General features: G+C 47.1%; 1 protein-coding gene and 1 non-coding gene across 2 annotated transcripts; one reads left to right on the top strand and one right to left on the bottom strand.

The window, feature by feature from the left end:
* Positions 1-30,136: 30,136 nt before the first annotated feature.
* Positions 30,137-68,652, top strand: KIAA1755 (KIAA1755 ortholog). The gene is made up of 14 exons (XM_069546957.1): positions 30,137-30,398; positions 42,715-42,912; positions 46,987-48,331; positions 48,815-49,012; positions 51,871-51,994; positions 54,830-54,923; positions 55,971-56,057; positions 57,143-57,259; positions 59,386-59,484; positions 60,367-60,515; positions 62,213-62,351; positions 63,579-63,701; positions 64,362-64,580; positions 67,369-68,652. The coding sequence occupies exons 1-14, from the start codon at positions 30,396-30,398 to the stop codon at positions 68,068-68,070; spliced, it is 3,597 nt and encodes a 1,198-aa protein (XP_069403058.1). The 5' UTR covers positions 30,137-30,395; the 3' UTR covers positions 68,071-68,652.
* Positions 68,653-102,720: 34,068 nt separating this feature from the next.
* LOC138417969 (U6 spliceosomal RNA) lies at positions 102,721-102,827 on the bottom strand. Its single transcript, XR_011248380.1, has one exon. It is a non-coding gene; the product is annotated as a U6 spliceosomal RNA (small nuclear RNA).
* Positions 102,828-103,863: the final 1,036 nt, after the last annotated feature.

The raw sequence follows: 103,863 nt of genomic DNA, 5'->3' as shown, positions 1-103,863 counted from the left end.
CCCCCCACTCTCTGAAGAGGGGGCTGCAGGGGTTTGGGAGTTCTGAGTGGCAAAACAATGAAGAAGGGAGGGTGGGGGGAGAAAGAGGGAAATGATGGAGGTTCTAGGGCAGGGCTAGCTCTGGGGGCTGGCTCTTAATCTACCTATGGATAAAGAAGTTTCTTATCTGTTTCGCTCCCAGGTACCTCAGTTGGCTTCTGGCACACAGTAGGTGCTTGTTGGCTGAATTAAGGGAGTTTGGAGAAGAGAGACCTCCAAAAAGCTGATAGTGATGGTGGTGAGGGATGTGAACAATTGAGGGGAGGGAAATATTGAGAAGTATTAATATCTTGGGCTTCCCTGGTGGCTCAGAGGTAAAGAATCCACCTGCCAATGCAGGAGAGGTGGCTTTCATCCCTGATCCGGGAGGTTCCCACATGCCGAGGAGCAGCTCAGCCTGTGCACCTTAATTCTAGAGCCTAGGGGCTGCAACTACTGAAGCCCCTACACCCCAGAGCCTGTGCTCCAAGCAAGAGAAGCCCATGCACTGCAACTAGAGAGTCTCCCCTGCTCACTGCAACTAGAGAAAGCCCTGGCAGCAGTGAAGACCCAGCACGGCCAAAAGTTATAAATAAATATATATAAAGAAATGGCTCAGGAAGTGGTGCTTTTTCCTTTCAGAATGCGCTAAATCACAAGTGAAGAACTTGAGTTGTTTAAAAATTATTTGGGGGGTGTCAGGACAGTGACCCTGTGAGCACCACCTGCCCGGAGATGGGACCAGTAGGCTCCTACATCTATCAGCAGGATTTTCACAGCAATGCTGCTAATCATCTGTCCCAGCAGTTAGGTGGCAGGCATTGTCCAAAGCTGTTTGCACGTATGTGCATGCTCATATACACAGACGACATCCTGATGAACTAGCCTCCATCTTTATCCTTATGTTACCAGAGGAGGACACGGAGACAGAGAGAGGCTGAGTCCTTGATAAGGGGACACACAGTTGATAAGTGATTAATTGGGCATCAATCAGGGTGGGGGGCACCAGAGCACACCCTCTTGACCATACCCCTCAGGTACTAGAGCCTAGGTCATGGGGAAGGGGCGAGCAGGTGTGAGCCACTGCCTCTGAGATGGGCAGGCTGCCTTGTGGCAACTGAAGGGGGCTTCTGGGTCTGAATTACCGCACCCCACCCCCACCCCTGCCCACTGTTGCACAGTCTCCTGCTTTGTCTACTCAGGGAGGAAAAATAAACATTGACGGGACAGGGCTCAGGGTTCATCTGGGGGCTGCTGTTTTCCCAGCTGTGGAGTGGACGCGTCCTCCCAGGCTCCCAGAGCCAGCCCTGGACTCCAGCGGTTCCAAGGAGCCAAGACCAAGTGTGGTCATTGTGGGAAAATCAACCAAAAGAAGAGCAAAAGAAAATAAAGATCAGCTGTGATCCCTCCACTCGGAAAGATGTGGACACCATTTCTGGTGTTTCGCTAGCAGTGAGTCTTCCTACCAGTGTGTGTGTGGGTGTGTGTATGTGTGCACGCTCATGTGTGTATACACACACACACAAGCAGATGAAGTCTGTTACACAGTTGTGTGGCATGGATATTCATTTGGCAATATTGGTAATGTTTATCTATATCATTAAATATTCTTAGCATATTTTTCTCTAGCTTTCACATGGTTGGCTTGTTTTAATTTATAAAGGTATTATACACCTTTTATACTTTGCATGTTTTTACTGAGGTGCTTAGAGGATCCCAGGGATGGGGGAGCCTGGTGGGCTGCCGTCTATGGGGTCTCACGGAGCCGGACACGACTGAAGCGACTTAGCAGCATCAGCAGCAACAGTTTACATACAGTCACACTTTCTGTGTTTATATCTGAGTTTTGACAAACCCATGGTCTAATCACCGCAGTAATCAACATACACATTCCTTAAATCCCAAACGTTTCTTTGTCCTCTTTTGTCATCAGCCCCTCCCACCACCCCCACCACTAGCAACCCATGATATTTTGTTTTTCTATACATTTGCCTTTTTCCAAATGTCATATCAATGGAGTATATAGCCTTTTGAGTCTTGCTTTTTTTATAGCACAGAGCACTGAGGCTTACCCATCCATCTGTAGTATTTTTTATTGCTGAATACTATTCTATTGTATGGATATGCCACAGTTTGTCCTTCACCACAAGAAGTAACCTGCATTGTTTGTAGTTTTTGGTCATTATGAGCAGATCTGTTATAAACATTCACATAATTATGTTTTTGTTTCCCTTGGATAAGAACCTAGGAGTAGAATTTCTGGGTCCTGTTAATGTATGCAATATTATTTATTTTTTAACATAGGAAAAGCTAATTTTTTTTTATTTATGTTTTTCTGATATCACTATGAAAAATGTGAACAAACCACATAAACTGTTAAATTTATTAACTTGAAATGTTTCATTTTATTTAATTAACAGTAATTAAAGAATTAATTAATTTTTTCTTTAATTAATAGTTTTTTGATGTTCAGACTACCTGGTTTTTGTTGCAAGAATTCCTGTATATCCTGGTTTCTCCATTACCTCTTCAGAGCAGTCCCTCAGAACTATCTGACAGGCTGCCCCCCAGGCTTAAGTCCTCAGCAAATCTGCTGAATAAAATATAATTCTCAACTTTTAGGTTGTGCATTTTTTTTCAGTCACTATATGTCACCACATTAAAACCTACTACATCTTCTTAGCTTACAGTGTTCCTTTGTATGCATGTACAATAATTTATTTAAACAATCCCCTCTCATTGGATATGTAAGTAGACTTTTTATTTTGTTTTTACATCTTGTAAACAACATTCTTGAGCCAAAAGTTATTTTTGTTTTTGTTTTTTTTTTGCATTTATAGTTATTCCTTTAGGATAAATACATAGACATGGACTCGCTTGGACAAAGACCTCCATGCCACTTTATTTCATTCTGCTTTTTCCTTAATATTTTTTCCCTCATGCATATATGAAAAGTTGGTATATAACACAACCTACATTGCACATGCAGAAGGAAATATTGATCTTTCCAATAAACTGCCAAAATAGCTGTCTATTCATAAGGAAGGAAATGAAAACCATTCTCTATCTCATGTCATATATTAAAAACCCATTCCAGGTGAATTGAGAATTTAAATGTAAGTGGTAAATCTTGTAAGTTTAGAATAAAACATAGAAGAGCATCTTTATAGAAAAGTCCTTTAACCAAAGCTTTTAAGAACAAGATACAAAAGGTTTAAACCATAAAGGAAATACATAAATTTGACTAATTGAAAACTGAGACCTTCCATTCATCAAAAGGCCCCATGAGGAGAGTGAAAAGACAAGTCACAATTGTCTATATTTGTAACGCATATAACTAACCAAAGAGCTGCAACTAAGATATGTAAACACCTATGAGTCAATAAAACAGACTGATAAATAACACAATAGAAAGTGAGCAAAAATATAAACAAATTTCAAAAAGGAAGCAGATATGATCCATAAACATGAGAAAGGACACTACACCCATTTTGTGCTCATCTCATTCTATCAATAAGCAGTGTGGTTGGACCTGCCTTTGTGGTTCTTATTATGATTACAAGACGCCCTTAAGCAATAACCATTAGGAAGCTTTGAAAAAAATGAAGGTTTAATCCTTACAAGTCCTTACACACTTGAGGCCACACAGCAAGGTTGCAAGTAGAAAGAAGAGAGAATGCATGTGAGAGCTGGGGTTTCTGCTTTTACTGGAGAAGAGTGTGAGGGCTTTGGGTTTCCTGGGCTCTCTCTCTATTGGCAAATTTAAAATATAACAGCCAGAATCTAAAGTGCACGAAGAGAAAAAACAAGTGGCCCAAATGGTCATTTATTAAAATCACCCAAGATCTCTAAAACAAAGGCCCCTCAGTAGGGAAAGCTGGCCTGATTTTTCATCTAATTGCTTCTTCAAAATAGACCTGTTTGAAGGGGGTGCTTGGGTAATCAAAGCTTAAGGCAAACACTTCCATTCCAAAAGGAAAAGTCATCTGTCAAAGTTTACACTACAATCTCCTGTGATGTGGAGCCAACAGAATTAAAGGTGAGTCAACTAATTGCCTGGGTAGACAGTTGCTAAAAGTTAGGGCTAAGTCAAGTTGTAATCCAGAAACTGCACGCCCAAGTAGGATCGTAGTAGCAGAGCCTACAATAATTGTATAGGCAATAGTCTGAAACCCACTTTGTGGCCATTGTCTCACACCTGAAGGGCCTCATGATCAAACCAAGTCAGTGATTTGGGAGCCCTAGCAATATCTTCAAAGATTAGAGTCGTATTATGAAATATTTTTGAGCTTTCCAGGTGGTGCTAGTGGTAAAGACCCTGCCTGTCAATGCGGGAGATGTAAGAGATATGGGGTTCGATCCCCGGGTCAGGAAGATCCCTTGGATGAGGGCATGGCAACCCGCTTCAGTATTCTTGCCTGAAGAATCCCACAGACAAGAGGAGCCAGGCAGGCTATAGTGCATAGGGTCATAAAGAGTCGGACAAGACTGAAGAGACCTAGCATACATGCATGCGTGAAATATTTTAACATCTTCAGCCATTTGGTATAAATATGTTTGAATCTATCCTGATTTGGTAGATTGCTGCATATCTCATTGAATTGGTCTCTTAATCCTGACAAGTTGCTTTAGTTGAAAGGGTTGTGTCTTATTTCAGTTGAGGAAATCAGTCCTGAGTATTCATTGGAAGGACTGATACTGAAACTCCAATACTTTGGCCACCTGATGTGAAGAACTAACTCATTGGAAAAGACTCTGATGCTGAGAAAGATTGAAGGCAGGAGGAGAAGGGGACAACAGAAGATGAGTTGGTTGGATGGCATCACTGACTCGAACATGAGTTTGAGCAAGCTCCGGGAGCTGGTGATGGAAAGGGAAGCCTGGCATGCTGCAGTCCACGGAGTTGCAAAGAATCAGACACAACTGGGCAACTGAACTGAACAATGCAGGTGAGCTCTCCAGGTTAGGCCTACACAGTGCATGTATTTGCATCAGGTTATTTAGTAAGAAGCATTTCTATGGAAGCAAAAGATTCTGAGTTTTGAAGACAATCAGTTGAGAAGATTTCTGGATGCCGAGCTTGAAGTATCTTCAGATGGAGTGAGGGCAGGCAGTGGTGATCTAATAGAATTTCCTCGTTTGCAGTTTGAATGCCTCGTGATCTTTCTGAGGTCCCACACAGCAATAACTATGAAGATCCTCCATTTATGAGCTGGTGTAGTGATTTCTCTTAAGTGTATTTCAAGTTGTTTCACTGTAGCTTTCATGACTTTGGGAAAAGGGCTGTTTTAGTTCTCAGTGATTCCAAGCCAGAAAGAAGGAGAAAAATCGGAAACATTAGTTTGGAGAGTTGGAGCCAGATATCAGAGAAAATGAAAATAGTTCATATCCAGTCCAGTTTACAGGTAGAAAACAAAACCACAACGACCACTAACAGAGCTGGACTCTTAATATCCACAAGTGTGTATTATAGTTTCTACCGAAACATAGTTTTTCTTCCTCTATAGTCACCCCTTTTCTATCAGAGATAATCAAAGTAAGACTAACTTGTTTGCAAAAGAAATCTAGTCTCATTAAACTTGATCTTATTATTCATACAAATGCAGTAAGAATAGTGATTGACCATGCAGACTCTTTTATGTCTGATTTGCTGAAACTTTTCATAAGGAATCTCGGACTGAACTTTTAAAGGCTAGGATAGACTTCTCTGGTGATCCAGTGGTTAAGACTGTGTTTCCACCGCAGGGGAACAAGATGTGGGTGGGGAACTAAGATCCCATATGCCCTGAAGTGCAGCCAAAAAAAAAAAAGAATCTAGGAAGCAATGCCAAACACTTACCATCAAACTTTGCCTGCAGTACCTATAGGTTTAGATGAATTCTTCTCTTCTCAAGGTCTTCCAAATACCCTAAGGTTCCTGGGCCTGACCTTTCTTACTCATCTGGTAAGGCTACTGGGAAATCTATCTGTGCCAGGCTGATTTTCCCAAGTGGCTGTTACTGAGCAAGGGCTCATGTACCCCTAGTGCAGAAAGCCAAATGCTAACAAGCAATGTTTGCAACAAAGTAAGGGTTTATTTGCAGGAAACTGAGCAAGCGAGTGAGAAACAAGTCTCGAATCCACTCCAACTTGGTCTTTGAGTTAGGGATGTATTGAAAGGGAAGAAAAAAGGAATTGGGAATGATCATCATCTTGAAACATTTCTGTGACATTTCTTTTTTTAAAACAGAGATAAGAAAAATATTTGTATAACCATAGAGTTACAATAAGTTTGGTTATAGCAAAATCATACAATACAAAAAAAATTGGTAATAGGAAGATAATATACCTGACAGGGTGAGCTGGCCCTCCAGATCCTCTTTAGATTCTAACAGAGGAATGTGAGTGAATAACCACCAATCGTCCGGGAATGAAATTAATGTTTGCATCAGTACTTAAGGAGTTAACTTGGATTTAATGGGATCTTCTTTGGAATGTAGAAAATCACTTGCATCTAAGCAATTCTGTGACATTTCTTAATCATAGTTTCGGGAGTAGGAATTCTTCCGTTTACAATTCTCAGGCCAGGTGGTCCATAAAATGGGGGTCTCTTAGGTCATCTTGCTTTGGAGAAACAACTTGAATTTGTATATGAATGATTATATCTAATAATGGCAATTTTAGTACATTAATGATGTTATCGACCACAGCAATCTTAGTCATCTGATTCTGGTTGATTAGTGTTCAGTTAGCACAGGATTGAGGTCAGAGGAGATCAAAAAGGGATTGAGGTCAGAGGAGACAAGCAAGGGAATAAAGTTTTGGATAGAGAAATTAATCATACACTCAGTAAGGGCACTTGGTTTTAAGGGAACTTGGTTTCTGGCTTTATTGGCCCCACAGAGTCAGCCTTAGTTCGTAAAACCTGGTCATAGGTATGTTTATGCACATTCTCAAATATGATGTCCCAGCCAAAACCTTGGTAATATGCCCAATGATTCCAATTGTGTCCTGTCACAAGGCGAACAGATTCTTATTGAATTTAGGCAAATAATTATATTGCTGTGAACATAAGAATATTTAATAAGAGTTTCTAAATTCTGGAGGGATCAGTAGTGGGAAAAAAATTCAGTTGACCAACATGAGTTTGAACTCTGTGGATCCATTTATAATCTTAAATTACCTCCTAGGGTATTTAATTTCATCTCCATTTGTTCAAAGACATGGTAAGAATTACAGCTTCAAGGGACAAGGAAAGAATATAAGTTTTCTCCTAGGAGTTTTCATGCCCTTTGGATGATTTCATCTTCCCTGGTGGCTCAGAGGTTAAAGCGTCTGCCTCCAATGCGGGAGACCCGGGTTCAATCCCTGAGTTGGGAAGATCCCCTGGAGAAAGAAATGGCAATCCACTCCAGTATTCTTGCTTGGAGAATCCCATGGACGGAGAAGCTTAGTAGGTTATAGTCCACGGGGTTGCAAAGAGTCGGACACAACTGAGCGACTTCACCTTACCCTTACCTCACCTTGGATGATTTCAGCAGTCCCGATAAAATGTAGTAGCAGTGCCCTGAAATTAGGGGAGGTCTCTGTTAAAATAGGGCTTTCCTGGTGGCTCAGAGGGTAAAGAATCAGCCTGCAATGCAGGAGACCCAGGTTTGATCCCTGGGTTGGGAAGATTCCCTGGAGAAGTGAATGGCTACCCACTCCAGTATTCTTGCCTGGAGAATTCCGTGGACAGAGGAGCCTGGAGGGCTACAGTCTATAAGGTTGCAAAGAGCCCAACATGACTGAGCGACTAACACTTTCTGTTAAAATAATTCCTTGGATTCAAGGTCAAATGGGGCCTCTTCAGACGTGGAAGTGAGGAGGGGAAGTGAGAGGTCTTTTGGGTCACTGTGGTCATGGAAAAGATAAACCCACTGGGCCAGGTCAACTCTGTGCAATGGGAGATGGGTCTCATCTTAACGTTTTTCATTCACTGAGATATTTAGCAGTGATCCTCACTGAAGGCCACAATAACGCCATCAGCTTTTCCCTTGATGGCAGAGACTCCGCATAAGGTCTGTTTTTTAATCTTGTGCCATTCAAGGGAAAGATGAGGGGACTTAGGATCTCTGGTGTCTTGAAGGCAATGAGCATGTAGCCTGGATATATCTTTATGGAACTTATGGAACTTAGGGTCCTCAGAGATACCAGTTGATCAATGTGTTTTGGCAGCCAAGAATAATAATTCAGTATCTACAATGTATGTGCTCAGTCATGCCTGACCCTTTCCGACCCCAATAGCCCATCCAGGCTCCTTTATTCATGGGATTCTCCAGGCAAGAATACTGAGCTGGTTGTTATTTCCTCCTCCAGTGGATCTTCTTGACCCAGGGATCAAAGCCCATGTCTCTTACATCTCCTGCATTAGCAGGCTGATTCTTTACCGCTGAGCCACCTGGGAAGACTCTTCAAACAAATAAAACTGCACAATAGTCAATGAGTTCCTAGTTCCTTTTCCTCCTTCCTGTTGCATAAAACCTTTAAGAAAGATTTGAATTTTAATAATATAGCTTCTGATTTCAGTTTTTACTTCTCTCTTTTTTTTTTTTTTGACTGTGTCTCATAACTCTTGGAATCTTAGTTCTCAGTATTAGTTCCCTAACCAAGGATTGAACCATGCTCCCTGCAGTGGAAATGCAGAGTCCTAACCACCGGACTGTCAAGGAATCCCCAGTTTTATATGATTTTTCATGTTACTTTAATCTTCTGTTTTGCTACCAGCAAATTTTGGGTGATGTCACTGTGAGCCCTCTTTGTAGGTGGCAACAATTTTTTTCCCCAGGATATCCCAAGAGAACTTTTAGGGATTGGCTTTTGCCAGCCACATCATCAGAGATTGAATCCACAGTAAACAGAAGAGCAATGAAGAATAATGGTTGTAGGTAAAGTGGTGGCCCAGAGCCCGTAGCCCTGTTACATTTTTCTTATGGTGTTGCCGTTTGTTTCCGGTTCCAAGACTATTTTACTTCCGGATTAGGACATGCAGTCCAGGCACAACTTACCGGCTCGGTGCAGGCTGAGTTCTCCCACCTTCCCTGGCCTCGTTACTTACGGGAATCTTTTTCTTGGTGTATTTAGCCCAGAGCCTCTCCCTGGGCAGTGACAACAGCCCTGGGATCCAATCCCCCCTCCTTAACTCCTCTTAGCCTTGAGAGGTAGAAGGCCCTTATGTACATTTATAGTCAATTAAAGGCTTTGTAATTAGTGGTCTAACTGTCTCTTTAAACCATATGGTTTTGATCATGCTGCTCTGGGGAGACCTTTTGGATGATTACAGTAGCCTTGGCATTTTGAGTTAGCTACACAGGCAACACACCGCAGAGAGGGCACTATGCAAAAGCACTTAGCAACATGACAAGCCCAGCAAGTGGTGCTCCTATCTCAGATGGGGTCCCCACCAGAGTTAGGTGACTAGTAAGAAAAGGTGGCAAGAATACACAGAAGAACTATACAAAAAAGATCCTTCTTGACCCAGATGATCACGGTAGTCTGATCACTCACCTAGAGCCAGACATCCTGGAATGCAAAGTCAAGTGGGCCTTAGGAAGCATCACTACGAACAAAGCTAGTGGAAGTGATGGAATTCCAGTTGAGCTATTCCAAATCCTAAAAGATGATGCTGTGAAAGTGCTGCACTCAGTATGCCAGCAAATTTAGAAAACTCAGCAGTGGCCACAGGACTGGAAAAGGTCAGTTTTCACTCCGATCCCAAGGAAAGGCAATGCCAAAGAATGCTCAAACCACCTCACAGTTGCACTCTTCTCACACGCTAGCAAAGTAATGCTTAAAATTCTCCAAGCCAGGCTTCAACAGCATGTGAACCATGAACTTCCAGATGTTCAAGCTGGATTTAGAAAAAGCAGAGGAACCAGAGATCAACTTATCAACATCTGTTGGATCATTGAAAAAGGAGAGTTCCAGAAAAATATCTACTTCTCCTTCATTGACTATGCCAAAGCCTTTGACTGTGTGGATCACAACTGGAAAACTCTTCAAGAGATGGAAATACTAGACCACCTGACCTGCCTCCTGAGAACTCTGTATGCAGATGAAGAAGCAATAGTTAGAACTGGATATGGAACCACAGACTGGTTCCAAATAGGAAAAGCAGTACATCAAGGCTGTATATTGTCACCCTGCTTATTTAACTTATATGCAGAGTGCAACATGAGAAATGCTGGGCTGGATGAAGCCCAAGCTGGAATCAAGATTGCCGGGAGAAACATGAATAACCTCAGATATGCAGATGACACCACCCTTATGGCAGAAAGTGAAGAACTAAAGAGCTTCTTGATGAAAGTGAAAGAGGAGAGTGAAAAAGCTGGCTTAAAACTCAACAACAGAAAACTAAGATCATGGTGTCTGGTCCCATCACTTCATGGCAAATACATGGGGAAACACTGGAAACAGTGTCAGACTTTATTTCTGGGGGCTCTGAAATCACTGCAGATGGTGACTGCAGCCATGAAATTAAAAGACACTTGCTTCTTGGAAGAAAAGTTATGACCAATCTAGACAGCACATTAAAAAGCGGAGACATTACTTTGCCAGCAAAGGTCCATCTAGTCAAAACTATGGTTTTTCCAGTAGTCATGTGTATGGACATGAGAGTTGGACTGTGAAGAAAGCTGAGTGCTGAAGAATTGATGCTTTTGAACTGTGGTGTTGGAGAAGACTCTTGAGAGTCCTTTGGACTGCAAGAAGATACAACCAGACCATCCTAAAGCAAATCAGTCCTGAATCTTCATTGAAAGGACTGATGCTGAAGCTGAAACTCCAATACTTTGGCCACCTGATGCGAATAACTGACTTATTTGAAAAGACCCTGATGCTGGGAAAGATTGAGGGTGGGAGGAGAAGGGGACAATAGAGTATGAGATGGTTGGATGGCATCACTGACTCAATGGACATGAGTTTGAGTAAACTCCAGGAGTTGATGACGGACAGGGAAGCCTGGTGTTCTGCAGTCCACGGGATCGCAAAGAGTCAGACACGGCTGAGCATCTGAACTGAACTGAACTGAAGAAAAGGTCGCTTCAGGCGTGCCAACTCTTTCTGACCCTATGGACTGTAGCCTGCCAGGCTCCTCTGTCCATGGGATGCTCTAGGCAAGAATACTGGAGTGGGTCGCCATGCCCTCCTCCAGAGGATCTTCCCGAACCAGGGATCAAACCTGCATAGCTCTTGTGTCGCCTGCATTGCAGACAGATTCTTTACCCCCTGAGCCACCTAGGAAGCCCCAAAGGGGCATTCCCCTTGGCTAATTGCAAGGGCAATCATGGAATCCAGCCAACTTTCCTGCTGGTCTCAGCCCATTAGTAAATGTTTGAGTTGGATCCACCCTTGTTGTTCCTATGATTGCAAGATGCCATTCAACATGAAAAAGATAAAAGTTTATTACCTACAGGACCCGGAAATTATACAATACCCCACGGGCCTCACAGCAAGATTTTGAGTAGAGAAAGAGGGTGAGGAATTGAGGTTCTGTGCTAACTGGGGTCAAGGATGGGACCTAGGGTTTCTCAGGCTCTCTCTTTATTGATAAATTTGAAACATAAGAGCGGGAATTTTAAAGCACAGGAAGAGAAAACAACAAAAACCAAGTAGCAGAAAGTCAGTTATTGAAATCAACCAGGATCTCTAAAACAAATGAGTCTCAGCTGGGGCAGGGGGACCTGGTTTTTACCTAGTCCTGTGGCCACCAATGTGTTTATTCGAGACAGCCCTTTTTGAAGTGGTGGTCTGGGCGATTAAAGCTTAAGTCAGGCAATTCCTTTACAAAAAGAAAAGCCAATGGTCAGGATCAACACCTCGTTATCAATGAAAGTAGAGGTTAAGACCCAATGAGAAGACTTCCCTGGTGGTCCAATGGTTAAGATGCTGGGGACACAGGTCTGGGAAGGTTCCACATTCACAGGGCAACTCAGCCTATGCACCACAGCTACTGAGTCCACGCTCTAGAGCCCATGTTCTGCAACAAGGAAGCCACCCAAGGAAAAGCCCATACGCTGTAACTAGAGAATAGCCCCTGCCCACCACAACTAGAGAAAAGCCTGCAAGCAGCAACGGAGACCCAGCACAGCCAATAAATAAGCAAACATACATATTTTTTAAAAGATTCAAAGAGATATCCTTACACACCCACTGGATTGGCAAAATTTTGAAAGTCAGATGGCACCAAGAGATGATGAGGGCCTGAAGGGAGCTAGCAAGCATGTAAACTTTGAAAAACAGCCTTCTTTTGTCCACAGTACTGCTGAAGGTTCTGGGCTTTGATGTGGGCATATTTGTACATGCCTTCCCACTGCTTGTTGTCTTTGCTCAGTTTTGTCAGACTCTGGGACCCCGTGGACTGAAGCCCGCCAGGCTCCTATGCCCATGGAATTCTCCAGGCAAGAATACTGGAGTGGGTTGCCATGCCCTCCTCCAGGGGATCTTCCCGACCCAGGGATCAAACCTGTGTCTCTTGCATTGGCAGGTGGATTCTTTACCATTGGTCTACCTGGGAAGCTCCCTGCTAGGTTTATCCAAAAGAAGCACATCTGTATATCAACAATTTCTGCAGGAATACTCAAAGAAACATTGTTCACAACAGAAAAACAGCAACCACAAAAACCTGGAGAAAGCACAAGGATCCATCAACAGTAGAACACAGATACGCTGTGTAATAGGTACTGTATACTGTGTAATAGGCATTGTACAATGTACACGGTCATATGCAGATAATGCAGTACTATACAACAGTGAAGGCCAATGAACTTCTGCTGCGTGTGTTCACACAAATGAATCTCAAAAGCAGAGGTTTGGGATGGGGTGGAGGAGAAAATCACAGAGGAATGTATTCAGTATGACTCCATTTTTACAAAGTTTGAAAGCAGACAAAGTAAACGAAAATTTTGTTTAGCAAACTGTAAATCAGGTTTAAAACTGTAGATAAAAACAAGGGATTGGGTTTTCTGGGGTGAAGAGCATGATCATGGGATGTGTTTATTAATCATATTTTTTTATTTTCTGTATCTTGTGGTGTTTTGACATCTTGAAAATCTTGCTGGCCCAAGAGAGATGGTACTGTGGGGTAACCAATTCTTAGAGATCACCAAGGATTCCATCAGGAGGATGCCTTTTATGTGCAAGCCAGCTAATCCAGAGACCATACCCACTACTACATATTGGGGTTGGCCAAAAAGTTCATTGCGGTTTCTCTATAAATTGCTATAGAAAGGGACATCCCTGGTGGTCCAGTGCTTAAGATTACCAGCTTCCACTGCAAGTGGTGTGGGTTCGATCCCTGGTCAGAGAACTAGGATCCCGCGTGCTGTGTGGTGTAGCCAAGCATAAATGAACTTTAAAAAAGATGCTATAGAGAAACCAGGACAAACTTTTTGGCCAATCCAATATTTTATCTAATTTTCACACACCAAACCAATACTTCCCTGCCTTGGGTCAGCTAACCTGGCAACTAAAAACCACCCCTATAGTCACAGTTGTTGTTCATCGTTGAGTTGCCAAGTCCGACCCATTACGACCCCATGGACTGCAGCATGCCAGGCTCTTCTGTCCTTCACCATCTCTCAGAACTTGCTTAAACTCGTGTCCATTGAATCGGTGATGCCATCCAACCATCTCATCCTCTGTTGTCCGCTTCTCCTCCTGCCTTCAATTTTTCCCAGCATCAGAGTCTTTTCAAATGAGTTGGTTCTTCACATCAGGTGACCAAAGTATTGGAATTTCAGCTTCAGCGTCAGTCCTTTCAGTGAATATTCGGGACTGATCTCCTTTAGGATAGACTGGTTGGATCTCCTTGCAGGCCAAGAGACTCTCTTCTCCAACACCATAGTTCAAAACCATCAATTCTTTGGCGCTCAGCTTTCTTTATAGTCCAACTCTCACATCCATACATGACTACTGGAAACTCTAGTAAAGGCTCTTAAACTCCCCACGTCCTTGCTTCTGCCTTCTAACCACCCAGATGTCTTTCTCATGTGCCCATGAGTGGTGTAGGATGCCTCCTTCCCTTGAAAAGTGTTAAGTCATCAATTATTTTTTCAATGACTTTAGACTCTCTGAATCATCCCTCGGTCACCTCTATATCTGTGAGTATAATCATTGAGATAGAGACATTGGTCAGGGAGGGGCACCCAGAGATCTTCAAGGTAATGGTAAAATTCTATTTCTTAAATGGACTGGTGGGCTCAACGACATCATCATTGTTCTTCAAACTGTACATACATGCCTTTGTAATTATGGTATAGTCCACTATAAAAATGAAGAAAATCCATAAGCATTTTATTTACTACAAAAGTAGCATATCATTGTACCAACATTAATTTCTCTTTTTTAAAACATTTTTTAAAAGTATTTATTTATTTGGCTACACGAGGTCTTAGCTGCAGCATGACAGCTCTTAGTTGCAGCATGTGGGATCCAGTTCCCTGATCAGGGATTGAACCTGGGCCCCCTGCATTTGGAGAACGGAGTCTTAGCCACTGGGCCACCAGGGGAGTTCCCAACATTAATTTCTTAGTTTTGTTGTTTTCTTTTTAAATTTTTTGGCTGCACACATGGCATGTGGGATCTTAGTTTCCCGACTAGGGATCAAACCTGCGCCCCTTGCAGTGGAAGCACAGAGTCTTAACCACTGGATGGTGAGGGAGTTTTGATAAAGTACTATGATGATGTAAGATGGTAACATTAGGGGAACCTTGGTGAAGGATATGTTAAAATTCTTCATATTGTCTTTGCCACTCTCCTGCAAACCAGAAATTATTTCAAAACAAGAAAAAGGTTTTAAAAAGTACTGCAGAAGCCAAACTGTGCAGGATCCGCCTTGAAGGCCACTCTGGCGTGTTTGGATTCTGTCCTCTGAACAATGGGGCGTCACTGGAGGGTTTTCAAAAGGTGGGGTGGAGCCCAATCACGTGAAAAGACAACGCACAGCTTCTCATTAAAAGATTTTTAAAAAACCAAAAACACAGCTTCTTAAGAATTCCAAAATTGTCATAGATGTGGTGGCCATCTCCCCTGTGGCCAGATGCAGATGGCCATGACTGACCCTGGGCCGTGAGGTCCTTGTGACAGTGGACACGTGGGGGGTGGGGGGTGCGCTGGAGAGAACACAGCATCCATTGATGAACAGCGGTGGGAGGGAGTGTCATAGGAGGGTCCTGGGGGAGACGGGAGGAAATGAGAAGGACAGAGGCTGCAGGGCTTGGTGGGGGATTGGCAGGAGGCCTGTGAACAGAGAGGGCTGCGGAGACCCCACCTTCAAGCTTCCCATGTCCCTCAGCCCAGCTCTCAGCCTCCTCCTCACACCACCCTTCAGCTCCATCAATAGGCCTCCTCCTTCCCCTCCTGTCCTCCCGTCCCCCACACTTATGCATATACCCCGCCTCTTCGACCCATCCCTCCTTCCTCGAAGCTCCCAGAAAAGGCCCAGCTCTCCACCTGGGGTCTGCCCTCTTCCTTGAATTTTTTTTGAGTCTTCTCAGCTCACAAAATACTTCCTCATAAAGATTAGATAAAACTTCCCTTTGATCCCAGGCCTCCCTCCAGCTATCATCCTCTATGCCTTCTTCAGCCAAACCTCCTCAAAGGCCCGATTGTCTCCTTGGCCCAGACTCGCACTTCCTGCCCACAGGCCACCCCTCCCCACTCAGCCCCAGGAACCTTTCCTCCTCTGTGTGAGACCCCACAGTTTTGACCTCGTCCTCGAGTGCTGCGAGTCTCTCCCTCACACACCTCACCTCCTAAGGCAGCATATGCTTATTGTTTATCGTCTGTCTCTCTCAATAGGTTTCATAAGGTGATGTTATGAGCTGAACAGTGTTAAAAGTGTTAGTTTCCCAGTTGTGTCCGACTCTTTGTGACCCCATGGACTGTAGCCCGCCAGGCTCCTCTGTCCATGGGATTTTCCAGACAAGAATACTGGAGTGGGTTGCCATTTCCTTCTCCAGGGCATCTTCCTGACCCAGGGATCAAACTTGAATCTCCTGTGTTTTTATGTAGAGTCCTTCCCTCAATGGTCATGAACCAGCTCAAATGACCAATGGGTCCAGCCTCTCTGCAGTCCCTCATTATGCTACCAACCCCCCTCCCCGCCCACCTCATCTCAGACCGCATCTCAGAGCCTCTCTGAAGCTCCAGATCGTCATCCCCTTGGACAGGGGCATCCCACAGGAACCCCAGGCTCGGGAGTTAAAAACTAAGTGTACTTTCCCTCAGTCCTGTGCATCCTGGTCCAAGGATGCCTCTAAGAGATGGCCCTGTCTCCCACCTGTAACCTGATGCCCTCCTGGATGGCTCATTTCTCTGCCAACAATAGCAACCAGTCCAGCCTTGTGGATGTTGCTTCTGGAGAGTAAGTTTAGCATTTATTTTTCTCCTCCTCATCACTACCACCCTCGCCCCACCCCAGATTCCCAGCTTCCATCTCCTCCCACCTGGACCACCATGGCAGCCTCCTCACTGGTTTTCCTCGCTGTCTGCTCTGTTGTCTAAATGGTAGTCAGGAGGACCTTTAAAATCTACACTAGGGACTTCCCTGGTGGTCCAGTGGTTGAGAAGTTGCCTGCCAATGCAGGAGACACAGGTTCGATCCCTGCTTGGGCAAGATACCACAAGCTGTGGGGTAACTTAGCCCGTGCCCCACAACTACTGAGCCTGCAGTCTAAACTCCACACGTGCTCTAGAGCCCACGTGCTGCTCCCCCATACTGACTCTATATGCCTGGAACCCATGCTCTGCAACGAGAAGTCAACTGAATGAGAAGTCTGCACACCACAACTGGAGAGTAGCCCTCGCTCTTGGAAACTAGAGAAAGCCAGCATGCAGCAGTGAAGACTCAACACAGCCAAAAAAAAAAAAAAAACCTACATTTAAGCTCCTTCCTTTATTTAAATCTTTTGCCGATTTACACTTTTACATATAAAAGAAAAACAAAATTCTTAGTGTGCTTCATAAGTTCCTCCTTGACTTGGTCCCTGCCAGGCTTTCTCCATCTCACTTGAGCTTCAGGACCTTTGCACTTGCTATTCCCTCTTCCCAGAACACATTCCACGCAGATTCTTTATGACTCACTGCCTTGCTTCTTTTAAATCTCCACTAATGACTGTTTTTCTTTAAGAGGACTTCTTATCTGCCCCTCACGAACTAGGCACCCCCAGCCTCTCACCTTGCTTTCTATTCCTTCTCAGCATTTATCACCTCATGCATGTTATGTGCTTGTTTGCTTACCAGTTTGTGTTTTTCTCTCCTTCCTACTAGAATGTGAGGCCCAGGAAGGCAGGGATTTCATCTGCTTTGTTATCTACACCCAAACCCAGCACCTGAAAAAGGTCCAGCATACAGTAAGCACTCAACAGATATAACCAGTGAGTGAAATTTCTAATTCCTCCTGCCTCAGATTTCGGGCTTCAGCAACACTGAGCTACTTTTGGCTGCCCATACACATCATTGGAGAAGGAAATGGCAACCCGCTCCAGTATTCTCGTCTGGAGAATTCCGTGGACAGAAGAGCCTGGCAGGCTACAGTCCATGGGGTCACAAAGAGCTGGATGCGACTAAGCGACTAACACTACTACACATCATGCTGTTTATCACCTCCAAGCCTTTGCTCAAGCTGATCTACCTTCCTGGAGGGCCCTTCCTCCACTAACAGTGATATTCCATAGACTCTTCCTTGAAGAGTCTACTTGGGTTATCACCTCTTTCAGGCAGCCTTTCCTGATTACTGCCCCACTGCCTGGTTAGGTAGCCTTTGCAGGGCTCCTGCAGTACCTTGGATGTCTCAGAGGTCAGATTTATCACTGTGCTTTTGAAGGACCTATTTATTGCTCATTTGCTTATTGTGAGCATCTTGATAGCAAACCTTTCTGGTAAATCCTTAACATATAGCCTGATAGAGTCGGTGCTGAGTGAATGCTTTCATGACTGACTGAATGAATGAGTTGGTTTGGGTCTAGCCATAAAAATTGCTCTGTGACTCCGAGCAAGACCACAGCTCTCTCTGGACCCCAGTTTTTCTCAATCTGTGTAACCAGGTGTCTTACAACCAGCTGTGTTTATGAAAATATACAATTTCCAGGCCCAGCCTTGGAGGTTCTGATTCCAGAGAAGAAGAGAGTGTCTGGATACAATGCACCCCTTTGGGTCATTCTGATGTGCTGACAGCTGGACACCATGGCTAGGCCCCCTGCTCACTGTGCAGACCTGAGATTCTGCCTTGAAGAGAAACCAGAAGGGGAAAGTAGCACTTGATGGCCCTTGGAGGACAGTCCTGGAGGGATCCCCTGGGGCTGGGGGGTGGAGCGCATGCAGGAAGAAAGCGACCTTCCCGCCCTACCGACTTCCCCATCCCCTATCAGGGCTGCAGACTGAAAGGGGGGGCAGCGGGGATAAGCACAGCTGCACAGGACAATTTAGCTCTTTCATTAGAAGCTTAGTTCTTGGCTCACTGGTGGGGAAAGGCCGCAGTGTGACCCCAGCCCCATGGCCCCAGCTCCATCTGCCAGTTTTTTCTTGCTGCTCAGGCCTTTTCACCCCAAGAAGTCCCTGGGTGTCCTTGGGTGGCCCAAGGGCCTTGAAATGGGGCCACAGAGGAGAAGGGGCCATTCTCAGGAGAAAAGAGGGAGAAGGAGCTAGAATCTGGGGGACAGAAACATTATAGTGCTGAGAATTCCAGGGATGAAGATCAATCAGGCTAAAGCTGCGGCTGTTGAGGGCATACATGACTTGGGGAAGCCCATTTCCTATTTTTTTACAACTCTGCTGTTCCAAGGTGATGTGGAAGAAATTCCACCAACCCTTCGAGCCCCACTTACCTCCTCTATGAAATGAGTGTTCTATGGTAGCAGCTCTGATAATACTGTAAACAGACCTTGTAGGAGCTTCCTATTTCTAGCACTCTGAAATTTAGGGGTAGATCCCTGGGCTAACAGTCAGGAGAGTGGGTTTGAATCCTGATTCTGCCATAGACACACTGTGTGGCCTTGGGGAAAACTATTGGACTCTCTGGGCATCTTTGCAAAGTAAGTGGGAGTAAAGTGCAGTGTGTCTAAGACAGTTTGTAACTTAGCTTCATTACCTTGTCCTTGTACATATCAAGAGCATTTACTGCCAAGAGGGTTTATCACTGTTGATGTTGACCTTGATCAATCAGCTGAGGTAGAGTTTTCCAGGTTTCTCCATATAAATTTACTCTTTTTTTTTTCCTTTCCATACTGAGCTCTTTGAAACAAAATCACTATGTGCAGCCCACACTTTGGTGAGAAAGTAAAAGTTAGTCATTCAGTCGTGTCCAGCCCTTTGCGACCCTATAGACTATAGCCCATGAGGCTCCTCTGTCCATGGAATTTTCCGGGCAAGAATACTGAAGTGGGTTGCCATTTCCTTCTCCAGGGACACTTTAGTGAGAAACTATGCTCTATCTCCTTGAAGGTGACGTATCTACATAAATTATTTGGAATTATTCTGCAAGAATATTTATCTATTCTCTCCCACTTATTTATTTATATAAATATAATGCTTTATTTTCTTGCTCAAATTATTCCAGCTTTGGTCTTTAAAAGCTCTTTCAGTTGGATTCTGTGTCCCTTTGACATGCTGCCATCATTGTGGATTTTTATTTTAGTGCTTCCTTACTTGCTTGGGCTTCCCTAGTGGCTCAGTTGGTAAAGAATCTGCCTGAAATTCAGAAGACCCAGGTTCGATCCCCAGGTCAGGAAGATCCCATGGGGAAGGAAATGGCAACCCAATCCAGTACTCTTGCCTGGAGAATTCCATGGACAGAGGAGCGGGACAGACTGCAGTCTATGGACTTGCAAAGAGTTGGACATGACTGTGCGAATAAATTTCCCTTTCACTTACTTGCTGGCACTGCAACATGATCCAGGCTTATCTTGTGTATTCCTACTTCGGTCCTGGAAGAATCCATTTCTCCAAAGAGCCCTGGTTCTTTTACTGGAGAATGGCATTAGAAACCAAGATGTGGATATGAGGTGTGCTCATTGCTACTGGTGTGTTTTTGCTTCAAACCCTCTCAGCTGATGGAGCAAGGAAATACATGTGTATAGGCTAACTTCTATGTATACACATATCCATAAAGATTTCTATCTGTATCTATCAATCTACCAACTATCTATATCTGTATCTATATTAAGCTACGTATGAGTTCATACTGTCTCCAGCTCTAAACTATTACCATCTGGATCATTCTAGTCCCTTGCTGGTCTGTAACTTCTCATTCCAATAGTGAGAAACCTGCACCATTCTTCTTTTGATGATCAGATTGTCTGAACTCTGACTAGTTGAATTCCCTTTAAGTTGGCTCCTTTCACTTGATTTCACCAGTTTTTGAGGGCTTTCTTGCTTCCCGACATGAGATATTTCAGGTTCACCTTGCACTTTCTCTGAACAATCCAGGAATCAGCCATTTCTCTAGGGATGTGAGTCTCTTTTACTGGGGAATGGTATTTAGGGACCAAGATCTGGGTACTAGATGTGCTAATTGCTATGGGATTGTTATGGTTCCTTAGCCTACTCAATGGGCAGAGCTGTGTGTGTATGTGTGTGAAGCATGAGCTCACACTGATGTCTCCAACTGAACTCATAGCCACAGATCCTTCTTCTGTGCTATGTTTTTAATTTTCATTTCCCATAGTGAGAACCCAGGTTCCCAAGTCATTAATATATCTATTCATTTCTTCAATCAGACAACAGAAATAGTAGTTTCAGAATTACAGCACCAATACCCTTGCCAAGTATGGTTAATTTAAGTCCAAGACTTCTTTGTGGTTCTCTTTATTCTTAGAATATATCCTATTAAGAGGCTAGGAGTCAGAGTCCTGTGGCCAAACTTACTTAAATTAATTGTTTTCTTTGTGTGGTTATATTATAAACTTGACATGCAATTAAGCTCATTTTCGCCCCTTTTGTTTTCAAGTTTAGGATTTAGGTTTTCATCTTTTATTTTATTTTTGAAAATGTAAAATGTTTACATGGTTAAAAAGTCAAAACTGTATAAAAATATACTCAGAAAAAAAAATATATACTCAGAGAAATATTACTCCCATCTTTTTCTTCTCTACTGCATTACCGCCAGTTCCTTATGAGAAACTGTTTTTAATAAGTTTCTGATTTATCCTTCCTTGGTTTCTTTTGCATAATCAAATAAATAACTATATGTACAATAAATAATTTAAATTTTTTTTACATGAAAGGTAGCATACTATGCACAATCCTCTACATTTTGTTTAACAATGTATGTTTTAAATCACTCCATACAGGTTCATCGAGTTCTTCCTCCTAGCTTTTACGGCAGCATAACAACCATTGCGTGTCTGTGTGCGTGTGCCCAGCTGTGGCTGACTCTTTGCGACCCCATGGACTGTGGCCCATCAAGATCCTCTGTCCGTGGAATTTTCTAGGCAAGAATACTGAAGCAGGTTGCCATTTCCTACTCTAGGGCATCTTCCTGAACCCAGATTGAACCCTGGGTTCTTATGCATTGGCAAGTGGATTCATTACCACTGTGCCATCTGGGAAGCCCCAAACATTTGTTATATAGAAACAAAGTTCATTTTGTTATTACAAATAACAGTGAAAAATCTTGTATGGAGATTTTTAAATATTTGTGTAATTATGTCTTTACTATAAAACCTAGAAGAATCCTGAGTCAGAGGGTGCAGCCTATGTCATTCTTCTAGATATTACTGAATGCCCACCAATGATGTGTAAGAGTGCCTGTGGGCTCCAAGGCTATCAGCATGTGTCATCATGCTTTTGAACTTTCGCCTAATTGATAGATGAGAAATGGCACTTCAGGGCAGTCTGATCTGCATTAAAACTTAGTTCCATCTGTATATACATTTCCTCAGAAGTGCTGGGCCATTTCAAACAACCTGGGTAGACTGGACTTCAGGGTTGTCCCAACTGCATGTTTGGTTGGCGGCTGTGGCTCCCATCACGCCCAGGGCTCCCATCACACCCAGGGGCCAGTGGGATCTCCACAGAGAATCGCAGCTCCTCACCCCCCATCTCTGGTTCCCCAAGGCCACTGACCCTCCTCCCCTCAGCCCCACACTGGGCAAGGCAGCGACTGCTTCCTCCACACAAAGAAGACTCTGAGTGAGGAGGATGACTTGGCCTCTGAGAAATGCTGAAGTCTTGACCTCCTCCACAGCTCAGAGCACCAGCTGGGGCTGAGGAATGATGAAGCCAGGACCTCAGGGTGCGAAGGACTGGGCCGGGACTGCTCTTTGAGGACACTGGATTGGAGACACAGGGCACCTAATCTCCCTAGAATGCCTGACACAGCCTCTTACTTACCTCTTAGACCTAAGGCTCTTCACTCCATCCTCTCCTACCTGACTGCCTATGGACATGCCTAAAACTTAGAGGTGACCATCTGCGTGCTAAGTCGCTTCAGTCGTGTCCAACTCTTTGCGACGCCATGGACTGTAGCCTGCCAGTCTCCTCTGTCCATGGAATTCTCCAGGCAAAATACAGGAGTAGATTGCCATGCCCTCCTCCAGGGAATCTTCGCGAGCCAGGGATCAAACCCAGGTCTCCTGTGTTGGCAGGCGGGTTCTGGTTCTTTACCACTAGCTTCACCTGGGAAGCCCAGAGGTGACCTTGGTACTCCTGTATTACAAGCTTCTCTGGTTTTCTAGTTCAGATCTGATCTCTACTCGCTTTCTGAATGAAATCTCCCTCTCTACCTATGGATGTCAAGGTGGAAGCTACAATGTCTTTTATGACCTAGTCTCAAAAGTCACACATATAACTTCGTCTACATTTGATTCCTTCCAGGTGAGTCTAGATCCAGCACACACTGAAGGGGGCTCCACTTTGGGAAGGGAGGAGTGTTAAGAAATTTGTGGGCATGTTTTAGAATCACCATGCTATCCATCCACCTAGCCAATGAACATTAACTGAGCACGTGTTACACACCTGGCCTTGCACAGTCTAGAACCTTGAAAAGAGTGTCATCTGGATCATGAATGCAAACTCAGTCGTCCCCAGGGTCCAGGAAATAGCATGAACAAGAGAACCAAATGGAGACTCAGGAGAGCTGGCTACCGTTGATGAAGGGAGAGGTTGCTGGCCAGCTTCAGAAGCTTATGTAAAGCCTCCTTCTTTTTAGACATCGACAACAAATTCAGGTTTTTGGTTTTTTTTTTTGTTTTGTTTTTTTTTTTTTTAAGAACCTTTCTGTCTGTCTGGTTTGGTCCATATGCCGCTAGTTTGCAGCCACACTGAATTTCTCAGTGTTCTTCTCAAACATTCATTTATTCATTTCACAAACTTCTGTATGCATGGGGCCCCTCTCACACATTAAAGAGATGACCTGCAATCAGCCCCTGCACACCCCATTTTCTTGGCCTGGAGTATCTTCTCAACTTTCTCCCTACATTGAACTCCTATTCCTCCTTCACAACCCAGGTGCCAGTGTCCCTCCTCTGGGAAACCTCCTGGACCCCACCTCTAGTGGGTGTTACTGGTTCTTTCCTGTAGGCTCCTAGCATATTTTCGTCCACAGCTCCATTATAGCACTTTTCTGCTTCTTTCGCCAGACGGTGAGCTCCTGAGGGTTGAGTGGAAAGACAGGTGTTGCTGAGCAGAAGGCAGAAGATCACCTGGGGCCACTGGGCAGGGCTCCCCAGAGGAGGTGGTCCTGGGAGGATGAACAGGACTTGCAGAAAGGGGATCCCCTGGTGAGCGCAAGAGGATGAGCAAAACCACAGGGGCAGGAAGGCGTGGGTCGTGCCTGAGGCTGGCAGAGGCCCAGCTCCTTCCTCCTTGGACCTCCCTGCAGCTGGCGGGCTCTTGGCTGCCTCCCCAGATGGTGATGGGTGAGGTCTGCAGGCCCCGAGAAGCTCCAAGTAGCCGGGGAAGGGGAGACGGCTGGAACAAGAAACCCAACTCCTAGATGAGTCATCTGTGGAGTCAGTCCTACAATAACAAGAGAGGGAGGGCTGGACTAGGAGGGAAAGAGAGGGGGGCAGGGGGCTAAGGGATGGACTGAGGGAAGCAGGAAGGTCCTTAGTGTCCCCGCCTTAGGGTCTCCAACCCCAGGTTCCCCTGGGACCATGGCTGCTGGTTTCCACTGCCCTTGGAGCTAGACTCTTCTCCAGCTCTCTGTAGCCTCCTTGCTGGTGGGTCTCCCTGCAATCCCTGCCTTCTTTTTGCCGTATCCTCCATCCTGTAGCTAGGAAAATCTTGAAAAAAAAAAAAAATCTCATCACTTTACTCCCTCTTAATTCCCTCCATGGCTTTTCATGGCTCTAAGGAGACAACTCCCATTCTCTGTGACCTGCAGACCTTGCCCACCTCGCCCACCTCTGGTCACGTCCCTGCCCCTTCATGCTGCCTCTAACATGCCTCCAGTCCACTCTCCTGCCACAGGACTGTTGCATGTGCTGTTCCCGCTGACTGTAACGCTCTTCCCTGACTTCTTTCACTAGTTCATCCTTCCTCTCTTATCAGAACTCAGCTTAAGCCTTCAGAGCAGCCCTCCCAGACCTAGAAGCCACCGGGTTCCTTTGATGTGGATTCCTGTTTCCTTTGAACAACCGTATCTGCACAGGTACTGCGCATTCATTACTAAGATGTGATCTCTTACCATACGATGAGCTACATAAGGGCTGGGACTGTCTGTTGTGTTCACCCTGCCACCCCAGCACACACATTGTCCCTGGAATAGAGCGGGTGATCAATCAGTGCATCTCAGAACCGCTATCCCCTGCAGGGCATGACAAAGGCACATGGGTGTTGTCTCACAGCAGGCAGAGGGGGGAGCTAAAGCAGAGGTTATCGGTTCCATTGTACAGCTAAGAAAACTGAGGTTCAGAGAAATTGGACAGACCCTCATGACCCTGCAGGGAGGTAGTGGAAAGGCAGGAACTTGAACCCAGGGCCCTTACTCACGTATCATGGGCTCCCCTACCATGACACAGTTTTTTGTTTTTTGTTTTTAATATTGATTGACTGACTGACTGATTTGGCTGCTTCAGGTCTTAGTTGCAGCATGCAGGATCTTTTGTTGTGGTGCACGGGTTCTCTAGTTGTGGCTTGCAGACTTAGTTGCTCTGTGGCATGTGGATCTTAGCTCCCAGACCAGGGACTGAACCTGCATCCCCTGCATTGCAGGCAGATTTTTAACCACTGGACCACCAGGAAAGTTTCCATGAAGCAGTTTTAAGAGCAGACCTGGTAGTTGTCCTAGCTGGGAAGTGTGACACTGCGTGAGTCAACCCCTCTCTGGGTGGATCTCCCTGCTGTAAATTAGGACAATTAAACAAGTGAAGTTTTAAGTCTCAGGGCCACTGAGACATTTTATTCTCAAATATTTCTTTCCCTGTCCCTGCCACCAGATTGTGGGCATCCTAGGAGAAGGTGGGACAGTGTCTGGGGTACCTGTGGAGGATAGGAGTCCTCCACTCTGATCCCAAGATCTGGTATCAGAGAGTTCAGTTAAACATCATATTTCCCCCCTGTAAGAAGAGAAGGTCACAGAGGGAGAATACAATGTCTTTTGTCTTCCTAGTGTTTATGAAGTGGGCAATGATCATCAAAGCTTTTGTTGACTTAACCTGTTTCCATCTCCCTCCTTCTGGTTTCTTTAAGAAGTTCTCCCCACTCCATGCAGTCCTGATAGACCTGTCCTCCTGTGTTCCCACTGAGGGGTGAGCGTAGGATCTATTCTGGCCAATCAGAATAGCCTTATTACTCTGGCCATAGTGATTGGTTCAGGAACAGACATGTGACCTAAGCAAGGCCAATCAGGGTCTTCCTTAGAGTTAGTAGTATATAGAGGCAGGGGAAAAAATGTTGTCATTGTACTAGGACTGCTGAGCTGAGACCATGTAACCCTGAAGTTCCAGGTCCAGGGAGACCTTCTTCCCTGACCACAGGAGAGAAACCACCTGAAGGATGATGACAGAGCTCTGGCACCAGTTCTCACTTTTAAGACTCTAAAGTCCCTTTCCTCACTTAAGCCAGGTTGAGTTGCACTTCTGTCATTTACCATCAAGAGTCTTTGATGGGTCAGGTCAGTTTCATCCGGGAGAGGCTAGGGGTGATGTTCTGTGTGCCCTTCAGCCTCCCTGTTCTGAGTCACTCTTGGCCCCCAGCCCTCACAAGCATTTCTGTGCCACCCCCTACAGACACCACCAGAGGAGAGGAGCAAAGCACTCCTTTTCAACCCAGGCTTTTACAGTTCAGTGCTGTGTTAGTTGCAGCCTCTGAGAGACAGAAACCAAAGACAGAGTTAGAAGTGCAAGAGATTCACTGGGACGATGCCTGTAAGGATGAAGGGGAGAGGGAGCCAGGCGAGACGAGGACTGTGCAAAAGGAAGCGGGGGGAAAGGAGGGCTGGGCAGAAAGAATTTCAGTCTGTGGCACAGCACTGAGGAAGTCTCACCCAGCCCAGTGGGGAGCTCTGGTGTGGTAAGTCCCCTACTCGTTTTAATAAAGATGTATAGGGGGGCAAGATTAAAACCCAGGCCTTCTGCATCCAGAGTCTATGTCTTCTCCAGTGTCAATCTTCCTTATACATGAGGGACCACAGGTGGTAAATAAGCTTCGTCTCTAATGCCAGCTCATATTGATTGGAAGCAGTTACCTGGGATCTGTGTGGAAGAGAATTCTGAGGCTGCTTCTAGGTTCAGCAGGAAGTTCCATGATTGATTCATGATGTCTGCGGTGGGGAGGAAGGGGGTGAATGTATGCACGTGTGCCAAGTACTTCTGCTGATAGTAGGAACAAATAAATATTTACTGAATAAACAAATTCTGAATCCCATGACTTAAAAAAAAATTAGGAAAGTGAGACTGCTCCCTGATGAGATGTCCTGGCACCTGGCCCTGGGAATCTCAGAAACACAGATACAGCTGCCATTTGCTGGAAACCTATTACATGCCAGGCACTGTGTGAAGTCCTCTTGATGCAATATCTCACTGGATTCTCACAAAAGTCTCATGAGGAAAAGATTATAACCTGTGCTTTATGCTGTGGATACTGTGGCCTCAATCTGTGCAAGGCTGCACAGCACATCAGAGCAGATCCCATCTGCACATCCCTCCCTGGTTTACTCTACTCCACCATATGTAAGAATGGTGATGGATTTTGTTATTTCTCCAAATTTAGTGGAGCAATTGGAGCAAGATTCAGTTATTCATTTACCAAAAAGAGAGGAAATGAATACTTGAACAGTTCTTGGAAAATCCTCTGGAAAGTTCCTGGGAGATGAACCAAATCCAGTGCAGCATTTAAGCCCGTGTATTTAGAGGTTGATTTCACAACCACTGGTCCCTAACATAAACAGCACCATTTTAGTGTTGAAATATATTAATTCTGCCATGTACCAGACACAGTGCAAAGCACCTTACACTCATTAACTTATTTAATCCCCACCATAGCTCTGTGAGGAAGTAAATATTATTCTCTCTGGCTTATAGAGGATAAAGCTGAGGCACAGGAAGGTGAACTTGCTTGAGGTCACACACAACCTGAGGCCAAGGCTGTATGGGTATGTGTGTGTACGTTTTTGGTTGCATGTGGAATTGAACCATAAAGTCGAAAGTATTTTTGGAAGAATATGGGATGGGAATAAAGTTGCCAAGGATGTCAATGGAGCCAAGCAATGGACTTTATAAAAAGCATACTTGTGGTTTATATGCCATTTCAGATCCCTTCCCACCCTTTGTATGCAACTTAATTTTCTTTTGGGTGACCAACTGATCTGAGATGTTCGGGGTTGGTGGGACCTTGGGCATGTGGCCCAATGATAACCTCTCTTTTAAGTCTTTGAAACTGTCAAGGAGAGATACACAGCTTGGGATTCATTGTGGTAGCAAAAAGGAGGTAGTTTATACCATTATTTCTAGAAATGGACAGCCTTGTCCAATTTGGCTTCCCATGTAGGGCAGTGGTAAAGAATCTACCTACCAATGCAGGAGATGCAAGAGACACAAGTTTGATCCCTGGGTCGGGAAGATCCCCTGCAGTAGGAAATGGCTACTTATTCCAGTATTCTTGCCTGGAAAATCCCATGGACAGAGGAGCCTGGTGGTCTACAGTCCATGGGGTCACAAAGAATTGGACACAATTGAGCACGTCCAATTTTGGTTTCCACAGTTAACTCCTATAAAACTTTGAACAAACTTCATAGCCTCTCATTATCTCAGGTTTTTTTTGTCCTGTAAAATGAGGACAATAATAGAATTTACATCGTAATTCTTACACACTTTCTACCTGACACACGGAAGGCTCTACTTTGGTGTGTTTGTCTGTCTTGATATAATTCCATCGGTCATCAAGAGTTTACAACTCACTCCTGCCAGGACCATCCCACTTACCTTGTATGTTTCAGAGGATGGACCCTAGCCTTCTCACTGATTCTGTGAGCACCCTATACTCCACTAATCCTTCTTTTTTTTTTTTTTGCCTAACTCACAATCAGTCTTCGTTGCCTGCAAATCCTGAACACTAGATGTCACGTCAATTCTGTTTCCCTGCAAAGCTGGAACTCTAGAATTTCCAGCAGAATCCTGCCACCTGACATCAACAAGTCTGTTCTCTCCAAAGCTCAAGTCTGAAGTAATGATACCAAAACGATCCAGACCAGCTCCTGCAGGTTGGAGAGGATTTGATTGCTGAATACATACCATCCTTCTCCAGAGCATCTTCCCTACCCAGGGATCGAACCTGCGTCTCTCACATTGTAGGCAGACGCTTTACTGTCTGAGCCACCAGGGAAGCCAGAGATCCCCTAGGCTGGAGCTATTAGAAATAGGGCATTCTTAGTCCCGAATTAACAATGAGCAAACAGAGGGCCAGGGATGTAAAGGGACTTGTGAAAGTTATACAAACAGGATGAGATGGCTCCTAGCTTGGGTACTTTCTGCAAAAAGACTGGTTGACCTATGTGGGTTGGGAGATGGGCTGTGAATGATGCTTGGACTTTGAACTTAAACCCTGACTACTATACTCGTCCGTTTTCAGTTCTTTGCTTAGTCCCAACTTCTTTAAGCTTAATATTGCCTCAGGGCCTTTGTACATGCTGTTCCTTTTGCCTGGAACTCTGATTCTCCCACTCCATCCCCACTCTTCACCTAATTTCTTCCGCTCTTTCAGATCTAAACCTCTCTCCCCCTTCCTAAACCACCAGCTCTAGGCTGATCCCCCTACTGCGCCCAGCATTAACATTTGTCTGTTTCCTTCTTAGCAGTTCACACACTCAGGTATTACTTTTTTGTGTTTTACGCCTATCTTTCGCACTAGATTGTACATTACCCAAGGACAAGGGCTCTGTCTTGTTATGGCTCAGTGCATGGTACAACGTTTGATAAAGGAGTGGGTGAATCCCAGAGTCACCCAACAAGAATAACTAGCTATCATCTAGTTTCCCAGTCTCCTTCCAAAACTGAAGCTTAGCTGGGAACAGCGGTTTGGCCACAGTCACACAACCGGTCACTATTTGAGAGAAATAAGACTAGTACTCACAACCGCCATCTCCTCTAAGCCTTGAGTTGGGTGATCCTGGTGAAGCATGAGTGGGCTTCACAGGAGGCGTTGGGACGTATGCTTAATTCTTGCCACCAAATCTAAGAGGCAGGTACTATCGTCACCATTGTCACCATTATCATCACTACCACCATCATCATCCCCATCTTACAGATGAGGAAACTGATTTACGAGAGTTCCTGACTTGCTGGAATCCCCCAACTGGCAAGTAGACGAGGAAGAGGTTCTCTTCACCGAGCGAGTGTCAGGACTGCGCCAGAGCCTCGTTCTGTCAGTCTGTACAATGGGCGCTTCCTGGGGTGGGCGGGGTGCAAGATGACTGAGGCAGGAGCTCGGCGGCGGCGGGAGGAGTGAGGAACAGGGCCAGATCAAATTCCCCTTGGCAGCCCGCGGCCCTAGGCCGGGAGGGGGGCGTCTGGTTCTCATCACAGGCGGCGGCGGGCGGGGCGGGGGCAAGGCGCCGGCTCCGAGGGGCCGCCGCCGGCCGCCGGGTCCCACGCGGGGAGCAGCCTCCGCCCCGCCCGCCCCGCCCCTGCGGCCGCCCTCGGTGGGCCCGGCCCTCTCCGCCCGCGGCTCTCCCCTTCTGTCTCTGTCTCCAGTCTCAATCACCTTGCGTCTCTCTTGCATCCCCTCTGTCTTTCTGCCCGAATCCCCGGCTCCCCTGGCAAATGAGGCCGGTCGGCGGCGCCCCGGGGCCAGCCCGCTCCGCCCGCTCCAGGGCTAGGCGGAGGGTCTGAGGCTGCATCCGACAGACTGAGGCACCGACGCGCGGACCGGACCCTCTGAGAGTCATCCGGGAGAGGAGCAGCCGTCGCTTGTACCCCGTCACCATGGTAACGCCTGCCAAGGCCTGGACCACCTTGCTCTGTCCCCTGTTGAAGGGCACAGCCCTAGAGGGGGTGTCCAAGGCAGACTCCTTTTACGTTGAGACCACCTTCAGTTCCTGGCCAGGGGTCTGTGCTTAACTGCCCTCACCAGCAGGGGTGGGGTGGAGGGTGCAGGAACCCGTCTCTGGCGATGGCTCCCTCCCTCCTCTCTGGACCTGCTTCTGTCCTTGTGTGAAGTGGATGCATTAAGATTGGATGTTTGGTAAACTCTGATACTGCACCATCCCATTGCACAGATCAGAGCTGAAACCTAGCTTTGAACCTTGGACAAACTTGGGGCAGTGTTACATTTCAGACCTGAGGCTGAGGGTCAGATATGTGCATTGCTGTCACCCTGTTTGGATGGGGAAAGGGTTCAAGTCCCCTCTTAGCCCAGTCGGGCGCCACAGGGCAAGGTGGGTTAGGGTACCGAGAGGAGAGGAGGGACTTGTTCACCCAGACTTGGCCTGGTGTTGCTGCTTTCGACTCAGAGAAGCAAAGTCAGGTCTGCTCACTGGTCCAAGAGGAAGTGCTCCCATGGGAACTGGGTGGAGAGGTAGGCCTAGCAGAGTGGGAAAGAGAGAAGGGAGGGTTGTACCCCCATGCCGTGTCTTTCTGAGCTGGCACCTTGAGAAGGCTGGGGTGCTGTGTGTGTGTGTTTGTGCCAATATCTGGAAACAGAATGAAAGAAAAGCTTGTTTTCAAGGAATCTCAGCCCAGTTTCAGCCAGGAGCCCCGGGCTGGTTCACAGAAGTGGTGGGGATTTGGAAAAGGGCTCCGGGGACAGGCCACAACTTTAATCCCTGACTGTGATGAATGAGGTTGAATCTGTGTCAGTTGAATTTGTGCACATGCAGACTTCTATACAGACAGGTTAACACATACACACACAGAGCATCCAAACATTCTCACACCGCTGAACACACATGCCCTCTCGGACCCGAGCCTTGTATGCCTGCTCCCCCAGATTGCTAGAATATGAGCATAATCACCTGCATATACACCACAGACACACTGTAAAACCAGACTCCTAAATCCACGTACCACAGGGCAGGTGTACACACACGTCGCTCTTGGAGCTGTTTGACAATAGTCATCATAAGATCATAAGATCTTCACCTCTCACCACAGGCAAGGCTCTGAGCTGGGCAATTAACATACAGGAGATCATGTAACTCACACCCCCTCTAATAGTAAACCTGCTATATCTCCACCCCACAGATGGAGACCCAAAGCTCTGGGAACTTAAGTGACTGCCCAAGGTCACTCTATCAGGAAGTGACGATTAGGACACCCTGAATTCTGAACTTGCACTGGGTCGTCTTGGCCACCCCAGAGCCACTTTTTCTGGCTTCAGACTTAATGTAGTTATTCGTTTTAGAATCCAGATGCCCTGCTGAGCCGCAGACAACTCAGATCAAGGCTCAGACACTGAGTGGCTCCTCTCAAAGGGTGAACAATTCTTTCCTGAATGGGAGTGAGGGATGGATTTTCCTCTTATCTCTGTCTAAATATTAAAGTTTGCCACTTGCCCATCTTTTCTGGAGTCAGAGTGCTCCAGCCGCTCTGACTTTGGTTCCGAGTTTTCATATTTCATGCTCTCTTCTGCCACAGGGCCTTTGCACAGCTGTTCCTGCTAGGTGGAACACCTTCCTCTAAATGAATTCCTATTCATCCTGTGTGTCTCCACCCAACGTCACCTCCTCAGGAAAGTCCCGATTCCTCTGCCTTTCGCTCTAGCATGCTATGTATCTCTACTTTGTGGAACCCATCACAGCTGTAATGTTTGTGGGGTGATTTGATTAATGGCTATTCAGTGTTCTGGGCAGCCCAAGGTCACAGCATCTTATGACAGGGGCTTAGGGCTTATCTAGTCCCACATTTCTGAAATTTCCATATCATTATAATAAGTTTTGCTTAACTACTTACTGGATAAGGTATAAAGAAATTATAAAATGTACTACTTATTATTTACTTAATATTTTCTTGAAATCAACTACTTTGTAAGTTTAAAAATATATTTAAATAGGAAATCTTATGCCCATGAAAAATCAGTATTCATTGTCATTAATAGAAAGTAACTGTACAAATAAATGCAGTGAAAGTGAATATATATTAGAAAATTGTGGCTGGATCAAGTTGGATGTAGATGATTCTAAGCCCAGGACTATTTTCTTTCTATTAAAAGAAGTAGTAGCTAAGTGTCTGAGAGGTGTTCCAGGTATATTAGCACTGAGCTTTCTCTTTGGTCTCATAAAGAGGACTGGGAGAGAATTAGAATAACTTTCTTACTGTGATTTCACAGCAAGTTCATATCCTCCCCAAATCATCCCATGGGCCACCTGTGATCCCATCCCATGCTTTGAAAAACGCTGGTTGAGTCCAATTCATTTCATTCAACATTGCGAAGTACCTATCTTTGCAATGGTAGGTGGTCCTCCAAAGCACCTACTGTGTGCCAGGCCCTGTGTAAGGATCAGGGCCTGGAGATGAGTCAGCCCTGGTCCCTGCCTGGGGGCTTGCAGTCACTGGGGAAGGCAGACCACTCCCTGGGAATTCTGTGTTGAATGATGAGCAGTGGAGTCCATCACTTTGCTTGGAACCACACATATCACGAAAAAATTAAAGATATGGGTCGAGGGAGTTCTTTGGTCGTCCAGTGGTTAGTACTCAGGGTTTTCAGTGTCCTGGGTTCAATTGTTGGTCAAGGAACTAAGATTTCCACAAGCAGCTAAAAAAAAAAAGATGTAGGTGGAGCAGGGCTCTGAAGGGTGGGGAAGAGCTCACCCAGTCTGGGAGGAGCTCTGGGAGTTCAGGATGTGTTTCCCAAAGTGGGGACCCCACAAAGGGTCCTGGAAGGGGAGACTTTGATGGCACTTAGAGGAACATTTCTCATTTTACAGCTTTTCATCTTAATGAGTGTTAGGAAGTGATTTAAACAGCAGGAACACATGATAATAAATACAAATAAATTCAAGTTGAGAATGAATTGACAGAGAGATGAATAGGAAGTATTGGGCTGGCCAAAATGTTTGGGAAAAACCCAAACAAACTTTTTGGCCAACCCCATAAATAATGGATATTAAAAAACAATAAATTAGGCTAGGTGAACAGTAAGAAAAACTCATGAATGAGATACATGGGTCATTGGGAAGCCCTGAGCTAGGGTGTATTGTGTATTAGACATAGGAAGGGGATTCTGGGGAGATTAATGGGCCACTAATGCCAGGCTGAGCTGCTCAAGCAATGGGGAGCCTCTCAAGATAGTTGAGCAGTGGAAGGTTACAGTTGGGTCTGTGTGTTAGAAAGACCATCGTGGCCAAAGGGGAGCCTAGCCAGGTGTCAGGGAGCCTGGGGAAGAGGCAGAAGAACTAGTAGTTATGTGGGCAGGTTCATATGCTGGCTGTACCATTGACTTGGGCTCAGTTTCTTAATCTGTAAAATGGGAATAAATATACCCATCCCATAGAACTGTTGAGAAGATGAGATAAAAGAATGTATGGAAAATTTTTAACATAAGACATGCCACAGAAGTCTTGCTCAGTAGGAAAAAGCTCTAGTTATAATAGTTATTAACCTTGTGTGGTTTGGGTGGGAGATGAACCCCAGGGCAGAGGCAAAAGGGCCAGGAGGGAAAGGAACAAACATAGAACTAAGGCCCAGAGAGGTGAACCAAATTGCTCAAGATCACACAGATGATACACAACAAAGCTAGACTGAAAGTGGGTCTGCTGACTCCCACTTGCTTTTTAGTTCACTGCATCTGAGTTGTTTTTCCAGTTTCTGAAAGTTGTTTTTTTTTTTTTTAATAAGGAGCCAATTCTCACTCATGCTTCCACCCACACGAAACTAAAAAGGATTCAAAGCAGGAGAAGCTTTAGATGGATGTGAGCAATAACTTCCTGGCACCCAGAGCAACCGAACACTGGTTAGATTTTCCTGCCTGGAGGAGTTCAAGGGGAGGGTCCCAGGTAGTTGAGCCTGGTGGTCACAGCTTGATACCCACCAGGCTGCATCAGGCCCACAGATGTATTTGGTTTGGCCAAGTTTTAAAATATTGGGAAGTTTTACTAAAATGTCAGTGGACCTGGCAATGCTGGGCAAAGGCAGCACTGGGCTGGAGCTGACGAAATGGGGCATGTGCCCCAGGAGCCACAGCTCCCTGCTACTTCCCTGATCCTGAGGCCCACTATAACGGGTCACTCGCCAAAGGGCTAGAGGGGTTATTTTCTCACACAGAGGCCAATTCCGTCTTCCACATCAACTCTTAGGCCTCTGTAGGTATTTGCATCTGTGGCTGCTGGTTTAGACCTTCCCTGGACCTGAGTAGGAAAATGGATGAGACAGACCCTTGTAAACTTTCTCACTACCTGTGGGCTAACTGATCTCATTGGGGAACCACATCCTTCCTGGATCTGATTATACCTCGAATTCTAGAGAGGCCCCACTTGGAATGGCCTTGGAGATAGATAAGCCCAACGCCTCCCATTTACAGATGGGGAAACTGAAGCCAAGATAACTCAGTGAGTTAACGGTGGAATCTCATCTTTCCTTGGCATTTCTGCCACAGAGGAGAGTAGGGGTTGAAGGTCGCAGCCTGAGGATACTGCTTACCTCAGCTTTCCTCCATCTTCTCTTTCCCCAAGCTTGGAGGTGTCGACACTAGGTGATGCTAAAATCTGTGCCTGTTGGAGCAAATGGATAAAGCTGGACCTTTAAGAGTTCAGCCCACCTCTCAAAAGGCCCAGCTAACCACATCTGGTGAGACCATTTAAAAAGGGAACCAGACTTAAAAACACACACACAATCACACTTTTATACCCCCAGCCCCCAATTATAAAATCTCTACAGGCTGGTTACAGAGTGTTAGGAAAATCCAGCGGCTGAGGAGGAAAATTAAAACTGCAACTTTCAAGCCCCTGCCCCTCACAGCCCTCAGGGGTAACTACAGTTAACACTTTATTTCATGGCCTCTCAGCTTACACACATTTTTACACAGTGGAGATCACACTGCATGGGAATTTTTCTTTAACAAAATTCCAATAGTCACAAGAGTACTTACCACTGGAATGGGACTGGGTGGTCTGGGTGGGGGCTTCTTTCTTGCAGGGAGGGGCGTGGAAATCTTGACTTTTTGATTTGGGTAGTGGTTCCAGGGGTATGTACAGAGCTAAAAATGCGTCAACCTGTGCCCTTTATGTTGTGTTAATCGTTCAGTCATTTACGACTCTTTGCGACCCAGCAGGCTCCATTGTCCATGGAATTCTCCAGGCAAGCGTACTGGAGTGGGTTGCCATTCCCCTTCTCCAGGGGATCTGAGGAATCGAACCCAGATCTCCTTCACTGTGGGTAGATTCTTTACTGTCAGAGCCACCAGGGAAGCCCGTGCACTTTCTATTTGCTTATTTTACTTGATAAAGACAAGACTTAAGATTACAATAATAATAGAGGCTCTTTGCAAAGACATTAATCAGAAATTTACAAACACCCATACTTCCTCTCCTCTCATGCCCAGACAAGACTGCCGGGAACAGACACTCTTCTCTGTCCTTTGGCATCATACAAGGTACCGTGGGTCATTCCAGAAGGTCTGTGAGCATCATACAGGTGCCAGCCTTGCGGGCCGATCCGGCCAGCCCCATTGGTGTTTCCATCTCTGACACTGGGTCACAGGGGAGGGGGCTGGAGGGCTACAGATGGGCTCTGGGCTGTGACACCCTCTTCTTTCTCAGCTTCAGGCTGTCTCCTGCCTCAGATTCTGTGGAGGAGCAGTTAAAGGCGCAGCCGGGCTGTGCTCACAGGGGAGGAATGGAAACATGTTGATTAAGTTTCACGGAAATCATTTTGAGGGGCCCACGTCTGGCTGACGGTGTTTGGGTTCCTGTGGTCCCAGGCTGGGCTGCTCAGTTGATTTTGAGTGGAGAGTGGCCAGCTTTCCTCTCTGCAGCCGCCTGGGCCCCGTCACCGTGTGCTTCCCCCAATACTTGGACAGCTTATGAGCCCCTGGGGTTCAGGCCTGTAGCAGGTAATGCTCTGGCCAAGAGCTCAGAGTCATGTTAACTTGGAACATTCTTCCTTTTTACTGGCTGCTCCTTATATGGTTAGAGTGTGCGGCCAGCTGAGCCAATGTGTGAAAGCCAAGGCGTCCCAGGCTACAAGCCTCTGACCGTGAGAGGTAAACAGAGTCTTTAGGCCCCACTTGAAACAGGGCAGGACAGACAGCTGGGAAGGGCGCCCCCACGTCTGGTGGCTGTTGGGGGCCCCAAGGCAGACTCCTAGTGATGAGGCAAAAGGTGGACTTGACCCTCCCAGACCTGGGTTGGATCCTGGCTTTTCCTCCCCTTCTCTGTGACCTTGGGTCAGATCAACCTCAGTTTCTTTATCTGCAAAATGGGATGCTCCTATTTTGCCCCTAGAATGGTTGTGTGTGGCCAAGCAATGTGAGTAGAGTGTGGTTCACAGCAGGTGCCTGGAAACTGTTAGTATGAGGGTGACCCTTGTGGATTCGGGAAGGGACCAAATGTCTTCATACAGAGGCCAGGACTTGAGCTTTGTTCAACAGGATGAGTAAAAATAAATAACAATTAATAACAGTAACAACAACAGCAACAACTTTTACTTTTCCTATGACTTCCTACATCCCTTATCTCCTTCTATGTCCAGAATAGTCATCTGAGCAAGACAGGCAGGGGACTAGAATTCTTATTTACAAATGGGGAACTGAGGCTCATCATTTTTTTCCCCCAGACATTGAGAAGCAGACTGTAGTTGAGACACAGGTGGTCCCAGACTGAAACTAAATAACATGGAATCGTGTGGTTAGAGTCTGTCTCTTACAAACTCTCCTCTGATCTGAGCATCCAGGGAGTAAGCCTCCCTCTGTGAAAAGGTGTCTTTAACACCTTTCTAGGGTGTGGTGATCTCCTTTGGGAAGAAAGAGAGATGTCCCGACCTTCAGGAGGTCACCAAATGTCCCTAGAATTTAATGGCAGCATTTCTTTTCATTGTTTACTGTTTGTTTTCAATATTTTTTTTAAAATATAGTTGACTTACAATGTTATGTTAATTTCTGCTGTACAGCAGGGTGATTCAGTTATACATATATACACACTTTTATATTATTTTCCATTATGATTTACCAGAGGATATTTTTTAAAGCAAACACTGCTTTCTTAGAAATGTATTTACTATTTTTATTTTGGTTGTGCTGGGTCTTTGTTGCTGTGCACAGCCTTTCTCTAGTTGTGTAAGCAGGTAAGGGGCTATTGTTTGGTTGTGGCTTCTCATTGTCGTGGCTACGGGCTCTAGGGCATATGGGCTTCAGTAGTTGAGGTGCAGGGGCTTAATTGCCTCATGGCATGTGGGATCTTCCCAGACCAGGGATTTACCAATGTCTTCTGGGTTGGCAGGTGGATTCTTAACCACTGAACCACCAGGGAAGTCCTACCATAGGCTATTGAATGTGGGTCTCTGTGCTATACAGCAGGCCCTTGATGTTTATCCATTGCCTTCTGTTTTTTTAATTAAATTTTACTGAAGTATAGTTGCTTTGCAAATCCATTACTCTTTCTCTTAAAAATAGTTTATATTTATGGAAATTGAATAATAAAAATAGATTTTATATAATAAATGTGTAATTATTTTATAGCTATATATTAAATTATTTGCATAAATATACACTTACAGAGGGGCTTCTCCAATGGTTCAGTTGTAAAGAATCTACCTGCAATGCAGGAGACATGGGTTTGAGGTCTCAGTTCCTGGGCTGAGAAGATTCCCTGGAGGAGGGCATGGCAACCCACTCCAGTAGTCTTGCCTGGACAATCACATGGACAGAGGAGCCCGGCAGGCTACAGTCCATAGTCACAAAGAGCTGGATATGACCGAAGCAACTGAGCACGCAGTTACGTGACATACACATATATATAGCTATTATAATAATACATGTAAATATACTTATGAATAAATATATTTAAATACATTAAAAAAATAAGTATCAGTTCAGTTCAGTTCAGTTGCTAAGTCGTGTCCAACTCTTTGCGACCCCATGAATCACAGCATGCCAGGCCTCCCTGTCTATCACCAACTCCCGGAGTTTACCCAAACTCATGTCCATCGAGTCGGTGATGCCATCCAGCCATCTTATCCTCTGTCGTCCCCTTCTCCTCCTGCCCCCAATCCCACCCATCAGTAAAATAATATAAAAACTATCCAATGCATCTTTGGTGTATTTTTGGAGTTACATTCTATCTAGTTAGGCCAATTTATATTGATTTTTTCCATTTAAAGTAGTGATATAATAATAATTGTAACCTGACTACAAAAAAAGCAGTGATGGCTGTTGTTTAAAGCACTTACTAAGTGCTAGACTTTGGCAGAGAATCTACGTGTACTCTCTCACTCAACCTGTCTCAGCTCTTTAAGGCAGGTAGGATGACAGTCTCCAGCTTTAAAGATGAGGAAATTGAAGCGAAGAGAGTTAAGTAACTTGCCAGGTCACATGACCAATAAATGGCAGAGCTAGAATTTGAATTCAAGAAATCTGGTTGTAGTCTCATAACCAGTATGGTGACATAGAGTCTCATTTAAGATGCAATTATGGGGCTAGTTTCAATCCCTGACCCAGGAAGATCCCACGTGCCACGGAGCCACTATGCCCATGCACCACCACTGCTGATCCTGCACACCTCAAGTACTGAAGCTACAAACCAACAAGGGTCCAGCACAGCTGAAAATAATAAATAAGTTTTTTAAAAAGATGCAATTATGTATGTATGCTTTTAAGAAGTAATAAGCGGAGGGACTTCCCCGGCGGTCCAGTGGTTAAGCCTTTACTGTTCCACGGCAGGGAGTGTGCGTTCCTTCCCTTGTTTGGGAACTAGAATCCTGAAGCGTGACCAAGAGATTAAAAAAAAAAGTGAGTGGATTTGAAGAAAAGTAGTAAATGATGATAGTACAAAAGGTATTAAAAAGAAAAGGTATTCAGATATGCTAACATTCATGAAGGTGACAATAAATGATTAAATTTCCAAAAACAAATCAAAACATAGCTAGCCCAACTCCATGTGCCCATGAGGAAAGAGGTCCAGCAAGGGAAGTGCCTACTCCAGGCAGCTCAGTGGAGTAGGACCTAAGAGAGGGGAGGGATGGGTGGCAGCCTAGCTTAGGGTGTCTGTGTGTTCATGGGTGTCAGACAGGGTCCCCCAACTTCCTGTCCCCACTGCTGGCATCAGTATTAGATGGCCAGGGAGGAGAGGTGGTATTGGGATTACAGGGTGCTGGCCAGGGGAGGCATTGAGAGAGGTCACCAGGCCAGATGAGCTTTTCCTTGTTCTTTGAAATCAAACCCCATCCCCATGTTAGTGTGAAAACAGCCCCTCCTGGGCTTGTGCACTGCTGTGTGTGGGTGTGTGTCCCCTCGGAGCTTCCTGGTGCCGTGCCAGGACCCTCTTTCCTTCAGAATGGGGGCTGTAGGCATTCTTCCGTTAGCTCTACATTCGTTCTCCCTTGCGCTCAGCTCTGTGGGTGCTGGGGACCCAGCAGCGACCCTGACACTTGTCTAAATGCCCTGGGCTAGCATCCCTTGCTTTATAGCCTCCTGGCATTGGAATCTTTCTAGGGTGGAGAAATGCATTCTTCCTTCTTCCTTCTCCTCAAAGTCTCTATTTTATTTCCCTATCTCCAGGGACCTCATTGAGAAAAATGATTTTTCTGCCCTAGATAGGCCCTCTTGATGTTGCAATCTTATTTATTCTCATCTTCCTTTACATCCCTCAGCAATAGATGGACTCATAACGGGCACCCAATCTGGGGCAACCAGAAGGGCTTTCATCAGGCTTTTTAAGAGCTGAAAATCACAACCCACGGATCCTGTTACCATACCTGGTTGGGAACCTTTGGCCTTGTCCCACTTGCCCATTTTACAGGTGGAAAAGCTGTGATTCAGAGAGGGACACTTTATTCATCCCTCCACATTTACTGAGCACCTATTTTATGCCAGGAACGAAGACCCTAGATGAATAGGAGCCAGTGCTGGCTGTGTTAGTCTCTGTTGCTGCTGAAATAAATGACCACAAGTCTAGTAGCTTACAGCAACATGGATTTGTTATCTTGCATCTCTATAGATCGGCAGATACAGCTCATTGGGCTCACATCAAGGTGTTGATAGGCTGCATTCTTTTCTGGAGACTCTCAGCGAGAATCTGTTTGCCTTTCCCAGCTTCTTGGAGCCGCCCACATTCCTTGGCTCTGCCTCCATTTTCAAAGCCAGCAGCATGTCCTCTCTCGGATGCTTCTTCCACAATCACACTTCCTCCTGACTTTTGCCTCTTCTGCATTCTCTTCTACTTTTCAGGATGCTTGTTACTGGATTGGGCCCACTTGAATAATCCAGAATAATCTCCCTATTTTATGCCTGCAATTTTATATCTGCAATTTTAGTTCCTCTTTGCCACGTATGGGGATTTAGTGACAGGTCCCACAGATTAGAATGTGGGCATTTGGCGGAGTGGGGGGGCAATATTCTGAATACCACTCCTGTCCTCAGGGAGCCTGGAGTCCACCAAGGAAGACAAAATCAGTGTGGCATTCATCATGGAAGCTGAGAAAAGGGGACACTTGACCCAGCTGGGATGGGAGCGGGAGATCAGAGAAAATCTGGAAGAGATGATGGACTGGCTGGGATGTTGCATATGAGGAGTTAGTTTAGTGGGCATGGAGTTGGGCGACATCCCTGGAGGAAGGAACAGCATGTGTGAAGCCTGGAAGTGAGGAGGAGAGTGCTGTGTCCTTGTGGCAGAAGCCTGGGGAGAATAGTGAGGCTGGAGGCCAGGCTGGCTGCTTTCTGAAAGCAATGAGAAACCTGTGAGCAGATTTTGAGCGGGAGACTTGCAAGGCCAAGTTTGCATTAAAAAAAAAAAGTATTTCTTCGGCTGTGCTGGGTCTTAATCATGGCACATGGGATCTTCGATCATCATTGTGGCATGCAAGATCATTGTTGGTGGTGCTGGTCGCTCAGACGTGTCCAGCTCTTTACGACCCCATGGACTGTAGGCCCCCCAGGCTCCTCTGTCCATGGAATTCTGCAGGCAAGAATACTGGAGTAAGTTGTCATGCCCTTCTCCAGGGGATCTTCCTGACCCAGGGATCCAACCCAGGTCTCCCTCATTACAGGCAGACTCTTTACTGTTTGAGCTACCTGGGAAGCGAGATTGTTAGTTGCAGCATGTAGGATCTAGTTCCCTGATCAAGGATCAAACCCAGTCCCCTTGCATTAGGAGTGTGGAATCTTAGCCACTGGACCACCAGGAAAATCCCCCAGGTTTGCATTTGAGAAAGATCACCCTGGGGTCCTGTTGGAGAAATGGCTGGGAGGGAGACTAGAGATGGGAAACCAGTGAAAATGTGATTCAGTAGAAGTGATGGGGACCTGGATCAAGGCAAGGAAGGGGAACAGAGCAGAGGGAATGGGTTGGTGAGCTGTTGGAGATGAGAAGACTATAGGATACAGTTGACAGTTGCTTGTGGGCAGGAGAGGCAGGAGGAAGGGGCGAGATGATGAGCAGATTTCTGGTTTAGGAGTCTGACTGGATGAGGGGGCCAATCACTAAGGTAGGGTTGTGGAGAAGGAGTAGGCTTAGGAGGGTATGTGTTGGTGGTCTGTTCCCAATAAACACCTAGGGAAGGCATCCTCGATATATGAACATGGGCGCTTGTATCAATTATACCAACTTGTATCAGTTGGTTACAGTGGTGTAACAAACCACCCCAAACAAGTAGTATAAAACAGCAACCACTTATTGTCACTTATGTGTCTGCATATGGCTGGGGCTTGCCTGATCCAGGCTGGGCTTTGCTGGTGGCTCACCTTCAAACTGTAGGCCTGCAGTCAGCTAAGTGGCCAGATTTGGGATTGCTGACCATCCTTTTCCTTCTGGCCCTGACCTGAATGCCTTCCCTTGTTCTTCTACTCTACCTTGGACCAGCAGATGACAACCGAGCAAAGAGCTGCAGGAGGTGAGGGAATCAGGATGTCTTAAGGAGGAGCATTCTAGGCAGAGGCAACAGCCAGTGCGAAGGCCCTGAGGTGAGATTTTGCCTAGTGTTTGAAGAACAGGAAGAAAAGCAGTGTGACTGGAGGGGGTGTGCGAGTGGGGAGAGGTAGCAGAGGAAGTCAGAGTTAGCCAGGACCTTAGTCATATGGGGCCAGGAAGGTCCTGGGAAGTGGCCACTACTCTTATTATTATTGCTGCTATCACTTTTCATCCTCTTCTGTCCCCCACAGGACCCCCCATCCCTGGATGCAGCCATCCAGCATGCCCTGGCGGGCCTCTATCCTCCTTTTGAGGCAACAGCACCTACCATCCTGGGTCAGGTGTTCCGTCTCCTGGATTCTGACTTCCGGGGCGATGGACTGAACTTCCTCCTGGATTTCCTGATCCCTGCCAAGCGCCTGTGTGAACAAGTGCGTGAAGCAGCTTGTGTAAGTTGAAAGGGACATGGGGTCAGGGTACAAGCTCTCCCAGAAAGGCTGGAGGTGAGCAGAGAAGGAAATGGGCTGGTGTGTGTCTTGTTGAAGAGCATGAACTGAGGATGTGGGATGGTTTTCAGGTGTTAACTGCTTGCCCCCCAAAAAACTTAAGCCTCATAGATAGACAGGAAGGTCCCTTGGGCCTTTACCCTCTGACATCTGGGAGTCAATCACATTTGCACTTTAAATAACAAGGAGGGAAGCCTGGGTAAAAGCATCCATGTGGATTCTCTGGCCCCCAGGAATTGATACTGTGGACATCATCTGGCTATCTTGACTGAAGTGGGAAAGCTTCAGTGGAAATAGTAGAGAATGTTCCAGACCTTTCCTAGAGCCCTTGTGGCATCAGAACTCTTGCTTTCCTCCCTGGATGATGAATGAATGAATACCAACTTTGATCAATTAATAGGGACTGCCTAGAGCACCTGGTTGGCCCAGTAAGAAGGAATTTTATGAATGGTTAATTATGTCATCCATGTTTAAGGATGCAATAGAGATACTAGTGCTTGTCTGACTCTTTGTGACCCCATGGACTGTAGCCTGCCAGGCTCCTCTATCCATGGGGTTCTCCAGTGAAGAATACTGGAGTGGGTTGTCATTTCCTCCTCCAGGGGATCTTCCTGACCTAGGAATTGAACCCACACCTCCTGCACTGGCAGGCAGATTCTCTACCACTGAGCCACCTGGAAAGTCAATGAGACTCCTTCAAACCCAGATCTCAGGGAGCCCTCTCCTGAGGCAAAGTGGAAAGAAAAGTGTTTTAGGCAGAACTCATTGGCTGCAAATGACAGATCCTTACTTAGGTCAGGGCAAAGTGATCCCGACATGAGTCTGAGGTGATCCACTAATCAGACCCCTTCAGGACTCTGTCTCTTGTCTCTGCTTCTACTGCTTGTCAGGATCATTCTTATAAGTGAGCAGTTTCCTCAAGGGTGGAGCCCAGGGCAGCACCAGGATCAAATCCTACTTTAAAGAAGAAAATGAACTCTTTCCCATCAGTTGCAGATAGAAAATCACAAGGGAGGATCCTGATTGGCTGGGCTTGAGTCTTGCATCGTGCTTGGACCAATCATTGAGGCAAGGGGAATGAGGTACCAGGATTGGCCAGGTTTGGATCCTGTGTCTATCCTTGGACCAATTATTGCAGCCAGAGGGATGGATAAGAGGACTTTGCAGACTTGAATCCTATACCTCCCTCTGTGCTCAGAGGGTGGAGATTGTTTTAAGAAAAGGGTGAGGAGAAGGCCTTTGGAGACCAAAGCTTCAGATGCCTACTCATGGAACTTACCCACGTCTTTCAGAGTTGCTGATTCTGCTCTGCCCTTCTGTTATTCAATCCCCACCCCTAACTGCTCCAGCCTCAAGGATTGCTAAGAGCATCTTAGGTCCTACTAGCCTTTCCTGAGTTGCTCGTATCTGTCAGGGACCTGGCATATCAGGAATAGAAATAAATGGAGGAATTATGTGCATCATTTCAGTGATAGAAAAAAACTGAATGCAGCAGCTAAAAGTTCAGGCTTAGGAGGCTAGAATAAGAGATGGTTGGAACTGGAAGGAAATAGGTCATTTCATTCTAGGTGCTTAGCACGGTGCCTAGCGCATAGAAATAGCTCCATACACATTCACTGTTCTTGGACGAGAAGAAAGAGTCTCGCTGAAACATTGCAGCCAATTTCCACATATCCGTGTTGACATTATTTAAGCCGTATCTTCCCCATCCTTCCCTCATGGCTCAGTAGTAAAGAATCCGCCTGCCAGTGTAGGAGACACAGGTTCAATCCTTGGGTTGGGAAGCTCTCTTGGAGGAGGAAAAGGCAACCCACTCCAGTATTCTTGCCTGAAGAATCGCATGGGCAGAGGAGTCTGGTGGGCTACAATCCATGGGTTGCAAAAAGTCGGATACTGCTGAGCCACTGATCACGCACACAATGGCTCCCCGTCTTTATTTCTTCTCCCTAACAAGCTATACATCTACCTGCTTCTTTCATTTGGTCATTAAAACTGCATTTGCACTGTTCCTTTCCCCATTTCTTCTGGGGGCAAAGATCACAAGAGTTAGATTTTTTTATATTTTAAATTATGGATGACTTTAATTATAATTACAGGTGAATTTGTGTCACCTCAGAGCAGGGAGTGGTGGCATGGAATTAATGTATGCCCCCAGGGGTCAGGTGCCCCAGGTTCAAATCCAGTCTTCATCACTGTGGAGTTGGGGGATCCATGTCCCCTCTCTGAACTTCAGTTTCCTTATGAGGAAAGCAGGAATGTTAATAACACAGGATGTATGTACCTCGCTGAGATGATACACACAGCTTAGCACAGAACCTGACATGAGGAAATTGCTCAGTAGCTGCTGGCTGTTACTTTACCACTGTCTCCTTTCTTCCTATGAAATAAGAATTCTCCGGCCTCAAAGTCTTTCTTTATAACCACCAGCACACAGACAGACAGCCACAATCAACGAAGTCTAGGGAATCTGGAGACAAACATATGGCTGATTCTAAATGTGAGCACAAGTCCTCCTTTTGCTGCTCTTCAGCTGTGATGACGAGGCATTTTTTTTTTTTACCATCTCTCTGAGCCTTGGTTTTCTCATCTGTAAAGTGGGAATGATAGTTCCCGAACTGCCTGCACCCCTGAATTACTGTGAGTCAAATGAGATGATCGTAACAGTCATTTCTATGGTGATTTGCTATTTGCAAAATACCACTCGGCTGTTTCATCTCATTCACTGAGAAGTGGAGGGAGGGGGAAAGATGCTGTAAACAGCAGAGGACTATATGAAGAGGGTGAAATAACACACAGACTTGTGGTTTATGGATAGAAAGTTTCTTGGAGACAGCCAAATCTGCAGTGTAACTGAAATGAACTGGCTTAACAACAAGGCAGGTACAGGTGTGGTCAGATCTCATCATTCCCCTGATTCATAATTCCAGAAAACACCTGCTTGATTCAGAGGGAGTCCAGTGTCATCCTCGGCAGGTCTCCCATACACTCATCCAAATCACATGAGAGTATTGGGGCTTGTTCGATCTGCAGGAATCAGACTCTTTCCCAAAAGTCAGAGAGAGAAAGACCTGTTTTCAGTTTGGTGGAGCTGTTGTTTCTGCTGATGCCACTTGGTGTCACTGTTGAACACTGGGCCCGCACAGCGCCAACTAAGTAACTGAGCATGCACGAACATCTACTTATTATATTTTATGCATTGCATTGTTTTTTAACAAACATACATGTATTTATGATCTCACTTAATCCTCATACCAACCCAATAATACCAATGTGTGTATTGGTATCTGAGCTGTCACTCAGTTGTGTCTGATTCTTTGTGACTCCCTGGATTACAGCCAGCCAAGCTACTCCATCCATGAGATTTTTCCAGGCAAGAGTGCCTGAGTGGGTTGCCATTTCCTCCTCCAGGGGATCTTCCTGACCCAGGAATTGAACCTGCATCTCCTGCATTGGCAGGAGGATTCTTTACCACATGGGAAAGTCCTAATAATGCCAATATGTATCATTATTCCTATTTGCAAATAGGGAAGCTGAGGCTCAAAGAAATTATGTCATTTGCACAAGTTAGCAGTTCAGACCCTGGAACCCACGTCTCTCTGGCCCTAAGTGGAGCGTTCATCTTGAACTGGGTTCAGAGGCGTTTTGATGGTTGGAGAGAAGGCAGCTGGCAGGACAATCCTCATGGAAAAGGCTTTTGCTACTGGTGCCTGGCACTCAGAGCTTTTCTCCCTTGGCCCAGTAGATGAGCAAGTATTGATATTTTCAAGGTCAGGGCCAGGACTAGGGGGAGCAAGCGGCATGGAGGGCCCAGCATTTAAGGAGGCGCTCCCTCTTGGGGCTGCGTGACTTGCAGGATGCTGAGAGTGGGGCCTCCTTGGATGCTGTGTCCTAGGCACCTTTCTTGTCTCACCTGAGCCCTCGACCTGTTCACTGTTCCTTCTGGGAGAGGGAAGGAAGAAACTCCTGGGTGGGGCTTTCAGAGCCCGATTCCCTGATGCTGTCCCCTCCTCTTTGCAGGCCCCCTACTCACACCGCCTCTTCCTGCACGAGGGCTGGCCGCTGTGCATGCGGGATGAGGTTGTGGTTCACCTGGCACCCCTCAATCCCCTCTTACTGCGCCAAGGTGACTTCTACCTCCAAGTCGAGCCCCGGGAGGAACAGTCCGTCTGCCTCACGATCAAGTGCCTCTCTGTGGACCTCCGCACAGTGGAAATGAAGTCTGTCCCTGAGTCATCCTATCCTATACTTTTCACCCAAGCCTGGCTAGAGGCCATCAACAGTGACTCTGAGGGCAGTCCCCTACACAACTGCCTGGTAGCTTCAGAAGATGGCATGGCCCCTGTGCCCTGGACCAAGATAACCAGCCCAGAGTTTGTGGATGACAGACCCCCAGCAGTGAATCTCCTCTCCCCAGCCTGGGCGTCCCTTCAGTTAGAGGCACTGGATTTGAGCAGCTCTCAAGAGCTGCACCAGGCCAGGTGCCCAGACAGGCAGGTGCTGCTTGTCCGGAGTTTGGGCAAGGGCAGGACACACAGGAACAAGTACCCAGGACTCATCAAGGTGGAGCAAGCTGGACCTGGGGAGGTGGGCTTCAGGGTGGACAGTGTGGCCAGCCAGGACCTGGAGGGAGAGTATGTGGCTCTTCTGGACTTTTCCCAAGAGAGCAGAGAAGGGTCTCCCAGTAAGGAGGTGGCGGCACCCAATGGGTGTCCTTTGGGGGCACCAGAAGAGCTATCTGGAACCAAGGAAATCCCTTTCTCTCAAAGGACGCTTCCTCTGTCAGGGGCCAATGGAGAGCCTTCCTTGGAAAAATGGGCTTGTGAGAAGCCTGAAAGCTTGAGGGAGAAACCCTGTGTTTGGGGCTTGAGGAGAAAGGCTAATGATAAAGTCCCTACCCAAGACTCAGAACACCAGCCCCTAGAGCCATACCTCAGCATCTTTGTAAACCCACTGCATTGTGCGTCTGGCCTTGGGACAGGTGCCTCAGAAGAGCCACCTACCTCCAAGACACAGGGCATTCTGGGAAACTCAGAGAGCATGGTCCAGCTCAAGCCAGGACCAAAACAAGCATCCTCTCCCCGGCTCTGCCCAGCTTCTCCTCTTGCTGCTCCAGCCTCCAAAACCAAGATGGAAGAGAGGACCAAACAGGGCAATGGGAGACTTGCCAAGCCTGTGACCAACCCCGGTAGAAACACTTCCTCTTCCAGGTCGCCCACTCCTGGGCTCAAATTCTCATTCTTAAAGGGGCAGAGGCAAGCCCCTGCGGCCCCAGAGAAAGCCTCGCTCCAGCATGACGGGCCCTGGAAAGTCTTGTGTTCACTCTACTCACCCAAACCCAACCGAGCCAAGTGCTTAGGGAAAGGTAAGATGCCCGCATGCTCAACTGGAGAGGGCAACTGTTCTCTGGATGTGATCAGGTGACAAGGTGGTGTAGGATGTCAGGGATGAGATTCATTTGGGCTGGGTCTGTCTCAGGGGTTTAGAGCATGGGGTGGCATGTCAAGAAGCTTAAGGTCTCTTGAGGCTGTAATTGAGCAAGATTTTGTGGTTGTGTTGAGACAGCCTGAGTCTACACCCCAGCTTGGCCATAAGCCGTCTGGGTGACCATGATCAAAGACTTAACCTCTGTAAGGCCAGGTCTCCCTCTCTGTGCAACGAGGATCTCATCTGCCTCCTCGAGTTGTTTTGAGGTTCAAAGACAACACCAGTAGTAAGGAGCTTAGCACAATGCCTGCCACATAGAAGGAGATCGATATTGTAAGCGCTTATCGTTAGGCAGAATGTGAGAAAACATTTTCCCTGGGAAAATCCATCTTCTGCAATATTCTTTGTTGTTTATCCGCAGCTGGAACAACTCAGACCAAAACATCTGGCCTAGACGCTGACTCAGACCCAGTGACCGAGGAAAAGGCTGACTTCCCAGAAGCTTCTGCAGGCCCTCCAGAAAAAAGCCCCGCTCTGGACGAGGACCCCCCAGGGCTTGAGCCCAGGATTGGGGCCCTGAGCGTGGAGATCTTCCATTCCAGGATAGCATGCCTGCCAGGTCCTCAGGGGCTGTAGGGGCGAGTGGAGGTGAAGGGGAGGGAGCGGTGGGGGTGGGGATAGGGGTGGCTGAGAATCTTCTGATGCTGGTGGGTGTGGGGGAGGCAGGGAAGGTCCTAGATGCCTGTGTTCTGGACCAGGCCTCCCTGGGACTCAGATTTTTCATCTTTCCAATGAAGGAGGTTAAAGCAATTTCTAGGTATTCATTCATCCATCTATCCATTCCTCCCTCCCTCCATTCATCCATCCATCTGTCTTACTTCCAGTGAGGCCATCAAGGTGAATGTCTTAGGTCAGGTTCCCTAGAAGCAAAGCTTACGACAGGGATCCCTTGGGGTAGTGATTTATTTTCCTGAAGGTTGCTTTCAGGAGAAGGGGAGTGAGAGAGGCAGGCAAGGCAGGGGAGAAGCTAAGCCAGGATGTGACCTGATTCTCTGGGGGTGGGGCAGCTCTGGAGCATGAATTACATCACAGAGATTGTTCTATCTTAAGGTTCAGGGGCTGACCTGTTGTACACCTGGATCTGTGAGTCATCAGCTGCAGGCTGATTCTGGGATGAGGATGCAAGTGAACCCGTGACCCAGTTCAGCGGAGGGCAATTCTTCAGACAAGGGGACATCTCTGGGCCAATGTACAGCCTGTAACTACAGTCTCTGGGGGATGAGTGCTCTGACCTGATAATGGGGGTCTGATTGGGGTGTCAACGTCATCCAGTACTGAGAGTGTTATCACTCTTGTTTAACATTTTTTCATCTTTGCAATAAAGATTTATTGAGCACCTACTGTGTGTCAGACCCTGGGCTTAGCACTGAGGCTTCAGCAGAGAACCAAGCCTGCTCTCAGGAAGCATATTCTGGGAGTAAATTCAACAGGTTATTACAGTAGATTATTATAATTCACTGTAAAATGTGACTATGTGGCATTACAGGGGGCTTTGGGAGGAGCGGTGAGGCCCCTGGGGTGCTTGGGGTAGAGGAGAGGTCAGGTAAGACTTCCTGAAGGAAGTGATGTGAAACTCAGTTCTGTAGTATGAGTAGGTGTCCTCTGTGTAACATGGTGGGGATGGTGTTCCAGGCAGAGAGAACAGCGTGTGCAGAGTTCTCCAAGCAAGAGAAACCACAGTGCTTTCTGAGAACTGACTGTCTTGCAAATCTGTTTTATTTCAGAGGCATCTAAATTTCTGCAGACATGTCCGGGGGGACACCGATCTGTCATTTTGTTTTCCTTTTTGAAAATATTTGTTTATTTATTTGGCTACCTTGAGTCTTAGCTCTGGCATGTGGGTTCTTTGTTGTGGGCTTCTCTCTAGTTGCAGCACGTGGGCTCAGTAGCTGCGGTGCTGGGGCTTAGCTGCCCGTGGCGTGTGTGATCTTAGTTCCCCAACCAGGGATCGAGCCCCTGTCCCCTGCATTGGAAGGCGGATTCTTAACCACTGGACCACCAGGGCAACCCCTGCTCTGTCATTTTAAAACTCCCAGAGGACATTGTCTGTCTTCTTGGTCATCTTTGTTGAAGCTCAGGCTGTTTGTTCCCATATTCATGCTAAGTTGCTTCAGTCCTGTCTGACTCTTTGCGACCCCATGGACTGCAGCCTGCCAGGCCCCTCTGTCCATGGAATTCTCCAGGCAAGAATACTGGAGTGGGTTTCCATGCCCTCCTCCAAGGGTCTTCCCTACCTGGGGATTGAACCTGTGTCTCTTATGTTTCCTGCATTGGCAGGTGGGTTCTTTACCACTAGCACCATCTGGGAAGCCCTGTCCCCATGTTAATTGTTCACAAAGTCTCACAATCCTTCTGTGTTCTAGATGGTTGCACCCGTGTGTAAGGCAACACTCGCAAAGGTGGTTAAGTTTGTGGAAGGCTTCATGAGCTACAAAGGGTCTCCCACACTTCCACACTGTGGAGGGTTGTACCTGCACGGAGTCGACAGTGCTCGCTGAAGGGCGGTCTTGACTGAGGTGACTCTGGGGGTCAGGGCTGTGAGTCCAGAGCGCAGGATAGGCCCAGTTTCCAGTGGCCAGGGCCTCTTTCCCCCTGCTGTACTCTCCCTTCCCCACAGTGTAGACAGACTGTGCTGACCCCCTGGGCCTCAGACTCTTGACCCTTGTGGGGAGCATGGGGCACACTGTCTGGATTCCTGGAACAGGAAATAGTCTGTGGAGAACTCATGGTTAGATGTCTGCAAGAATAAATAGTGGGACTTCCCTTACAGTCCAAACTCTGCGTGCAGGGGGCACTGGTTCAATCCCTGGTCAGGGAAGATCCCGCATGCTGCGTGGTATGGCCAAAAAAAAAAGAGTCAGCTGTGGAATGCACACTCACCACATGGGGGCTGAGATGAGGACAGAGATAATGGCTATTACAACAACTGCTGTTTATGAGGCCCTTGCCCTGTGTTAAATGTTTCTCAAGAACTGTTTCATTTAGTCTTTGAAATAACCTAATCTGCTCAGTATTGTATTCTCCCCATTTAACAGATGAGGAAACTGAGGCTCAGAGACACACTGACTTGTCTAAGGACACAGAACAAGTCAGTGCAGAACTGGAACTTCAATTCCTGTCTGTGTGACCCCAAAGCTCATTCTGTGAGCTCTATTCTGCCCAAGGTGCCCAGGGCAAGGGGTGCCCAGAGGAGGGTGAGGCTGCCTACACATGGAGGATGGCTTTGGGGATGACTTTTCTGAAGAAGTAGCTTTTGAACTGGGTCTTGAGGGATGAATGGGAGTTCAGATGGAGAAGAGAAAGGGGATTCCAGACAGAGGGACCAGTACAGGCAAAGCCTAGAGGCCACAGAGCAGTTTCCTATAGAAGGGGCTCCACCAAAGTGCTCACTGCTCGTGTGTGTGCTTTCTCTTCCAGGCGGTCGGGACAGGGCAGGGCGGCCCCTGCTTCTGGTGTCAACCACCAAGGGCCCCTGGGAGGCGCCATGGTGCACGGCCTCGGAGGTCACCAAGCTGTTTTCTTACCTGTGCGCCATCCCCAGGTAAGGGGCTGGGCCAGCCTGACCACCCCATGCCTCTTCGGCCTCTCAGCCCAGAGCCCAGCACCAGGTACCGTATGAAGAGACGTCACATCCTCTCGGTCCTGAGCCAGATGCTGGGAAGAAAGCAGGACAGACCGAAAAAGCAGGATAGTCCCTGCCACTGGGGCGTTCCCAGGCTGGCGGGGGAGATGGATGGTGTGCAAGGAACCAGCCATGGACCAGCAGCTCTCAGGAGTGTTAGTGTGGTGAAGAAAACAGGGATATCATAGATCAGTGCGGTGCTCAAACTCAACAGGCATCAGAACCATCTGGAGGGCTGTTAAAACAGATGGTTGGGCCCCACCTCCAGCGTTTCTGGTTCAGTCGACTGGTCTGCATAAGACCTGACGATGTGTATTTCTAACAAGTTTCCCAGTGATACTGATATGGGTGGGCTGCAAACACATTTTGAGAGCCTCCATCGTAAAATGAAGGCCGAGGGGCGGTTAGTTTCCATTGAGAAATCAGGGAAGGCTTCCCCGAGGAAGTGATAATTGAGTTGGTGATGTACAGGGAAGCTTGGCATGCTGCAGTCCATAGGGTCGCAAAGAGTCAGACTGAGCAGCTGAACCGAACTGATCTGAATTATAGATATTTGCTGAACAAATGAAGGAAAGGGTGAATGGGTGAAGGAATGAATAAGTGAGAGAGCAAAAGAATGAGTGAGTGATGAGGCTCACTCATCCCTGATGACGAGTGATGACCAGGCTTATTTCCACCACCGCCCCTTCCCTCCACCTCCCATAAGACTTCAGGTTGGACTGCCTAGGGAAAAGATACCCTCTTTCCTCTGAGTTGCAGCGCCCAGGCAGAGGTGGGTGGGTGGGGGGACTCATGGGACCCTTTGGAACCTCCTCCTCCAACTCCACCTTGTGGGAGCCAACACTGCCACCTGCTGGCCACTGAGATTTTTCTAACTTTTGTCCAAAGAGGAGTGGTTTTTCCTGTCTGAAGGGGAGATGGAATCCACCCCCGCCCATCACCAATCTGCTGTGTGACCTGGGAGTGGTAACTTTGCCTCTCTGAAATGCCCCCTGAAAAAGGGAGATGACCAAGTGGGCTGTGAGACCAAGTATGATCACAAAAAGGGAAGTGAGGTGCAGTGTGTTTTTCAGTCGCTCAGTCGTGCCGGACTCTTTTCGACCCCATAGACTGCAGCACGCCAGGCTTCCCTGTCCTTCACCATCTCCCGGAGTTTGCTCAAATTCATGTCCGTTGAGTTGGTGATGCCATCCAACCATCCCATCCTCTGTCCTCCCCTTCTCCTCCTGCCTTCAAGCTTTCCCAGTATCAAGGTCTTTTCTAATGAGTCGGCTCTTCGCATCAGGTGGCCAGAGCACTGGAGCTTCAGCTTCAGCATCAGTGCTTCTAGTGAATATTCAGGACTGATTTCCTTTAGGATTGCACCTGGGGATTTCTTTTAGAACTGCGCATGGGGTTCTCATATGCTGGGCTTGCCTCTCCATTCCTGTTGTAAACCACCATTGCTGGGCACCTCCCCTGAGACAGGCTTCATGCTGGGCCATGCTGGGGACCCCGATCCTCCTATATTGGGCCTTGACCTCTATGGGTGTCCAGGCTGGCAGTGGAGGCAGGGGTGGAAATGAACTTCCCTCCCAGTATGGGCACAGCCAGAAGCAGATGAGGACATGAAGTCAGAGCCCTGGCCTCACCTCCAGGAGCCTGCTTTCACTGTCTGCTATGCCACTGCCCAGCACCTCAGTTTCCCCTCTCAAGACAGTGATAACAGCAGACATTGACATCCCTGTTTCTAATCCATCAGTCCTCACCACAGCCCCCGGAAGCCTACACTATCATTAGCCAGCCCCACTTACAGCTGGGAAACTGACTTCCAGAGAGGCGAAACAACATGCCCAGGTGACTGCCGCAGCTCCACATCCCACACTGGCCACCTCTGGCTTTGGTCTGTGACTTGGGTGGTTGTAAGACTTGAAGGCAGTTGCAGGCTACTTTCCCAGTCTGATTGAATGGCCAGGGTACTTGGAACCGCAGAGTGCCTGGCTCCACCTCCTACCCACTGGACACATTTCTTGGGGTACAGAGCAAGGGTGGAGGTGAAGTATCCTTATTTTAACAAGTTTTGACAATTGAAACTGTTTGGAAAATCCCAAGGTAATCACTGAAAAGTGCACTGTGAACTGGTGAGGATGTTTGGGCTGCAAGTAACAAATGTATCAGTCTTTGTCTCTGCCTTATAGCTCTTTGTAAGAACATTTTAAAGGAGAAAATGTCTTTCCCAGAAGTCCCCAACAAACATCTCCTCACATCTCATTGGTTAGAAAATGTCACATGGTCCCTATCTAAACCAATCATTAGCCAGGGGAATTGGGTCAGCTGTTGGCTTCAGCCAATCAGAATCCAGCCCCTTGGGGAGGAAGGGATGTGGTTATAGGAAGAAAGTTGTATTCTTGAACAAAATGAGCCTTCTCCCCCAAAAAAAGGGTGAATGAAGGTTGGGTGACTCACCTACTGCAGCTAGGATAGTAGCATATAGTTTATGATTATTAGAGTGTCTGAGAGGGCTGTATGAGGTACTGTAGGAGCCCTGAAGAGGGAGCAATAAGCTCTGCCTGGAGAAGAATCATGGAGGGCTCCCTGGAAGTGGTGTGTGTTGGGGGCTTGGGGAGGCACTGTAAATTTGTCTTGTAGGATGAAGAGTTCAGTAGTATCCAGGTTTCTAGCACCCAATTTCCCTCACCTTCCCTCACTGGGTCCTTCCCCTTTGAGGGCCCTGATTCAACCAATAAGACTGCCAATTCTGTTTACCACTCACAGGCCTGAAGATAAAACTAAGGGGTTGGCAGTCGTGATTGATGCTAGGAAACAGCCCCCACACCCCGGTCTGGTCAGTGCCCTGCAGGCCACCCAGGTGAGTGGAAGTGGACAGCCTCAGCCTACCAAGTTTTAGAAGCACTGGAGGCCTTTGGATATTCACAGATTCTGGGGATGCTCAGAGCTAGGACCAGGACCCCAGGCAGGGAACCTTAGTTGCAGATGATAGAAACCCCAGCCCAGGGGATTTCCCTGGTGGTCCAGTGGATAAGACTCTGTACTTCCGCTGCAGAGGGCTTGGGTTCATTTCCTGTTTGGGGAACTAAGATCCCACATGCCGTGCAGCGAAAGAAACCCCAACCCAAACACACTTAAAGACAAAGGTCATTCATTGGTTGATGTGACTCAGTCTGGAAATTAAATCCAGCTTCAAGTATGACTTGATTTGGGGGCTCAGATATTGTCACCAGGGTCTGGTTTCTCTCCCCATTTCTGGCTCCATTCCTCTGGGAGAATGCCATTATCAGGCAGGTCCCACTCTTTGTGGCAGTGTGGTCCCTACCATCTTTAATTTCATATGGTCTGTCATTTAAGCCCAATAGAAAAGAGCAATTCTTTTCCCAGAAGTCCCAGTAAAAGCTTTTTTGAGGACCTTCTTAGCCCCTGTTGGCTCAGGTGTCTGTCCATCAGTCAACCTCTGTGGTCAGGGGACTGTGGCACACTGATTGGCTTAGGTTTGGCTCACATAAATCTCACCAACTGAGAATGGGGCAGGGAAGCGATTCATAACTCACCAGCACAGGCCGCAGCATAAACGGAAGTTTGGGATAAGCTCACCTTGTGGTCTGACCTCCACCCCATCTCCTACTTCTCCCTTCACAGATGGGGAAACTGAGACCCAGAGGGGGCGGGGCACCTGAAAAGTTTGCAAACCAGCTTGAACCTGCTGTTCCTTTGACTTCTGATGACTCCCAATAAATCATTTGACTCATCCTCCAAATAAGGATCCCAGCCCTCCCTTCCATGTGGATCCCAGCCGTAGGGAACCCTTACCCCTGTCCCTGTGGCCCATTTGTCTACATCTTAGAGGGGAGGCTTGGTGAGGGCCTAGGCAGATCAGCTCTGAAATGGTTCTCTCCGACAGGCGCTGGTCCCAGCCTCCATCCGTGCCATGCTCTTCCTGGGGGAGAAGGAGGCAGCTCTCCAGCTGGAGGCATTACCTGACATCCAGGTAAGGGGAAGGCAGCATCGGTTGAGGTGCAGAGGAGTTGGGCTTGAGCTGAGCTGGGGTGAGGAATGGTGGCCCTGGAATAATAAGAGTGCAGGTCAATTAGATACGAGGCCTGGATGCTACAAGTCTCCTGCCCAGCCCCCATGGTGTGCAGGCGTGCTCAGTCACGTCTGATTCTTTGCGACCTCATGGACTGTAGCCTGTCAGGCTCCTCTGTCCATGGAATTCTCCAGGCAAGAATACTGGAGTGGGCTGCCATTTCCTCCTCCAGGGGATCTTCCCGACCCAGGGATTGAACCTGTGTGCCCTACACTGGCAGGCAGATTCTTTACCACTCAAACACCAGGGGTGCCTACAGATTTCTTGGGGAATCACTGGTTCCCCAAGTACTGATTAAGTGGTTCTGGGTTTGGCCTGGGATTCTGCATTCTAGCATGTTCCTAAAGTGCTGCTGGGACTGCTGGTCCGTGGAGCCCACTTGAAAAACCAGGGATGAAAAGTGGGCTCCAGAACCCCACAGAATTCTCCCCATCCCAAGCTTAGGTATCTGGAGCTGTTTGTACCATAAGCCTCAAGCTTCACCACCTGGGAGAATCAGTCAACTAGTCCCTTCTCCACATCTTAGTGGGTACCGTTAAGATTTGGCAACCTTTCTCAACGTCCCCAAGAACATCTTCATGGGTCTCCAGAAAATGGTACAAGGACAGCAGAGAAGTTGCACGACAAGGGCCAGCTTTAATCGGTTCATGTGATTGCCTGGACAACTGTGCTGGAAAGAGCCCAGCTCAGAGGGAAGGAGCGCCGTGATCAATTAATGATGTCTGCCTCCATCACAGGCTAGGAGAGTGGCAGTATGGGCGCTGTTTGTTTGCAATTCCTTACACAGGGTCTGGCTCTCAACTTTATCAGAGTTTCCAGAGAAAATTCCTTGCCCAGAAAGCAACTCTTCAAGCCAGGGGCAGTCTTACCCATGGGAGGTGGAGAAATGCTGGGGCATGGATCTGGGCAGGACCTTCTGAGACATTGGTCTCTACATTGAGTTCCCTGGTCAGAATGAATTTGTGTGTGTGTGTGTGTGTCTGCAGGTAGAGGTGCTGACCTCACTGAAGGCCCTGAGCCACCACGTGGACCCCAGCCAGCTCCCTACGGCCCTGGAAGGCCCCTTCCCCTACTGTCATGGCGAGTGGGTGCAATTCTTCCAGGTGTCTATCATCACAGCCGTCAGCCCGCACCCTCATCCCTTCTCTTTCTCTACTCTCTATCCTGTTCCATGGACCCACCTGAACTTATCTGGTTCAAAAACAGTCATTCAACAAACACTGATAATGAGGGTGCAGAGTGGAGTGAAGAAGAGCTCAGGCTCTGGGGCCCGACGGCCTGGCTCCCACCCCCAGCTCTGCTGTGTGACCTTGGGGAAGTTATACACCTTCTCTGAGCCCTTTTCCTCAATAACAGAATGGGGGTTAAGAAGAGTACCTCCTCCTGGGGCTAGTGTGAGACTTGGGGTAAAGAGCTTAGAAGAAAGAGTGTCTGCCACATGCTAAGAGTGATGGGAGTGTTTCCCGCAAACACATTTATAGGCATCTGCTTTGTGGACGCACAAATCTCGGGGAACTTGGGGTCTGGTGGGGGAGGCAGGCGTGCTCCCTCCTGTAAGAGAGAGGAACTAAGGAAACTGCCAGGGGTCTGCTGCTTTCCCATGTGACCTCAGTCCCTACTCACCCCAACCCTGCAAGGGGGCATCTCCTGCCCGGTTTAGCACATGAGGAAGCACAGGATGGGCACGACTTCTGCAGCAGCACACAGGTGCTTATGCGCTTAAACCTCCCGAGAACCAGTGCTGAGAGCTGGGCCCGGGGCAGCTCGACTTCAGCACTATTCCTATTTGGAGCTGGATAATTCATTTTGGGGGTGAGCTGTTTGCACACTGTCAAGAGATTAGTACCAGCCCTGGACCCTACCCACTCTGACAATAGCTTCCTCCAAATGATGACAACCGAAACTGTCTCCAGACATCACCAGGTGTCCCCTGGCGTGGGAGACCATCCCCACTGAGAACCACCAGTCTCTAGTCTCACATGGCCGTTTGCTTGTTTGGTTTTGGCCCGCACTCTTCTTTTTAATTGGATCTATTTTCAAACAGACCATACATTCAAAATTCAATTAGTACAGAAGGGTATAAACTGAAAAATCTCTTACCCTACTCGTCCCACAGGCCCCCAGTTCCCCTCTCCAGAGATCTCCAGTTCCTCCAGGGGCTTTTAAACTATATTTTTGCTTTAATGCCTTCCCTTTAAATAGAATCTTACCTATAGACCCAGCCTATAGAGGCTTCCCTGGTCACTCAGATGGTAAAGAATCTGCCTGCAATGCAGGAGACCTGGGTTTGATCCCTGGGTCAGGAAGATCCCCTGGAGAAGGGAATGGCCTTCAGTATTCTTGCCTGGAGAATCCCAAAGAGCGAGGAGCCTGGTGGGCTACAGTCCATGGGTTCGCAAAGAGTTGTACACAACTGAGCGATTAGCATTTTCACTTTCATAAAGCTGATAATGAAGATGACTAAGGATGCTATTCTAAGTGCCTGGCACAAATAAACCCACACAAGCCTCTAGGGCAGGAACTACTGTGCTCCCATTTTATAGAGGAAGTGAGGCACAGAAAGGTTAAGAAACTTGCCCAAGGCCTCATAGCTAGCAAGTGGTAAAGCCAGGCTGAAGTGGGACCCAGAGAAGATGGCCTCCAACCCTGCCATCTCACCCCTCCTACTGTTCCCTCCCCCACTATACCCCAGTGGCCTGGGAGTAGGTCAGACCTGTCCTCTGTCTTTTTCCCTCTCATTTCCAGCATGAGTGGTTCTCAAACCGTGGTCCCTGGACCAGCAGCATCAGCCTCACCTGGGAACCTGTTAGAAATGTGCACTCTCATGACCCACCCCAGAGAAACTAAACCAGAAACTTGGAGGGAGGGCTCAACCGCCTGGATTAAAAAAAAAAAAATTCTCTTGATGTGGACCATTTTAAGATTCTTTATTGAATTTGTTACAGTATTTCTTCTAGTTTACATTTTGGTTTTTTGGCCGAGAGGCATGTAGAATCTTAACTCCTCGACCAAGGATCAGACAGACCTGCATCCCCTGCATTGGAAGGCAAAGTCTTAACCACTGGCCCACCAGGAAAGTCCTGCAGCCTGGATTTTAACTGGCTTTCCAGGTGATTCTGATGCAGCTAATGTTTGAGAACCACCAGCCTGCGTGTCCTCCTGGTGGGTGGAGGGGAGCAGTGTCCTCTTCGCAGGCTGACACCCCCACTCTGGGCCTCCTGTCCTGCAGAAGCTGGATCCTTTCCTTGTTGACCTTCGCCAGGCCTCCTGCCTGCTAAAGGCTTCCATCGAGGAGTTTGAGAAGGGTGAGCCCCCTGGAGGGGTGCAGGTGAGCCAGGGGCCAGAAGTGGGGAAACCACAACACACCCCCGATTCCATGGACCAAGGGCTCAGTGAAGGGGCTTTGTTTTCATTCATTCATTCAGCTGATATTTACTGGACAGTTACTATGTGTCATGCCCTGGAGACCCAGCCTGGGGCAGATCAACTTGTCCCTGCCTTCATGGGGCTCATGGTGCAGTGTGAGAGGTCATTAAAAAAAAAAAAGTAAATAGAAATGGACATTTCACTACAAGTGATGCTAAAGGCTGTGAAAGTAAGATTGAGAGTAAAGGGGAAGGAGGGTATTGAAGCTGAGCCTTGAAGGATGAGATAGAACCCTGGGAACAGAAACAGGACTGTGCTCCAGGTGGAGGGCAATCATGTTCAAAGCCCTGAGGCGGGGCTGTGCTTGGTAGATTTGAGCAAGGAGGCCAGTGTGGAACAAAGTAGGGGAAAAGGAGGAGACCTGCTAGGTCCACAACTGTATCAGGGAGAAGCTGAGTTGGGATTTGATTCTAAATGGAAAGGGAAGCCGCTGGACAGTTCTAAGCAGCAGTGGGATGATCAAATGGGCCCTTTGAGATCTGTCTGGTTGCCGTACAGAGAACAGACTGCAGAGGGAGCCAGGGTGCTGTGGGGAAATCAGCAGAGCCCTGGAATGGATGTCCCAGAAAGAGATGATGGTGCTTGGACCAGTGAGGTTGCCATGGTGATGAGAGGAAGCTTGGTTTGAGGAGATGTTTTAGAGATAGAAAGGATGTACTTTCCATAAGACCTTGAATACCAGTTGGGTATTCAAGGGAAGTCAGGCAGAATCAGGGAGTGGGGAGCCCTAGAAGGTTATAGGAGAGTGGGAACTGAGCCTCAGGCTCCTTCCCTACCCTGGCAGGAGGCCTCCAGGTGTCTGAACAAGTCCAAGGAGCTGATGGAGGCCGTGCTAAGGGACCCAGGCCTGATGAGCCTCCAGCGGGAAGGCGGAGCCACCCTGGCCAGGCTGAGACAGGAGGGCAGCAGGCTGAACTTCAACCCGGACGTCAGGTATGGGCACCAGGCTTTTCCTCCCCTCCCCCATCCTGTTCCCCGGGCTGGGACCCAGAGCTGGGGCCACTTTGCTGAGGGGACACATAGGGTGGGCTCTGAGGATGTCTGGGATGGGGTGTTTGCAGTCCCCATACCCCGAGCTGAGGCTTCTACCTTGGCAAGTCCCTTCTCTGTGACCCTCCTAAGCCCAGACATTGGAGGACAAGCTCCCCCGCTTCCGGTGACCATCATCAACCAAGCACCATCTTTGACCTAAACCTTGGGCTGAGGGCCTTCAAGAGCTTGTCTCTTATTCCTCATAAGATTACATGAGGCCCGCATCCTCCGATTTGGCTGATGGATGCTGAGGCTGAGTGAAGGGAAGTAAGAGCTAGGCTTTGTGAACACTAACCCCTGAACTGCCCTGCCTTCCCTGGCAGGGGCCTGAGAGAACTTCACAGTCTCAGAACCACAGAGCGAACAGTGCACATTCCTAGAAAGCACCAATTTTCTTAAAGTTAGGGATGGGGTGGGGTGCAAATCAGCAATTAAATCAGCCAGCAATTGTAAAAATTTTGTCTCTGTTAGAATCAGCACAATTACAAAGTTTACATAATCTCCCAAGAACGTTTTGGTTATTTAACCAACCCCAAATAGCACTTAGTATGAGCACAGCATTGTTCTACGGGCCTCAAGAATGTCAACATGTTTAATTCCCACCCACAAAGTGGATCCTAGTACCGTCCTCATTTTACAGTGGAAGAGCCTGAAGCTCGGAGAGAGGATAAGTGACTTGTCCAAGGTCACGCAGCCAGGACTTAAACCCAGGCAGCCTGGCCCAGAATCTTGAACACACCACCCTGAACTGTGCCCACAGACAGATTCATGCAGATGTGAGCGCTGGACAGCAGCTCCTGGAGGTGGAGTCATCTCCCTGCCCCTCACATGGCCTGGTGGGGCTGGCACTGCCTTTCCCAGGACACCCCTGCCTGACTGGTTGGGCTCCGGGGCCCCTTTGTTTCGCCATAGGCCCATCCAGACCGCTGGCCACCAGCAGTTCCACGAGGGGGCGCTGTGGTCCCATGTGAGCCACTCTGCGTGTTGGTTCTGCAGCTCCTGCCTGTCCCCAACTTCCTCCCGCCCTTTGCCAGACAGCCTGGCATTTTCCATCCTGTTCACTCACCCGGGGCGCTCACCCATTCCCTGGAAAGGCAGTGACCCATGGGAAGGTGCGGTCAGATGAGGCTCCCTCCAGGAAAATGGACTCTCCTTCCCTCTCCTCTTTTACCTTTTCCTTCTAAAGGATCGCTAGGGCAGAGGAGGGTGCAACCACCTTGTGAAGTGGGTTCTGTTACAGAAACGGAGATGCGGAAAGGGTGAGGAATTTGCATAAGCTCCTCTTACTGGAAGGTGGCAGGCCTGGGGTGTGAACCCAGATCTGTCCAGCTCGGCTCCTACCTTCCTAGGGAAAGACAGGATCATTTGGTTTCCTGTGGCCTCTGGTCCTCCCAGTCCCCCGGAAGGCAGAGGCTGAGGCCCAGAGAGGTGTGGGGACCTGCCCAAGGTCACACAGCAAGTCAGCAGCTGAAGCACCCAGGCCAAGGCCACAGAGTTGGAGGGAGTTAGGGAGGCAGGCCTATGCTGGGCAGGAGTGCAGGGAGTGGGGGCCAAGGGATCAACATCTTGGGTTTTTCTCACCCTCCGTGGCCTCCCAGGAGCCATCTGGCCGAAGCTGCCGCCCTCTACAGCCTTGTGGATGAGCAGCTGCACGTCCTGGCCACTGTGTCCAACCACCTCCTGAGAAGGCTGGAGCTCCGCGTCCGTCTGGGCCGCCTGGAAGCTGCCATCCACCAGGTGAGAGAGGGGAAGGAGGAGGCTGGCCCAGGGACCTGAGGGTGGAAGTGGGGCTCCTGCCACTCCAGGCCCCGCCCCAGCCAGGCGCTTTGCTCTGGTATAAAGATACCAGGTTGGCACTTCTTGGAGAGCCAGGTAGGGGTTCTTGGAGCACACGACATGCACTCCGTAAGGGTGCTTGGTGACTGAGGACATAGCTCGAGACGCTACTTTTTTTAAATGTATATAATTTTGTATATTTATTTATTTCTGGCTGTGCTAGGTCTTCATTGCTGCATGGGTTTTTCTCCAGTTGCGGCGAGCGGGAGCTACTCTAGTTACGATGCACAGGCGTCTCATGATGGTGGCTTCTCCTATTGCTGGTTCTAGGTTTGCTGGGCTCACTAGTTGCAGCTCCTGGGCTCTAAAGCACAGGCTCATTAGTTGTGATGCACAGGCTTCGTTGCTCCGAAGCACGTGGGATCTTCCCCAACCAGGGATCAAACCTGTGTCTCCTGCATTGGCAGGCAGTTTCTTTACCGGTGAGCCATCAGGGAAGCCCCCCAGAAGCTGCATTTCTTAAATACCAGCTTTGCCCCAAGCCCTGGGCTGGAGCCTTTGTGACCATCACTTTTCAACCTCATCCCTTACCAGCGACATAGGCAAGACTTTAGGATTTCGCCTACTCACTGATGAGGAAACGGAGTCTGGGAGACGTTACGTCACCTGCCCTTGTCGCACACCTGGGGGTCTGATCCTGGAGCCCACACCGGGCACCATCCTGTCCAAATGCCGGTGCCTAGAGCCACCACCTCCCTGCATGCTCGGGGTCGTGGAGCACAGGGTGCCTGGAGCCAGACGGCTTGGGTTCCAGTACCGGCTCCAGCACTTACTAGTGGTGTGATCTAGACAAGGTACTTAATTATTCAGTGCCTAGGTTTCCTCATCTGTTAAATGGGGGATAAAATTAGTGGCCACGTGGGGCTTTGTGAGGATAAAGTAGGTGAGTATGTGCCCTTTAGGACACCCCAGAATATAAAGAGGACTCGTGGGATCGAGAGCCATTTTACCCCATCTGTCCCTCATTGAATCCTCATGTCTCCAGAATTATAGGGGGGTGTTTCAGGCCAGGTCAGTGGGCCCCCAGATGACTGAGGATAAGACCTCAGCCTCTCATGAAAGCAGGAGGCTGGCCAAGGGATGTTTCCTCAGCAGTCTCTCACATCCAAACCTCCCTCCCTGCTCCAGGTCAGCCACTGGATGGAGCAGGAAGGAAGCCAGTGCCTGCAAGTGCTGACCCCCAAGGACGGAAGCTTGGAGACAGTGGAGAAAGCCCACGCAGAGTTCGAGGACTTCTTCCTTCAGGCTGCGGTGAGTTCCTGAGACTGAGGGACAGGATGGGAGCAGATGGAGAGGACCAGAGCAGGGTGGGGGTGGCACTGCTGGGAAAAGGTGCGAAGGTGGAGAAGTACTAGAAAGCTGCTTGAGACAGTGGGGGAAGCAGCTTGGATCACAAAGGGTTCGGCTTAGATACCGTCTCCTCCAGGAAGCCTTCCCTGACTACCCAGTCCAAAGATAACCAGTCTCAGAATCCCTGATGGATTTCTTAAAATACAGATTCCAGAGTCCTTCTCTAGTCCTACTGAATCAGCCTGGGAGGCAGGGGGAGTCTGCCTCCTCGGTGTGCTGGGCCCTGGGGCCCAGGGCAATTCAGCCCCTGTTTTAACCTTCAGGGAACTTCCAGGCCAGTTTTGTTTGTTTGTTTGTTTGTTTGTTTTTTCGGAGGGTTGGTTGGAGGGGCAACAGGGAAATAGTCAGAAAGGGAACACCGTGGTGACATAGATGAGAAGCCTCTAACTCAGACTCTGGGGTCAGGGAATTTTTCCAGAAGAAGGTGACACTAAGTAGAGTCTCAGTGGGCAAAGTGAACCCTGGGTTCCCATTTTATAGATGAGGAAACTGAGACTCAGGAAGTCTCATGCCTTGGTAGAGAGGCTGGAGCTGAGTGGACACCCTCCCCTCCCCGCTCAGGCCCAGTACCGCCGCGGCCTGGAGCTGTGCAAGCAGGCGGCCCAGCTGGCAGCAGCAGCCAGGGCTGGGGAGGCAGGAGGGACCGAGCTCCCGGAGCTGGCAGCCTTTGCCTTCACCCAGCGGGCCTTCCAGGCGAAGCTGACCCACTTCTACATGGCGGCCGAGCGGCAACGCACAGACCTGGAGACACTGCTCCACCTGCACCACTTCTGCAAGAAGGTGAGCCTTCCAGCATAAGCTTCCCACCCCTGCCCCCAGCGCCTGGAAGGAAGGGTGGGGCAGGAGCGGCGGGACACAGCGCTAGGCTCTCTTCATTCCACAGTCACTTCCACAGGAAAGAGAATCAGCTGCATTTTCTGAAAGGGAAGCAAGGTTTGCAAGATGAAGTTACCCTCCTAAACCAGATCCCGGTTTGTCCCACTACACAGGAGCCTCCCAGGGACACGAACTCTCAGAGGACCCTCAGAAAACAGCTGCTTCTTAAGTGATGGGTTTAGGGGCAGGTTGTTGTCGTTCAGTTGCTCAGTCATGTCGGACTCTTTGTGACCTCATGGACTGCAGCACGCCAGGCTTCCCTGTCCTTCGCCATCTCCCAGAGTTTGCTCAAACTCAGGTCCATCAAGTCGGTGATGCCATCCAACCATCTCATCCTCTATGCCCCTTTGTCCTCCTGCCCTCGATCTTTCCCAGCATCAGGGTCTTTTCCAGTCCGTCGGCTCTTTGCATCAGGTGGTCAAGCCGAGCTTCAGCTTCAGCTTCAGCTTCGGCATCAGTCCTTGCAATGAATATTCAGGGTTGATTTCCTTTAGCATTGACTGGTTTGATTTCCTTACTATCCAAGGGACTCTCAAAAGTCTTCTCCAGCACCACAGTTCAAAAGCATCAATTCTTCAGCATTCAGCCTTCTTTATGGTCCAACTCTCACATCCATACCTGACTACTGGAAAAACCATAGCTTTGACTATATGGACCTTTGTCGGCAAAATGATGTCTCTGCTTTTTAATATGCTGTCTAGGTCTGTCATTGCTTTTTGGAGCCTGGGGATTTCTGAGAATCCGATCAAAGTCATAGACTTGCCCTCCATATGTAGACCTTTGTAGGCAACTTCATGGGGTGAGAACCAGGCTGAGAACCTTGATCTTGTCCCACCTCTCTGTTGCAGAGTTGGGGCAACAGGAGGAAGAGGGGTAATGCCTCATGGGTTAAGGGTATCTGGAAGCTTCTCTCCCTTGTTTACTAAATTTAGCCAGTTTCAGCCCCATCAACTTTCTCTGGAGGAAGCAAACTAGCTCCAACACAGAGGCCTTCACACTGGCTGTTCTCTCAGGCTGGGAAACTTTTTCCCCTTGATGGGCCAGCTTCTTGCCTTTGGTAAGTCTCAGCTCTTATGTCCCTTCCTCACAGAGGCCCTGCCTGAGCCCCAGCCCCTGCCCCACCCGCCCCGTTCGCTCTCATCACCCTGTGCTGATGACTTCATGGAGCTCTTTGCAGTCTGAGCTTATCCTGTGGCTCCATCACCTGCTTACCTCTCCCTTATCTGTCACTGTGAGCTGGGCTCCCCGAGCAGGGACCAGGTCCAACTGGGTCCTGGTTCTATCACGGTGCCCAGGGCAGGATCAGCACCCAGAGGAGGCTCAGAAATTGGTCGCGTGAATGGAGGAAGAGTGAAGAGTCTGGTGGAGGGAGAAGGGCTGGGAGGCATGCAGGAGCCCAGAATCTTTCAGAGGTCGTACAAGACAGGAGGGGATGGCCTTAACCTTCATTCCCACCTGGCCTGTCTCTCGGTGTTCAGCCTGGGTAGGCCCTGTTCTCCTCTCTGGCTTTGAATTTTGATCCGTACAATAAGCAGTGGGGCAAGATGGTTTCTGAGATGCTGTCCACCTCTGTCTGGCTTGGCCTGGAATATCTGGTCCCAGACAGACAGACAGCTGGACGGCTCAGTGCTGGGCTCAGCCCCAGATGGAGAGCGTGCGGGCGGCAGCTTTGGCACTAAATAATAATAACACGATTGTACCGCTAAGGGAGATTTATGGAGCCCTTTCCCAGCCATGAGCTCAGTGTGCTTCCGCGAATATGAAGCCATTTATCTACAGACAAGTTCCTTTAATCCGCGGAAGGATGGTTTCCTCAGAGAAAATGGTTCTCCAGTCCCCACTGCCTAACGACTTGCTGTCGGCTTCTAAATTAATGGAGAGAAAGATTATGTTTTTCACGAGCTGCTGGAAATGTGTTGGCTCCTTTGCGGCCTGCAGACATTTTGTGGGTGACGTGGGGACAAGCAGAATCCCCAAAAGGGGCCTGACCGGAGTGAGGGGGCTTCCAGGCCAGGTCTGGCTGACAGTCTCCCTGTGGAACTGCAAGGGTGTGGCCCCGCCTGGGCCAGTTTCTCCTGTGCAAGGAGGTACTTGCAAGATACCCTCTTGAGGCAGGACAGTTGAGTTCAAATCCCAGCTTCTCCCTGACCTGAGGCAAGTGACTTCACATCTCTGAGCCTCAGTTTCCTCCTCTGTAAAATGGGCCACTGGTTCAGTGAGATCCTACATGAGATGCACAGAGGCTGGCAGACGGTCGGTGGTTCAATCAATATTAGCCAGTCTCCTCCCTCAGCACCACTTAATAGGGGTTCATACCGTCCGAGAACCCACATTTTTCAGCTCCCCAATTTTCATGATTATCTACCACAACCTCCACTCTACAGAGGGGGAATCTGAGCCCTAGAGAGGGTTGAGTCCTTACTGGTCCCTAAGTCTGGAAGACTGGCCTAAAGATCTCAAGGGTGCTGGGGATTGTTTCTGGTGGGTCCTTGGGGAAGAAAGAGGAATATTGTCATCAGCAGCAGCAGCAGAGAGAACCACAGCCATGCTGGGTGGGGCGGGGCCTACCATGGGTTGGGCATTTTTATTAATTCTCTCTAGCTAGAGTCATTCTTGAAGCCTCCTCTCTGCTCAGAGGGAGTACATCCCTATCTTCACGGAGCCCCCAACCCCCTCTTCTGTTGTCTCCCAGGTGACCTGGTTCCACATGGACTGTCAGGACCTGATGGCCCAGCTCAGGCTGGGCAAGGCCCAGAGGACCAGCCCTGGGGACCAGCGCCGTCTCCACCGCTACCTGCAGCGCCTGGCATCCGAGTTTCCTGCTGAGAAGCTCACAGCCATGGGGTTGCAGGTGGCCTCATTGAGCCGGGAGGGCCTGGGCCGGGACCTGTGGGAGGAGGCCCAGGCGAGACACGAGGACATCCAGATGCTCCTGAAGAAGGCACTGGCCCACTGTCCGTGCCCGGCAGGTTCCCCGGCCCGCCCCGTGTGCCCAGAACTCAGAGGGGCAGCCGCCAAGGACCAGGGCCTGAATGGGGAGGTCACTTCCAAGGGCAGATGGGACCTGCCCCTCCAGGACTCACTGGGTTCAGATCGTTCGCCCAAATCCCGTTGGCCTCCTTGGGCCACCAGGCGCGGACAGAACAGAAATTTCCAAGCGGCCCCTGCGACCCAAGAAGCTGGCCAGGCTGTTGAGGTTGATGAAGGCAGAAGCTCCCATGGGCCCTTAGACCCCGCGCCTGAGCGTTTCCTCACCACCCTCTTCTCCTGGCAACGACTCCCCAGGCAGACTCAGATCCCCCAGCCTGCTGGGGACAGCTTCTCCTCGGAGGGGACAGGCTCACAGACATCTCTGGAGGACTCGCCCCACACGAGTCCCCCTGCTTCCCTCTAGCTGGGAGTTCCCATTAATCACACCAGGCTCCCAAGGGCGTGGGGCGGGGGGTGCCTGGGGTGGAGCCCAGCAACAGATGGGGAGCCCAGGACTATCCCTCAGAACGTGGCTACTGAGTTTGGCCCGTGCTTGGAGGATGAGAACCCGGCACCTGCTCCTGGCCCCAGGTAGCTCCGGGAAGCCCAACTCTCACATTCAGAATAGTGAGAGCGCAGGGCAGGGCAGGGCAGGGCGGGGCAGGACATGGGGGAGTGTGGCATTGGTTCCAAAACCCCAGAGCCTCATCGTGGAAAGAGCTGACGGTACAGACCTTTCCAGAGGTCTCTGACCTAGGCAGGCCAGATGCCCACCTGGAGTTCTGGGGTATGCCAGCTTCCCCTTGGAACACGAGGGGCAGAGCTGCCCTCATGATGGAACCCAGGGTGGGGAGGTTGGGGAGTGGTTTCTTGTCTTAGGGGCCCACAAGGAAACAGACCCTATGCAAGGATTCAAGTGCACATTTCTTTGGCTTTGATCCCAGGAACTACTGGCAAAGGAGCAGGGGGAGTGAGTCTGGGAAGGGAATAAAGGGTGTGCTGTCAAGGGAACTATTGCGTGTAATTTATTCGCTGGCACTGCTGGCCTCAAGAAAAGAGAATCACCTGCTGGCGGCCAGTTAGTGCACAAAAGAGGGGTAGGGGGGTGGACTGTCTGCCGCATCTCTGTCACTTGGCTCCTCCAACAGACATGAGCATCAGTCTGAAGTTCAAGGAACCCCAGAGAGGACTCCTTCCTTCTCCTGTATCTCTGTCTTCTTCCCCTCCCCAGCACAGGTCCTCAGACCCTACCATCTGCTCTCCCCACCCCCAAGCCCCACCTCTCTTTAGGCACAGCCTCTGGTGTCCAGTGCCCTCAGGTTTTGCTGTGGTAGGGAGCCTCGTCCCCAGCCAGCAGGTGGTGCGAGGAGACAGTGGGAAGAGACCCAAGAGGCTCTGAGATCAGAGCATCCAGAAGAAAGTGAGCCTTTCACAATGCCCGGAGTGACCCCGGCTGGCGCCTCCCCTGAATGTCATTATCCCAAGAGCGTGCGCCCATCTGTCCTAGGATGCCTCACCAAGGTGGCCTCTGGTAGCTTAGCCCTGGAATTTTCCTGGCTCTGGGATGAGGGTGGGGCACACGTCCTCCCACAAGATGAGGCTCTAGAAGGAGCGGGGGAGGCAGGACCAGAGAACAAACAGGGTTTCTCAAGAGCTGTCTCAGTAGAGAGAGTCACACAAACCTCAAGGCCCAAAATGTCTCTGGGCATCTTCCGGGACTCAAGATTCCATCAAGAGTGGTCTGAGGCCTCTCTGCCTGAGAACCACAAGCAGAGCTGATCGAAGGCAGCTTCCTAGGGGATCCCACCCCAGAAAATCAAAACCAGGCCCCGTGGGGTGGGATGGCTGGAACTTGCATTTGTAACCAACTGCTCAGGCAACACAGTGAAGTGTGGGTGCTGTTGGGAAACACTTGGGGCTGAGACCTGAGCCGATCCCCCGACCCCAACCCCAAGCCAGCTCTGATCTTTCATTCCAATCTCCTGCCTTCTGTCCAGACAGGCCTGAGGATGCAGGAGGCATTTGATTGCCCATCTCCATCTATGCCTGTTGCCTCAGAGGGGGACTGAAGGCTCTTAAAATGCTGTTGCCATAGCAACAGCATCCAGCCAGTGGGGACCACAGGCAGGGAGCCAGGCTACCTGGGGTGTAAGAATGAAAACTGAGTTCTGAGAGGCTACAGCTACTGCTAGGGCTGAGGGGGGCTGAGGAGGGGTGTGGATAATTCAGGAATCCTTGGGAGAGAGGGTCTCCAAAGCCATCTCGTACATCCCTCTGTCTCCAAAAAGAACCGAACCCCAACAATTTGTTTATTCACAGCAGCCCAAAGGAGAGAAGGAGGTGCAGAAATGAAATATAGTAATTAATAATAGTAGGGCTTTCTGGTGGCTTGGTAGTAAAGAATGCCAGCCAATGCAAGAGACACAGGTTCGACCCCTGGTCTGGGAGGATCCCACATGCCAAGAAGCAGCTAAACCGGTGCACCACAACTAGTGAGCCTGTGCCCTAGAGCCTGGGAACTGCAACTACGAAGCCCTCATGCTACAACTATTGAAGTCCGTGTGTTCTAGAGCTCATGATCAGCAACAAGAGAAGCCACCACAGTGAGAATCCCAAGGGCCACAGAGACAATCCTGCATGCAGCAACAAAGACCCCAGCACAGCTAAAAAGTAAGTAAAAATTTAAAAATGATTAATAATAATATTAATAGTTAACATTTATTCTGTGTTTTCTTTGTGCCTGGCTTGGTGCTAAGCCCTTTAGAAGCTTTGCTGGCCTTGTTGAATTTTTCTCAACAATCCTACGAAGCCTATACTGATAAGGAGGAAACTGAGACTCAGAGAGATTTGGTGATGCCTTGCCCAGTGTCACATCGTGAGTGGCAGAACTGGGACTCGACACAGACTGATGCTTCAGACTCACCCTCGGACAAGCTGGGCTGGTTGCTAATTCTGCAGTGACCATGGGCTTTGTCTCTTCAGCAGTCCTGCTGTGCCCGGACACTGCCACGCAGCCAGGGGCTTTGGCTGGGCCGGGACCTGGCCCTTTAGGCAGCACTTTCTCTGGTCTCCAAAAGCATCCAAGGTAGCGTGGCTTGGTGGTCTGTCACATGGATGGACTGGGGTCCTGCCCAGGCTCCATAAATCACAAGCTTTGGCCAGATTATGCCACCTTTCTGTGCTTTGATGTCCTCATCCTTAAAATGAGAACCACCAGACCTCAGGGGCTTGCTATGAGTATTAAATGAGTTACTATATGGAAGGTCCTTAGAAAGGCTCCTTAGTAAGTGTTCATTAAGTGATGTGTAGTGTTATACTCTGGCACCAAGCCAGCCCAGCCCCTGAATTCATTACCCAACAAATCAGGGAAGAAATTCCTCCAGAGGACGTCAACGGATTCCCAAAGAGTCTTTTGCTCTTTGAATCATGTGGACTCCCTGATTAGTATTCTGGATCCCCAGCTGTCTCCTGAAAGCCAAAGAGAGCTGATTGATTGACTTTGCCCTGATCTGCCCATGGAGGAGGCATGGTATGCCCCTCCACCCCAAAAGATTCTCTACTAATCCCCAAATTCTGTTCTGAGGCTGAGGAGGGGCAATGTCTCTCTGTTGGATCTCTTAAGAAAGTTTGCAGCCTGTTCTGGTGGGAAGAAAATGGGGCTGAGGAGGAACCCCAAGTCTGTCAGTGATTTGACTGTGATTATCCCAATGTGTTGGGAAACCCGTTGCAAGCTCCAGGAGTGGTGGGCAAGGGCTGGTAGGAGCACAGCCTGGGAGTCAGGGACCTCACATGACCCTTCCGCCCTGTTGCCTGTTGGCTGCCTTCATGACCCCAGGCAGGTTGCTTTCCCTTTTTGGTCCTAAGTTTACCCCATCTGTCCCATTGGGTCACTGAATGGATAAGGAACTTTCTCTTCTTTTGATCAGAGAGCCCAGCCTTTGAATTCAGGCTTAATTGTCTGGTGACTCTGAGCAGATGGCTGCCTCTCAGTTTTCCCCATCTGTCCAGTGGGTGTGTCAAGCCTGCTGGGCCAGGATAATAAGATCGCGGGATCCTTGAGCTCCACATTACGTCTTTTCCTCCCTGGAGGGCTGAGAAATCCAGACTGTGAGGTCTGAGAAATCCACTGGGCAGTGGCTGGAGGCAGAGGTTGGACTGAGCCCAAACAGAAGTTCAGGCACTTTACAGTTTACAATGCTGTGGGTTTTTTTTTTTTTTTTTTTGTCCATTCATTCTGCATCCGATATTCCCTACCACCCTGACTGCATGAAATTCACACTCTAGAATGTTTCCATTTTACAGATGAGAAGACTGAAGACTGGAGAGGAGAGGTGACTGGCCCAAGATCACACAGCAAGAGAAAAGAAGGACCAGAGAAGGGAAACCACAGAATTTGGATTGAGCTCTGGTGCATGCTCACTCCAGGAGAGCAGATGCTCAGCCACTCTGAGGTGGGCACCCCACACCCTCAGGTCTTCAAGTTACCCACATTAGACCAAGACAGGGCAGCTGGCAGCACAAGCCGCCCTCTGGGTACAGCAATGTTCTGTTCTCTGTGAGCTTCGAACTGGCTTTCAGCCCAGGACAAACCCATCAGGCCCAAAACCCCACCCTCTCCCAGCTGCAAAATAGCTCCCTGAGGCCAGAACCTGTGGGCTCCCTGGAGAATAAACAACTCCTCTGGCCAGGTAACAGGACCCCTGGATCCCATCCCCTGCAGTCTAGGGCATGATGGGTATCTGGGTGAACTGCTGCACTTCCTCAGGCCTTATTGTTTCCATCTGTGAAATGGGGGGATTGGTCAAGACCAGAGATGGCAAGAGGATGTCATCTGGCCTGTGGAACCCTCCCAAGTCTGCCTCCTTCTCTGAGTACCATCCATTCAGGCACCCTGGCTGGAAACCGCGAATTGTCCTTGAACTGCCCCAGAGACCCCAGATCCACCCTCCTCATCTCTCTCTAATCTACTTCTTTCTCTTTCCATCCTCCCATCCTCATCCCAGCCTTCATCTTCTTTCCCCTGGACAGTTCTAACAGTATCCTCAATGGTCCTCCTGCAGCCTCTTGGGCCCTTTGATCTGCCCTCCGCACAGAAGTTAGAGGGACCTTTGTAAAATGTAAACTAACACTAGTCCCCGCTTAACACAGCCCAGCAGCATCCCAAGGCACTCCAGGTAACCCCCACTCTGCCCATCGCTGTGATCTACAAAGTTCTGTGTGGTCAGGCCTCTGCCCATCACTCTAGCCTTACCTCACTCCCTTATCTCCATGCTCTCTGAGTTCCAACAGCACTACCTTCCTCTTAGTTCCTGAGCTGTTCCAAGCTCTTTCAAGTTCCCCTGGAAGCAGACCTGGCCACAAGGACTAAGATACTGGTGATTTGCTGAAGAGGAGATCATGAAATCATGGAAAGGGGAAATAGGACAGAGAAGGGAAGCAAGCCAAGGTACAATTTCAGATCTAGCCTCAGCCTCTGCCTAATCACCTGGAGATTGCTGGAGGGTATTTTCCCACTGCAGGCCTCTGCAAAAGCCTGCTGCACAAAGCAAGGCCCAGGAACCCTAGAGCAGTGCTTGCTTGGAAGGTTAAAAGTGTGGGCCCATAGAAGATAATATTCTGTATTACAATACATAGCAAGTTCTCACCACTAAATTATAAATTTTTTAAAGTTCAACTGAAAAATAGGGAAAGGAGGGACTTCCCTGGTGGCCCAGTTGGTAACACTCTGAGCTCCCAATGCAGGGGGCCTGGGGTCTGATCCGTGGTCAGTGCACCAGCACACACCACAACTATGACCTGGTGAGGCCAAACAAATAAATAAACATATTAGAAAAATGGGTAAAGGATCTGAATAGGTATTTCTCTAGATAAGATACACAAAATTTCAATAAGGGCATGGAAAAATTCTCAACATCATTAGTCATCGAGGAAATGCAAATCAAAGCCACCATGAGATATCATTTTACATTTACTAGGCTAGCTAGAATTTTAAAGTCCAGTAATGTTGGCTGGATGTGGAGAAATTGGAACCTTCATACATTGCTGGTGGGAAATGTAAAATAATGCAGATGCTTTGGGGAAAGATCTTATTTAAATAGTTAAATATCAAGTTATCATATGACCCAGCAATTTCCTTCCTAGGAATTTTACACCCAAAAGAAATGAAATCATATGTCCACAAAAAAATTTCTACATGAAGGTTTAGAGCAGAATTATTCATCATTGTTAAAAGGCAGAAGCAATCCAAATAGTGGTCAACCAACAAATGGATAAACAAAATGTAGTATATTCATACCATGAGATATTATTCAGCCATAAAAAGGAATGAAGTCACTTCTGAACTTATTCTATGAAGCAACTGTTATCTTGATACTAAAGCCAGATAAATATATCACAGGAAATGAAAATTACAGTTCAATATTACCTTATGAATATAGATATAAAAATCCTCAACAAGATACTAGCAAACCAAAGAAAATAGCACATTAAAAGAATTATACAGTGTGATCAAGGGAGATTTATCCCAGGAGTGCAAGGGTAGTTAAAGATAAAAGAAAATCAATCAGTAAAATATACCACATCAACAGATTAAAGGGAGAAAAATCATGATCATCTCAATTGTCTCATTTGACAAAATCCAACAGCCTTTCAGGTTAAAAACAAAATAAAATAAAAACAAGAACAAAAAGAAAAAATACTACTCTGAAAATAAAAGGGAAATTATTTAACATGATAAATGAAATTCATGAAAACATAACAACTAAGATCAAATCAGTGGTGAAAGACTGAAAGCTCTCTCCCTAAGGTCAGGAGCAAAACAGGATGCCTGTTTTCACCACTGCTATACAATATTGTACTGGCAGTTCTGGACAAGAAAATTAGATAAGAAAAACATATAAAAGGAATTCAATTAGACTGTAAAAAGAGCAATTAAACCTCCAAAAGAAAAAAAAAAGGCTTCCAAACTGAAAAGAGATGAGTAAAATTGTTTTTATTCACAGATGGCATGATTCTGTGTATAGGAAATACTAAATAATCCACAAGAAAGCTACTAGAGCTAATAAACAAATTTAGCGAAGTTGTGGGTTACAAGAACAACACACAAAGATCTGTATTTCTACACACCAGCAATGAGCAATCTGAAAAGGAAATTAAGAAAGCAATTTCATTTCCAAAAGCATCTGAAAGAATAAAATACTTGGAAATAAATTTAGCCAAGGAGATGAAAGACATCATATTCATGGGTAGGAAGGCTTAACATTGTTAAAATGTCAATACTATCCAAAGGGATCTGCAGATTCAACATAATCCCTATCAAAATTCCAACAGCCTTTTTTTGGACAGAAACAGAAAAACTGACCCTCAAATTCATGTAAAATAGCAAGCGGCCCCCAGGTAGACAAAACAACTTGAAAAAGAAGAACAAGCTAGGGAGACTCTCAGTTTCCAATTTCAAAACTTACTACAAACCCACAGTAATCAAAAGAGTGTGGTACTACCATAAGGATGGACATCTAGACAGAGGGAATCAAAATAAACCCATACATCTACAGTCAACTGCTTTTCAGCAAGGCTGCCAAGTCCATTCAATGGGGAAAGAACGAGCTCTTAAACAAATGGTGCTGGAACAACAGCATTTCTTCTTGTAAAAGAATGAAATTGAACCTCTTTATTTGTATAAGCTTCGCAGCATATACAAAAATTATCTCAAAATGGATCAACAACTTAGACTGTAGGGGATAAAGCTACAAATCTCTTAGGAGAAAACATAAGGATAAGTCTTCATGAGCTTGGATCTGACAATCAGTTCTTAGCTATGACACCAAAGGCATGAGCAGCAAAAGTAAAAGTTGATAAATTGGATTTCATAAAAATAAAAAACTGTATATTTATCAAAGCATATTATCAAAAAAATGAGAAGGCAACCTACAGAATGGGAAAAAATATTGGCACATTTTATATATGATGAGGGTTTAGTATCCAGAATATATAAAACACTCTTACAACTCAGCAAGAAAAAGACAAGTAACCCAATTTAAAAACAGGTAAGGAACTTTAATGAGACATTGCCCCAAAGAAGATATATAAATGGCTAACAGGTACATAAAAAGATGCTCAACATAATTAGTCATTAGGGAAATGCAAGTCAAAACCACAAACAGATACCATTTCACACTACTAAGATGAATATAATTGGAAAAGCAGAAAATGAATATTGGTGAGGACATAGCGAAATTGGAACACTTGTACAATGCTGGTGGGAATGCAAAATGGTGCAGCCCCTGTGGAAACCATTTCGGTGGTTCCTCAAAAAGGTAAACATAGAATGACTCAGCAATTCCACTCCTAGGTATATATCCAAAAGAATTGAAAACAGGGGCTCAAACAGGTACTTGTACACCAATGGTCACAGCAGCATCATTCATAGTAGCCAAAAGGTGGAAATGATCCAAGTGCCCATCAAAATGTGGTATATATGTACAATGGAATAGTATCCATCTATAAAAAGAATGTTCTGATACATGCTACAGTAGGGATGATCTTTGAAAACATTTTGCTAAATGGAACAAATCAGGAAAAAAAAGAACCAATATTGCACGATTTCATGAAATACCTAGAGCAGGCAAATTCACAGAGGCATAAAGTAGGTCACAGTTTATCAGGGGCTTGGAGGAGGGAGGAATAAAGAATTATTGTTTAATGGGTCCAGAACTCGCAAATCTATAGAAACAGAAAGTAGATTAGTGGTTGCTTAGGATTGGGAGTGTGGGGTGAGAGGACATGAATCCTTAAAGAGCAAAGTGTTTTTGGGTTTTCTGGGGTCATAAAAATGTTCTGAAATTGACTATGATAATGGTTGCAGGTATCTGTGAATATACTAAAAACTATTGATTTGTATACTTTAAATGGGTGAATTGCATAGTATGTGAACTATATCTCAATAAAGTTTATTTTTTCTTTAAACAATCAAACAAACAAAAAAGCAGACAGAAGCCAAAGGAGGGATGCAGAGAAACAAACAATGATCATAGGAAATCTGGAGGTAGCACTGACAATTTCTGCTTACAATCTATTTCTTGTCTCAAGGCCTGGAATGTTCTTCCCCTATCTTTTCAATTAGCTAAGCCTTCTTTATCCTTCAGATATCAGCAACAGAGTCAGACTTTCCTGGGTACCCTTAAGGAGTCAAAATCCCCCTTTATGCAGACCATGTAGTTCTTCTTCTTATCACTAATCTCAATTGCTATTTTGCAATATTTTATTAATGCTCATATCCCCCACTAAACTCTTGTGAGTTTCACAAGAACAGGAACTGAACCTGCCTGCTCAATGTACCCTAGGCACAGGGAAGAAAATCAACAAAATTTGTTAGATGAATGAATACCAACTTTGATTGATTAGTAGGGACTGCCTAAAGCACTTGGTTCTCTCGGTTAGAAGGACTTCTATGATTGATTAATGATGTCTGCCATGGATGAGTATGTGACGGAGATACTAGTGTTTGGTGCTCCTGCTTAGTCATCTGACTCTTTGCATCCTCATGAACTGTAGCCCGCCAAGCTCCTCCGTCCATGGAATTTTCCAGACAAGAATGCTGATGTGGATTGCCATTTCCTGCTCCAAGAGCTCTTTTGGACTCAGGGACTGAACCCGCGTCTCCTGTGTCTGCTGCCTTAGCAGGTAGATTCTTTACCACTGATGCGTCCCCAGATTGCCATCCCTGAGCTACAAAGGGCCATCCCTCAGGGTCTCCCATCAGAGGGCGCTCTAGAAACAGTCTCATCTCCCTCAGCTCCCAGGAGGAGAGTGCAGTTGTCATCCCAGCTGGCCTTGATAATCAATCACACAACCATGCGATGCCATTAGGATTTGTCACTGAGTCACATCCAGGTGCGCCAGGCAGGAGCAAGCGGCCTCATTTGCATCTCATCTGCATGGAAATTTGCATACGCCTCCACAGCTCTGTCTCCTTGCAATTTTCAAGTTAAAATGTCATTATCACTCCTGTGAAGCCTGTTAGTTCTTGATTTCATTTTCCCTGCTCCTCTACCCAGACTCCCTCCTAAGCTTCAGACATTCACGCCTGGGCTGGGAGAAGAAAATAGGTTGGTTCTGTTGCTGATTCACTTGTGATTTCCCTCTCCAGGCCATGTCTGTGCCACTCCTATGGGAGCTGCCTATGGGAGCTGCCCTTTAAACAGTCACAGGAGGGCTGCAAATTTAGCCGCTAGACTGTCCCTGTGAAACCTCCAATTCCCCACCTTTAAAAGCCTTTGACCTTGTTGTGCCCTCCTCCTGGAAAAGCCTTCTCCATTTTCTTCAGGGTGAATGTCCAGCATCCCACCCTTTAGTTCTCAGTTTATATTGTGCTGCAGCCCCTCAGTCATAAACTGATTGGCTGAAAAGATAGACATGTGACCCAAACTCACCCATAAGATTCCTTTCTCAGGATTTGGATTTGGGACTCAGAGATGCTAGGCAGTTTCTGAACTGAGCATGTGTAAAGTTGAGTTCAGAGGGCACTTGTGTCCAGCTGTGTCCACAGAAAGCAGAGAAGTAGTCCTGGGGAAGGAGGGGGAGACCAAAGCTGATAAGCCCAGAGCCAGCCTCGAGAGACCCAGAGTCAGCAAAGGACAAGGCTCCCAATCCAGTTCCCACCCCTGAGGCTGGGCTGCCCTGCTCTCTACTGGTTCCACCCCGTGTCTCTTTTCATGCTTCAGCAAGATCTAAAGCCCCGTATTTCTTGCGACCCAGAGGAAACAATAAGGAGATGAAATGGAAGCTTGAGGACCCCAAAAGGAACTTTCGAGGGAAAAAAATCTGATACTTGACATCTCAAAAAGAGCACAGAAGCTGTTGTGAAAATAGAAAGCAGAATTTAAAATTAACTTTCTTTTTTGATGTTTATACTGAGAAAAGGGGGCATCATAAGTTCTTTAGATACAGGAGCTATGACTTTCTCTTTCTTTTAAAAAAATGTGTATTGAGGTTGATTTACAATATTATATGTTTCAGGTATACGACATAGCAGTTCACAATTTTTAAAGATTATGCTCCATTTATGGTTATTTTAAAATATTGGCTATATTCCCTGTGCTGTATAGTGTATCCTTGTAGCTTATTTATTTTATACACTACGGTTTGTACCTCTTAATCTCCTACCCTTATCTTGCCTCCCCCCACTTCCCTCTCCTCACTGGTAACTGCTCGTTCTCTGTATCAGAGTCTATTTCTCTTTTTGTTACACTTGTTATATTTGGTTGTATTTTTTAGATTCCACTTATCAGTAATGTCATACAGTATTTATCCTCTGTCTGACTTAATTCACTTAGTATAATACCCTCCAAGTCAATCCATGATGTTGCAAATGGCAAGATTTCATTTTTAATGGCTGAATAGTATTCCATAATAAATACACATTTGTATGCATGTATATATATATAGACCACATTTTCTTTCTCCATTCCTCTGTTAATGGACACTTGCATCGCTTTCCTAGTTTGCCAATTGTAAATAATGCTACTGTGCACATTGGGGTGAATGTATGTTTTTAAATTAATCTTTTCTTTTTTTTTAAGCAATAGGAGCTATGACTTTAATCTTCCAAAAAGCTAGGATCATCACCCTGCCCAGAGGCTACCTCTTCCAGGAAGCCCACCCGGATGACCCCAACCAAATCAGAAAGGCTCTCCTACATCTCTGAACCTCTCAGCCCTCAGTTTACCCTTCATGCTGAGCACTCATCCCCTTAATCTGACCTTCATTCCCTTGGGACTATGTATAACCAGAGGGCCCCATCTGAGGCCTGGAGGTCTGCCCCTCTCAGTACCTGACATTGTTTGTTACTACTAATAAAATCTAATACAAAATGACAATGGCCTTTTATTTGCTGAACATCTATTCTGTGCCAGATTTGTTGCAGGTGATTTGCCTGAGTTATTTCATCATCACAGCAGGTCCATCAATTTTATAACAGAGAAAATTAAGGAAGTCAACCCTAAATATTCATTGGAACGACTGATGCTAAAGCTGAAGCTCCAATACTTTGGCCATCTGATGTGAAGAACTGACTCATTGGGAAAAACCCTGATGCTGGGAAAGATTGAGGGCAAGAGGAGACGGGGACGACAGAGGATGAGATGGTTGAATGGCATCACTGACTCAATGGACATGAGTTTGAGCAAACTCAGGGAGATAGTGATGAACAGAGAAGCCTGGTGTGCTACAGTTCATGAGTTCTTAAGAGTCGGACATGACTTAGCGACTGAACAACAAAGGGTCAGAGAGGTTAGGTAATACTTCATAGCTCACACAGCCCCTAACTGGTAAAACCAGGATGTGAACCCAGGAAGTCTCACTTCAGAATATGGGCTCTGAACCTCCCCACATAGATTTGAATTCCCATGCCATCGGAGAAGGCAATGGCACCCCATTCCAGTACTCTTGCCTGGAAAATCCCATGGATGGAGGAGCCTGTAGGCTGCAGTCCATGGGATCGCTGGACACGACTGAGCGACTTCACCTTCACTTTTCACTTTCATGCATTGGAGAAGGAAATGAAAACCCATTCCAGTGTTCTTGCCTGGAGAATCCCAGGACAGGGGAGCCTGGTGGGCTGCTGTCTATGGGGTCGCACAGAGTCGGACACGGCTGAAGCGACTTAGCAGCAGCAGCAGCGGCCATTGGAGAAGGCAATGGCACCCCACTCCAGTACTCTTGCCTGGAAAATCCCTTGGGCGGAGGAGCCTGGTAGGCTGCAGTCCATGGGGTCGGGAAGAGTCGGACACGACTGAGGGATTTCACTTTTCACTTTCATGCATTGGAGAAGGCAGTGGCACCTCACTCCAGTGTTCTTGCCTGGAGAATCCCAGGGACGGGGGAGCCTGGTGGGCTTCTGTCTATGGCGTCTCAGAGTCGGACACGACTGAAGCGACTTAGCAGCAGCAGCAGAGATGCCCTATGACTTGAAGAGTTTTCAAAAATGTACCTGTTCCAAAAGCCTTCTGCCCTAGCTTGTGGCTGATGCCTCCGTGTCTGACATTTATGCTTCTAATACTTTGAGTTAAGTAATGATCCAACCGTAGGGTAGCCAGACATTTGCCTGGGACAGCCTCAATTAGTTCCAACTGTCCCCACATAATTATTAATAGCTCTCCAAAGTGTTCCCATTTGGCCAATAAATTACATGGTCACCCTACCCATCTGGTGTATTTCAGTGAAGAACAATGCCTCCCTAAGAACAGGGGGTGGGGATGGGCAGGTCTGGTGCCCCCCTCACTGCTGGAGAGCAAGGCTGGGGCAGGGAGGTGGAGGCCAGGGGAGCCTCAAGGCCACTGGGATGTGGGGATGAGTCATGCAGACTGTCTGCACAGCTGAAATCTGCAGGGAAGGAGCTGCTGGCTTGTCCTCGTTCCTCTATCATTCCCACGCATCCCATTCACCCTGGGGAAGGAGCTGTGGGCAGAATGTCAACTAGGGTCCAGCTGCAATTTCTGCTCTCCACCCTCAACTCCCCCCTGAAAAGGGGTGACCTGGTTTCTCCTCTGGAACTCAGTTTGCCCATCCCTTCAAATGGGAGCAATTATCCTGGTTCTAATGGCCAGGAAGCTGGAATAGGATAACTGGGGATGAGATGCCTGTAAGGACCACCTGCTTTCACACACACCCCCACCCCGTGAACTCCTGTGGACACAGCCACATCTGGCTGGGACTCGGGATTTCCAGCTGCCAATGACCTGAGACAGGAAGCTTCAATGGGCCTGCACAAGGGCTGGGAACATCCCAGCATCCCCAGTGCTCTCAGAGAGGGTCACTTCCCTCCCCCTAAACGTGCACTTGAGCATTTAGGGTTTCATCTCACTCAATCATTTATTCTCTCTAAGTTATTTCCTCCTCTGGAAAGCAAGGATACCAGTAAGAGTCCATAGCCTTCAGGGCTGTCATAGGGTTGAAGGAGATGTATGTAATTCTCAGCCTTGGAGGGCCATGTGTGGGACGTAGCATCATTATTAATGACCTATTTACAAGGGATTCTGAACCCCAAGAAGCCTCTGCTGGGCCACCTCTGTGGAAGGAGATGGGGCCTCAGATTCCAGTCCCAGCTCGGCCATTGGTGAGACGCCAGGAAAGTCACTCCCTTCTGTAAGCCCTGGATTCTCCTCCAGTTGCTGGGGAAAGTATTAGATGGTGGAGGAGGTGGAAGTCTGGAATCATCTGGATCAGGGAGCCAGCGCTAATCTACCTGAACACTGGCCTGCCTCTCATGTCTCCCAGCTAAATCTCAGCAGCCCTGATCTCAGTGATTCTTTCTCTGAAATCTGCTCATGACCCTGTGCCCCTGGGGTACCCTTGACCTCTTACAGGGGGCCTATTTCTACCATCTGCTCTCTGAGGGGCCCTATTCTCTGGGTCCAGGCCAGGATATCCCAGCTCCAGCCTTCAACCCTCAACACATAACCACGTCCTGTGGCTCAAGGAAGGATTTCGCAGCTGATTTTGTCTCAACGTTTCCCCATCTGCTTGGCCAACCATCTTGCAAAGCTGGGATCACTGGGGCCATTGTGTGGGTGGGGGTTTTCTTGTTTCCTTCATTGTTTGTAGGAAAAAGGCTTAGCAACTCTGTTAATATGTTTCCACTGCAGGAAGGGCCCCAGGATTAGCTCTGCAAGGAGATCCAAGACTGAGCATGAGCTGGATTTGACCAGAAAGGGCATGATTGGGTCTGAGGGAGGGATCCGCAGTGTGGGCTTCCAGTGGCAGTGCTGACGCTGCCTTGACCCAGGAGATCCCAGGCCCAGACCCCACTCTGGGGCCCTTACAACATGTGTGGGGGGCAGACTGCATTTCCCAAAGGTGGCTGTGACAGCCCCTACCATCTCACTTGCTTTTCTTACCATGTGACCCTGACTCTTCTATTGAGCACAGATCAGAAAAAATGCAAATCTAGGGACTTCGCTGGTGGTCCAGTAGTTAAGAACCTGCCTTCTGATGCAGAGGAAGCAGGTTTGATCCCTGGTCGGGGAGCTAAGATCCCACCTGCCGAGAAGCAACTAAGCCCACGGACCACAGCTAGAGAAGTCAGCGAGTGCCACAGATACTGAGCCTTTCTGGTCTAGAGCCCGTGCTCAGCAACAAAAACCCAGGGCAGCCATTGTTAATGGATGCCATGGGTCTATCGCTTAGGGTGCTTAGCCAATGAACACACCAAGTACTTTCATTAAAGCAGAAGCATTTATTACTTGTGACAAGTAAGGGGACAAGGAGTTAGCTCTCAAAGTACAATCTCCCAAAAAGCAAGATTCAATTCAATTCAATTCAGTTCATTTCAGTCACTCAGTCGTGCCCAGCTCTTTGCAACCCCATGAATTGCAGCACGCCAGGCCTCCCTGTCCATCACCAACTCCCGGAGTTCACTCAGATTCATGTCCATCAAGTCAGTGATGCCATCCAGCCACCTCATCCTCTGTCGTCCCCTTCTCCTCCTGCCCCCAATCTCTCCCAGCATCAGAGTCTTTTCCAATGAGTCAACTCTTCACATGAGGTAGCCAAAGTACTGGAGTTTCAGCTTTAGCATCATTCCTTCCAAAGAAATCCCAGGGCTGATCTTCAGAATGGACTGGTTGGATCTCCTTGCAGTCCAAGGTACCCTCAAGAGTCTTCTCCAACACCACAGTTCAAAAGCATCAATTCTTCGGCAAAGTTTTAAGCTAAGGCTGCAAGCATATTCATGGAAGGGCAAGTGTGACCTTCCACATAGAGGTGGAGTTTGAGACCCGCTTGTGCGGTATGACAACATGCTCAAACACACACTGCATGTTCAAAAAATGGTGGTAATCCCCACCCTTGGGCTGGAGAGTTTAGCATTAGAATGATGCAAATCTTACTCTAGGTTGTCAAAATCCAGGCGGTTAGTTGAATGAAGTCACCAGGGTCAGCAAAAGTCAGTATCATCATGCCTTAGGCTCCGGTTAGTCTGGTGGATGAGTGCTCAAGGAGGGTTGGAGCCTGCAGAACAACTCAAAAATGTGCTTCAAGCTGACCTCTACCTCTGAAACAGAAACAGGAGTCTTTGTGATTGATTTTTAAAAAATGATTGTATTTCTTTATTTGGGGCTATGCTGAGTCTTTATTGCTGCCCGGGCTTTTCTCTAGTTGCAATGTGTAGGCTTCTCTTGTTGCAGAGGGTGGGCTCGTGGGCTCAGTAGTTGTGGCTTCTGGGCTTTAGAGCACAGGCTCAATAGTTGTGGCCAATGGGCTTAGCTACTCTGAGGCATGTGGGATCTTCCTGGATCAGGGATGGAACCCGTGTCTCCTGCACTGGCAGGCAGATTCTTTACCATTGAGTCACCAGGGTAAACCCTATGATTGCTTTTTATCTTTGCTGAAGTTATTTCTTTCGCCTGATCACAGTTGTTTGTTCCTGCATTCTTTTTTTTTTTTTTTTTTTTGCAGAAGATCGGGTTCAATCTCTAGGTTGGGAAAATCCCCTGGAGAAGGAAATGGCAAACCACTCCAGTGTTCTTACTTGGACAGAGGAGCCTAGTGGGCTACAGTCCTTGTGGTCACATAGAGTCGGACACAACTGAGCAACTAACTACTGAAACCTATTCTTTGTTTCCACGTGAAGACCTATAGGAGGCTATAGTTTACCTTTCTCGCAATCATCAATAAAGAGAACACAGAGGGGTTCTGAAATTCACACTCTGGTTCTTGAGTTTATCCAGGGCATATTACACTTTCTCTCTCTCTCTTTTTTTGGTAAGATTTTTTTTTAAGTGGACCATTTTTAAAGTCTTGATTGGATTTGTTACAATATTGTTTCTGTTGTATGTTTTGTTTCAGTTTTGTTGACCATGAGGTATGTGGGATCTTATCTCCCTGACCAGGGATAAAACTGGCACCCCTGCATGGGAAGGCGAAGTTTTAACCATTGGATTGCCAAGGAAGTTCCTACACTTTCTCTTATTGCCTGCTATTCTGCTTCTGCAAAATACGACATAGTCTGGTTTAACCACATCCTTTCCTTATCACTGTACTTCCCTGGTGGCTCAGACGGTAAACCGTCTGCCTACAATGCGGGAGACCCGGGTTCAGTCCCTGGGTTGGAAAGAGCTCCTAGAGAAGGAAATGGCAACCCACTCCAGTATTCTTGCCTGGAAAATCCCATGGACAGAGAAGCTTGGTAGACAACAGTCCACGGGGTCATAAAGAGTCAGATACGACTGAGCAACTTCACTTTCACTTTTCCTTATCACTGTCTTGCTAACATCTGGGAATGCAGCCACCAGGCTATAAGGCAGCCCCAAACTATCCACCTAGAAAGGGACCACCAGAAGGGGCCTTATGTAGGGGTTTTGGTGACCGCCCCCAATGAGCTCCTAGCTGACAGTTGGCATCAGTCTCCAGACCTGTGAGTGAGTTTGCTTCCATGTGATTCCAGCCTCCAGCCACTGAATCACCCTCCAAGCACTTCCAGTTGACAACATGGATCAGGACAAACTGTCCCTATTTGTGCCATGTCCAAATTCCTGGCCCATAGAACCAGGAAGTATCATAAAATGCTTTTCTTCGACCACAAAGCTTTGGGTGGTTTGTGACGCTAAGATAGTACAGGAATACTGGCCCTCCTAGGGGTTGCCTCACCCAACATCCTGAGCCCTCCCACATGGTGTGGGTCTCATCCCCCTTGCTGAACCTCAACCATAACCTTTCCCAGAATATCCTGTCCTTATTCAGATGGAGAGATGGGTTCAGGGGGATCAGGGACTTGCCTAGGGTACCACAGACCTCAGTGACTAGCTGCCCTGCTGCAGGGGAGCTCTGATTAAACCACATCTCTTAAAGCAACTACAAAGGACAGCTGCGGGGTTGGCCCACTTTCTGTTTTTTGTAAATAAAGCTTTATTATCACATAGCCATGCCCATTTATTTACATATCTCCTTTGCCGCTTTAACCCTACAAGGGCACAATCAAGTATGGCCCACAAAGCCTGAAACAGTAACTGGTCCTTTACTGGAAGTTCAGTTCAGTTCAGTTCAGTAGCTCAGTTGTGTCCAACTCTTTGCGACCCCATGAATCGCAGCACGCCAGGCCTCCCTGTCCATCACCAACTCCCGGAGTTCACTCAGACTCACATCCATCGAGTCAGTGATGCCACCCAGCCATCTCATCCTCTGTCGTCCCCTTCTCCCCTTGCCCCCAATCCCTCCCAGCATCAGACTCTTTTCCAATGAGTCAACTCTTCACATGAGGTGGCCAAAGTACTGGAGTTTCAGCTTTAGCATCATTCCCTCCAAAGAAATCCCAGGGCTGATCTCCTTCAGAATGGACTGGTTGGATCTCCTTGCAGTTAGCCTTCCTTAAATCCCTGAGAAAGCTGCTGCTCCTCCCAGAAGCTCAAACCTCCCCCAGGGGATGAAATGGAAAACTTTAAACTGAAAGTTTAACCTCAAGAGACCTGAGTGCTAATTTCCTCCTCCTCTCCAGACCTTACTTTTTTCTTTAACAAAAGAGAACAATAACTGTTCCTGCCTCTGATAGGTGAAGGAAGGATGCAGAAGTAGGGAAGGTAAAGACGCTCAGTCTACAAGCCTGTAGCCTACAAGCCTGTGAGCTCAGTCTTACGAGCACCTCCCTTCCACCCTGAGAAGTTTCTGGCTGGCGGGGAGGGGCACGAATGGAGCTGGAGCCCCCAGAGAAATTAGTTCTTCTGGCCCCAGTGGCTTCACCTCATTTGTGATGTTAATTGCATAGATTTGCATAATGTGCTCACCGAGTTGTTATTTTACTTGCACATTTAAATCATTTAATCATCTATCTTCCTCCCCACCCCTGTAATCTTGAAATGTCAAGATGAGGAGGGGGAGGTGAAAGAAAGACAGAGGAATGTGAGTCTTTCTAGAGGTTTCTCTTTCTCTGACTGTATCTCTCTCTCTTTCTTTATCTCTGTCACATAAACATACATACACTCTCACCCTGACAAAGCGCACTCCCAAATGCGACTCTGATGTTTAACACTCTCCATCTCCATCACTGGACTCCCGTCACACTACTTCTTACTCTTCCTGATTCATCCCTGCCTTAGGACCTTGGCACATGCCTTCTCCTCTGTGTTGGTACCCTTTCTCCAGATATCCACAGTTCCCACTCTTGCTTTATTCACTTCTTGCCTCCTCAGGGAATTCTTCCCTGACCTCCTTGTCTTATTTAGGAGCTTCTATCCTTTTTGCATTTTTCTGCAAAACACTTGTTACCACTCGACATTATGGTACATTTTTGTCAACTCATTTACAGAATGTGAACTTGACAAAGGCAAGGGTTTTGTTTTTCTTTTCCTGTCTGGATTTTGTCTACTGCTGCCTGTCTAAATGCCTAGAGCAGTGCCTGGCACATAGTAGGTACACAGTAAATATTTGTGAAATTCATGAATACACAGTGAAGGTTTCAAAGCCCTAAAAGGATAAGATGTAATGACTATACAGTCACGAGCTGTCCAAGGCACTGTCAACTCTGAGTCCAGGACCCAGGTTTGCTATCCCCTGAGGTCAGGCTTTCTCCAGAAATGGAGCTGTTTCTGAAAGAGCCCTTGAAACAATGACCCCAGGCCAGCATCCCCTGGGGGCTGACATTTCCTGGGCAAGCAAGAATTGCTGTCTAGGGTATGAGCCCAGGGAGTCTGAACTGGCAGCCTTTGGGGGAACTGAGTAGTTGTTTCACAACCCTAAGCGTCATATGTGGCAGAATTCAGCAGTCAGACTGATAAGCGCAGAGGTCACAGAGGGCACGAGGAGGAAGGCCTGGGTCACAGAGTCAGAGAGTCCTGAGAAAGCTGCTGTTCTCACTGCTCAGTGAATGTTTTGAGCCAGGGATCAGAGCTGGAAATTCAAGCCTCCTCTGCACCATTGTGCAAATGAGGAAACTGAGGCTCAGCCCAGGGAACTGGCTTGTTCAAGTGTCCTGAACAAGACCCATCTCCCAGAGGAAAGACTCTGGTCCCACTGACTGTATTGTGCCCCTTCCTCCTTCAGATCCTCCTTAGGCATCCCTTCTTCCAGGAAGCCCTCCTTGATACCCTTGGTTTATGTCAAGTGCCTCTGTTCTCAGAGAGTAATACTCTCTCCCTTCAAGGTCCACATCTCTTCGGTGACAATCTGGCATTTGCGTCCCCAGCCAGGCTCTAACCTCCAACAGGGCAGGGACTATGCAGGGCTGTTCCAGTCATCCCTGTTGCCAGAGCCTAGCTCACAGTGGTTGTGTCACAGGGACTCAATGACTGTTGGTTGATTGAACGCACACAGCACGTGCAGAGGTGTGGACAGAGCAGGAGCATTTTGTAGGTGACAAGGCGCCCACAGGGACTGGCCCAGAGGCTGGGACGGTGGCTCAGAAACTCTCAGGATATGCTCTGCCCACATCCTCAGATCCTTTTTCTGCTTCCTGTATACCAGCTTCTGGTCCACGCTCATTTCCACAGCCATTACCTGGGTCTCTGTCCTGGGCTGTCTCAGGCTGCCCAGAAGCCCCATTTCTTGTGTCTGGGAGGGAGTTAGAAGAGCCTGGAAGAAACTTTCCAGCTTTCAACTTCCAATCTCTGCTGAGTGTCCTTGGTCCTGACCCTGGCATACCCACAGCATCCTCTTGTCCCTTGTCTGGGTCAGAGCAGGTGTTAGGGTACTCAGAGACAAAACCATCAGGGATCTGCATGGTTTCCCCAAGCCTTACTTTAGGATGACTCGCTTTCTGGCTGCTATTTAAAGAAGCTGTGCTCTCCTGCTCCTCCAGGCCTTTGCACCTGCTGTTTTCCTATGCCTGCCCTGCAAACTCCTACACACTCTTCAAAGCCCAGCTCCAATGTCACCTCCTGCTGGAAGCCTTCCCTGACCATGCTTTTCCCCCTTACCTGGTGACTTCTCTGGGTACTGACTCAGAGTCTCCTGTTCCTGACCCAACATAGAGCTGGCCACATATATGCCTTTTGGTAACTGCCTCTTTTCTAGTCTGCCTCCAGGAGAACTGGGACTGATTTGTTCATCACTGAAGCCAAAACACCCACCATAGGGTTTGGAATACAGTAGGTGGTTGAACAACTGTTTGGTAAATGAATGAATGAAGAAATCCAGCCACTCCTGGATTTATCACCTAAATTTGTAGCTCAAAGGTCAGGATCGGCAGTGGATCCAACTGCTCACTGTGGGGTTTTCTGGTTTGGGGTTTCATTTCATGTTGGTTTGTTCTTTTCTAAGGAAGTGGTTTCAGTCCCAAGGGGCCCTGTCTTAATTCTCTCATGACCAGGAAATTGTGGGCCTTGGCATCATGAGAGCATTTGGCAGGTCCTAGGGGAGCTACTGATGCCCTCCCCTTTGGGGATTTCACACACACACTGCCCCCTCCCAGGTTCTTCCTACCTCCTCGGGGAGGCCCTGGGCTGTGTAGAGAGCTGGGCTCGAGAGTCCAACACATGTCTACTTTGCTGGCTCACTGACCCTGTGTAAGTCACATCCATGTTCACTGCCTCAGTCTCCCCAGTGGATAAATGGGCATCTTAGGAGTCCATGTGGGCATTCAGGGTCTCCTCTCCCTGTCCCTTGGCCCTGGGGAAAATGAAGGGTCAAGACATGTCAAGGGGTTTTCAGAAGAGGAAGACAGAGCTCAAGGCAGGGCTGGGAGCCTCAAACTCTTGGGGCTGAATGTCCTGCCAAGCACAGCCTCAGCCCCAGGGAGGGCGGCCTTGCCACCAGGCCCCTAGCAGGGCTGGGAAAGCTGAGCTGGCAGAGAGGGAGGAGGCTTGTTTTTCAGTGCCTGGACTTCCCTGGGGGAGGCTCCTCCTTAGCCTCAGGGCTCGGCCCAGTCCCTGGCACAGCCACGCCTCAGCTGGGGCGGGAGTTACCAGGGGGCGACCCTGGCCTGGCCAGGCTCCACTTTGGCATTTCCTGCTTTTCAGCCTTGACATATCTTCCCTGGAGGCCACCCTCAGGAGCCTGGTTCTCTTAGGCCACAGACCAGTAGTTGTGAGGGCCAAGGGGTCTGCCTGTAGCAGCGACCATAGGGCTTGACCAGGGTGAGATCTCTAGAAAAGTATAGCATGGTGGTGAAGGGCCTGATGGCTGCTTTTGCAAATCCTAGCTCTGCCTTCTAACTTTGCTGGGCCTCAGTTTACCCATCTTTAAAATGGGACTAAGAATAGTGTCCATGTCTTGGAGTTGCTAAGAAGCTTGGATAAGTTATATTATACTCACTTGGCACACAGCCAAGGCTCTGTAATAAATTTGTACTTAGGTTCAGAGACCTGTGGGAGACCCAAAGTACTGACCCTTTCATGAAAGTCTAGTTCATGGGGACCTGAGCAATCCCAAAGAGATGAGCAGCAGGACAGACAGGCAGAGTGTCCCAGGAGGGAGAGAGGAGAAGAGAGGGAAACTCCCCGGCAAGGCAGAACGTGGAGCAGGTGGAGCGGGCTTTCTTTGACTGGGAGGATGGAGCGCTTTACTGTAGGTTAAAAGACCCTGAGGGTGTGTGCATGTTGTAGGGGTAGGTGGGGGTGAGGGCAATGACCTGGACTGGGGTCAGGAGCGCCGGGGTGCCAGTTCTAGCCTGTGTTGCTGGGTGACATAGGAAATCCATTGCCCAGTTGTGAGTTCTGGATTTCTTGGAGGCTGGGAGCTAGAACCATCTGGTCTTGAGGGGTTGCTTCCAGTGCAGCTGATGGGTTGAGGCTAAATCTCAGAAACCCAACTCAAGAGCCCGTCGGACTCTGAGTCAGAGGCAGGAAGACACGGTTTTAAGCCTCACTCTGATTAATTCTTCCTTCCTACCCAGAAAGGACCTTCTGCTCACTTTATGGATGAGGAAACAGACTCAGACTCAGCAGCTCACTAACAACCTCTCACCTTTTAGCAGCAGGAATGGGTTCCAGAGCTCTTTCGCATGCACCGCCCACTTAAATAAAGTGTCTGTCTGTTCCCCTGGGGCTTTCCCGCAGCAGTGAAAAAGCCACCTGCCAGTACAGGAGGTGCAGTTTCGATCCCTGGGTCAGGAAGATCCCCTGGAGGAGGAAATGGTAACCTACTCCAGTATTCTTGTCTGGGAAATTCCATGAACAGAGGAGCCTCTCGGGCTACAGTCCATGGGGTCGCAAGAATCAGACACGACTTAAGGACTAAACAACAACAGCAGCAGCAACTGTTACCATATCACGTGACGACAATTGAGTGGATGTTCACACACCAGAGAGGGTGCGGTTGGGATGTGTTAAGTGTTAGTTGCTCAGTTGTGTCCAATTCTTTTGTGACCCCATGGACTGTAGCCCACCAGGCTCCTCTGTCCGTGGGATTTCCCAGGCAAGAATACTGGAGTGGGTTTGCCATTTCCTTCTCTGCGAGATCTTCCTGACCCAGGGATCAAATCCAGGTTTCCCACATTGCAGGCAGATTCTTTACCATCTGAACCACCAAGGAAGCCCATGATGTTAGATACAGGCCACCCTTGAGTATTTAGAACTCATGCTGGACATTTCAGAAAGAAAGCAGATACCATCTAGCGGGGCTGGACCTGAGGCAGAAAGAGAGACAAGTGGGAGATGAGGCCCGTGTATTTAAGAGGCAAGTAAAGAAAGAAAACAATCAGGGTGGAGGGATGGATATTTCAGATACAGACACTGATTTTTTTTTTTTTTTTTTTTTTTGACAGCACAGTGTCCCACATGGGATCTTCGTTTTCTGACCAGGGATTGAACCTGAGTCCCCTACAGTGGAAGCACATAACCCTAACCACTGGACCACCAGGGAACTCCCAGGGAAGCCAATTTTCAATGAAGATATCATCACAAATTCAAGTGCATGCTGTCGGAGTCAAGTGCTTCTCTGGAAGAGACAGCAGAGGTTATTTATTTAATGACAATCAACTTGATGTTTCCACTTGAGGCAACTGAAACTTCCCAGGTCCCAAAGCAAACTTCTGCTCTAGGCTACCAGTCCAGCTCCTCCCGCAGCCATCCCATTGTAGACAGTAACAACTTCCTCCTTCCTTAGGTCAAAATCCTTGTAATAATTTTCTTTTTCTTTTTGGCTGCCCCACGTGGCATGCAAGATCCTAGATCCCCGACCAGGGATTGAACCCATGTCCTCTGCAGCGGAAATGCAGAGTCTTAACCATGGGACTGCCAGGGAAGTCCCATTTGGAATCATCTTTGATGCTTGTCTCTCAATCTGTTAGCAAATCTTATTGGCACTACTTCAAGATGCATCCAAATAAGGACTTCTCTGGCTCTTCAGTGGTTAGTACTCTGTGCTTCCATTTCAGGGAAACAGGTTCAATCCCTAGTTGAGGGAACTACGACCCTGCAAGCTGCATGGCACAGCCAAAAATAAAAAGAGATATATCCACAGATATCACCACCTGCCCAACTACCAACATCATCGCTCACCTGGATGACTGAGACAGTCCTCTCATGCAGCCACTCCTCCCACACACAGAATCCAGAACACCCTGTGAAAACCTAAGTCAAATCACTTGTCTGCTCAAATGCCTTCATTGTCTCTCACCTCATCCAGAGTAAAGGACAATGTCTTTGGAATGTTCTAGAAGGTCCTCCTTGCTGGCTCTTTACAATACCCCTGGGAGGTGAGCAAAGGAGGAGAGATAGCTTTCACTTTACAGAAAGGGAAACAGAGGGCTGAAGGATGGTGACGCTGCTTGGGCCACCCGTCGTGGGCTCTGTCCGCCAGTCTGTCCTGGATGCCTGAGAAGGCAGCTGCTGGTGTCTCTAATCTCGTGAGCACTCATCCCACACTCTCCATGGAGTGCTGGCTCCCTGCCCATTCTCCAGAGACAAGCCAGATGCCAAAATAGACTTGCGGACACTTTGCCCTTGGCTGGGAGCGGCCCCTGGATTCCACCCCTTTTTAGGCCAGCTCGGAGCAGTGCACGGTCCACCCTGGGCTTCTGAGTAGCCATCAGAGGAATGTAAATCTCCTGGAGCCTGGAGTGGGTCAGTTCTGGGGCAACCAGCTGTACCCCAGCTTGGACTATCATTTGCCGAGTGACCTTGGGTGAGTCAGTTTTCTGTTCTCACTGTGCTCTTTCTGCTCTTATGAAGTTCCAGCATTTAAGCATTCTACTTAAGAACAAGCCGGTGCAATGTGGGCTGCATCCTATGAGACCAACAAATAACCAGCAGCCAGAAAATATCAGATGTCAGCTCCCTGCTGGCCTGAGCAAAAGTCTAAAATGGACTGTCACAGGGTTCTGTCCCAGCTCCATCCTGTTCAACTATCTATCCATCATTTTACGGTGGAAAGATGGCCCTTTCCAGGGTGTCTGGGAAGGGGTGGGGGGAACAGCATGCTGGGTATCAGAACCAGGGTGTCCAAAGACTTTGATCAACAGGAACAATGGGCTGACTATATGAAGATGAAATATAATATGAGTGAATATCAGCTCCTATACTTGAACCCAAATGCCAACAAATGAGTTTGGGATGAAGACAAAATTGAGATGAGGTTGATTTAAGTCAATAGTTCTCTAGGGGGGCATTTTACATACTCACAGGGTCATTATGGGCTGTCACACACAACTGGGGGCCTTAGTGACATTTAGGGACAAGGACCAGGGATTCTGGGCATCTCACTATGCATGAAACAGGCTCACTCTGTTGGAAATTGCCCTGCGTCCTTCACAAATTTCAAATGCCCATCCAATGAAAACTCAAGACAAATATAAATAGGTCAAGCTTTAGTGCATTACAATATTGAAAGCTTTTCATGAGCTGTCACATGAAAAACTCAATAACTTAGGAGAAGGTTGTTTTTGACAGGAAAGCATAAATGGAATAAGGACATTAATTCATTAAATAATTTTCTCTTTCTGCAATCTGTCTGGTCAATATATTAGACCATCACTGATTACATATTGAGAGGAAAAGGTTTCAAGGCATGGATGATATTACTGCAGAAAAAAGTGAAACCAATTGTAAATATTTAATAGAAGAGATATGTAACTCATAATCCATTATGTATACATAATCCTTTTTTTTAACAGGTTTGGAGCCAAATATTAATAAATTAGAGATGCACGAAATCTGAGTTCCTTTAAGGATGGTTGCTTTGAACTTCAGTTGTGAAAATTTAACATTAAGATGATTTACTTGAAGGTTACCTCTCATTTTTCAGTCTTACTCAGAAACTGTCTTCATGGAAGCACCATGAGCTTTCTTGACAGCATTAATTGGAAAACTTCCTTTTGTGATCCACCTGCTAATCCCTAATGAGGGATGTTGCAGCTAAGGACTCTTTTCTTTTAAAGTCCTGAAGGCAGAATGCACCTGTCTGTTGAGGAATGAGATTCTAAAGAAGATGTGTTTTCTGTGTGGCCACACCATTCCCCTGTCCTGTGCCATCAGTCAGTCAGTTCAGTCGCTCAGTTGTGTTCGACTCCTTGAGACCCCATGGACTGCAGCACGCCAGGACTCCCTGTCCATCACCAACTCCCAGAGTTTACTCAAACTCATGTCCATTGAGTCGGTGATGCTATCCAACCATCTGTCGTCCCCTTCTCCTCCCACCCTCAATCTTTCCCAGCATCAGGGTCTTTTCAAATGAGTCAGTTCTTCACATCAGGTGGCCATAAAATGGAAATTATTTGTCACGACACTCGGCTTCCCTTGTGGCTCAGACGGTAAAGAATCTGCCTGTAATGTAGGAGACTCAGGTTCGATCCCTGGGTTGGAAAGATCCCCTGGAGAAGGGAATGGCAACACACTCCAGTATTCTTGCCTAGAGAATTCCATGGACAGAGGATCCTGTCCGGCTATAGTCCACGGTGTCACAGAGTTGAACACGACTCAGTGACTAACACTTTCATACTCAAATGCTCACCTTCCTTTCCTCTACCTGTCTTGGCGTGTTCTCCTTACTCTAATGAAAGTTATGTCTGTTATCTTACACAAATGAGTTGGGTCTGTTGTGTCTTGCTCTAACAGCTGTTTTGATTTTAATTTTCACCTGCGCCTCCTGCCCCGTCATTTTCCTGCACTGCTTGTGTATCGTGGCGTCTGATCTGTAATGTCCTTGGAATCCAAACTCATTCATTATGAGTAGATATGGGTTATTATGTCTTTTTGGGTGGTTGTTCCCAAGAACATATGGAGTTACACATAATTTTATTGTAAATGACTTCCCTTTTATACCTCCTTTATATTACAGACTAGGCATTCTATTGACATATACATATTTCTGTAGATTATCCTTCATGAATTTCATTTTGGAAAACAAAATGCAAGGAAGCATAAGATATTTGCTATGAAAAAGGGGTTTTGGCAATTACAGTTTTTGGGTTTATAGCTGACTAGAACTGTTACAAGTTTTTACTGATAAACATGTGTAAGAATGTTGGTAATGACACATTCCTAATAATCCCAAACTAGAAACAATGTTAATATCCATCAGAGCTGGATGGATACATAAACTGAGGTGAGCCACACAATGGAATCCTCTGGAGCAAAAACAACAAGCTTTTTACAAGAACAAGCAACAATGCAGATGAATCTTAACTAAACACTGGATGAGAGAAGCCAGACACAAAAGGGATTGTCCTGAGCAAAGGCTGTTTCTATAAAGTCCTCAAACCAGCCCTATCTGATGCTATTAGAAGTCAGTATACCATATATATTAGTATGGATTAATCTATGCTATTAAAAGTCAGGATAATGGTTACCTCTGGGGAGTCAGTGGTTGGAAGCACAGGGAGGACAATGGTTGTGTCCTGTTTTTTCATCTGTCGTGTTCAGCTTATATGTCCACTTTCTGTGTATATGCTTGTATTAAGATATTCTAGAGAAAGAGGACCAATAGGGTATATAAATACATGTATATATATGTATGCATGTATGCTTGTATGCATATAATTTGGGGTCGTATTTTAAGGAATTGATTCATACAATTGTGGAGGCTGGCAAGTCCTTTGTCTGCAGGGGAGGCTGGCAGACTGCAGCCCTAGAGAAGAACCGATGCTGCAATTCATGTCCAAAGGCCATCTGCTGGTAGAATTATAATTCCCTCTTTCTTGGGGAAGGGCAGTTGTTTTCTATTAAAGTCTTCAACTGATTAAACAAGACTCACCCACATTATGGAGAATAATCTGCTTTGTCCAAGGTCTATTGATTTAACTGTTAATCTCATCTAAAAAATATCCTTACAGAAACAGCTAGAATGCTTGGTTAAATACTTAGATACTGTGGGTCAGCCAGGTTGACACATAACAATGTTTTACATCAATAGAAAGCTATTAAGGGAGGAGTGTCTCTGGACTGACAGGGTTGAGAGCCACTAATTTAGCTGAAGTTCATAAGGAAATCCACAGTAAGTTACAGTCACCAGAGAACCCGTTCTGCATTAAACTGCATGCATAGGAGTATCGTACCTAGATCAAGGGATTCATGCAGTCTCTCTCTTTCTCTCTCTCTGCTGATCAGCCATCACTTGGAGAGTTTTGGTCATTCCTAGAGGCTACACTTTCATAGTGACCCAGGTTGTCATTGGAATGTTGTAGCCAAGAGAGTAGCTGAAGGAAAATGATTGGCGGGTGAAAGGACATGATTCATATAACAAAATGAAAGTCTTAAAAAATGGGTGAGTCCTTGTCCTGATAAAGGGCATCTATGAAAAACTCACAGCTAACATCCTACTTACTGGCAGACTAGATGTTTTCCCTCTAAGATCAGGAATAAGAAAATCATATCTGTCCTTTCTATTTCTACTCAACATTGTACTGGAGACGCCAACCAGAGCACTCAGTTAAGAAAATAAAATAAAAGACATCAGATTGGAAAGAAGTAAACTATATCTATTTGTAGAAGACCTAATTTTATATAGGGAAAATCCTAAAGGAACTAACTAGAAAATTATTAGAACTAATGAGGCTAGCAAGACTGTAGTATACAAGATCATTACAAAAAGATGTATTATATTTTTATACCCTAGCAATGAACAATATGAAATGAAATTAGGAAAACATTACAAGAGTATCAAAAGAATTAAGTATTTAGGAGTACATTTAACAGAAGATGTATAAGACTTGTATACTGAAAACTACAAAACATTGTTGAGAGAAGTGAAAGAAGATCTAAATAAATGGAGAGATATCCCATGTTTATGGACCAGAACACTTAATATTGTTAAAACGGCAATACCCTCCAAATTGATCCATAGATTCAGTACAATCTCTATCAAAATTCCAGCTGGCCTTTTTTTATTTAGCAGAAGATGATAAGATGATCCTGAATTTCATACGAAATCAAGGGACACCAAATACTGAAAACAGTCTTGAGAAAGAAGAACTAAGTTGGAGGATTCACACTTGCCAATTTCAAAATTAACTACAAATCTGCAGTAATCAAGACAATGTTTTCTGGCATTAAGAACAGAGAGATAGATCAAGAGAAGAGAACTGAACATCTAGAAATAAGCTCTTAAGTTTATGGTCAATTGATTTTCAACAAGGATGCCAAGACTATTCAGTGGGGGAAAGAAATCCTTCAAAAAATGATGCTGGACAACTGGATATCCACATGCAGACCATACATAAAAATTAACTCAATGTGGATCATATATCTAAACATAAGAGTTAAAACTACAAAGCTGTTAGGAGAAAATACTGGCATAAACCTTCATGACCTTGATTTAGGCAAAGCCTTTTTAGATATAACACCAAAATCACAAATGGCAAAAAAAAAAAAAAAAGAAAAGATAAATAAGGCTTCATCACAATTAAAAATTTTGTGCTTCAGGGACTTCCCTGGTGGCGCAGCAGATAAGAATCTGCCTGCTAACCAGGGAACAAGGATATGATCCCTGTCTGGGAATATTCCACATGCCTCGGAGCGGCTAAGCCTGTGCACCACAACTGCTAAAGCCTGCATGCCCTAGAGCCTGTGCTCTGCAACAGGAGAAGCCACTGCAATGAAAAGCCTGTGCACCACAATGAAGAGGAGCCCAGCTCGCCACAGCTAGAGAAAGCCCGTGCAAAGCAAGACACAGTACAGCCAAAAACATAAAAATAAATGGACAAAACCAAACTTTTGTGCTGCAATTTCATCAAAAAGACAACCCAATAATGGGAGAACATATTTGCAAATCACATGTAGTATGAGGGATTTGTATCTAGAATATATAAATAACCTTAGCAACTATATAAATAATGAAATAAATTTTTAATGGGCTAAGGATCTGAATGGGTTTCCCAGGTGGTGCTAGTGGTAAAGAACCTACCTGTCAACACGGAAGGATCTGAATAGACATTGCTCCAAAGAAGATATACAGGTGACCAATAAGCACATAAAAAGATGTTTGGCATCATTAGTCACTAGGGAAATGTAAATCAAAACCATGATAGCCACTAGAGTGTTTATAATAAACAAAGAGACAATATTAAGTGCTGGGGTGAATGTGGAGAAAACAGAAATTCAGACGTTGCTAATGGGAATATAAAATAGTGCTACAACTTTGGCAGTCTCTCAAAAAACTAAACAAGAGTTACTGTGTAATTCAGCAATTCCACTTCTAAGTCTATACCCAAGAAAAATTAAAACATGTGTTCAGTCACTCAGTCGTGTCTGATTCTTGTGACCCTTTGGACTGTAGCCCATCAGGCTTCTCTGTCCATGGGGTTCTCCAGGCAAGAATACTGGAGTGGGTTTCCATTTCCTCTTCCAACGAATTAAAACATACATCTATACAAAAACATGCACACAACTGTCCACAGCTGCATTCTTTACAATAACTTAAAACTAGAAACAACCCCACTGTCCATCAACTGATAAATGGTATCTCTACTAATGGAATATGACCTGGCAATAAAAGCAAGCTTTGAAATTATAATGCTAAGTCAAAGAGCCCAGTGAAAAAGATCACATATTGTGTGATCCTATTTGTAGGAAATGTCCAAAACGGGCAAATCCATAGAGACAAAAAGTAGATTAGTGGTTGCCCAGGATGAGAAGGCGGAGAAGGCAGTGGCACCCCACTCCAGTACTCTTGCTTGGAAAATCCCATGGATGGAGGAGCCTGGTGGGCTGCAGTCCACGGGATCACGAAGTCAGACACGACTGAGCAACTTCACTTTCACTTTTCACTCTCATTGGAGAATGAAATGGCAACCTACGCCGGTGTTCTTGCCTGGAGAATCCCAGGGACAGAAGAGCCTGGTAGGCTGCCATCTCTGGGGTAGCACAGAGTCGGACACGACTGAAGCGACTTAGCAGCAAAAGCAGCAGGATGAAAGGAGGGTAAAGAATAACTGCTAATGTGTATGGAGCTTCTTCTGGGGGAAAAAATGTTCTACTATTAGATTGTGATGATGGATGCACTACTCTGAATATATTAAAAGCCATGAAACTGTGCACTTTAAATGGATGAGTTTTATTGTATATTAATTATATCTCAATAAAACTATTTAAACCAAAAATGGGTCTTTGATTCCATGATTAGAAATTTATGCTAAGGCAATCACTGCCAACAGACTCAAAAGAGTAGTTTGCACAATTCAGAGTTCAGTTGCAAGAAACAGAAACCACATTTTCTACTTCTAGTGAAGACTTAATAAGGGAAGTTGGGTTCTTCCAAAATTATTGAAAGACCTAGTGAGTGGGATGTGCTTCCAGGAGCGACGCTCATAAATCACCACTGTACTGCTGACCTGTGGGAGCTGCTGCCTCTACCACTTCCTGGAAGCTTCATAATTGTTGTCTTCAGAAATTTGTCACTGTGGGGAATTTCCCGGCCATCTAGTGGTTAAGACTCTGTACTTTCACTGCATGGGGCACAGGTTCAATCTCTGGTTGGGGAACTAAGATCCCACAAGCCATGTGGCATGGCCAAAATTTTTTTAATTGAAAAAAATTGTCACTTCAGTTTTAATTTAGGAATCAGATGTGCTGATGCCCCCTCACCACCTCTCGACACCATGAGCTGGTGATAACACTAAGAGCACATCTGTAGAAAATCTTAACACCTTCACAACCAGCAGTAAACAGCCAAAGCGGGAAGATAACCTAGACATTGTTTCGCCTTTAAAATCTCACACAGTTCAGTTCAGTCACTCAGTTGTGTCTGACTCTTTGCAACCCCATGGACTGCAGCACACCAGGCTGCCCTGTCCATTGCCAACTCCTGGAGTTTACTCAGACTCATGTCCATTGAGCTGGTGTTGCCATCCAGCCATCTCATCCTCTGTCATCCCCTTCTCCTCCTGCCTTCAATCTTTCCCAGCATCAGGGTCTTTCCCAATGAGTCAGCTCTTGCATCAGGTGACCAAAGTACTGGAGTTTTAGCTTCAACATCAGTCCTTCCAATGAATATTCAGGACCGATTTCCTTTAGGATGGACTGATTAGATCTCCTTGCAGTCCAAGGGACTCTCGAGAGTCTTCTCGAACACCACAGTTCAAAAGCATCAATTCTTCAGCGCTCAGCCTTCTTTATAGTCCAGCTCTCACATCCATACATGACTACTAAAAAAACCATAGCTTTAACTAGACAGATCTTTGTTGGCAAAGTAATGAATGTCTCTGCTTTTTAATATGCTGTCTAGATTGGTCATAACTTTTCTTTCAAGGAGCAAGCATCTTTTAATTTCATGGCTGCAGTCACCATCTGCAGTGATTTTGGAGCCTCACACATGTGCATCCAATGGGTATAAGCAAATAGGTCTCCAAATTTTAGCTGCAAGGGAGTCTAGGAAGGTACATCAAAAGAAACTGAAATGAATGTCTAAACGAATTATAATAAATGTCTGCAGTGATGACCACTGTTTGCAATAGTGAAAACATGGAGAAAAAACTAAATGTGCAACAATAGGGGTTTGATAAAGTGGGCTTCATCTATTTTGTGAAATTCTGTTGTAGAAATACCTGTTGTGACCTGAAACATGTCAGACATACAATGAAAAAAGGCAGGTGTCAGAATAGTACTTATCAGCAACTGCCATGACTTTAGGAACCGCATATGTTTTGTCCTCCTGTGTATCCCACTGGCTGGCACCTGTTGGCACAAAATAGGTACTCAATAACATTTGTTGAACGATGAAAAGTAATTTCAGTTTTAGAAGTTAAATCCAAAATAAGAAGTTAAATGCACACTTATATACATTTATATACATGTAGGTAAGGAATCTGCCTAAAATACAGGAGACTCAGTTTCTATCCCTGGTTCAAGAAGATCCCCTGTGGGGAGGGAAAGGCAACCCATTCCAGTATTCTTGCCTGAGAAATCCCATGGATAGAAGAGCCTGGTGGGCTACAGTTCATGCAGTCACAAAGAGTCAGACACGACTGAGTGACTGAGCACACACATAAATACATATACTTAAATATGGTATAACCAGCCTGAAAGAAATATAGCAAAATGTTAATAATTCTCTCCAGAGATAATATTTGAAATGACTTTTACTTTCCTCTTTTGGCTTTTCTGCATTTTACAAATTTTGGAGAGTGAGCATGCATTAATATCAATTAAGGGGAAAAAAATCACAGATGTTCTGCTAAAGCCACAGAAAAGAAATATGCCTGCCTCATTTCTCTGTCTCCCACAGGGTCTGACACAGAGGTGGACCCAAATCTATGTGTGGTGACCAAGTGACTGCACCTCTATTTTCTGCCTGAGTGGTTTCTGGATCTTTCTCAAGCAGCTGGAGGGTAGAATTGAGCTTTTAGGATAATCCTGACTCTAACATAGTATGCTTCTTCCAGCTAAAACTGGCAGAGTTCCAAAGCCATGTGCCCATCTCCCCAAGAGCCAGTCTTGAGTTTTGCAGAGGCTGTGCCAGAGTGAGGTCATGTTCAAGGGTCTTAAGGGACTCAATCAGTGACTCAGTCCTGCCTCTCCCATGCACCCAACAGGTCCTGGAGCCATTAATACTTGCCAAGTCAGCAAGCAGGCCTGACATCCCTGCTACCAGCTGGACTCAACCAGGTAAGGTCTCAGGGAACTAGAAGATGGGTATCTGTACTTCTCCAGGGCTGTCCCTTCAATATTATGAGAAGTCCATCAGTGGATGGTTTTCACCACCTTCACTTACACAGCTGTTGAGGTCTTAGTTCACATTAAGAGGAGCACAACAAAGTAAATGTACTAGTGCCTCTGAACTGTACAGTTAAATGTGGTTAAAATAGTATGTTTTATGTTATGTAACTTACATCACAGTAAAGACAAAACTAGGGCTTCCCTGGTGGTCCAGTGGTTAGGAATCCTTCTTAACAATTGCAACGCAGGGAACACTGATTTGATCCCTGGTCCAGGAAGATCCCACATGCCATGAAGCAACTAAGCCCATGCCCCACAACTGCTAAGCCTGTGTTTGAGAGCCTGTGCTCTGCAACAAGAGAAGACACCACAATGAGAAGCTCTCACACCACAACTAGAGAGTAGACCCTGCTCGCCACAGCTGGAGAAAGCCCTTGCGCAGCAACAAAGGCCCAGTGCAGCCAAAAATAAATAAATAAATAATTTTTTTCATTAAAAAAAAAAAAAAAGAAGTATAGGGACCTGAGTGAGAAAAGTGAGAATCCAGTTGGCTCTGTGTATCCCAGGGTCACATTTGGACCAATCGTGTAAATTACTTTAAAAAGTTGTTTTTCCGAACTTTCCCTAGTTTTTCCAACTAACAGCAACTTTCTGCCTCATGCTTTTTGCCATGGTCAGGAAACCTGGTCATGACTGGCCTCCTTCCTCTTTAGGAAGTGAGGGTTGGAGGAGGTCCCAGAATGTTTGATAGTCAGCACCAGCCATCACTTCATTTATTTTTTTAGATTAATTTTTGTTGGAGTACAGTTGATTTACAATGTTACGTTATTTTCTGCTGTATAGCAAAGTGAATCAGTTATAGAAATACGTAAATCCTCTCTTTTGAAGATTCTTTTCCCATATAGGTCATTAGAGAGTACTGAGTAGGTTCCCGGTGCCATACAGCAGGTTCCTATTAGTTATCTATTATATATAATCGTGTATGTATGCCAATCCCACTCTCCCAGTTTATCACCCCCCCCCACCTTTCCCCATTGGTAACCATAAGTTTGTTTTCTACATCTGAAAATATGGAACGCTTCACAAATTTGTGCTTCATCCTTGCACAGGAGCCATGATAATCTCCTCTATATCATTTTAATTTTAATATATGCGCTGCTGAAGCGAGCACCATCTCTTCATTTATCACACCCATTAACCAGATAAAAAAACTGAAGCTCCCAAGGGGAAGGGACATGATTAGGGTCACACAGCAGAGAAGGAACTTGTAAGAAGGGGGGCTCCCATATGCACCATTGTCTTTGGAGACTATGAAGGGCAGGACCAAAGAAGAGAAATGTCACAGAAGGATGGGACCCCATCTTATTTGGAACAGCTTACCTCACAGGACATGCAAGTACATCCCAATGTCCCAGTCTCAGGATCAGCTCACCTCAGGATCAGAGGCAGGGTGGGAGAAAATGCTTCTCCTCCTGGCCAGCTGTGGGCAACGTATTTTGACCTCAATTTGTTCATCTTTAAAATAAGGTCCAGAGATCATGACAATCACTCAGTTTAAGCTCTAAAATTCCATGGTTAATGATTAGATCTTTTATCATTATCTTCCCCTAATCACACCACTCCACTGTTTAAAAGCTTTCCCATGACTCCCTATGGGCTAAGCTGAGCCTAGAACTGAAGGCTGGCTGTGGTCTGGGGCCCACCATGCTTTCCAGCCTTAACATTCCCTCCAAACACCCCTAAACTCCAGCCACACTATTTGACATTCCATTCCCATGAATTCTCCACACTCTTTCTCACCCCTATGACTTTGCCCCTATATGCACAGATAGGTTCCTTTTGCAGCAAATGCTCTTCTTCATGGTATCTGCCCAACAACCTCCTACTCATACTGCAAAACCCAGATTGTGTTACCTCTTCCATGAAGCCTGCCCTGATCTACCACACGGAGAGAGTCTCTCTCCCATCTGGGTTCCCTCAGGCCTCAAGCTTTCCTCCACCACAATCCTGAACACAGTATATGGGAAGTGATGTTTACATAGGGAGTGCCTATTTCTCCCACTCACCTGAGAATTCCTTGATGGCAGGAACTGTGTCTTATTCATGATTCACCCCATAGTAGGTACTCAATAAATGTTCAATAAATAAATTATCCAATAGGTAATCTCTTAAAAAAAAAGCAAAACAGTTTTATCTCTAATACTTTA

Source organism: Ovis canadensis, chromosome 13 (assembly GCF_042477335.2).
Source record: "Ovis canadensis isolate MfBH-ARS-UI-01 breed Bighorn chromosome 13, ARS-UI_OviCan_v2, whole genome shotgun sequence".
NCBI classification, from domain to species: Eukaryota; Metazoa; Chordata; class Mammalia; order Artiodactyla; family Bovidae; genus Ovis; species Ovis canadensis.
Note: the sequence above shows the minus strand (reverse complement) of the source record. Positions and strands in the feature narration are given on the sequence as shown.

Bases quoted from the DNA above. Each gene is read 5' to 3' on its own strand.
- KIAA1755 (XM_069546957.1), top strand. The intron at 54,924-55,970 runs GTGAGTGGAAGT...TCTCTCCGACAG, and splicing joins GTGCCCTGCAGGCCACCCAG to GCGCTGGTCCCAGCCTCCAT. The intron at 56,058-57,142 runs GTAAGGGGAAGG...GTGTGTCTGCAG, and splicing joins AGGCATTACCTGACATCCAG to GTAGAGGTGCTGACCTCACT.